Genomic DNA, 104,555 nt, shown 5'->3' on the forward strand with positions numbered 1-104,555 from the left:
TAACTAGTATTGTGTTTAGCAAAATAAAATTGAATAAATGAAGTCAATGCATTGTTGCATAACCACATCACATACAACACAATCAAATAAAATGATAAACCTCCTCCATCCCCTTCGTGTATTACTGCACAATACCTCAGTTTTAAAACTTTAAACAGTGTGCGTTCTCATAGAAAAAAAATCTTTTGGACATAACATTAATAACAAGTAGCTATTAAATTCTTGGTTTTTGGATGTGGAGGTCTAAAAATGTATACAATAATTAATAATGTACACTAATAATAAAGAAGGGGTATAAAGCTTAAATGTTATATAACGTGGTATACAGCCAGTGTTTCTTCCAGACTTTTTTCTCCGGGGGGGGGGGGGGGGGCACTTGAAATTTTCGGGGGGGGGGGTAGACTTTCTTCGGGGGGGGGGGGGCGGACACTGTTAAAAGTATATATTTTCTATATACATTATATAAATTTTATTTCGTTCGGGGGGAGGGGGCGGTAAAAAATGTTCGGGGGCCGAAGAGATCCCTGGAAGAAACTCTGTATACAGCAGAATTTAGTGAAATATCAATTTGTTCCCTCCAACCTTGACGACACTTTTCTACATGGCCATCTTTTTACGTTTCAAATTTTTTAAATCTAAAAATAGCTGTACTCTCAGACCCACTGATTTGACTAAATGTTTCGGTTTGTGGAATGTGTTTTCTTAAAGCTTTCAACCTTTTCTAATCTAAATATAGCTGTACACTCAGACCCGTGGAAATGCTAGGCTGAAGTTGAGCGACAGGGATATTACGAGAGTGACCTTGGCTGTCAGACCTTACTTCGACAAAACAGAAACAATCGCTGATGGCATAATGGAGATGATTCGCAGATACAAGTAGGGTCTATAACTCCGTTCACTAATCACTATTTACCAAATTCGTCTACTAAACCTAGTAATAAGACATGTCTAGTTGTTGTGGACATTAGATTGATGTTTATAAGAATGATCCTGATTTTTTCTTTCTTTTCAGACTTATTTTCCAGAACGATCACGAAAGTGCCTTACAAACCCTCTCCCGGAAAACGAGTTTAAGGGATCATCGTCTGATAATTTAGATTAGGAAATAAGACAATAAATAACTAAAAACTGTTTGTTGTTGTGTTTTTTTTTCGTTTTTTTTTTTCATTTGTTTGGTTTCTTTTTCATTGAAATAAACAGCAGCGCAAATTGGGTTCAAGTAACACATGTACTTTTTTTTTTAAAAGTATGTTTCCCTATTCAAAAATCGTCTATTTCACCCTTCATTCTGCACCATCAACCCAACACGGTAGGTCCTTTAACAATCCGTCTCGACCTCCACTCCACCTCAACCCCCACCCCCACCCGCCCCCAACCCCTCCACCCCATCTACCTCAAGTTTAACGTGTTATTTTTTAACGGCACACCTCGAATGTAGCACTTCGTCACGAAATTCAGAATGCCCCACCCATGAGCCCCTCATTGTTAGTTGCTTACATAAGGAGCTGAAGACACGTTCAACAACACATTTCTGTGTTTGTTTCTGTTGTTTGTTTTTTTTTTTTAATTAATTCGAATTATTATTTTTTTCAAAATTCCAGCTACGACGTTTTACCTGTTTAATTTTGTGTGAAGAAATATTTATTCAATAATTCAATACGAATGCGACTTACTTTAAAACAGAGGCGTATCGATGGGGGGGGGCAGGGGGGGGGGACATATGTCCCCGAACGCCGACCTTAGGGGGCGCCAAAATGGGTTGTAAAAAAAAATTAAAATGTCAATTTAACTGCATTTTTGCAGTTAGAGGGGGGGGGTGCAAATTGAAAGTTGGAGGGGGTGCAAATCGAAAAGTTGAGGGGGGTGCAAATCGAAAAGTTGAGGGGGGGTGCAAATTGAAAATTTGCTCTCGAGGGGGCGCTAAATTGAAATTTTGTACCCGGGCGCCGGGAAGGGTCGCTACGCCTCTGCTTTAACAAGTTTTATTTGACCGTTTTTCTGTTAGGGGTGGTGGTTTCTGTGTTGTTGTTTTTTAATTTATACTTATGGGGTGGGGGTGGGGGGAGTGGATGGGAACAATTGTTAATTGCTGTATAAAGTTAAATGGCGTCATGGTGGTTTAAACAATTAAAGCTTCCATTTCAGACATAACGATCCATAGGACAGATGAAGTAGAGCTCATATATTTCTTAACCTCGGTAAATGAACACTATACCTAACCGCCCTTACTTTCCCTATCGTGAGTCAAGTACGCATAAGGGCTGGGTGGACTCAGAGACTCAAGTCTGGTTTAATATTCTTGCAGCTGCTGCTGCAAGAATATTAACGGTTTGACGCTAAAGATGAATGTGTTTGTAATGGTTTGGTGTGTTTGTAATTAATTTACATTTTTTTCCCGAGTTATTTATAGCTTTGTTGTGACTTTTTAAAATGTTATATAGCCTATTAGTATTAGTGCCATGGATATGTAGGCCTACCTATTTAGTGGCTAGAGATACTCGCAAAAAATGACCGAAACAACTGTACTTACTACTTAGCATGGTAAGGAGCATTTGGCGTGACAAACGACTTCTGTTAGAACAAAAGTCAAACTTATGCGATCACTGGATTGGTCTGACTTCTTATATGGGAGGCGGGGCCAGAGGCGTAGCGACCCTTCTCGGTGCCCGGGGACAAAGTTTTCAATTTGCACCCCCCCTCAAGATTTCGATTTGCACCCCCCCCCCCTCAAACTTTCGATTTGCACCCCCCCCCCCCCTCTCAAAATTTCGATTTGCACCCCCTCAACCTTTCAATTTATTTTTCCAAACCCATTTTGTCGCCCCCTAAGGTCGGCGCCCGGGGAAATATGTCCCCCGCCCCCCACCCTCCTCGCTACGCTACTAGGCGGGGCACTCCATGTAGGCCTCCAGAGACGGATTCAAACCATAAAAAGGAGTTGTTGTCAGAGACCTCTAAAGATCCGTGAAAAAAGTTACCGATGTGATTGGTCTTTTCGAGAACCTGAAATATCGTCAAAGCAAAAAAGTTCAGATTATATGTACATGGGATGTGGCACTATCCAATTGCCGATAAAATCATGAGGGGCATGACGTTAGGGAGGAAAAGGCAGGGAGGCAAAAACTGGAACACATCAAGGAATGCACATGGGCTGTCCGTTGTAGATTTACCGAGAAAAATGGAAAAGAATCCCGAAAAAGTCAACTCTGGTGCCTCTAGCTCCAACCTGCTTTTGTTTCTAGGTGTGCTTACAGGCTTCTATAATCTTTGTTCACCTAAGAACATTAACAGTTGTTTGATTTTGGAGTTTTCTCTGCTAGAAAGGTTGCTGAATCTACGCCAAGTAATCTTCTGACTAGCGAGTAGCGAGATCAGTGTTTCTTTTAGGCATCTCTTCGGGGGGCTCTGCCCCCCCCCCCCCCATCAAAGAGAGTCTACTTCCCACCCCCACCCCCTCCCCCGAACGAAATTGAGTTTATATAGAAAATATATACTTTTAGCAGTGTCCGCCCCCCCCCCCCCCCGGAAATTTTAGTCCGCCCCCCCCCCCCCCCCAGAAAGATATTATTATGTAGGCTACTAAAGAGAAAGTATAACAATACTTGCGGAATATTAAAATAGCACACCTTAATTTACTGAAATGGTAACTAATAATATAATATCATTACATAGTTTTTTGTCCGGCATCTCTTCAGCATCACCCCACCCCGACCGATCGAGCACGTCTACTGTTGTACCATTCCGGAATAATAACCGACGCTATACTATATCGTGAGATTACTTTAAGTGCCCCCCCCCCCCACACACACACACCACCACCACCACTAGAAGTTTTATCTGGTTTCATGACTGAAAATAATAATTTAGATATCTAGATCTATTTTTTTTTAAATTTATTTGCGCTTTTGTGTTGAACAGCTGTTTTCGTCTCTTTGACAAATCATTGTTTACGGAAATAAGATGGAAACCAGATACTCAGTTGGTTCTGATCATTCTGTTTTAATTAAACTTTAATCTAATGACGGTTCTTTGTTTTCGACGTCATGGTTGACTGGATAACGAACGAGGCTCCTAAAGTTATTGTTGTGGTAGGTCTTTAAAAGCTTTCATTTTGATTATTAGTCCACGACGTACGTAACTAGTGTACTAACTAGTCTAAAGTGTGTAATGTGTAAGAAGACGAACCGGACTCTAACACACTAACAGAGTAACAGAGGGTTCGGTGAGTCAGTCTCAGAGTTTCAGGAGTTCGACGGAGGTCAAGACACTCACCCACATATCAAATATATATTCTAAACAAACAATATCTGCAGCATGATTGTGCCGCAGTAGATCCTGGGCCACACCCAGATACAAAAGGAAATAAGATTGCAGACCAGATTGCTAAAGCTAAAATTAAAAATTGTTAATTGGGGGAAAGTCAAAACAGCCCAAAATTTCTCTAAGCCTAAAAGAAATTCAAAGAATCATAAAAAAAACAATTTCACTTGTGGTCTGACATAAACCCAAATTACTCAAATTACACAAAAGGGTAATCTATCGTTTTAGGTGCGTAAAATCGTCCGAGGCTAGTACTGTGAGAAAAAGTTGCCTCATTCAATTCATTGTTAAGGCTTTAATAGAAGTAAATTGTGATATATGTGTGTCAAATATAACAGACAACTGAAAAATAAACCCCAAATCAATGACTAAATATATCAAAATAGGCCAGAAATTAACTTTAAAAAGCAGTGTTTGCTTGCATGATTTGCTATATAAACAGTGGCCATATGTATATTAGAGTGGTTTCCCCTGAATCTCAAACTATAATTGTACCAAAAAAACTTAAACAAGATGGCTGCTTAAGTAAATGAGCTTGGTTGAAAACATCGCTAGTCTTTATTTTTTTACCGAAAAGTTTTAATACAATTGTTTAAAAAAAGGTACATGAATGAAACTTTGAAACATTTTTGTACTTTAAAAGATAAAATCTTCCTAAAAATGTTAAATAATTACTAAAATATAATGAGTCACCTTTTTTTCTCATACGATTTTACTTACCTAAAAGGTAGATTACCCACAAAAGACAACACATATTACACGTTAACACGCCAAGACCAACATGTAGTTTTTAGACTCAGAATTTAAATGTGCCAGACTTTTCATTTTGTTTAATAAATAGGTTGCTTTTGTTGTTGAACTCACAAACCAAATCTTAATAAAATGTGGATTACATTTTGAAATTTAAAATTGTCATATTTATTTATTTTATTTAAAATATCTGTTATTTTAAAGGTTGTGTTTTCTGTAACAGGGAATATGGCTCGCAATAAATATTATAATATTTGCTGTAACCTACGTTAACTACAGAGATGAAGATGAGTTTTACTATTTACGTTCATTGATTGGGGTATGTTTTTATTTTATATCAAATTTTTTGTTATTTACTTAAGAGGAGAAATTTTACCTAGTTCATTTTTATATTATCAGTTGTTATATATTTTTTTTATATAGGCCTGATTAATTCAAATTTTGACAATATATTATTTAAATTTTTCAGTCTAGCTATATTTAACAGGTATAGAAAATTTGTTTATTTAGAGAATGTTCATTTTTTGTTCTTCAAATAATTTAGATTTAATTGTTGGTTTTAAAATTATTTGTTTTTATTAGAGTTCACTCTTTTGGGCAAGAGGTAGTGCTGCATGTCTGAATTTCAATGTTATGTTGATATTAATACCTGTTTGCCGCAAGTTGATCAGTTTTATCAGAGGCTCATGTGGGGTAAGAAAAAATCTGAATAGATATTTATGTATAGATTTTTAAAGGTTTAAGTATCTTTAAATTAAAATGCTTTCCTGCTATATTAAATTTTGGGTATAGCTAATAAAAACTTTTAATTAAAATTTTATCTCGAAAATACACAAAACACACATAATTAATAATATTAAAATACATTTTTTTCCTCTAGTAAATGTGATAAATTATTAACTTATTAATAATCCCTTTTAACAGTGTTGTCCAAGAGTTTTGAGGCGGCAAATGGATAAAAATATTACATACCACAAGTATATTGCTTACATGATAAGTTTGCATACTGGTAATTCCTTTTCCTTATGATATAGTTTTTTTTTTTTTTATTATCTATAAATTTGATTAGAATAGTTTTCTAAAAATGCCAGAACTTTGTTTTAAAATTGTAACAAAATTTCTGATATTTTGTTTGTATAATTATTTGATCAAAATTGTTTCAGCTATACATATAGGTGCTCATTATTTCAACTTTGAGAGATTTGCAGAAGCACAGTTAGCAAAAGGGGATGATATTAGAAACTACCTTAGTCGTCTGCCTACAACATCAAATGGCAGCTGGTTAAATCCTATCCGTTCTTCTGACCCTGTAAGAAAAAAATAAATTTATAGAACTCAAGGTTATTGAAGATTTTAGTTTTTTGTTTTAAAAATTATAGTGTTCTTTTTAAAACTATGTTAACAGGATCCAACCAAAGAACTTTTTAAAACTGTAGCTGGTGTTACTGGAGTTGTTATTACTTTGTGTCTGGTTATTATTGTTTCATCATCCACTGAAATAATCAGGTATTCTAACTAAATTTTACAGAAGTACATAGGAAATTTTAAAATGGATTTATTATTTTTTTCAGTTTACTATTGAACCACTGGTAAAAATTGTTATAAAATTTGTGAATTAGAATTAACTGTTGATTGAGTTTTTGTTTTGATTTATTTCAGACGTTGTTATTATGAGTTATTCTGGTATGCCCATCATGTGTTCATTATATTTTTTTTGGGATTTCTTATTCATGGTGCTCAGTAAGTTCAAAATATGACCAGTGTTTACAAAAAAAAAAAAATTTAAATTACCTTTTATCACAAAGGCCAATAAATTAATTATTTCACATTATACATTTTTTAATCTTTAAAAATCTGGTTTTTTTTTTAAATGAGTCCGATTCAGCTGATTATATTTTTGTAATTAAATGAAATTTTGTTTTTAAATATTTTATAAATTGTACTCTTCTTACCACTTGTTTATTGTATTACATTTCTTTTCAGAATGATAATACATAAACAAAACAATTTATCTGTTCATCCAATCTCCATTTGTGCTGAGAAGCCTAAAACTTGGGGGACTTCTCCTTGTGCTATTCCAGAATTTGAGGGATCAATTCCAAATGTGTGCTTGCATTTTTTTTAGACTAAAAATATTATACATCTTAAAAGGAACTCTTTAATACCTTTAGGTTTAATGTGTTTTTGTTTAATTTCAGAGTTGGATTTGGCTCCTTGTGCCTGCTGTGATATACACTATTGAAAGATTAGCCAGATTTATAAGTGGACTTCAGCGTGTAGTAGTTACAAAAGTAATAGTCTATTATAACTATAACATTTCTAGATCATATTTACTGGTAAACTGATAAAGAGTTAGCCCTTAGTGTGTAATTTTAAAAAAATACTTAACCATTGCATTCCACTTGCAATACATTTACATGAGTGAAATTATGCAACATGAAGTAGAAGTGGATTTGTATTGTTTTAGGTAATAACTCACCAGTCAAGGGCTTTTGAAATTCAAATGCAGAAAAAAGGATTCCATGCAGCACCAGGGCAATATATTTTGATACAGTGCCCAAGCGTGTCTAAACTGGAGTGGCATCCTTTTACTTTAACTTCTGTGAGTAGTATTTATACTATATCTAATTGCATTCACATCAACTTCACATTATTTATTATTTATAGTTTGATGGATTTTAGTTCACATGTTCAAAAGTCATTGTTTTCAAACTATATTTACTCTTAACATGTATTTTTATTTCAAGGCACCCAATGATGACTATTTCTCTGTTCATATTAGACAAGTTGGTGATTGGACCAATGCATTGGCTAAACATTTTGGTGTGGGTGGAGAATTTAGAGAGCCTTCACAAATGCCAAAGTTTGTTGTTTTGTTGCTTGGGAAGATTTTATTTAACTTGTTTTCAGAAATTGTATATGAATACTTACATACTAAGATTTTTATTTTAAAACTCACAATTCAGTGCTGTATATAATGCACTGAGTATCAAGAGAAACACTAATAAAAGGTAGAAATATTCACCAATACAATGAAACAATGTCCTGATATTAGTTGTCAGTAGGAGATATCTAGTAAACAAACTGCTTACAGCTTGAGACATAGTTTTAGTTAATGGATTAGTGTAAATGTAGATTTTGGTAACTTCAATCAACTTGCTTTTGATATGCTTTATTGTTTTTACAGGATTTATGTGGATGGACCCTATGGAACAGCTGCTGGTGTATGTTATTGTTTTTATTCCTCTATTACTGTTTTTAAGTAGACTCCCTATACTAAAATGGAACAGTTAATTTATTCTACTTTTAAAAAGCATTTCTACTGTATTAAAGTCTCTTTCATGACTTAAAACATCTGTTGTAATACTTTTGTATAAATCAAATGACTATCTCCAGGATATCTTAGACTATGATGTGGCTGTTCTTGTTGGATGTGGCATTGGTATCACACCTTTTGCCTCTGTCTTAAAATCTGTTTGGTATGGAAAAAAAATTTTATTAAATATTTATAGTGTTGAAAATTATATGGTTTTCAGAGCTAGTATTGTATTGTAAAAGCACTAATCTATTAATAAGGACTTCTGCTGACTACTTGCTGATACATTTATTTTAAAACTTAATTTTAATTCTACATGATTATATTTTTCAGGTACAAGTTTTGTCATCCCAAGCAAACACCCCCTCTTCAGCGTGTTTACCTATTCTGGGTGTGTCCTGAAGTCACAGCATTTGAATGGTTTCAAGGACTTTTATTAGATCTAGAACAACAGATGAGACAAAGAAACACCACAGATTTTCTTAAGTACTTCATCTACTTGACGTCTAAATCATTGAATCCAAATCAGGTGACACACATCATTAGATACCCTTCATTAAGTACTCTCTTTGTGTATTTGTTTATTCTGTGGTAATGCAAATATTTGAATCTTAACGCATTTCACATTTCCATAGGCAAGAAACATTATACTTCATGATGAAGTGTATGACAATGATGCTCTGACTGGTCTAAAACAAAAAACAAACTATGGCCGTCCTCAGTGGGAAGTTGTATTTAAGGATCTTGCAGAATCACATAAAGGGTATTTCTTTTTTTTATAAAAACAAGAAACCGTGCACATATTTTACAACACAAAATTGTTACCATTTTTTTGCCCATAAGTTCATAGGTTTCTTGACCTTGGCAATAAAATATAGCAACTTTAGATCACCATTCCATTTTATATAATAGATTCACCCCACCCCCCACACACAGAACAATACACCACAAAAAGTATGTTTTGAACATTTGTATTAAACAAATGTTACTGTTGTGAGTTTTTTAAAAATAACTTTTAAAATGCCCTAATAATTCAGTACATTCTATTCTACAGACTTTCCACTGGTGTTTTCTTCTGTGGGCCCACAGGCCTCTCAACAACTTTACATAAACTTTGTAACAGGTTCTCTAACATGGAAACAAAAACAAAGTTTTACTATAATAAAGAAAACTTTTAAAGTCACCTTTTAAACATTTGTCATACTTTTATATAAACAATCTAAGCAATTATTGTATATAAAAAATCAGTGCAAACTGAAGTGCACTATTTATGTTATTTTGAGTGCCTTACTATTGTCCAGCACTCATTTGTAGCTTCTTTTAAATGGTAAATAACAATGTTGGGACAAACATTTTTAAAATTTGAACATAATTTTGAAGTTGAAAATGTTAAAACACATTATCTGTATTTTAATGAATATATCAGAATCTAATCACAAATGATCAATACTTTTATAAGTCTAATACATAGACTATTTAGTGTTAGATTTGCTAAGTAAATTTACATTAGCATTATTTTATACACTGAAGTGATTTAACATGTTTACATGTTCCATTTGTATATTTTTTTATATATATTATATATACACTGTTATTTAAAAAATTGTTGAGTATGATTTGTGTGATATCATTCACCTTCAGACTTGATTTTGAGAGCTGGGTCTAGGTATTCCACCAGCTTGTGTTTCATTCCATTTTTTTTTGTGTCATACCAATTTTCAAGATGTAACCTTGTCAAATAATTATGCAGCTATAAGTATGATAAATTTTCACATTCAATGTAGATGTATATTATTACAAGCTTGTTATGTCATATATATATATATATATTAATTTTTGTTATTTAATTACTAGAACAAGGGGGTTTTTACTGTTCAAATGGAAAATAAACTATGTAGAAAATAAGTATAAATATTTTTGTTTTTATTAGCAAATTATTAAAATATATTACAAATTGTATGATGGATGATTGAAAGTTGAAATCTTTTTTTTTTGTTCAAAAAGTGAGAATCTACAGTTGTTTGCTTAAACTAAAACTAACTAAAATAAAAATGAATTAACTTTATTTTTTTTAATGAATTAACACAACAAACAAATTGAAATAATAAATGCCAACTGCTTGTTTAATAAACTATTGCATCAACAGAATCAACTATTAAAAACAATTATGTACAATATATTCTTTTTCAGTTCCATTTCCCACAAATTCCTAGCCAACATTTTTATACATCATTCCTTCCTTTTTGCAGCTCTTTCTTCACTGCTTTTGACTTTTCTTTGAAACAATTTTACTTGCTCTTTTCTCTCTTTAGCTCTGAAGTATTCATGTTTGCCCAATTGCCAGTTCATAGCCTTGATAATGTCCACATCATCTGGTATCATAACATAACGAATTTGTCTACCTTGAATGTAAAATCTTGCATACTGATATGATCTGCCCACAACATCTGTGAGAACTACACTTGACATGTTCAGGTTCATATTTGATTCAACCATATCTAAAAAGCCTTTAATCACTTTATCATTACGGATCTCTACAGTTACATACTTTCCTTCTAAGGCTTTTAAAAGACATAGCATAGAGTTGTAAGCATAAAATTTTGAGCGAGAACCAACCTCTGCCATAGCTGCAGTAAAAAAACACTTGTATTTTAAGATCCTAGATATTCTGAAACCAGAAGAGTTATAATAAATTAGATCTAGATCTATGTATTAAAACTATTATGTATTATGTATCCATAAAATTTTAAATGCAATGTTTTAATAATGTTAGTTAACTGAACTACAACTTCATTTTGAAAGAACTCATTTTTATGATCATATTAATATTAAATAATTAAAATATAGATTCTAGATCAACTTTAGTAAGAATAAACAGAAATAAAGCACAAAACTGTTATTAATAAATAGATTCTAGATCTAAATTCTAAATCAATGTTTAAATGACAGTAGATTGAGTAGAAAGAAGCTATGTGTTCATACAACAGGTCTCAGGTCTGCTCTTGTGTTGGGAGTTGAAAAATATTTTAGTGCTTTTGGAGATGTCTGATAATTTCAAGACACTACTACTACTGTAGTAGTAATCTACTACTAGTCTAGATCTAGATCTAGATTTAATTTAAAAAACTACTAGATTTCTAGAATCTAGTAGAATAGTAAATAGATATCTAGATCTAGATCTAGTAGTAAATACAGTAGCGAGTAGATTCTAGATCTAGTTTAAGACCTTAAGTTTAGTTTAGTAACACATTCAGTCGCATTCACCACACTTCCGAGATATATTGAAATTCATATATTCGATTCTATTGAGTAGCTAGAGTAATAATAGTAATAATTAACTAATAGATCGATCTAGATTCTAGTTATAAATTTAATTTCTGATACAAACTAAACGACAGTTGAAGTAAACTTTGTAAGCAAATTCTACATGTCCCAATAATTGCTAGAGTTACCTCCCCTGGAAAACAAACTGCGATAAATATTAATTAGGCCGATTCTAGTCGGAATAAGATACGCATGCGATACGCATGCGCAATGGAGAGAAACTACGACTTGCCTTAGCGGCGATGTTTTCGATGGTACTGCGCATGCGTGTGTTTACAACCGCAGAACCCTAATACCAACTCTAATCCTATCCTTAACCCTATCCCTAATCCTATCCCTAACCCTATCCCTAACCCTAATCCTAACCCTAGCCCTAACCCTCATTCTAGCCCTAACCCTAGCCATAGGTCACTGCGCATGCGCAGAAGTATCTTTTGCCGAAAAATCTTATTCCGAGTAGACACTTCGTATTAATTAATATAGACTTCTAGGCCTAAATAATAAGTAGATAATAATAAGTAAATAAGATAGGCCCTCAATACTAAAATTAATGTTTCCCAAAGTTTCATTAATAAACCTGTTTTTAAACTATCCTATTAGGCTATTTATTAAAACTTTTCAGTAATGAACAAAGACTGGCGATGTTTTCATCAGATGCCACCAAGCTCATTTAGTTTAACAGCCATCTTGTTTAAGTTTTTTTTTTGTAAAATTATAGTTAGAGATCCAGGGGAATCCACTCTAACGGACAGATGGATGCTGTTCATATAGCAAATCTTGCTCGCAAACACTGCTGTTTAAAGTTAATTTCTGGCCATTATTGATATATTTAGCCATTGATTTGGATTTATTTTTCAGTTATCTGTTATATTTGACACAAATTATAATTAATATATGACATTATACTTTTATTAAAGCCTTAACAATGAGGCAACTTTTTCGCACATTACTAATACTAGCCTCTGCTGATTTTACTTAAAACTATAGATTACTGACTAGATCTATATCTGAATATATACTATTATTATTATTATATAGTTCTCTAGATCTGGTGTGAAATTCATCGCGGGAAAAATAGAAGAATTTTTAAAGATAGTCCTATATATGTATAATTGTATATATTATATATATATATTATATATTATAATATCTATATATATATCTATATATATATCTATATATATATCTATATTATAAAGGCCTATAGTCTATAGTACTCTATAGACTAGTCACTATAGAAATCAGTCTGAAACATCTTAGTAACTTTCAAAACATAACTCCTGGTAGAATTCTTTTTAATTTATTAGGCTACTACAATTTAATTAGTCACCTTTCTGTCAAATGAGAGGCGTAGCGAGGGGTGCGGACCGCACCAGCTGACACCATTTAGGGGGGTTACACCAAGGCAAAAAATAGTAAAATATATAGAGAAAAATTTGAGGGGGGTGCAAAACAAAATCTGAAAGTTTCTCCCCGGGAAGAGTCGCTACGCTTTTGGGGGGGGGGGGGGTGACACCATTAAGTGCCGCACCGGGTGACACCTGACCTCGCTACGCCACTGTGTCAAATTACTAGCTTCTGACAATTTTACATACCCAATTAATGCGATAGATTAGAAGTATCTAATACTCTATCCATCTAAATCTGTTATATTTTTTATATACTATATTTAATATATTTTGCTGGCTAAATGTGTCACCCCACCCCTCTCCAGCAATTTAGCAACTTTGGTTTGGTTTCACCCTTCTCTCTTTGTTTGTTGTAATTTTAACTAGATATAAATCAATTTTTTACAGTAAATTTGTTGGTTTGGTGTCGCCCCCAATAAATTCAAATGGTTTCACGTGGAGCACCCCCACCCCAACTACTGACCTATTTATTATGAAATAATTATTTTTAAAATAACAAAAGATTCTTCGGATTGTGACAATTTGTAAATGTTGAAGATTTAAAAAAAAATATTTTTTACTACAGGAAATCACAGTTACCATGCATTTCCAAAAGCTGGTTGATAATGTAACATGTGCTTTTCATGCTGAAGTACTTAAGCTAGAAAAGGTTGCTTATATGTTGTTGTTGTTTTTTATTTATATTTTGTAATATATTTTATAGCATAAAATTATTAAAATAGGCTCACTATAATAATGCTAAAGAGTGAGCCCTTAAACTAAAGAGTATTAAGTTGTAAAAGTAAAAGGCCTTGCTTCTTCCATCATTTTTTTTTAAATTGATCATTTTTGCATAAAGTCAAGTGACAAAGTATATGATTTTGTGTTCTGCTATTTATTGTTTCAAAAATGTATATAGTAAAAGAAATCATATGACTTCTTTTTATTGTTTCAGATGAAAAATGATGTCTCTTCCACATTTGTTATTGTTTCAAATCATCTAAATTCTTGCTTGAAGTTGTTAAAGGAAATGAGAGGTAACAGAGCTTTCTATGCATGTGCAGCCTAATATAAAAAGCCTTAATTTCAATAATTTCTTTTCTTTGATTCTTTGTAGTGCAGATATAAAATAAAAGCTCATTCCTAATACTTAATGTTATATTTCTAACAGTATGGCCCCCTTCTGTTGACATTTTGTTTCCTGAGCTCACTTTAACATGTAATTATTTGATCCTGAACACATCTTATAAATCACAAGGCTGCCACTTAAATGAATTTGAGGTAGAATGTGTAGTATCCAGGGCATTAAGTAGAGGTAAAACATTAAATATTAAATGTTAAGTTTATTTCTTGGATTAAACTTTGCCAACCTTACTTTTTTAATAAAATGTTTAACATTTAGACCTATTTGAAAACAAAATATATTTAGGAGATATCATGTTAACAGTTATTCATTTAAAAATTAAGTGTGTTTATTTTGGTTATGAAAAATATCTCTATTTGTATAGTGCATACTAATTTCTGAAATCTATTTCATGACTTTAATTTTTTTCAACAGTTTATCATTTGGGAAAAAACCCACAAAAAACCCAGCTTTTATTGGATTGCATTACAGATGTTGAGAGTGAACTTAGTAAAATCATAGAGGAATTAAAAGATCCATTTTTACAGTTTAGATGTGAGTTATAATAATTGTAAATAAAAATATCTTTGATCAACCAAATACAGATAGAATTATTGTAATTGAATTTATTTTTATTTCAGTAGTAAGAATTCTTGGCAAGCTATTGACAATGTGTAGTATCTTCAGCATTTATAGAAAGCTTCAGGGAGACACATTGAAAATAACAAAAATGTTTAGTCTTCTTGACAGTTTGAAGGACTTGGTGGATCAAACTGTAATGAAAGTGAGTAAATCCTTGCTTTATTGTAAAAAATTAAATTATTAAAAGCCTATTTAATAGTTTGTATTTATTTGCATATGAAATCATATCATTTATGATTTAATGCAATCTATTGTTTTGCTTGCTAATAATTAAATAGGATTGAAAAGTCTATGTAATCATACTAAATTTTTATAAAAATCTTTTTAAAATACGGCATGCCATAAAAATTATAGTAATATTTAAAAAAATTAAAGCCTTTTCTGAACCATCAATTACACTCATTTTCATATTTTTGTGTTGAATATAAGCTATTGAAAAGCCGTTTAGAATTATTTTATCAATTCAAAGATTCCTTGAAGTCAACCAGAGTGGCTAAGGAAAGTAAAACAATGAAAATCACAACAATTGTTTTCCATACACAATAGCAGTCATTGGGTTAAAGCCTATTAGTTTATTTATATGAAATAATATAACATCCTCTCTCACCACAACACCCTGACTCTACTAGCTTCTATTACATTTTAAGCTTCAAAATATACACCACCATCTTAGCTTTTCTTAGATATGTTTTTGTGTTTATGCATAGAATTTCAAAAAACATATGATTAAATAATTTCATAATTTATATTAGCCAATTTTTTATTGATAGATTTTATTATTATTTATACAGTTGAAACAATTTGAACAACTTTATTTACAATATATTTGTTAATTATGATCAAATATTTAAGTCAGTTATGAAATTTCACCAACTGAAATGATGATCTATTATATTTATCATTTTAAAAATCTGACTATTTATGTTTGTACACACCGAAATGTTGATCTATTACAAATCTGACTGCTTATTTGCAGGAAGTGCTACCATTTAAGCACAACCTATTATTATGTGAACAACCACCATCAGATGAAGATAAGCAATTTCCATGTGTAGTTGATGTGTTACAATTGGTTTTGTCAGCGTGTTTTGGCCACACTAATGATTCCTGTCTTCAGTATAAAAAGTGGGAATGGTTGAATACAGTTTTAATTTGTAAGTTTAATGTTACAGCAATCAGGACCTCCAAGATATTTTTAAAAATTTTATTTATCACATTCTACTAAAAGATATTATACAGTGTTTTCTGTATCAGATGGTCTTTTGTGCTACAATAAGACCACACCCACTTTTGTTTTTTGAATTTTATTTTGTTTCAATGTCTCATCTTTTTTAACATCTATGCAAGTCACTTTTATTTTTCAAATATCTTGTGATAAATTAAATGACTAATCCACTATGCTTATTAGGTGAAAAACTTAAAACAGAGGAGAAAGTTTCTCAAGCTATTTGTAGAATTCAAACATGTTTGTCAGCCCCTTTAGACCCTGAGCACAAGTCAAAGATACTATGTATGTTGGCCAAGTGTTATTTACAGCTTGTAAGTTTCTGTGTTGGTTGAGCTTTTATAACATCACAAAGTGCAACATCATGTATTTCTAACTTTACTATTTTACTTTAGTTTACTATGCTTGCTTAGGTATTAATGAAGTAATAAAATATTTAGCTTTAATTTTAATAACATTTTTAGACATATATTTTAAGATGTTTTTTTAAATAGAAGTTTATTTTCTATCTCCAGGGATATTTTCAGTTATCAATACAGACTTGCAAAGAAGCTTTGAATGTTTACAATAAAAATTTGTATATTTTTGAACTCCTTGTTAAAGTATATCAGCTGTTAGGACTTGAAGAGCTAGAGTTAGAATCATTAAACTTATTAGTACAGGTTTGAATAATTGCACTTATTAAGTTTATTTGAAGCCATTGTTTAGACTGATATATTGTCAAGTAAATAGTGTACAAAAACTGATAATTGTTTTTAAGTTTACTTTTGTGCTTTCTGTGGTTGAGTTTTAGGGAATAAAATAATAAAAAAAAAATTAAGAGCAGTAATCTTATTGATCTTTACTTATGTTTAATGACTGAACCAGATCTAATCAGTTTTTAACCACTTAAAATGAGAACTCCAAGATAAATCAACAGAATATGACCTAAAGATTTAGGCAATAATTTTCTAAATTTATTTCCTAGATTCTAATGGATAACTATTTAAGATACCAGCCAAGTATATCTACAGTTGGACTTGATGATGCTATAATTTTAGTGTGTAAAATACTTCCTGATCCATGCCTTATTGCTACTATGCATAAATTTGCTAAACGCTGTTTTGATCTACAAAGGTAAATTTTTTTAAAAATAAGGTTTAAAACACTACTCAGTGTTAACCTTGATTTAATTATATTTTTTTTTTTATTTGTCAGATACAAAGAGGCAGCAGAACAATATCAGGCTTTAATGAAATTCCTTGAAAAAACTGAAACACTCTCTAATGTAAGTATCAGTCTTTAAAATTAAAAATTAAGTGCCCAGTAAAAAAATACAATTTTTATTAATAAAGAATGAATGGATTGCAAGGATGCAATCAACAGCTAATGTTTTTTTTTATCAAATTAAATCATTTTGTACCTGAACTCATAAACAAATTAATACAAAGCAGTTCAGTTTGTTTTTTTTAAATATCATATTTCATTGAAAATACTAAACATTTAATATCACAACTTTCTTTGTAATTTTAGAAACTGTATAAAATCTGCACTCAAAAGTACTCAGGAGTATGTGATATTGTGGTGGAGACTGCAGAAGCATTGGCTATGGCCCAACATTATGATGAATGTATTGTACTTTGTGATAGATTTCACAACACATTCACAACAGATGACACTTTTTCAAAATTATCTTTCAATGCTGCCAAAAAGGTACATCCTGGCAACAGTAGCAATGCTGCTAGTCCTGATCTACCATATTCTCAGGACAGCTTATTTAGCACATCACAGGATGCTGACTTGTTAGAAAGTCAACCTGATAGTGAAAAAGATACCTTTTTTAAAGATCAGACCCTATTTTTAACTACGAAGTTAGCCTCAAGAAAAAGATTGAGACATTCATCGGGTGACAGGGAGCAGCTTGGTGAAAAAAGCAGTAGCAAAGACACTGAAGAGTTTCACTTCCAAATGCTTAATACCAGATTGATGTTATCTAAAGCTGATTCTCTTGTTGCTAACCAGGGATACTCAGATGAGATGATGGGCTGCTTGTTGAAGTAAGTGCTTACAAATGTATGCTTTTGTGCTCTTTATTATTTAACTGTGAAATTTTTTTTGCTACAAATGTGATATCCTTCATGGTGTCTGATCTAAGCATTTTTGCTCAAGCATTAATTTCAAGTGGTACCACTAAATATGCTATTTAGGATGCCACTGAGTCCACCTAGTGCTGATGTGTACCTGACAAGGTAAGGAAAGTAAAGGTCGCCAGGCATAATGATGACCAAACTACCACTTTATATGCCAAGGCCACAGAAACTGGTGAACTCTATTGTATCTACCTTACCCCATGGATTGTCAGGTCTGAAAGGGTGACTTCAGTTGTATTATATATATTTATTTATTTATATATTATTTATTTTTTTTATTTACAGAGCCTATAATTTGTTGGTAAATTTACAAGTTTCAATTTTTAACACTGAGGCTGAACCAAATAATAGCTGCATTAATAAACCTGTCCTTAAACGTAGGTGTCTAAACTTGGACTACATGGACAGTCATACTTCTTTACTTTCTGAAAATAAATCTCATTCCTCATCTGATGTTGACATGGATAAGTGGACACCAACAGCTGAATGGTCAAAATTAATCATTTTAGTAGCTCTTAGGATAGCAAAAGCTGCTTTAGAACGAAAACAAATATCTTCAGTTCTTAATGTATGCAAGCTTATTTTAGAATTAGAACCACGTAAGCACTTTTCTTTCCCTTTGTGCAATGTTATGCATTTGTAATATAAATCTTTTTTTAACTGTCATAAAGCTATTGTGAAAGAGTAAAAATTGTCTTTGTTCATATTTATTTTACAAAACTAAACCCATGTTTTATCATTGTGACAGAAAGGATTTGCATTTTTTGTATGAAAACACTATTCTTTGTTGTTATTTGACAGAAGAATTTTAATGAAATTGAATTTATTTTTTATTGGTTTAGAGATTAATCCAATAATTTTAAAGCTTATATTTTTTTATTCTATTATCTCACAAATCACATTATTTCAGATAATCTCAGTGCTCACTATTACAGAATTTTGGTAATGAGAAATAACAGCCGTCTAAAAGAAAAGTTCAGCGAAGAATGGCTTCAAGAAAGATGCATTGAAAAATGCAAGTTAGAAAATCAATACAAAACAATGATGGAAGAAATGGATATGAAAATTAAGTAATTGCCTCTTTCAAGACTTTAATTCTGCTCTTTTTTAATAAATGATGGTCTGATTTTTATGGGAAGCAATGAAAGGGTGAAATAAGTGTAAATCAAATGTTTCTTTATTCTGAAAGATATACTCAAGTTAAAAAAAAGAGATGCTTCATTTTCCAATAGGTTTATTTTTCTTCTTCACAGTTAATGTAATTATAGTAATCCTACATTATTTTTTTCCATTTAATTCAATTACTTTTGAAATATCACACTTTTACTTCAGGAGGCAGCTAAAAGAGGAACAAATTTGTTACTGGTGGCAGCCAAGGGAAGCCAAGCTGTTAGCCATGGACATAGCCTGTATTAATGATTTATACAATAAATTTAAAAAATGACATTTTTTAGAATTTGATTTGTGTGTAGTGTTGTTGTATGTTGCAGACAAGTTTCAACAATATTTTAAAATACACATTGTAAACAACATTGTATGTGATAAAGCACATTTTTTAGGACTATGTCCTATCTCTGCAAATCCAAGTACAAAGGTTACTAGCCACAGAAAAGCAAAGTCAATTTTTATTTGTTCAGATGTAACTGCAACTTTAAATGTGCGCTCCCCTAGTTTTTCAACACAGTGAAAAAAAGTTAGGAATAGTGTGTGCATGTGAATCATGATGTGATTTAGTAAAAATAAACACCTTGCTAATTTACTTCTTTTATAAACTATGACCTGTTGGTTGGTTTTTTTTTTTACATATTTTAGAATTATCATTTAAAATTGACACCCTTAAATTATGTCACAACCAAAAAAATTCTACCATTGTTATTCTCCCTTCAAAAAGCTCACCAGTCCTTAAGATATACATACTTTTAATGAAAACCAAAAATACTGTTAATTGTTTATATTTCTAAGAAATGAAAAATCTATGAGACATCACACATTTTCCTAGTGCCCCGCCCCCTCACAGACCTTTTTAGTTCTCCTGATACAAAACATATATGATTCTATAAATAGTCAAGTAGGCCTAATCAGCAGTGACTTAAAAAAGAAATCAAAATTTATTTGGTGACTGTTGCTGTGAGGGGTGGTGGTTGAAAATCTAATATTAGGTAGGCCTAAGAGACACAATTGAAAATATATTATCAAGACATTATTTTAAAAGGCCTAAAATAATAAGCTAAAAAAACAGTCATCCATGTACAGTGTGGACGTACCTCTTAATTTTTGAATATTTCAATAAAAAATGAATTATTTACAATATTGTTGGTACATAGATTTAGAAAGTTTTTTTTTCTTTAAATATAAGTAAGATCACATAGATTCTATAATAAAGACAATTATTTTTAGTTTACTGATCGACAAATAGATTTCTAAGATCAATATCTAGTTTGGCTTTTCACAACAACTTTTCCTGGCATGAGCATGCGCATTAGAAGGTCAATTTGGGCGAGGTCTCTACGTCATATCGAATATAATTTTCTGTTTATTTTCGCCGAAATTGAATCGGCTTCTTAGGTGTTCAGAATGTCTGCTAACGGTGGAGATAGTGAAACAGCCATGCAAAAATTTGAATTATATATCAAGGTACGTTATTCATTTTTACTGAGTGCTTTAATTCACTCATGTGTTAGTCAAAATAATGAGAGGATCGGTGGTTTATTAGTCAGACCAAATGACGGAAGTTGGAGGAGGGCAGGACCAAAAATTTTCTAAGACGATTGGCCTGATCAAAAAAAAAAAAAGCTTACTTAAAATACTTAGCATTACTAACATTAATAATGAATAATTGAAAGCACACAATAAATAGCCGAGATTTCTAGATCTTAAATTTATGTTTACTAGATCTAAAGATAGTCTATTATACTCACTATTATTAGGGAGGCTCACTAACTTAAAAGCGTCCTTGGTTGCTAACCAGAACATGGCGTAAGGATCGGACCATGACTTCCGGCGAGTTTTTCGACTTAGTTCCAGAGACCTTCTTAGAATTACTTTTAAAAATGTTTATCACGAGTAAAATGGCGGGTTTTCACGTTATAAAAACATGCTATAGGTGGCAAGGCTAAATATGCCAGAAAAGCATTTTCAGAAATTGCTTTGGGGAATGTAGGCTAAATTTAAAGTCGGTGTCATTCAAAATAATTTAACTTTTTAAATATAGATCTCCCTCTCACAAAATTGATTTCCAAAGTAAAGCATTATTAGTTTTATCATTCTATGAAAAAATAAATCAAATATCTTCAACACTTTTTTTTATAAGATGTGTCCAAAAAATGACAACCAAATTTTTTTATTTTTTTTGACCACGTGACCGCTATTTGAATGGATACGTTTACCTGGCATGGTTTTTTATTTTGCTCTTTTGTTCAATAAAAAATGTTATAAAATTAAAGAAATAAAAGAATTCAAACATCACTTCTGTCTTGTCTTTTTTAAAATTCTTTTCTGATGACATTCTCTTAAATTTTTTCCCTCTATAAATATATCCCGACGATAGACGGGCCAATTCTACTTTTAGGAACTCTCTTGTAAAAAAAAATTAGATCTATTTCACGGTCAATTAAAAAGTTAAACCCTTCAGCTTTTAAGCAGGTTGTCATGGATGGATCCCTCATACCATAGCTGTGAGTGACCAAAAAATTTAAAATTCAATAATTTAGTCTAAAACTTGCAACAACTCCCAAAATTAGTGCCTAGTGGATAAAGTATGGACGTTTTTTATTTAGTTGTCATGTTTAAGTTGAAAATTGAGTACATTTCAAATTTACTAAGAAAATCTACTATTATCATGTGTAATCACTTGACTTACACACTCGCCACAACACTGTCCTGTGATTATGAACTGGTTTTTTTTAGGAGGGCCTAATCTAATTGTGTGTAATTATAAATTTAAAATTACTTCAAATTTAGCCAACTATCATTATTTTATTTTTAAGTCTGGAGATCCAGAAATCTAGAATTCTAGATAGAGATCTAGAATCTACATTTAACAAAATTAGATTACTCTAGATAGGCCGTTCGTTTCAATGCTTCCGGGTTTGTCATTTTCGTGGCATCTCACGGCTCATGCGCTTACTAAAAATGGCGACCAGTTTCGCTTTAACTAAACGGTAGAGGGATAAAACTAATAATTACGAGACCATCGTTAATTTTAGACATCGGAACTATCCGTTTCTATTTCAGTCTGTTATTCAAGAATTCCCAGATGTACTTTTGACCTAATTTCTTTGTTTGTCTCGCAAGCGACGCGTTAGTGAAAATAGCTCTATGAATTCTTGTCTTTTATATAAAAAAAAACTCTTACATATCGCTTCACGGGGCAAACCAGCTTATGTCAGATGTAAACTCTAAAGTATTAATTGTACACACATTACAATTAACTGGTAATAATTTATTGTGTTAATGAGATATGTGCTTGGGTAGACGATCACCCCCAATAATGCCATTTTATTATAATCTTGTTTAGTGAAAACGAGGCGCGGGAAAATGTGTGCTGCGCAAGAATCCAATCATTTGGCTAGATTTATGACTGTTTTTTTATGTCACACCTAAAAATAGAATGTTTACGCTTTCTTCATTGATGATCGTTTTTATTATTTTTTAAACTGAAAGTATGAATTATTAGTTAGATTGCAGGTTTTTTTAACTTGGTATACTTACCATTTATCAATTTTAAAAGCATAGCATCCTGATTGTGTACAAATATACAAATATAGTCATAAAACACATAAACATTAAGTTATAATTGCGATGTGCCACACCCGGGCCACACCCCCTCAAGAAAACACATGTTTATTAAGCTGTTTATCTCACTTTACAACAGTAATTAAGATTAATTTTCAAATTTTTATCACTTATTGGGTAAGATTAAGCACATGTTTACTAAAAATAAAAAAAAGACAAAAGCAAATTCTGTTTTAATGAAGGTCACGGGTCAAGTTTTTTTTTCCTTCTGTCAAGTTCAGTGGAGGGTGCCACAGACTGACCTGACTTTGGAATTTTTTTCAGTAATAATGACTTTACACAGAAAGTTAAAATATGCTAAAATAGCTTAGTTTACTAGTGTTCTAGCTATTATTGATACATTTTTTAAAAAAAAATCATTCTGTAATTCTCATCAAAAAGCGTACTCTAGAATCTAGTAAAAAGATCAGTAATCTCATGATAGTTGACGATAGGCCTATAGCGTCGGAAATTACTAATTAGCCTATCCTGTACTGTACTGTAAGGCCTACCCTTAAACTGTAGGCCTAAACCACAGTTTATTTGACCATAAATAAAGTCAAGTGCATTTAATTAACGTTTTAAGTTTAATTGACAAAAAATTAGCAGCAATTAGGCCTAGTGGCCTATTAGATCTAAATCAGTTATCTTAATATTAGGCTAATAATAAAGTCGAGTGTAGTAATTGTTTTGGGGGATTTTTTATACTAGTCCAATTATAGCATCTTCTTTAAAAAGGGGTGTTAGGTTACTGTAAGTTAACTCAAATACACACATGGCTTTCTAATATCAATGCTAGCCTTACCCTAATTTCTAACCTTAAAACAAGTCAAGGTTACAATACTATTAACAACCGTACACGCCTATTTTATAGAGAATTCTATTTATGAACTTCAGTATCTTAAATCATCCAGTGTTTTTTAAGAAACAGAAAAAACTTATAGAAGATTTGTGACAATTATAATGAAATAAAAGATGAGATCTATTACTACTAAAGTAGTAAGAAGGACTAGAATATTAGCAGCAATAATTAATTAGCACGTACAATTAAAATAATAAAAAATACAAAATAATTAGCAAAACTGTATTTAAAATGCAACTGAAATCAATAGGCCTATATGCACATTTTTAAACAATAGGCCTATGTATTAAAAATAATGTCGCCAAATAAAATGTTTTACAATACTTCCTGTGTTTTACCGGAGCTGCTTGACAGAAAACGCTGTGGTTTTACTGCTTTTAACTGCTGTATCATTCCAGAAAAATAACCTGCGATCTCGTGAGATTACCTCTAGATCTAGATATGCGATTTTAAAAAGTTCAATTGTTCTGGAGAATTATTCTAGATCTCTATCTAGATGCTTATAACTACTAATTAGTTAGGTGCTAGGCTCTCAATTTTAACCCAACAGAAATATTTTTAGTTTACCACCCAATTGGAAAACAAAGATAAAAATCTAGTTGAGACTAGATCTATAAACGTAATATAGAATTGATATGCTACTCACAAAGAGTATAAGGTCCTAATAAATTTTTTGGTGAATTTTTTATACCAGTGTCCAAAATTAGAATCTCTTAAAAAGGGGGTGTAGGTTACTGGGAGTTAACAAAATACACATATCGCTTGCTAATGTCAATGCTAACCCCAGTCCTACCATACTCCTAACCCTAATTTCTAACCATACAACAAGTCACGATTACAATACTAACACTACACACCTATTTTCTGTTTAATCTATTTTCCTCAATCATCTAAAAACATTGAACATATTCAGTTGCAAAGTATTTCCTTAACTTATTAGGTTAACATAGCACCAAATTTTTGGCCCAATGGACACAAGCGAGAAAACTCTCAAAGGTATTTGAGAGGTGCATAAATTAATTTAAAAATCTTGCACGGCGTAGTTACAATTAATATGGTTATAAAATCCTGTCTGTCTGGTTTTTTTTGGACTTTACTAAAGATTGGACGTATTTGATGTTTTTAATATTTTCGGTAACTAAATAAAAATTAAAAAAAAAAGCAAAAACAATTTGGTTTTCACGTGTAATGGCGACATAAACAATGGCATCCTGCTATTGGATAGGCCGCCATTGATTTTATTGTACACATTGTAAGCTAAAAATAGAAAACTAGGTCATGGGGTTTTAAATTTGCATTGTTATTTAAAATCTTGATCTGCAAAGTTTTGTAAACAAATATTTATCGATCACTAAGTTACTGTACAGCCAATCAATATTTGTTTTACGAAAGTGAAACATCCGGTTGTTATAACTTAGGCTTGATGAAAATAAATAGAAATGTAGCCTTAAACTCAACAAATTATTTTCAAGTTCTCTGGATTTGCAACTTTTATAGCATTTATTCTAAAAATATAAAATTTCTAAATTAATTTTAGGCTCAAGTTTTTATTTTTTATTTTTTTTTTAAAGTCTAAATCTAAAAAGCACGTTTTTATTCCATGTCAACAACACTATGGAAGGAATCTCGTCAACTCGCTTGTCTCCATTAACATTTAGTAGTGTTACTTTCATAAATTAATAATGCTACCCCACTAAAAATGTAAGCCTAAATGCTCCTAACAACTAGATCTACCTACTAATAAATTTTCAGAGTAAATAATAATGTCCAACAATAAACTATTCCAAAAATAGGTGTTAAGAGAAGGCATTTTGGTAAATTTTTACCTAATTGAGTAGGCCTTATTATCACAACATGATAAAATACACATAAAATTAAAGGGCATGAAGAGATATTCACCTAACCACAAAAACTTATTTTTTGCTTTTTTTTTTTTTAATGAATTTTTAAAGTTTTAGGTAGAACACTAGAACACCTTGTATTTCATGTAAAGTTGCAAAGTGGTTAAGCTTCATTGAGTTCCAAAAACAATATTTAGGTCCTTAATATTTTTGTTAGGAACTGTTGATAATGTACGCTACATCATCAAAATTGAATAAAGTAGAGATTTGATAAAGTCAGTTTGTAAATAGAAGTAATTGACCTCAAAAAATATTTTTTGTTAGCATGGTCTGTATTTAAACTAGAGATTAGAAATCAGGACTGTTTTAAGTATAAGTACCATCATGGATTGTTTATATTGAGAATATTAGTAAGATACAGTCAACTTCAAACCAACCACATGAAATCAGTTCTGGATTTAATCTTATCTAACTAGACAATCATGATGATGACTTATTGATAGCTATGTTGTAATATAACTTCCATTTTTAAACATTTTCATCTTTATTAATATATATACTCCCTTCAATAGGGTGGTGCCATAGATTTTTAACTTCATTATTGTTCAAGATAACTTAAATAATGAAAAACTACATATGTTTACCTTTCTATACCAATTTTATTTATCCGATTTAATAGGTAGCCTAGAGAATGATTTGTGAAAAATCGCATTTGTTTTTAAATGGCTACGATGATATCACTGATACTCAATATAATACGGTTGGTTAGCATTCAAAAAGTTTTGTTGTGGCATCGTTGACCGTTCACTGCCATTCAACAGAAATGTGTCGTCTGCTAGATTTCTTCCCATTCAAATACACGGTGGACAAAATGGGCAGGCGTTAGCTATTGTCTCGATCAACTTATTTTTTGAAAGTTTTGTTTTTACCATGCATGATTTTGTTAAAATTAATGACATTAGTTTTTAGGACGTAATATGTAATTTACTATATTTTAGAGCATTTTTTAGCTAAATCCCAACAATATTAAATGCAGCAATTCATGTTTTGCTTACTTTTATTATGTTCTGCTCGATATTTTCAGCGATTAGTCAAAAAAAATTACAAATGGCAAGTTTGCATCAAACAAATCATCCTTTGTTAAAACTAGATTGGTATAATTGAATAATAATCAAAAATAAAGATTAAGTATATATTTCTGAAATGACCATGAAACATTGTTAAAAAAACTGATCACTTTATCGGCTATTCTGCAGCCATCATCATTATGAAGATGGTTAAAAAAAAGTATGTCACACCACATGCTACCTTTGATCTCTTGATTTATTTCTTTAATTACAAAATTTTAACCTAACAAAAAAAATCAAACCCCCAAGTTTAAGCAGTAAAACCAGAATTCATTAAACTCCAGTGAGCAGAAATTTGAAGGTTTTGACAAAGTATAAACAACAGAGAAATTTTTTTAAACTTAATTTCAATGCCTAGTATTTAGTCAAACATTGGTTTCTTAGAAATTTATGTAAGAGTTTGATTAATCTTTGTGTAAAATTTAAGGAGTTGGGTAAAGAGAGTTAAAATTATCACATTTTTTTTTTGTTTTATAAATGTGCCCAAACCATAAGTATGAAATAGTTGTAATTAAGTATGTAATAGTTGTAATTTAAAGTACTGACTTTTTACATGTTATTAAATTGTTTTCTTTCATCAGGCATCAGCTATAGATAAGGAGACTAAAGGTTCTTGTCCAATCTGCCAACAATTTTTTATGATGACATGTCTGCTTGGTGAAAATCAGGATGATATAGATTTTAAAGTTTTCACTGTTCAAGCTGATTGTCCACCAAAGAATTTTGCTGCTGGTTGGAGCAAAAAGTACCCTGTGGTCATGGTGACCTCAGGTCGAAACAAGATGGGTCAGGACATTAGTGGAATGATGTATGATACATTTGAGGAACTTGAAAGCTTCTTTGAAAGTATTAACAGAGAGTGTCCAGAACTGAAAAGGAAAAATGCTCCAAACCAAGCAGCCATGTTAGTAGTTGAAAATGTTTACAGGGTAAGTTCTGTCACTAATTATTTTTTAAATTTTATGTTTGTTTTATTGTTTTAACAAGTTTTTTTTTCTCCACAATCCCTTATGTTCTTCATTGATGTGTTTGAGTTTGTGGAACTTGTATCATAAGTCTACCCAGCATATGACTGTTTTTAGGCAGAGGACACTAATTCTTAATCATCTGTTTTATTGACCACTATGGTCAAGTAGAGAATTTAATGCATACAAATAAATCAGTCTTATTATAAACATGAAAAGAAGTGAGAAATCTGAAGCTGCTTTTTTTTCTGACTTGTGTTATTATGTCTCAAAACTTCACTTAATTCACTTTACCATTCTATTATTAAGACTTACATATGATGTATTTTAACAGATTGCTTCTCAAATTATGTGTAACTTGTAGCAATATAGATCATTTTCTAAACTTAAGTTCCAGTAGTATTCAAATATAGGGTCCAATTATTACTTTAAAAATGACTTTAAAAACGGGATATAGACCTAGGCTTACCTTGAATTTTTTAGGCTGCCTCCTCCCTTTCCCAACATCCCTTCACCCTCCAATCACCAACATTCCCCCTCAAAAAATCTCTCTAAAAGACGTGACAATTTTTGGGTAGACTAAACAAGCAGTATAAGTATAAGCCTATTTAATTTTTAAAATCACTCAAAACTAGTCACCGTTTTATTTTATTTTTTTAAACCAACATCTGCTGGTGTTTTTTTTTATAACTATTATTATTCATTTAGTCCAAACAATACTCGTTCTGTACTGGTCCATTCCGTGTGGCCACAGCCACGTCTGTCTAGATTATATACTTGGACACTGCTCCTCCTTTTATTATAGTAGTCGCTTTCGCGCAGGTATCTTTAGTTTTGTTACGGGGGGGGGGGGGGGGTTGACGACGACACAGTAGTTTTCTTGATCGACGTTTCCTGCTAGTGGTTTTTCTTCTGGCGTCTTAAGTGTGACTAGCAATGACTAATGCAGCAACAGTTTATAAATATCTCAGTGTTTACAACTGTATACAAACAGTGCTTATTCACACACTTTTTGAGATTTAAAATGCCCTTGTTTGTCGAGCGATCACAAAACTTGAGAATGAGTGAATGCGTCACCACCACGTGACTCACTGTTTTGTGCTGATAGGCTTTACTCCACCCAAATTGTAGCTGTTCACTGACTTTGTCTTTGTCCGATGTCTGCTTTTGACATGAGAGGATCACACTAATTCATGTGTATCCGCGCTGGGTTTGGTATTTGGTAGGCTGGTAAAATGGGATGACTCGAAGTTTAGGATTAAACAGTTTTGATCTACTAGCCACAAGCTGTTCATATTTAATTTCGATTTAGCGTTACCTGTATTTAACTCTTTAATTTAATTTTTGTACCTAGCGCATGTCGTTTAGTTATTATTTAATGTCAGTTGACTAAATAATGCAATCATGGGGGTGGGGGGTGTCTGGGGCTCCGAGTAGGTTATATACAGCTGTCACAATTTGGTGAAGCCCATGAGATAAAATGCATCCTACTGCGCCCACAGGAGCAGTAAAACGCTATTTAATTAGCAGCATTAAACGCGATAGTGCTTTCATTAATAGACGTAATTGAAACGCACTCGGTTTACCATACGTTAAGGTAGTGCAGAAGGTAGACGATCACAGTGACGTAGTCTATTTGATGGATGTCGTCTGTGTAGGCCCGAAAGTTTTTTTTTCTTTTACAGGCCCGGTCACCTTTATGTCGCCTGATAAGGTTTAGCTGCTGTCGGCGTGTGTTCACGTGGGCTAGTATTTTATAGAGCAGTTGTCGTTCCTAGCCGTCTCGTCGCTGTGTAATTAGAATAACGTTATCTTTCCCCTGAATAATCGCCTATATATTTTAAACCGTGTTGTGAATGGTCGTGTCGCTACACATGCGAGGACAGGCCGAGTGTTTTTGTTACGTTTCACGGTCACGTGTACGCTAGCGCTGTTTTGTTTTTGTCCTGATTGTAGGAGCTCTTACTACTCTTAGATCTATTTATCCTGTCTGTGTTAGATTTGAACTCATTGAATAATAGCGTCTTTCTCCAATACCCCCCCCCTCCCTCGCTATCCCCATTCGTTCTTTCTGGTTTCTTCTTGGTCGCCTTAGCTTCTGTTGTTGACTTCGTTTAGGATAGAAAAGAAAACCCATTCAATTTATTTGTTACGAAATTTAAATCTAGATTTCTAAAAACGTTCCAGGTTTACTTCATTTAAATGGAGGATAAAGCTCCTATGTTTAAAATTGCCGTATTCGTGTTTTATAAATAACGTTAGTGGTGTTTAGTGTCAGATCGGGCAGATAAGAAATGTCGCCGTTTCACCTATACTTGTCGTCGTCAGAACTGGGGAGGGGGGGGGGGGTATTTAAAGTCAAGCGGTTGTTTACATCCTAGCATAGAAAATGAGTTGGGCGGGGAAAGGTGTGAAGTTCGTATTCGAAGAGGGGTAGGGACGGGCTAGTCCTGCGGTTCGTGCCGTAGATCGCTACTCTATAGACACAAGTTGTGACGGGGCTACACGCTGAGTGGCCCCATGAAAAAAAAATCGCGTTTGTCATGTCTGTCGTAGGTTAGTGGAGATTTTGCGGATTGAAGCAAAATTCAAGCTCTGTTTAATCTGAATTCTTTAATTTCTAACTTGGTTGGTTTTAACTGACGTGAAAAATGGGTTGGTTTATCAACTGTTATCTTTCAGTTAGCTTTTATCTATTGTTAATTACTGCGTTGTTTTAATAATAACTCTTTTAATAATTTTTTTTTTAATTTAGTTAAATGCTAATGGGGGAAAACATTTTCTTAGCCAAATGATGGAATGCAAGAATATATATGTTGTCACATGTTAGGAAGTTTTTTTTTTTTTTAAATCTTTTTAGCGACCTGAATATTTGGTCTCCTTTTTTTTATAGAATAAATACTGTTAGTAGTAATGGATTTTACTTTCTTATCAATGGTGAAAAAATGACTAACTTTAACTGGTAATTGCAACAATAGGATTCAGTTTAATTTTAAAACTTCATATTACATTACTGTATTTTTCAAAATGTTTTTTTTTTCAGGACTTCAATCACTTCATTTCTGGCCAGCCGGAAAAAGGTTTACTTGGACAGTTGAAGAAGTTAAATGAATTTTTGGAAGGCCAGGATACCAAATTTTTGGTAGATAATGTGCTGTCATTTGCTGACTGTCATCTCCTTCCAAGATTACAGCATATTAGAGTTGCAGGAAAGGTGAGAGATGTGCATTCAAATTGTTACACTTTTGGAGAATATGAATTTCATTTCTTAATATTTAACATCATTTTTTTAAATTTAAAGATAAACTAACTTCTGTTGTTTTTTTTTTATCACAGGCATATCGTGACTTTGACATCCCTAAAGAGTTTACATACATTTGGAAATACTTAAAGAATGCATATGAACAGGATGCTTTTAAGTCCACCATGCCATCAGACCAAGACATCATATTTCATTATGAAAAGAAAGTCTCTGGTCCCCAAAGGAAGAAGGGGGGTAAAGCAACTTTAGAAAAATTCACATATTCTTGTGAGATCCCTGAAGATGTTTTAAAAATAATTGGTGGGAGTCAGTCAGTTGAAGAAGTAAGTTGTCTTTATATATATATATTTACTTAATTCTTTATCTTTTAGCATTCTAATAAAAATAAAGAACTAGTCATACTCATTGAAACATGATCAATGCCTTTATTTAATTTTTAAAAGATGTAGTATCTAATTTTTTAACTTTAATCTAATATTGACAATTAAATGAAGTAATAACTTAACTAGATTGGTATCTGGTGGTAACTTTTAAAATTGTTGTCACATAGTTGCTTTTGCTGTTAGGTGTGCATCTAGCTTTATGTAGGTCTGCTAATAAATGAAAGATTATGCTTCACTTGTGTCTAACTAAATTAGACATGGCATAAGCGACTAGTGAAACTACAAGGGACCACTTTTAGTGTGTAGTTTTAAATGAATAGATTTATTTGGATGATTTTGTCTTTTGCTTTTCAGAGCTAACTCTGTTACAGGTAATCTATATCTTCCTAACCGTAAATCATGTTATTAAATTGTATGCCATGCATATTGTTCTGGTTATGGTGTTGACTCTAATTTACAGTTTAGCTTTCAGTACTTTATATTTTTTTAAGAAGGTTCTGGGGCTGTGCTGTTGAAAATTAGTATATCAGTTAAAATTTCTTTATTTCAATACAGTCTTTTCTAACCATGTATCAAACTATCTTTACAAATGCATATTTAAATAATCTAAAGGGTCTCCTATGGTTACTTCTTACACATTACCTAATTTAATTTGTTATATTTTTAACTCATGGAATAAGTAACCTCAATTTTGAGTCTGCAAGTCCTTTTTACTTTACCCCTTTGTGGTTTGAGTATTATTTTTCAGTTGGTCATTTGGTTTAAGTTCCTCATGTTTTTTATCCTTGTTCTGTAGTCTAGTTTCAGATCAGTATGTGTAGTCAATTATATTTTAGGAGAATTTAGATGTATACATAAATACTTAGAAATGTTATGATTTCAGGCATGTGTTTTAGATACTACTACTGAATTTTGGCATGTGTGTGTAGTTGATTGTTTTAAATTGATTTATTAAAAAACAGATTTGGTTTTTGTCAGTTCCTCTCCCCATATTTCCCATCCTTCCTTACCCTCTCATCTATTAATTTGATAAGTACTAGATCTCAAAATGTGTGCATTCACTGATAATAACAAATTAATTTTAAATGCAGTTGAAGTCCCATTGAATGAGACAAAGATATTTTTCTTTTTTATATGGGCTTTTGAATCACATTTTTTATTAACTTTATCTTCTAGTGATAATCTTTAACCATATTGCTTTCAATTGCTCTTTTTATAGTTGGTTGTTTTAACAAGCCACACTCAGAAGCCAACTACATGATGGGTGGGGTATCCACTTTCTGATAACATAGGCAACTAGTTTTTCTTCAAGAAATAGGATTTATCTTGCTAGCAATACATAAGTTTTCATTGCAATAATTTTCATAAATATATATCCCATAATGATTTTCTTTGTTTTTAGCAAATATGATTAAATGTTCTGGGTATGAAAAGCTACTCTAGTTCTCAATTAGGACTTTGCTTTCTGTGTAATTGATAACTTTTCACCAATATATTACATTACATTAATTATATTTGTGCAATCACTCTTATAAAAAAGTTTAAAATAAATATATGAAATGAAATGAATTCAAGCCATGTGTGTATTGGGTCTCTTCTATTTACGGCAGCTACATAGTTGAATAAACCTAACTGCTGCAAATAACTCCTTTTTTCCCCATCTCTTTGCTGCTACCCTTCAAAGCTTAAAGTTGCTACTTGAAAACATTTCTTAAATGCTGTTTTAAAATGTAGTTTGAGCTACATTTTCATTTATAAAAGTAAATGTAGACTAACTCTTGATATAAATCTGCCTCTGGCACAAGGTTGAATACTAGTTTTATTGTTGGTTTTTTATTTGCCATGCATTTGTTTCCTAATAAACTTATGTCCTTTATTATGCAGTCTCTTCAATAATATTGAATAGCTATTATTCACTGGGAATTCATTTCCTAAGTTTGGGGGAAAATGTTAATATATTATTTGGTACTTAACTTTGTAATGATCATTCTATACCTGCTTATTGAAATAACTAGGTTCTATTTAAGTATAGTCATATGAAGCTAAATTACTGATCCAATAATTTTAGGTCCAAGAGACAGCATCACCATTGCCTGATCCAGAACCAGAGGCTGAAGAAGAGGAACCTGCAATAGAACCTGAGGCAGAAGCAGCAGAAAGTGGTGCTGATCCCTCTCATTGTGATGCTGATTTGGAACAAACAGAAGACACAACAGCTGAAAATGGTATAACTGAAGACAATGGTGAAGCTGACCAGACACAAACAGATGAATGTAATTAATAACTGACCTCAGTCTTGACTTTCTATTTAAAACTGTCTACATGAAGAATTAAAGTAGAACTTGTGAACAACCTTCAGAGTAAGCTTAGGCCTAATGCAAGTATGACAAAAATATTGGGGGGTGGGGGGATTCTACGTAATAATTCTGAAACTTATTGGTACTAGATATAAAATCGGGTTGATAGATGAATTGATAAATTAACTTGTAATGTTCACAAATCTGAGAAGATAAGTTAATTGTGTTTAGTTTATGTAGTGACATATTATTCTTAAAGACTGCTTTATGTACTGTGGTTTTGGTTTGTTTTGTTTTATAAATATTCTAAACTAATACTCTAAAATAGTGTTATGAATTGTTTAATTGTTAAAATATGAATTTAGAAACCAAGTTCTTGTAGCCAGTCTTTTTTTTTTAAAGTTTCATGTGCACATGTTTGTTGAACTAATCTGCTAATGCACAGTTTATCCTTAGTTTAGTGGCTCTGATTTTGAATTATTTCACTGGCGTCCACTGTGCATTCTAGATTTTTAAATCACAACTTCAATTACATTTCTGATAGTTATCAAATGTCTGTTCCTTTCTAGGTCCAAGTTTTAATTGATTTAGCAGAATGATTATCTAAACCTTTTTAACTGCAGCTAGTCATTGAATTCCTAAATAATCAGGGCCCCATGTCAAAGTAGTTACAGCTGACAAGTCCCAGTGCATATTTTGTTTTTAACTATTTGTTATTGTTGTTTTATTCAATGGGACCTTGACATTTTAAAAGTCTGTGCTCACAGGTGAATATTTTGTTACTTTCGTTATGTGTAATAGTTAGAAATGTTTTCGACAGCATTGGCAGTGTAATACACATGATGTATCAAACACACTGTTTTCTAATACAGAAATTTGGCATGGTTTTTACAAGTATGGGTGCATATAAGACTGAGCAAATAATCAGGATGACTTGGTGTGGCCTGGAACACATGTTGTTCTACATATTTTCTTAGTGTAGTCTACACTCTTTATAAATTGCTCGTCTTTCATGTCTGTCCGCCCACATTCAGTAGTTTTCTTACAAATTTTAGCAGTCAGTTTGGGTTAGCATTTTGTACATGTACTATTTATATGCCAGGGTTGTTGTATATGATAGCCGAGAGTGTGTTGTGAGAAAAAGCATTGGATGACACTTGTGAGAGTGTTTTTGGAGAAATTGTCTAACTAAATTGCAATATTATGTTATATACTTTTTATTCAACTTTTGTATCTTATGTATGATCGATTTTGTCTTCATATAATGATTAAAGATGGAAAAACCAGCATATTCAAATAAATTGTAACCTAGGGATCTTCTGTGTGCCAAATTTTTATACAAACAACGCCTTCAGTCATTGGGTTAACTATTCAGGTGGGCAAAGATAAGCAATAAAAGCATAGTACATTCAAACAGGAAGTATTTCAATAAATTTTAATTTCAATCACTAGAATCAATGTATAAGAACTTGGCACACTTTGCATTTAACTTTTTTTTTTATGTAGGCTAATTTATCTATGAGGTGTGTTGACAATAAGGTACCAAAGAAAGTTTTTATGACAACCTGTTGCATATAAAGCAAAATTTAACCTGTGCTTAATTTGCATTTGGTTCATTTTTTTTTTAAACAGCAATTTTTGTTTGAAATCATGCAACTGCACCCTCATTGTTTTTGACTAGGAAATAATGATCTTGTCAAAACTAATATTTAGGATCTATATTATCTAACTTGTATAACCACAGAGGCTTCATATTAAAATTATACAGCATGAGAACTGTCAATGTTAATGCATCTTGTTATTTATTCAATGTGGGTAAACTATTTGTTTTGTTTTTTATTGTATCAACTACTATCAGCAACAGGATCACTATACTATACTTCATTGCCACTTGTTTTAAATAACCAATGCTGGATTCAGCAGCTTGCATTTCTCCAACTAGATTTTGTTTTGTTTAAAAGAAAACGTCCAATAACTAAGCAAATCATAAGCTCTACAATAAACATTAAACAAATATGAAGAAGGAGAAATAGTTACCCATTTATTTTTTAAGGTGTATAATTTTTTTTTTTAATAATCCGTCTATGTCCATCTCTAAAATGTCACTTTCCTTTCTCTTTAAAATAGTCAGCTACCGAAAAAAAAAAAAAGAAATTTCAATTAGAAAAGCATAGCCTACCTTAATTTTTCAACATTTTTACTTTCTCGTATATACGAAGTATAGAGAAAGTATTGTAATCGTGCAAAAAAAAAATCCAGTCCAGATTTTTACAAATCGACGTTTTACACCTCACTGATACGGAAAAACATAATTACTTGAGTACCGTTACAGCTAGGTTGATGAAATTTCATATATAAGTATTTTATCAAAATCGTAGATCCTGATCAACTTTTGAGCGATTTCCGATAACCGGAAGTGGTACTTTTTCTACTTTGAATTTTTCAAAATCCTATAACTTGAGTACTATTTCAGATAGATAAATGAAATTTCACGCGTAAGTAAAAGATCTAATTCTCTACCTTCTGTCAAATTTTGAGTAATTTCCGTTGACCGGAAGTACTAATTTACGCAATTTCCGATTTCTCAAAAAACGCACGTAAATTTATAAAGTACTAATAATATCCCGTACTATTATGCACGTTTTATTAGGCGTCCACTTAGTGTGCAATTCTTTTTTTTTTTTACGAGATTCCATTCTATTATAAAAAGTTTAAGTAATTTAAAATGGATTACAAATATTGTCTATGTCCTGAGTTGCCATCCCTCGTAGTTTTATATTAGAATATCCGAGAAAGTTTAGGGAAGATCACTCCCGGTTTATTTAAGATGTATAGAAAAACCTAGCCTACCTAATTTTTCAACAGCCTCCACACACACGCTGGGGAACATGTTCTCTGTGTATGTGGCAATGATCACCAACGTCACTGTCTTCACTAGCACAAGCCCGCGTTTGTTCTGGAATTTGAATAACTCATAAGATCAAGCTGTGCCCTCGACTAGAACAGTAACGCTACACCGTGCTCGGTGGCCTTCTAGTGTAATAAACTATGTGACTCACACATTTAGCATAGATAGACTGCTTGTCTGCGCGAACACATTTGTACTGTTTTTCATCAAAATATATTCCTTCCTCTCGGGTCTGTGGCGGGTTCTTGAAGGCACCCAACAACAAGCTAACTTGGTCTGGGTAAAGCTGGAGGAAGAAGTGAGAAATGTGTGATTTACTACATAAACCAAAGCTGCAGGTAGAAGTGAGAAATGTGTGATTTACTACAAAAACCAAAGCTGCGGGGAGAAGTGAGAAATGTGTGATTTACTACAAAAACCAAAGCTGCGGGGAGAAGCGAGAAATGTGTGATTTACTGCACACACCCGAATATCACTTCACGAGTATGAACTAGATCTATAATCATAAAACAAGCAAATATAATTGACAAATATTTTTTTAAACTTGAAAGCTCAATTCCTAAGGTGGATAGTTAATAATTATGTTTCGGGAACCAGTGTATGTGTGTTTCTTTCGGGCATCTCTCGGTGGTGGGGGGTGCACGTCCATTATTCTCAATCTCACTCCCGAAACGAAACAGAAAACAATCATGATGATAAAGAAAATATATATTGTAAACAGTGTTTAAATATATACGCAGGAAAATTGAAAGAAATCTTGTTCGACATTCAACCGGTTGTGAGATACCACACGGATGATGACTTTACAGCCTACCTTTAGCGGCATAAATTCGTACATATACAAGTTGTTGTACACAGTGACCAATATGTTCAAAGCTTAGAAGAATGGAGACGTTTTTATGGCAGCTATTGTGATTCAGTGGGCAGTGACGTTCAAGCTACTGCCGTAAGATTTTATCTATTTCGTTTTGCATATTATGCTCGGGTCATCTTGGATCAAGACACAGGTGGCACTTGTTTTGTTCAGCCAGCAGAAAGAACATGTCGACCATTATCCTCCACACTTGAGTTGTCTAGCGTTGCCAAAATCCCTCCATTGTGCTGGCTGGGGGGGGGGGGGGAGGACAAGCATTGTGTTGTCTTCTACATAGGTACACACCTTTAGTATGCCTAGGTCTTTAGAGTTCGTTGTTTTGGTGGGTTTTTAAACGAGAAGTGTGCTGAAATCGTGTAGGTCGCCGATGTTTTCGTTCGTAGTCTGCTTAGTTGAGCGTTTGGTGTTTAGTAGCTAGCATGTGTGCCTTCAATCTGTTGAACAGTTATGTACTGCGTTTTGTGTTGTATGTTCAACGTGTGTTACAGTTGTGTGTTCAGGTGTGCTACATGTGTGTTCAAGGTGTGCTACAGTTGTGTTCAAAGTGTGCTACAGTTGTGTTCAAGGTGTGCTACAGGTGTGTGTTCAAGGTGTGCTACAGGTGTGTTCAAGGTGTGCTACAGGTGTGTTCAAGGTGTGCTACAGGTGTGTGTTCAACATGTGTTCAGTTGTCTGTTCAACGTGTGTTACAGTTGTGTGTTCAACGTGTGCTAATCTACCGTGTTGTGCACAGCTATTTAACAGTTCGTCCGTTACGACCATTCCCCTGTTTGCACTTATGGTATGGCAGTGATAAAATGTAAGCACCAGTTTCTTACGGCTGATCGCTTTGCTGTTTGTCGTCATGTAGGAGTCTATAAAGGAGTGTTGTCATAATGTCTTTTTGAGGTCGTGTAGGAGTCTATAAGTGGGTGTTGTCATAATGTCTTTTTGGGGTCGTGTAGGAGTCTATAAGTGGGTGTTGTCATAAGGACTTTTTGGGGTCGTGTAGGAGTCTATAAGTGGGTGTTGTCATAATGTCTTTTTGGGGTCGTGTAGGAGTCTATAAGTGGGTGATGTCATAAGGACTTTTTGGGGTCGTGTAGGAGTCTATAAGTGGGTGTTGTCATAAGGTCCGTATGTTTTGACTTTGCTGCACTGATCAGTCCGCTTGACATGTGTACAAAGCCTCGTTATGGAAATGAAATTGTTGTTCTTAAGAATAGAACCTTCCCCACTCGCAGCCCCTCCCTACAAAAACATAGGCTCAATTATAATCAGGATTAGTTTTGGCTTAACAAGAATTTTTTTATATTCTTAATTGTAAAATTGAAGAGGATTTCCCCCAACACAATTAAGTATTACGTGTCAACATGTTGTGTGCCATTTGGCACGTTGACTTCGACTTCAACCTACTTTTCTTTCTGGATTTGCTTCAATAGTCATTGTCCACCCAAGTTTGCAAAGCAGCCATTGATGGATTTAGGAGATTAATCAGCGGTCATCAATTTATGACGTCCACGCAAAGGGAGGAGGGCGGGGGTCCGAAAAAATCGACTTTAGTGGACTGGGAGTGAGGATATACGGGTCCATCTGGACGTCCATTAACGTCCATATGATGGATTTTAACATTGAAGTTCTTACATTTTAAAACAAACATAAAACTGGTATTAAGAGACGACACTGCCAGTTTTTTTTTCCAGGCATCTCTTCGGGGGATGGGGGGGGGGGGGGTTGAGGAGCCCTCCAACGAACATTTCCCCCCCCCCCCCCCAACGAAATAGAATTTATATAGAAAATATATACTTTTACCAGTGTCCACCCCCCGTAAATTTCAAGTGCCCCCCCCCCCCCCCGCCGGAGAAAAGGTGTGGAAGAAGCACTGGACACTGCTCCTTGTTGTATAAAAATAAAAACTACCTGAACGTGTATATGAATCACCGTATGTATAGATATAATCGTCAAAAAAAGCGTGACGTCATTTGATGACCCCTAATATTAATTATTAAAATTCATCCATTGAGTACAGCGATAAATACTTTTAGCAACTAAAAATAGCTTCCCAGCACTAGTACTCACGTTGAAGCCAAGAGAACTAGCCCGAACATTCCCGTCTTTTCGTCTGACAATGGCACACTGGTGGACGTGGTCCGTGGACACCAAGGCATCCTGCAGCAGGTTCGATAACTGGTTCATCTTTACGGCGTCCTAAGCAGAAGATACAAGTCATCGTCTGGTCAAATGTTTTAAAACACTGTAATGCGAAAACAAAATAAAATATTTAAAACAAAATCGATACACTTTTGTTGCCTACCAAATCATACGATTTTTTAACACCTTCTTCCCATCTATGAAAATTCATCATTTTCACAGAATAAATGCTTATTAAAGAATTTTTATTTTATTTTAAAAACAATGAATGTCCTCTTGATTTGGCCAGCTTAAAAGAACACGCCCATATAACGGGCCGATACACGGAATAGTGGATGGGGTAGACGCAGGCGTTCGGTTTTATCAAGGCTAAAAATAACATCTCGTCAAATCAGCAGTCAAAAATCAATAAGCTAATTAATCAATGTTCTAACAGATCTATACAGCTGTATCCAACGGTGATCGGTTATTGGATAAAACAGCCGGCTAGGAATTTCTTACCCACGAAATAGGATCAATGGTACCCAATTACGTTTATAAAGGAACATTTATTAAACTTTGTGACAATCATCCGAACTAATACTAAACACACGGCTATTGATACATAGATTTTGTCTCTCTAAAATTAGAAATTCGATTTTAAGCTTTGTGGACACAAAGCTCCTTCGTGCTTAAGCTATGTGGACCTGATAAGGGTGATACGATTTTTTTTGTAACCTTTTCTGTTGCTTGATTCAAAACTCCATATTGTATTTAAATTTTTCATTTTTCTTTTCCATTTAGTAAATACCCTGGTTTTGATATTAAGTAGCCATTGATATGCAACCCACTTTGAGCCCACACTATCCCCATGACCAACCCAACAACCCCCTTACATGGCCAGGGGTGGATAAATCCTAATGGGCTCACAGGAGCGCCGCTGTATTAGTCCTACTAGTGTTTAAATTTGTTTTAATTGTTTGTATTTTACAGTTTAACCATTCCGTCAATCATAGTTTATATCAAGGCGTAAAATTCAGGCCTTGGTGGAGAAATAAAGAGGGAGTGATCTCCCATAAACTTTCTGGAATATTCTTATATAATACTACTCGGGATGGCAACTAGGGATATAGACATGATTTTTAATCAATTTTTAAATACTTAAACTTTTCAAAATAGAGTAGAATCTCGTATAAAAAGAATTGTGCACCAAGTGAACAGCAAACAATGTGTGTATAATAATACGAAACATTAGTACATTATAAATTCACAATCATTTGCGTTTATTGAGAAATCGGAAATAGCGTAAAGTACAACTTCCGGTCACCGAAAATTACTCAAAATTTGAAAGAAAACAGAGAATTAGATTTTTTACTTATATGTGAAATTTCATCTATCAGAAACAGTACTAAAGTTATATAGGCTTTTGAAAAACCGAAAGTTGAATTCCACTTCCGGTTACCTGAAATCGCTGAAAAGTTGATACAGAACTACACTTTTTATATAATACTTATATATGAAATTTCATCAATCTAGCTGTAACGGTACTCAAGCTATCGTGTTCTCAGACACACACACACACACACTGCACACACACACACACACATATATCACGGGCATAATTACAAAGCCCAGTTTTTCCGACTCGATGACGTGTAAAATGCCGAGATTTTGATAAATCTGGATTCAGAATATTTTTAGCCCAATTAAAATAAGTCCCTTTTACTCCGTATATGATGAAGTACTGAGGTGTATACCGGTGAAAACTGCCAAAATGTCATGTGATTTTTGTGCACGATTACAATACTTCCTCTATACTGAGGCTCTATAGGTCTACCCTGTATACTATTAGGTAAAAATGCAGTGAAAATGTTAATACCATAGGGAAGTCGACTTTAACTCTCTGTATACTGACCAAAGCGCTCCATAACACAACACTCCAACAGGATGTTTCTATTAACTTGTCAACTCTTCTCCTTTACATGCTTGCCATACGCTTCCCATTCCCTCGTCCCAACAGCTGTCATTAATCTACCTCCCCGGGTATAAATTGGACATGCCTGTCCACTATTGTATATGTCGAAGTCACAAAAATGAACTCTACTATGTCAGCGCATAACTTTGAATTTAGAAACTGTCATACTTTTTATTTTAAGAACTTCGTATTGAAAACATGGTTAGGCCTACTTGTTGGCCTAACCTCCCCCTCACACCTCGCTAAATATGTACATGTCTACCAGTCTACATGGATGTAATGTCCAGAACGAAATAGAATTTATATAGAAAAGATATACTTTTATCAGTGTCCGGCTACCTCCCCACCCGCCCCCCCCCCCACCCCCGAAAATTTAGTCCGCCTCACGGAAATATAAAGTCCCCCCCCCCCCCCCGGAGAAAAAGTCTATAAGAAACACTAGTATTGTAGTAATGTCATCATTAGCAGGACTGTCCACCCAAACCTCGATCACAGGACCCCCATTGAAAGAAAACTGACCCAGTTGGCCGCACATTTCCCAAGTAGCAGGCTTGAGATCTAGGTCTATACAATTACTTCAAATTTTCAGCAACAGAAAAAAAAACCCGACTAATGACTCAGGCTTTCGCCATTTGCATACATTACATGTTTTAAGTTAGCTACGCCGGAAACAGATTCATTAACCTGCAGGCCCTTACAACTGCTAGTGCAAAACTACCATAGGCCTAAGCATCAGCGATAAGCTAATTAGTTAACCTTTTTTCACTTTTGTTTATTTATATCAATGAGAAAGAATACTATCCTGTGGGCTTACAATTCTGGCGCATGTGTGTATTCTAAATGCATGACACATCGGTGGTTGTGTAGCCTATTACATTGTGATTACTAACTTACTGTCTTTTGTTCTGACCACTTTATATGTAAACATTGTATGAGCTACCGTTTATTAAAAGAGCGGGTTTTAAGATCGTGACGTAACACAAGTATAATCCTTTGAACAAATGTAACATATTGACCGTTCTTGTATGGCTACTTCTCATAAAGTGCTGTTTGACCTTCTCATGAAACAGATTCACCTGTTAACCTACTTACAGGTATTCCTAGCACTTGAAACTGCGACTTGTTTGTAAAGTTAAGTTCAGCCATTATTTTTATAATTAAGTCATTTAAAATGGTTCTCCTTCATGTAACGAAAACACAACGCAAACGACACAACCGTCTACATGACAAAATTCCACACGCTTTAAGCCAAACATAACAAAGCATAATTTTCAATCGATCGAAAATGAATTGATAGGTCTACGCCTTTACTTGAAAACAGGCGAATAAAAATATCGAACTGATATAAGTGAAGTACAAGCCACACTAAAAGTAAAAGTGGCGCCGGGGGAGGGTCGGGAAATACTAATATTTGTTGCAATTGTTGGTAGCGATCTAAAGACTGATGTACGTTTGGCGGGTATTGGTTTCTTGATTTATGTGTCCTTATCACGCTGTCAGGATATACTATTAGAAAATCGATAGAGCACAGAATGACAGTGATTTCACAGTCATCAAAGTGCCGTTTTTTATTTTTCTATTGAATGAATGATAAAAGCTATAGAGTAGCCTACGATCCACGCAGCAAGTCATAAAACATCTGCCAAGGTTAAACAATAGTATTGATATTTGATGGTGCCGAATAGTGGCTTGTTTGTGTGCGTGCTATTGAACAGCAGCGCGACCTGTACAGTAGAGGGATTAACTGGCACGATGTCAGACACGACTCGATAACAAAAGGGGCACGAACGTTTTTTTCAGTTTCAAGAGGGAACTATGAGTGTTCGTTAACGGGCTGCTATATATAGAAACAACATAACGCTATATGAATAGAAAGGTTACGTTTAGAGAGTAGTGACTTTGTGGCACGTACTGGGCATGCTGGCATGGTCGTGTCTAACATTCTTTGAGCTGTTAAAGGTGGCGAGAGGTAATAGGGCACGTAGGTCTACGCAAGTGTCATATTCTACCTCTGCACTGATTATATTGCATACGATTTCTAGATCGACAAGTCTATAATTTATGATCGGATTTAGCTTTTTGAAGTTGTTTTTTTTTTCGGGGGGGGGGGGGGGGGTATAGTGTAGATATATATATATATATATATATATATATAGAGGCCAATATATCTGGAGCACAAGTTTGGCTATTTGTATGTATTCATTTATCAAAGTGTTTCCAAAATTGATCATGCTTGTCCCCCTCAACGTCTAAACCTTACTACATAATAGTGATTCCTAACTTTTTATAAGTAACGAACCCCACCAGTTTCATATGCGCATTCACCGCACTGAAAAAATCTGATCGTGTATCATATGTTGGGTGTCTTGACCTCCACTGAACGCCTGAGCCACTGCCTTATATAGATCTAGAATCTAGTCCTAGTTCGGGGTCGTCAGCTCTTGGAACTCGTGGTAGTGATATCGTCAGAAAAATGTATCGGCTACTTTAACTATTGTCTCCCCCCACCCCACCCCACACCAAGAAAGTATCAAGAAGAAAAAAATACTAGAAAGAAACCCTGGATCATGATGATTTCCAAATGTCCCGGAGACTTTGCTTTGTACGGAAAATGAAGACTGAAGTGTTTAATGTGTTGATCAGTTGAGGTCATTTAGGTCGTAAGTGAATTCAGTTAAGCTGCGTCAAGGCCGTGAACAATTCAGCGGCTTGTGTGGTGTGTGTAATGGTGTTAGATGAGGGCGTGTGTGTTGTGTGTAATAGTGTGAGATGAGGGCGTGTGTGTTGTGTGTAATGGTGTGAGATGATGGCTTATGTGTGGTGTGTAATGGTGTGAGATGGGGACTTGTGTGGTGTGAGATGTGTGAGATGAGGGCGTGTGTGTTGTGTGTAATGGTGTGAGATGAGGGCGTGTGTGGTATGTAATGGTGTTAGATGAGGGCGTGTGTGGTGTGTAATAGTGTGAGATGAGGGCGTGTGTGTTGTGTGTAATGGTGTGAGATGAGGGCTTATGTGTGGTGTGAGATGTGTGAGATGAGGGCGTGTGTGTTGTGTGTAATGGTGTGAGATGAGGGCGTGTGTGTTGTGTGTAATGGTGTGAGATGAGGGCGTGTGTGGTGTGTGTAATGGTGAGAGATGGGGGCGTGTGTGGTGTGAGATGAGGGCGTGTGTGGTGTGTGTAATGGTGTGAGATGAGGGCGTGTGTGGTGTGTGTAATGGTGTGAGATGAGGGCGTGTGTGGTGTGTGTAATGGTGTGAGATGAGGGCGTGTGTGGTGTGTGTAATGGTGTGAGATGAGGGCGTGTGTGGTGTGTCTAATAGTGTGAGATGAGGGCGTGTGTGGTGTGTGTAATGGTGTGAGATGAGGGCGTGTGTGGTGTGTGTAATGGTGTGAGATGAGGGCGTGTGGTGTGTGTAATGGTGTGAGATGAGGGCGTGTGTTGTGTGTAATGGTGTGAGATGAGGGCGTGTGTGGCGTGAGATGTGTGAGATGAGGGCGTGTGTGGTGTGTGTAATGGTGTGAGATGAGGGCGTGTGTGGTGTGTGTAATGGTGTGAGATGAGGGCGTGTGTGGTGTGTGTAATAGTGTGAGATGAGGGCGTGTGTGGTGTGTGTAATAGTGTGAGATGAGGGCGTGTGTGGTGTGTGTAATGGTGTGAGATGAGGGCGTGTGTGGTGTGTGTAATAGTGTGAGATGAGGGCGTGTGTGGTGTGTGTAATAGTGTGAGATGAGGGCGTGTGTGGTGTGTGTAATGGTGTGAGATGAGGGCGTGTGTGGTGTGTGTAATGGTGTGGGATGAGGGCGTGTGTGGTGTGTGTAATGGTGAGAGATGGGGGCGTGTGTGGTGTGAGATGAGGGCGTGTGTGGTGTGTGTAATGGTGTGAGATGAGGGCGTGTGTGGTGTGTGTAATGGTGTGAGATGAGGGCGTGTGTGGTGTGTGTAATGGTGTTAGATGAGGGCGTGTGTGGTGTGTGTAATGGTGTGAGATGAGGGCGTGTGTGGTGTGTGTAATAGTGTAAGATGAGGGCGTGTGTGGTGTGTGTAATGGTGTGAGATGAGGGCGTGTGTGGTGTGTGTAATGGTGTGAGATGAGGGCGTGTGTTGTGTGTGTAATGGTGTGAGATGAGGGCGTGTGTTGTGTGTAATGGTGTGAGATGAGGGCGTGTGTGGCGTGAGATGTGTGAGATGAGGGCGTGTGTGGTGTGTGTAATGGTGTGAGATGAGGGCGTGTGTGGTGTGTGTAATGGTGTGAGATGAGGGCGTGTGTGGTGTGTGTAATAGTGTGAGATGAGGGCGTGTGTGGTGTGTGTAATAGTGTGAGATGAGGGCGTGTGTGGTGTGTGTAATGGTGTGAGATGAGGGCGTGTGTGGTGTGTGTAATAGTGTGAGATGAGGGCGTGTGTGGTGTGTGTAATAGTGTGAGATGAGGGCGTGTGTGGTGTGTGTAATGGTGTGAGATGAGGGCGTGTGTGGTGTGTGTAATGGTGTGAGATGAGGGCGTGTGTGGTGTGTGTAATGGTGTGAGATGAGGGCGTGTGTGGTGTGTGTAATGGTGTGAGATGAGGGCGTGTGTTGTGTGTAATGGTGTGAGATGAGGGCGTGTGTGGCGTGAGATGTGTGAGATGCGGGCGTGTGTGATGTGTGTAATGGTGTGAGATGAGGGCGTGTGTGGTGTGTGTAATGGTGTGAGATGAGGGCGTGTGTGGTGTGTGTAATGGTGTGAGATGAGGGCGTGTGTTGTGTGTAATGGTGTGAGATGAGGGCGTGTGTGGCGTGAGATGTGTGAGATGCGGGCGTGTGTGATGTGTGTAATGGTGTGAGATGAGGGCGTGTGTGGTGTGTGTAATGGTGTGAGATGAGGGCGTGTGTGGTGTGTGTAATGGTGTGAGATGAGGGCGTGTGTGGTGTGTGTAATGGTGTGAGATGAGGGCGTGTGTGGTGTGTGTAATAGTGTGAGATGAGGGCGTGTGTGGTGTGAGATGAGGGCGTGTGTGGCGTGAGATGTGTGAGATGCGGGCGTGTGTGATGTGTGTAATGGTGTGAGATGAGGGCGTGTGTGGTGTGTGTAATGGTGTGAGATGCGGGCGTGTGTGGTGTGAGATGAGGGCGTGTGTGGTGTGTGTAATGGTGTGAGATGCGGGTGTGTGTGATGTGTGTAATGGTGTGAGGTGAGCGCGTGTGTGGTGTGTGTAATGGTGTGAGATGAGGGCGTGTGTGGTGTGAGATGAGGGCGTGTGTGGTGTGTGTAATGGTGTGAGATGAGGGCGTGTGTGGTGTGAGATGAGGGCGTGTGTGGTGTGTGTAATAGTGTGAGATGAGGGCGTGTGTGATGTGTGTAATGGTGTGAGATGAGGGCGTGTGTGGTGTGTGTAATGTTGTGAGATGAGGGCGTGTGTGGTGTGTGTAATAGTGTGAGATGAGGGCGTGTGTTGTGTGTGTAATGGTGTGAGATGAGGGCGCGTGGTGTGAGATGTGTGAGATGCGGGCGTGTGTGGTGTGAGATGAGGGCGTGTGTGGTGTGTGTAATGGTGTGAGATGCGGGTGTGTGTGATGTGTGTAATGGTGTGAGGTGAGCGCGTGTGTGGTGTGTGTAATGGTGTGAGATGCGGGCGTGTGTGGTGTGAGATGAGGGCGTGTGTGGTGTGTGTAATGGTGTGAGATGCGGGTGTGTGTGATGTGTGTAATGGTGTGAGGTGAGCGCGTGTGTGGTGTGTGTAATGGTGTGAGATGAGGGCGTGTGTGGTGTGAGATGAGGGCGTGTGTGGTGTGAGATGAGGGCGTGTGTGGTGTGAGATGAGGGCGTGGGTGGTGTGAGGGCGTGTGTGGTGTGAGATGTGTGAGGTGAGAGCGTGTGTGGTGTGAGATGTGTGAGGTGAGGGCGTGTGTGGTGTGTAATGGTGTGAGATGAGGGCGTGTGTGGTGTGAGATGAGGGCGTGTGTGGTGTGAGATGAGGGCGTGTGTGGTGTGAGATGTGTGAGGTGAGAGCGTGTGTGGTGTGAGATGTGTGAGGTGAGGGCGTGTGTGGTGTGTAATGGTGTGAGATAAGGGCGTGTGTGATGTGAGATGTGTGAGGTGAGGGCGTGTGTTGTGTGAGATGTGTGAGATGAGTTTGTGGTCAGCAACTGTCAAGAAAAAAAAACCTAGCTCTTGAGTTATCCATTAAATGTAAATTTATTAATCTATGAACATTTCCTTAATCAATTCAAAGATATTTCTAAAACTCTCCAGGGGTCTTCTATAAATGTAAACATTGACACCGGAAGGTGGACGGTTCTAGATTTAGTGACGATGTGCTACGAGGGTTGGGGTGATTATTAATAAGGGAGGGGGTGCGGTTACGTCATTTTAGATGAATGGGTTTAGTAACAATCGGGTTAAGGGGAAATGTAGATCATTGCGATAGAAGTGCAGTAACTATATAAAATGTTGGATTATTGCTTAGAAAATTGTAGTAGCCTCCCCTCTAAAGTTGGTTTTATTTAGCAATATTGTGAGTTTTTAAATTTTTTCATCGCGTTTGCACTTGCGATGTGTATACTATTATTATACACTTCTAGAAAAAAAAACTTTGCATCAAGGGGTCGTCCATAAATGACGTCACACTTGTAGGGGTGAGGCGGGGGGGGGGGGGGTCCATAATTTTGTGACGGTGTGTGACGAGGAGGAGGGAAGGGGAATCAGATGTTGCGACGTCACACTTTTGCATTATAAAAAAGCAATGTTAGAAAACTAATTTCAGACGTTATTTCGCGTTTTAGAAAACCTTTTTTAATAAAAGGGAATAAGAATAACTATTAGAATTTTAGGAGATTGCAGTAAGTTTATATAGAGTAATTTGGGGTAGGTTAGCACAAAACCAGGGGAAATTTTCACAGGTAAGTGTTAGAATTAGTGCAGAGAGCACTTGGGGTGGGGTATATAAACCGGCGGCTTAGCCTTGGAGGTGATGGCCCTAGCCAGTAATCTATGCAGCACATATGTTGGCGCTATAGTCTTCTAAACTCTTCTTAGATGAGCTCTACACAGGCAATTCCCCATCAAGAAAGATACACTATACTGTTCGCATAGCCAAAAAAGAGTACAGATGACTTATTCTTCATTTTTAATCATCTGTGACTAAGAGAAAGATATAATAGAGAAAAAAATTACAAAGTTCACATCTGATGGGTGGGTAACTTTCTGAAGTTGGTGAACGTAAAGGCATCTGTGCATGGTAGTTATCTTTCCATATACCAAAAAACAAACAAATCTATATTTTCTACAATGGACGCGAGCGAGAAAGTATTGGAGAGGCCCATTAAATAATTTTAAAATCATGCGCGGCGTAGTTACAATTAATATGGTTATAAAATCCTGTCTGTCTGTTTTTTTTCAGACTTTACTAAAGATTGGATGTATCTGATGTTTTTTATACTTTCGGTAACTAAATAAAATTTTTAAAAAAAGCAAAAACAATTTGGTTCTCAAGTGTAAAGGCGACATAAACAATGGCATCCTGCTATTCGATAGGCTGCTATAAATTTTATTGTACACATTGTAAGCGAAAAAAAAAGGAAAACTAGGTCATGGGGTTTAAATTTGCATTGTTCTTTAAAAACTTTATCTGCAAAGTTTTGTAAACAAATAGTTATCAATCACTGAGTTCCTGTACAGCCAATCAATATTTGTCTTATGAAAGTGATATATCCAGTTATAACTTAGGCTTGATAAAAATAAATAGAAATGTAGCCTTCAAACTCAACAAATTATTTTCTAAAAATATAAAATTTCTGAATTAATTTTAGGCTGAAGTTTTTACTTTTTATTATTTTTATGGTCGCTTTGCTAAATCTAAAAAAGCATGTTTTTATTCCATGTCAACAACATGATGGAAGGATTCTCATCAACTCGCTCGCCTCCATTGCCCTAAAGACCATCAAGTCTGAAAGAATACATTGCTAATTTTTAGATGTAGGCCTAGTACTAGTGCAATTTCACTATACAAAGTGGCATTTTTATTTTATAATATTAATACATATTGTACATCAAAAAAGTGTTTAGAATTTTAACATTAATATTATGATTAAATACTATACAAATTATCAACTAAAATAGAATAAATCTTAGCTGGTAAATCATGGGATCTAGATTCTAGAACTTAAGAATAAAGAGGGTAGAATTGCTTATGCTTAATTTAATTATTAAATAAATAGATCTAATTTAATTTTAGATAGAATAAAAACTTTAAACTAGCCAAGATAAGAAGTTTAAAGAAGACTGAAGACAGTGAAGAGGGTTGAATATAGATCTATTTATAAATCAATTTCAATCTAAACATGGAAGTACGGTGGTAACTTACGGTAATCTATCGTTTTGGGTACGTAAAATCGCCCGCGGCTATTAATGTACGAAAACGTTACCTCATTGTCAAGGCTGTAATAGAAGTATATTGTGATATGTTTGTGTCAAATATTATAGATAAATGAATAATAAACCTAAATCAATGGCTAAATTAAAATATATCAATATATATATTATATAGGCCAGAAATTAACTTTAAACAGCTGTGTCTGCAAGCAAGATTTGCCATATAAACAGCAGCGATAGATTACCTAACTTACTTTATTTTGTAAAATTAATTCAATGATTTTCTATATCTAGACTCTAGATTATTTTTTTTTTTAATTTTAATTTTGTTTCCATGCTGAAGAATCAAATCCTAATCGTCAATGTAAACAGGAACCGAACTGTTTATCCCCCTTGCTGTTTCTAAGTGTACTATTAAAATTTTAACAACGTACCGGCTTTTTTTTTTTTAATAATGAGAATTTTTTAAATATATAAATATAGATCTATATTTAAATTAAAATGTCTTGGTTAATAACAGATTTATTATATTTTTTTTAAACTTGCATACGTTGGTCGATAAATGAAGCAAGCATTGGTATTAAATATAAATCAATTATTTTTGGCTTCGGACTTTTTGAATTGGCCTCTAGGTCAATTTTCGTTTCTATGTGACGACAAGTTAGCATCAAAAATGGCCGACGATTTCATCAAATTTTGAATCAGATACTTTAAAGACTAAATAAAAACGTTGCTGTTTACTTCTTTAACTTAAATACGCCATCTTCATCAAAATGGCATCGTCGATATATAGGAAAAAACATGGTGGTACAGTAAAAATTCACGATAAAGCTGTAGTGGACCATGTTGTAGGTGACAGTGAAAATGCAAAAGCAGAAATTGAAAACAAATGCACTGCTTACAAAGATATGTTTGATAAGGTAATATTATAACATAAAATAGGAGGCCATGCAAAATAATATTCAAAAGGCTAGTATTAAAAAAATTCACCATTTTAATTATTAATTGGTAAAAGTAATAAAACTAATAGTAATACTGTTACCTAATATTATTACTATTATAAGTATTATTATTATTTTACAGTAATAGTAATACTTATTAAATTAGGTTAATAAAACTTGTTTTATAAAATCAGAAAATTTAGTTAATATTTCTTATTTAGGGTAAGATTTGTTAGATATTTTTTTTTATTTAAAGTACTATAATATATTAAAATTTTAAAATATCTGCTCAGGAATCAAGCAAATTTTCAACAAAATCAGAGTTCATCAATGAGTGTTTACCTAAAGTTGAATCCAAAAGAAGTATGACAGGTCAGTCCAGAAACTCTAGGAGCTCATCGAATCTTCAAGACCAATCCCTTAAATTACAAAATTGGATTGATAAAAAGACTATTAAAGAACTACAGGTACTTTGGTTTTATAAAAAAACTAGCTGGGCTATAAAAAAGTACCTTTTCAGTTTAATGGTCCCAAGAGAAGATGGAGTAAAGTTCAGTCTTAATACAGAACAAGAAAATAACAGTTCCAGATGATTATTACAGTCTTTTATTTTTATTTTCTTGGTGTTATTGAAATTAATTTTTGTACCCATCCCGCATGTTGCTGTGGACTGACACAATATTTTAAGAGGATTGCATCAATGCGTTATCAATTTTGTAATTTTAGATGCATGCCCTTGTTTTCTACAATGGAGTTATATAAATGTTAACAAAGCAGGCTCATAGTTGTTGGGGCATGGGTTTGTTTACACTACTGCTCAGATGCAACAGGGTGTGCTTAGTGAAAACCTTGAGTGTACATTGATCACCCGCTGTAATAGTGAAGTAGGACATACCTCAGTGACCCCACAGGTGTCAGGGGCCTTTGTGGGACACTCTCATGAGCCACCGGTTACACAACCACAGGAGTGGCAAGTATGACACCTGGTTCAGTTTAAATCATTAAATGTCCATTGCCACCATGTCTCTAATGTAGGGTGCAGGTCACCCGACCTCAAGAGTGTCGGCAGACATGCCTGATTTGATTGAGACAATGATTATAGTAGCCCACCATATCCTTAGTGTATTGCACTTTTTAAAACAAACATATGTGCCATAGTGCTTACAAGGGAGCTCAGGACACCGAATCCCATCACGTCAGGGTGTTGGAAGATGGGCCTGATTCAATTAATGAATGATTATAGTAGTCCATCATAATCAGTGTATTGCACTCTTTAAAATGAATGTAGGCTCATGGGAAAGTGGCACCAAATTGCACCCTGCTGGGGTGCTATTCCTTCGAAATGTAAATTCTTTTTTCCCAACAACTTGCCAACATTTCATGGTAATCAGATGAAAGTTGTAGTAATACATAAAGGACAAACAAATAAACAAACATACATACTTCCATTTATATGTGTATAGATTTTATTTATTGTTTAGGAGAGAGCTGATACTGAAAGTCTTGAAACAAAAAAGTTGTATTCAGAACTAATGGAAACAGAGCAAACTTTTGTAAAGGTAATGTGGTTAATTTTTTTAAAGTTCATTTTTGTTTTTTTCTCTCCAAAACCCTAATGATTGGAAACTAATTTAAAATGATGAATAATTTTCACTGAAATATATTTTAAAATATACAAAAATATAGGCCTACATTTATTAAAATGACAAACTTAATACACAACATTAGTTATTTATTTTCTACACCCTAACATTCTCAGTTAATTAGCTACCAATCAGCACTGTTACTTGGGCTGAACCATAATTGTTTAGATTGATGCATTTATTTTTAAAGTATATATACATTTTTTAAATTTTGCCTGAAATCTAGAAACTAGATGAACTACTGTCACACAAAGATCTTGTTGATCTTCGTAGAAAAGAGCTACTTTATTTACAATGGTCGGAAGAAGTGTATGAGCCTATAAGAAAAAAAATACTTCAAGCTATAGATGGTTCTGAATGGTCAAAGCTTGACAGGCGCAAGAGAGAATTACACAAGCAATTTTTGGAGCATGTCAATAAGCGAGTAAGTGGAATAAAAAATTAAAACACTTAAAAATTAAATTTAGTCAGATATTTCAACAATTTAGATACTGTATTTAGGTATTACCATTCTTTTTAATCAAATATTGAAAGTCTCTTTTCAATGCTCGTAAAGGGCCATGTATTTTTGGAAGATGATGATAAAGAGCAGTACTATGCCCAAGCACTTAATGATTCCCGTCCAGCACCTATAAAGGTTAGGCTTTTAACATTGCTAAAGCTGAAATAAATATAACTTCACTTGCATACATTTTATATATATATATATATATATATATATATATATATATATATATATATATATATATATATATATATATATATATATATATATATACACACACACAACGCCATAACATTTTAAGAGTGAATTATTTATTTTATTATCGTTTTGGAAAATTAGCACTAGGCCTACTTTCAAAAACTGGAATTAATTAAGAACGTATATTACAAAATAAGTTTTATTTATTAAAGCCTTTTCTAGTCCACATAAAACAAGTTTTCATGAAGGTAAATGTATTCATCAGATTAAAACTGAAGCTCTTAGAGATCCTTTGCTCACACTTGGTAGAAAAAAAGCTGAAGAGGAGCGAACAATCCTTCGCTGTATGACAGGACAACATTACACAGATGAGGATATCGAAAAGGTACTTTTTTTTAGTTACACTTAGTAATACAATTTTTTATTAATTTTTTAATCAATTCAATATGAATGCAAAATTTGTCTTCATAAAAATAACTAAAATAAAAATTAAGTGCAAACACTGTATTATTTACTGTATTCTGAGAGAAAAAGCTTTTGTGTATGCCTCAGTTTACCATACAAGAGCACACATTTTGTTTGTTACTTAAATTAACTTCTTTGTATGCTTGTTAATAAGCCGCTGTTTAAAAAATATCTCTGCTTAAAATTAAAAGGGCAATTTTTTTAAATTTAAGAATGATGCATGATAAATTGTGCTGTATAAATCAATTTCTGTTCAATCCTACCAATATATTTACTTCTTAGCCAAATGATGTTAAGTTGTTGATGCAATAAATGTTGTTTAAGAAAAAAACTAGTAGTAATAAGTAGTATAGTTTATATATTTACATGCATTAATAAAAAAAATATTGAACGTGCTGATTACTTGGCATAGAGCTAAATCTTACCATACTCAAAGAAGAATACGCTGCATAAAAATGGTATAACTTTGCTCAGAACTGTCCACCTCCTCAATAAAAAGCAAGTCCACACAGCTCTGTGGTTAGGGAAAGTTAGGTCGCTCAGCAGACTTTACCTTATGTACAACATGGTCAAACAGAAGAGTGCTAACCTGAAAGTCTTGAGTTTGGATCCCCACTTTGAGAGGACAGAGAAACAGGTGAACTCTACTTCATCTGTACAATGGACCATTAGTTTATCCCTTTATTTGCTGAGGGGAAGAACCAAATGAATCCGACTTTATTTGCCCTTTGGAAATTTTAGTGGACAGTTGTAACTTACTAATTTTTAAAAGATATAACAATACTGGACCCGAGTCATTTTGAAATGGAATGAAAAATAATTTGTTTCAGTTTCAGATCCAGATTATGTGTGTCCTCACCAGAAAACTAATACAAATATCAAACAGTGTGTTTATGTAATTTCAGGTTAAATTACCACCACTACCTCTTGTTCCTTTGGGTAGACATGGTGTCAACAGTCGCAAATGGCTACAGATGCCTCTAAATAACATTGAAAGTGAAATTCGCCAGAGAAGAAGGTATACTTTTGCTTTTATCTTCAGCATAATGTTCTGAAAAACTGTTACATGTGAAGCATGTTTTAATTATAAATGCGCCTGCTAGAATATAATAGGCATTGTTTTGCAATTCAAAGTTTTTTACACCTGTCATCTCAAAAATAAAATAGGCAAAACCAACAACAGCAGAAGGGAGAAATGCTAAAAGGTTGCCTTTTTTAAATTTATTTGTGAACATTCTTGAATTTAAAAAGTTATTTAACTGTTGAACTATTGTGCTATGCAGTTGAAAGCACTGAGCAAAAGTATGCAAGTTTAGAAGTTGAACTGCTTTTTTTTTTACATTTGATTGGGGGGGGGGATTTGTTTGGTTTTACATGGCAATATAGTTTTTTTGTGTTATAGGTTGTTTTTATTTTGGTATTAGAAAGAACACCTAGATCAGTGGCTCTTAACCTTTTTGGTATGGGACCCTACCAGTGTCACTCATCATGTGAGTCTGGTGTGTGTTGAATCCCTAAGCCTGACTCACCAAACCTGTAGGGTTCAATCAAACCCAGGTTAAGAATCACTGACCTATTTAAAAGCTATTAGATCCACTTATTATTAATATTTTAAAATTGAATGATGAATGGATGTTTTAATATAATTTTTTTTTTTGCAATCTTCATTCCATTTCTAAAACATGGTACTTTGAACTACATTTCTAAGAAAAATTATTCTGTAGGCCGCATATAAAAATATGAAATTAACTATTTTTGAAAATTGTTTCTATTTTCTACAAGCAATAAAAATGAAGGCTATGTATAATGTGGTCAACTTTCATTTTACAGAGGTAATTTATGGGTAGAACCTATATCACAACATCTGATTTGTATATTGGATAGTCTATGTGTAGTGCATGATCACTATTTAAAAATTGTGCATGATATAGATTTTACATTATTATGTCGTAAACACTTTAATATCAAATAATATGAAGAAGGGCTAGCAGTTTTTCTTACTTAAGTTTTGTTTCATGAGCCAATGTTTTTATGTTTATTTCTTAGCAGCTTTTAAAATGTGCTGTTATTAAAGACGACTGTTTTTTAATTTAGAACTGAGTGCTATATTTTGATCTTTTAAAATAAGTGTTAAATGGCATCTACCATTATTATTTTCTTTTACAAATAACATATTGAAATTTTGACTCACTTTGAAATCATTTATATTTAGTTCATTATCTATTTGAATTACGATTTCGTATGAAATACTTAATCATGTAGACTTCATTATTTAGAGAAACAATATAAAAAATTATAACTTTTATTTATCACTTCACTGTGGTTTGTGTTAAGGCACAGGTGAATCCACTGAAGAATAATACTTCTTATTTCACTAGCTCAGCTATATTATTTCTCCTTCACTTTTATGCCTATTTTGTTGTTTTAAAAACTTATCAATACATAAAGCTTCAACTAACATGTGAAATTATTCAATTAAAATGTGGTAAGTCAATGCTGATTTAACAAAACTGTTATAATGTTAATTATAGAAAAGTCAATGTATCTTTTGATAATACATTACAGGTAATATGGGTCACTCTATTATAACACAATGTAATAGGTGGTTAGAAAATCTATAATTTGACAGGACATAGTTGACTTGGCTAGTAAAAATTAAGTTGTAGGCTACTTGACAAAAGGCAGACTTCACTTAATTCAATATTTGTATCACTTAAAACTTAGTAATATCATAAACGTCTCAAAGTGGGCATGTTAACTAATAATGCACATTGTAGTAGAAATAGTTGTGATAATACAATTTATATGATTTTTTTATACTAACCCTCTATTTAATTAATGTTGGCAGATGACATTATTTTAATAGGCATATCCTTATACATCATAATTACTTTAGTATCTGGTTAATTTATTTTCAATTTTCCAGGAATCGAATGCTTGGAATCAACACAAAATCAGTCATTGACTTCGGCGCATGGTCATTGGCAGAATTTGATGCAAAGGTATAGAATAAATACAATTGTTTTATTATTTCAAAACTATCTTCATTTCAAAAGGTATTATCCAATTTTTTTTAAATCAATGATTTAGAAAAACTATTTCAAAGTAATTTTGTGCATGAAGTCAGAGAAATTTAAGAAGTCAAATCTTTGATGGTAGGTCTACAAGATCACTTTTTTGCAAAGTGATTTAGTGAAGCAAAGTGCACTTGCATTTATGGTATATTTTAACCAGGATTTATATCTAACTGGCTGATGTTATTTATCTCATTTGATTTTTTTCTACCTGAAAACACAGATTACTGAACAAGAACTTCAAATCCCAAAGAAACGAATATTTGCAGAAAAGCCCCCTTATGGGAAACCACCAGCCGAAGTACAGAAAGCACCCTTTATTGACCCGGAGGAATTTGCAGACAAAATCGTCAACACAAATCCATTTCCAGCGCACATAGCCAGACTTAAAGCTGAGGCAGAAGAAATGCGTGAATATTATAAATACCAACAAGAACAGTATGAGCGGTTCTTGCAAGAACAACCTTATTACATGGAGGACCAGATGACTCAACAGACATCAGATCAATTGCAACAGATTGTAACAGCTTAATATAGAGTTTTACTTTGAAAACGTGTTTATAAAAATGGCTTTTTGTTATGTTTGCTTTGTTACATTTTTAACTTACAGTTCTGTATCACTAATAGTGGAATTAAATATTTTATATATTAAAGTTATGACACATTTCATTCAATTCCTGTACATATTAAACATAATTTTCCAATGTTTAATCCTAATAACTAAAATTGGTGTCAGCAGGTAGATAATAGTTAGGCAAGATATTTGAAGAAAAAAAACATCTTTGCTTATGACTTTATTCCAGTTTTGAAATCTATACAATTAATAAAGGACTGATAATTTTATAATAAATGAGCTATACGTGGCACAACATTGATGCTGACTGAACATTTACATCTAGCATCATGAGTTTCATGATGGGCTAAATCCATTCGCAAGGTAAAACAATCATTACAATTACAGCAGACAGCACTGACTGACAAAAGTGATATTCAAAAGATAGGAAGTAAATGGTAAATTCATTGCATTACTAAATTTCTTTAGTTTAACTAGTTTGTGTTGTATCCAAATTTTTGTCCACACTTTTTGTTTAAGTTCAATTTTCTGAATAATCCAACTGGTTAAATAACTGGTTAAAATTTATTCAATAAATGTGCATACAAATACTAAATTTGTAAAAGAATGCTTTTTCTCCATTGAGATGATGTAGTATGACATTTCACAGGTAATAGGTTCACAAAATTAGACCATACTTTCCTTTTACATTATTACAGTGACCACAATCTAAAACCGAGAAAATAAATGTAAATGTTGGTTACCGCTTAGAACCTTACCCTTCTTAACTTCCCAATATATATATATATATTTACATATATATATTTGGCAAGTAATGTATATATTTTGAGGGGATAACCAATTCTAAGATGATATGCATTAAATAGCTCTATATGAATAAGCGCTTAAAGCAGTAGGTAACCTCAGTATGTACTTTTCAACACAAAATACATTCAACTTAACTGCTTGACTTAGTTCAAGTTGCACACATTGCTTACCCAAAGCAGAATCAACATTGACATGCAGTCCAATAAATAAGTATGAGCATGTGTGGACATGTCCAAAGAAAGTTTGGACTGCTTACTTCTTTACATCTTAATAAAAATGTTAATGAACTTTCATTCAATCCACTGGTCAAACCATCAATGAATACTAGACAGTGTGATATAACAGTACTATGTAACAAGGCAATCTACAAAAACATTCAACAAAAACTACACTAAGAGTAAGCTAAGATTTATAAAGAAAATAACTCAGAAATAACATGTATCTTTTACAAATTTTAAAGGCATGTTATTTCTTTAAAGTGAAGTATTAAATATTTGTATAGACATACATAATCTTTACTTGAAATATCTGGTGGGGTGACTTTTTTTAATACCTGTGGTCTAGATCAATAATAAATACAACAATAAAAAGAAAAATTAGAGTGCTCTTTATCTACTCAAGTTTTACTATAAAAAGTACAGCTAAATCAGACTATCACAAAATACAAGCCACTTGATTGACTAAATTATTCACACTTATTGTCATAGTGAAATGACATCATTGATCAAACATTTCATATATTTAACATACTTATTGCTCTAGCTAGGATTGATACTAAAATATATCAAAAGCTATTAACACTTATTTGGTCATATGAATTTTACGAAACTAAAAATTGTATAGTTCAAACATCAAAAGTAACTAACTATAATATAGAGAATAAGCATTACACGATAAAAGAAAAGAAATGGTGAATATCACAGAAACCGTATAAACAAATTTCCTCATACATAATTAGTTGTTTTTAGTCATTGAGTTAAAGACAGTTGAACTAAATTGCATTTAAAATATGGAACAATTACATTTGATAAATTCATGATACAATGAGTAGATGAGATAAAATGTATATAACTGTTGAATTCATGCATTGATAATTATTCTACAAAACATTGTTAGTTCATTAGACTTGGTCTGTTTTTGATTTTTATGAAACGAAGTAAATAAATATGTGAATAATTAAGTGAATATCTAAGTCAGAAAAATCAGAAACAGAATAGTATAAATTGCAAATAATACATCATCATTTTATAAACCAAATGCTACTAATGTTGCCCCAAAAACCAAAATATTGTGTTATACATGTGCTTGTTCATTTTATTTGCATGTGGTGATGCAAAGTAAGAACAGAGCCAAAAAATTAATACTTGCATGTAGATATTAAAAAATATTTATAAAAATGAAATGAAGACATGACTTGCAATATATACAAAATTTCACAAATATATAAGGAACTGTTGCTAGTCCCTGAAGCCATTCAGCTTCATATCATGTGTATTACTTGTTAACCTATAATGTATTTTCAGTGATTTTAATTTAAATTTTTTGCTCTACTTCACACTTGCATAAATGTTAAAAATTCATGATCCCACATCAACTCAGATATAATGTATCTCTACATAATTATTTCATCAATTTGTGAAAGTTAAAACAAGAATTGAAGAAATAAATTGTTTTAGGATGCGTAGACTAGCAGATATGAAAACAAAAACAGGTACAAATTAAAATATTTTGTTGGTGAACATTTGTTTTAAAAAAGTTTCAAGTGATTTTGGGGACAATATCACAAAGGTTAATTAGGAAATCTATTTCAGTTCTATGACTGAGTTCTAGAAATAAATGTTTGAGGAGAAAATAAGGCAGACCTTTAGAGCTTTCAAGCTCTGTATACTAGCATTTCTCTTACACCACAGTCAATATTATAACAGAATACCAGGCCAGATATACCTTACAGATAAAAATTTATATGAATGGCAGATCACATAACTAGCCACTACTCTCATTTTTCCTAGAATTAAATCCTTGAGGAAAATAAAGTAGATGTAAGTGAATGTAAGTTTTTTCAATACATAATTGCACATCATTAGTTAACTGGGCCCTAATGCATGGTGATGATTTGTTATTTCAAACTTAATTATTGCAGGGAGAGGTTGGTGCAGCAATAGTAACATTAAAAATGATTAGTATGTTTTTAATGTGTAAAGAAACACAAGAGCTTTAAAATTTTGTACAAGAAACCTCAGAAATAAATGCTGATTTAAAAAAAAAACATTGAAAAAAATTGTGAATTTCAACCAAAAACAAAGACAAAGCCAAATAAATTCTTATTAATTTATTGCTTGCTCCAGGCAAACAAATTAGTTCGTACAGTCTTTAAAATGTCTATTCTTGGAATTTGCACTCTTTATGTCAATCCTAACTGAAGACAGCATCACTGAGGTGTTAACTTGTTACATGAGACGTTCAGTTTTACATCCTTTAAACTGTATTTTCTTCTAGTATGTTACATGGCAAAGTTCAGCACAACCTAATGCAACTACATTTTCTGGGTCAAAATTTCATCTTCTAAAACAAAATCAAATGAAAAATGCACACTACCCGTAAGATAGTCCATGGTAATGTTTTAAAAACCCAAGTTCACAACAAACACTCAGTAACACACGCTAAACTAGTGGTGTGCTGGGTCTGCCATACTCTCTGCTATTTTGAATCAATAATAAAACTGCATCTGTAATAAAATAAATTAGATTGAAAATAATTGAATAATACTTTGGATCTTAAGTTTTTTTATTTAAAGTTTGATTTCTTTAAACAAATTAAGCTATTGCTCAGAAAAAACGGCCTAAAATAAAAAAAAATGTTGAAGTAGGAAAATTCATTAAAAAATCTACTGAACTAAATACCTAAAGATGTGTTAGATATACTGCTTTTACAAATTTCAGGAGGATAAATATGAGACTACTATTACTATGACAGACAATCACTCATTTTCATATTACTTTCCTCAATATTAGCATAAAAACCCTAATCTCTGATTTACATTGGCACAAAACATCAGTTAAGAAACTGAGTGCACACAAAAAAAAGGGATTGTTTAATGAATTAACAATTACAGCCTCATAAGACTTTTTGCCCTCTATTCCCAGCCCATTTTTATGATTTGCCCCTTCCTGCCTAGAGATTATTTTTCCATAGTCACCATTCTCATAGGGTTCAAAGCAATATATGCAGTATATTTGTTTTTAAAAATTGATAATGAAATGTATAGCATTGAGTAAAATTAAATGAAGATAGATGTACCAATAAATTGATCACAATACATATTTTATTATGGTAACCATTTGGTGTTTGAGCATTGGATTATCGGGACTAGGTGTGATGTGTAGCTACTCTAAATATTTACATCGGGATTTAAAGCAGTTCTATTCCATTTATTAATGTGCAACAAATTATATTCTTCTAAATCTGATTAAACTTTAATAGTAGTGGTCAAAATTTTGCTCTTAAGTTTCCAACAGTTCCCATGACAGGGGATAGACAGTGGAATCAAGATAAATAATTCTTATGGTTTTGTGAGAAATCGGAAACATAAAATGCTAATAAATTGAAAATGAATGACAAAGCAAATCTTACCATCAGTCTCACAATGCCCCAAAAGGATCATTCACATTGCCAGTTTGCCCTGCTTGTGCTTGTGGAGGCCGAGGTTGTTGGAAGCCACCCATCATTGGCATCCTTTGCATTCCATATATGTTTGGATTAGGCATACCCATTTGTGGTGCCATTCCCATTCCCATAGGTTGGCCCATCTAAAATACAAGTTTAAAAGCTCTGCCAAAATGTCACACTATTTAACAATGCTAAATGACAAAAAAATAATTCTAAGAACAAAATTACCAAAAAAGATTAGAAAGTTTTTCAGTACACTAGCAAATGGTTTCTAGTTTAAAATCACACTTTTTGTTGATTATAAATTGTCACCAAAAAAAGTTGTGCATTACAGTACATATACTAAGTTAACAAAGCATCCCAAACAGATACACTACAGAAAAATAAATGAACAAAACCTTTACCAAACTTACCATCATTGGTTGAACCATCGGTGCTCCCATAGGTGCTCCCATTGGCGCTCCTCCCATTGGTGCAGGGTACATCATCGGTGCTCCAGGAGCTCCCATCTAAGATTAACGTAAGTTTTATCAGTGTAAGGCTAATTTACGCATAAAAATCTAAAACTTTAAACCATGTCTATGTGCATGCATCTGTTCATAAATAAGAAAAAGAAAACATGCACACAAAAAAGGAGCTAAAGTACCATGGGCTGTTGGAAGACCGGCTGAGCTCCCCATGGTGTTGTGGTAGATGGTGCAACTGGCTGACGCTGGAATGCATTTCCTCCTGTTAGTTTACTTTCACCTTTAGGCTGCCATTGATGATCTCTGATTATTAAAGGATTATATACATGTATATAGGATATATGTAATAAAAATGTGAATGGGTAACTTTTGTCTTTAAGTTCATTTTTACCAATCTCTAGGTATTGAAATTGTGTACAAATAAGTTAATTTTAAAAAGTAAATACAAACTTTTTAGATGCAGTGGCACCTCCGCGCACATTGAGATTTGAAGCTATAGAAGCCAATGAAGTATCTAAGTCCTTGCCAATAGGCTTAGCTTGCAGTGATGGCTGAGGTGTTTGGGACGGTGATGTTTTGTTCATAGGTTGGAGAACATCCCCAAATGCATCGAACCCTTAATAAAAGTTAATACTATTAATGTAATGTGCAACAAGTTATTGTTGCATACAAATAGGCTACCACTATAAAAACATTTAGGAGTTTTTGTAATCCTGAATTGAAAATAACTTTGTACTGTGAAGTTGCTGTTTTATGTCAATTATTTTTAAAATGTTTTTACAGTTCTTATTAATTTAGAATTCTAATTAGCTACTTATGAAAAGTATTCAAGAACCTTTATAGACGATCACATATTATTAAAAAAAAATAATTGTAATATTAACACAATATTAAAACAAACTGCAACTAAATATGTTGAGAATAAAGAAACAAATATCATGCAAATCAAATATAGAAAATCTATTCAATCTAATTACAATGAAACCTCTTAAAAAATCATTGCTAGATCTATGTAAATTTACATGCAGACTTGGTACTACTAGATTTGTTTTACTTTAAATATGTTTATCATTAACTGGCACATCTACATCAAAACTGCAAGTATTATAGGGAAAAACACAGGATGGTAGAGCAATGATAGAGCATCCAAATAGACAAAGTTAAAAAGCAAAAAATGTTATGAAGATTTGATTTAAGCTGAAGTTTTTTTAATTGTATTACTGTGAAAAGGTATAATACAGTTTTTAAATATTAAAATAGGAGTAATACTTGTTAAGAATTTAAATTAGTAGTAAAAAAATTAAGGAAAATAAATTTTCAACCAGCTGAAAAAAGTAAATCAGTTCACCTTGAATCGTGTTTAAGTAATTTGATGTGAACTGACCTTAAAGAGTGAAAAGATAGTTTAAATGAAATAATAAATATTATTTAAATTCATTATCTTATGTTGGCAGAATGTTTTTTTTAGTGCTAAAATTTTACTAACTTGGTTTTAAAATAAAAAGCAAGTGCAGTAAAACAAAAAACCTGTTTAAAAAGGAACATTTAAACATCATTTTAGAAGGTGAGACAATCTGTTACTGACAGAACTAAAAATTTTGGGTGATTGACTAAGTCTTGAGTATTAAGATAAAAGAAATAGTTACATTTGCTTATAACTAAATGACATTACCAAGAGAGTTCAATTTACAAAAGTTATCTTTCTATATTTTTTGCTTTGCTATTATGTTTTATTAAATTATCTAGAAAAAATATTAACCAACATATTTAAATATCACATTAATAATAGACACTGAGTAAAATAAGCAACTAGTTCAATTAAAAAATTCATTTATCTAAGACTGCATTACAAAAATAAAACATATCAAAACACGAATATAAAATAAATTCAGGAAAAAATGTTAATTAGAATACTAAATCAACTTCTACAAGTTTAGGTGAGATTATTGTTTCAACATCTACAATATGTTCTGAAATACTAGTTAACTAGGTTTACAATACATTTACAAATAGACATAAGTGAATGTCACTAACACACAATAAAGTGCAGATATTAAGTTTCAGGAACAATTCTTAATCTGGGTAAGAAGTCCATAAGGAAATAGAACTCTTTTGTAAGGTCGTTTCCATTTATTTACTTCTAACAAACAAGAAATATAAGCAAAAATGGAAAGTAACTGAGTTCTAGGACTACAACAAAAAATAACATTGATGAATGAATGCCATTTAAATTTTACACTAACATAAATAAAGATTGTTGATGAAATACCTTGACCTGATTGAGTGAGTTCATATTCCTGGGTGCCCTGACTTAGTGTTGGGTCAGGCTGGTCACCTTCCCCACCCATCTCACCATAGCTTCCAGGGGCAATGTTGCCCATTGGATACCCAAAAAGACCAGCATTACCAACCCCAGCATTAGTGGGTTGGCCTGGTGACAGGGGCCTAGATTCTGGCTTTGTGCTACTTTTACCAACTCCCTTAGAAGGGGACATTGTTAGACCAAGAGCTTTAACAGCATCTTCTAAACCTGGTCCTGAAGGAGAAGAGGACAGGGAGGCAGCTGGTGATTTCCCACCCCTAGTCATTATTCTAGCTGGAGAGCCTCCAACACCCAAATTAGGACTCCCGGGAGCTGTTACTCCAACTGGATGCCTAATGGTACCTGGAATAACTACAGGTAAAGCCTGGCCTGGTGTCTGATAATAACTCTGGCCTGGCCCAGGACGTGTTCCCTGAACCATCATTCCAACAGGTGCTTGACCATAAAAGTTGCTTTGATTCAGATTAGGCATCCCACCACCTGGATGCATTGGAACTGACATAGATGGGCTGCTAAAATGTCCTGAAGAATCTAAGGACATGGTGTTTGTCCCATACCCTGCTACTGGAGAGGGAATTTGCATGTTATCACTCTCAAATCCAGAATAAGGGCCTCCCAAAGAATGTGATGATGGGGCAGGAGAAGGCTGACCAGCTCCCACAGTAAAGTCAGAGGACAACCCTGGACTAGGAGTTACTGAAACTCCCCCTGACCCTTCTAATAGGTCAAAGGAAGTAACCAAGTCCAGATCTACTGGTTTCCAAGAAAAAGCATTAAGTTAAGTGTAGAGGTAGCAGTTGTGAGAGAAAAAAGAAAAAAATATATCAATGAACTAGTATTAAAATGAAATGCTTATCAAATATTAATAATATATTATGGTAAGGAAACTTAGTATATCTCAGCAAATAACATTCTGAATGAATTTAAAAGTAAAACAATTTAACTGAATTGATAAATATATAACCATAAGCCATATTGTTTCAGTTTGGTAAAATAAAGCTAGGAACACTAGTAATTAGTATAGGCAATATTAGTATTAGCTAGGATGAAAGCGCATATAACTTAAGGAGCAAAAATAGCAGTTCTACTTAAAAAGATCTTAGGTATTACAAGATATTTTATTTTTAAGCATTAATATTTGACACACAAGAGCTGATTTATATTATTTACAAAAAACCAACATGGTTTTAAAATTCAAGTGCTATATTGTTTAAAAAATTAAAAATCAAATAAAAAGTTTTAAAAGTAATAACAGAATCTTAAAGAAAAACACTGAAACAATTTAGCAAATATGCGAGTACTATTTTTATTTCATTATCACTGCTTTGTATTCTTTTAATCTTATTTCTTTTAAAAATACTTTTTGTTTATTGTATTAATTCAAGCTGCATCACACTACTTAATAACCTAGTTACTTTGCTATTGTGAAAGATCTGCTTAGAGAGGTTTAAGGTTAAATCTTATACCTGGTGGGGCATTGGAGATTGGCGTCACAGATGGACCAAGGCCAAACCCTGAAACAGCTGTATACATCCACAAGTTGAAACAGAATTCAGTACCAATCCAATATCATGGGTGAAGCAACACAGTACACCCATGCAAACCACACACATTTTAGTGGCGGTTGGTTGTAGAAGCAGTAGTAGTGGTTGTTGAGAGAAGATTGAGGATGCATCGATGTACACAAAGCCCATATGAGTTGTAGCCAAATAGGCAATCAGGAAATGAAGTAGCAAGAGGAGACGTAGAAGTAAAAATGTTAGCATGCAGATAGTGAAGAGAGAATTTTCAGAAAAAGCAAAACGTGCATTGATAACAGGTTGATAAAGAAGAAGGGTGGTATTATTTTACCCCTTAAAATAAAAACCAATAATTAGATTAAATCCACTAAATTCAAAGCAAATTAATTTGATTAATAAATACAACCAAATTCTATGATTTGACTACGTGCCAAAAGAAAATAAATCTACAAATCTGCATTTATTAATGTTTAAGTATAAATACAGCACATCAATGCAAAATTATTTATCTTATTAGAAACTTACATTATATAGCTATTACTCATTTTTTTAAAAACTGGATTGATCATTGATGATCTATAATATGTAGTAATTTATCAGAATAAGTAGTACCAATAAAAATAAACCCAACATACTGTAAGAAAAATGTATACATAACACTGATAAGCTGGTGTAATGAATGGTTTTTTAAGGTACACTTATAAAAAAAAATTTAAGTTTTGAAATCAAAGTTAATCAATTTTTATAAGGATTATATGAATGATACATTGCCAAAAGTAAGCATACATTGATTCACAACTTTAAGAGAAAAAAGGTATAAAATCATATATGACATATACTGAGAATGAGCAGCACAATGAGGACAATGAAACAGTTTGCAAAAATAATGTTACAAAACAATGAAGAACAACTGGACAAATGGAAACCTCGTTTAAACCTGCAAGTGCTCAAACAATAACTCTTGTCTAGCCACAATAATGTTTATTTAAAAATATATTTTCTATGTGTGAAATTGTAAAAAAAAAAAGTACCTTGTGCATTTGTTCCTCCATTGCTAAAGGCTTTGGCAAAATCTGCATCTGATGTAAAAACATTGCTACTTCCAGATGAATTTGCAAAGCCTGTATGGAAAGGAATAATTATTTATGTAGACAATTACTGGAGCCACTTGTTGAACTATTTATATAACTTTTAACAATCAAAATCCTTAACTATTTAAAATATAACTATCTAACACAGTAATTTATTTTACCATTGGTCTGGAAACTTGGTGCACCAAATGGGTTATTACTCTGAACAGGATAAGCTGATGCCATTACATTCTGAACATTATCCATGAAAGGGTTTCCAGCTAAACTAAGGAGATCATCACTTGGTCTGCTAGATGAAGAAGGAGCAACAGGTTCTGTTGGGGAGCCAAATAGATTTTGTGCTTGTGATGTACTTGCAGGTGAGGCAAAGGGGTTGTTAGAAGTTGGTGCAGCCTTTTGTTGTGGTGATGATGCTTCCTTTAATTTTTGTTCCTAATTTTAAATAAAAATGTATGATTTTAGACTTATGACTGAAATTATTAATTAATAAAAAATTGTGAAAGATTAATAAAAAGATTATATAAGGACAAACAGCTTATTATGTTTTAAATAAATATTAAAATGGATGAAAATAATTTCATGGTAGACAAAGCATATATGCTACTTAATTCAGCTGTTTCAAAACTACAAAAAATGCAAAACATAAGTTTTGACTATCATCAAATAAACTACTTGTCTTCAAACATACTGAAGATAATTATAAAACAAGTATTGAAATAATATTGAGGCATTAGCAAAACAAAAAGGTCTAAGACTAAAATTTATATCATAATTATCCATAAAACTCCCAGCAGTTCACATAAAGTTTTGGATCTATAAAGACTAGCAAATAAATGACATTATTTAAGTTAAGGGAACCCACACAAAAATCAACAGGAGAAAAGCAGCATTTTAAAAGTTAACTCTTGAATCTAGTAATATAAAGACTACATATTTAACTGCAACTATGTATCGCTATAACTATAATGGATGTATTTAATACATCTTTATAATAATTTGATAAAATTTGTCAGGTTAAAGTAAACCTAGTTTAACAGAGTTGTTTTTTTTAGAACCTAAGTAGTTACATTTATATTTTAATCAAAATGTGACTTGTACTAGTGATCTCTGCAGAAATTGTGTTTTATTCATTTAACTATATTCTACCATTGATGTAAAGAAAATTATAAATTTTATTTTGACATAAATAGAACTAAGTTCCTTTAAATATATCATTCCAGCAATTAGTAGCTTTATTTATAAGCTTTAGTTAGTAGGGTAAGAATGCAAGCTTTATTAAATTTAGGAATAAATGCTAAGATACAGATGGTTTTATGTCATTTGACGTTTACTAGACATTGACATATAAACAAGTAATGTGTATTTGTGTATGAAATCTGATTTGTTACCACCATCCATGTAAGAAAACCATATAAGCTGCACAGAATAACAAAGAATCAAAATGTATAAATGCAAACAAAAATTCTTGAAACAAGTGTAGCTAGAATTCTCGAGTCCAGTGAGCTGTGACAAGCACCCAATTTAAATCAGGCCTGATGACTATATTGACAGATATTCACAGATAATCATACATGGACTGCAAAAATGAACTTTAATTAATCTGCCCTTTACTCTTATGTCTTAATACATTTACTTACCTATTCCAGGCACTAAGCATGATGGTAATGGTACCAAACATACAGGTTGAAACCTATCTGCTTGTATAAAAATATGTTGCTGTGGGCAAGTAACCCACATATACTAAAAACTTTTAAATACAAATGCCCTGGAACAGAGAGCTTGGTTAAATGCATGTAGCTTTACATGCTAAAACCTGTAGGGTAGAAGTTTTCCCCAGTTTATAAATGAAGTTACCCACCTACATAGCTGTAAGAAGAAAATCATGAAAATGGCACAAGGGTGACATGGCTATTGGGAAAAGGTAGAAACTGACCATATATGCTGGAAGAAAGGAAGTTAATAAAACAGCCAATTTAAAATTCTTACCAAAAGGCTCAATATTTTATATTTAACACATTTTGATTCAATGTAATAATAAGTAAACAAATGTTGATATATATATATATATATAAATATTCATAATAAAAATTCAATGATGAATATGAACTATATAAAAATTAAGTCAAGTTGTAATATCTGTAGTCAACAAGAGAAAGAAAACATATTGGCACTTCTTCATTTTAAAATCTATGTTTTATCAGATTTGTAAAGAACAGCATGAACTGCTGAAATTGAGCAAATACTTTAATTGAACTTCAAACAGGACACAATTTTAACACTATAACTAAAATGAAGAATGAAGTAGTATGGAAATGTTTCTTGATAACAAGGCAATTTTCCAAACCCAAATCTTTTTAGAGAAAATTTCATGCTCAAGTTGTTAAGTTTTTTCAGGTAGGCGGGTAAAAAGAAAAATATTACCTATCTGTAACTAAGTGTTACAGGGTGTTTGGTTGTGGTTAAGTGTGCAATTAGGAGAGTCAGATTATTATTAGAAAAAAAGGATTTCTTCATTTCATAATTTTCATGCATAAAATAACTGAGTATCCAAATAATAAATGAAAGAATGAAACAATACATGCAACAAAGGGCATTCTTAACAAACAAAACAACAATTTTAAAGGACTATACATAATTAGATATTTACAAAAAAATTCAACAGGTTATCTCGTTCATGATTACTACACGCACAACTACAAAAGAGACTTCATTTTTCTTGTTTCAAATGTAATCCATGCTTCAACAAAAGCATAAAAACTAGTGGGTTTTTTTTAGGTTACAGATTTAATGTCTATTTAAAAAATCAAGCCTACCAACCAATCGATGAAACAATGTGCTAGCTAAGTAGTGTGGCTTAAAAATAGATTGATTTCAATCAAGTAGCTGTTTTTAAAAAATCATTTTACTTCAAATTGTTATTTCATTGTCTATATATAATGCTTTAATATTGTTTAAAAAGTATAACACTTTTTGGATATTTCAGAAATTATGAGCCACTGGATCATTTTCTTTCACAGAAATTTTTATTGACTCCAGATTTTACTTTTTAAAAACAGTTTATTCTGACACATTATGATTATAACAAAACATTTCATTAACCATTTTTCTTTAAAATATTCAATAGAATGAAATATATGGTAACTACACATACATTTACTGGAAGACACATAATCTAACTAGTGACCTTGCGCCAAGTAGGAATGAGGAACAACATTTGTGTAAAAGTAAATAAAATAGCAGAGACCATTTCTGCTAATGGCTGTTTTGGTAACTGTTAGAATTACTCACAAAGATATTTTCAGTGTCTCCTTCCTCTGCCTCAACATTCAGTTGAGGTTCATCTGTAGCCTGCCCGATGAAATAGTTTTCATTTACATAATGCATGTGCTTACATTTTGCCAGGCATTTCACATTTTTTAAATTATATGCTTTACTTGTTTATAATAGATAAATCATCAAAGGGGATTAAACTGGAGATTGTAACACTTCATATTTAAAGCCTGGAGATATATGAATATGAAGCAAAAAGATTGATCAAAGCAAACATATTATCTATTAGGTATTCATTTACAACATATTTAAATTATTATAAGTAACTTGAAACTAATAAAAACTTGAAACTAATGAAACAACAAAACTTTGATTAAACTATGTGTGTTAGACTTTTTATATGAAGCAAATTATCTGAAAAAGCAAATGTTATAAAAATCATAAGTGATCTGACATCGAAAGGTTGGCAGGATAAGTAATAAATCTTTTAGTAGCCTAAGCAAAAGAAATTGAAGAATGTTGAAACATTAAAAGAAATTAACAATAGTTTTTATAAGTTAGTTCAATGTTGTGAATGATATCTAGAAAATAAAAAGGTTTTATTTTTTTTTAAATACACATGTAAGCAAGAAAAGATTGATGTACAGTAAAGTATGCGGTTTAAATATATTGAATATGCACAGCCACTTTCAAACAAACTGTAACTCTTATGCTTTGAAATGCAACATTTATAAGAGACCAAATCAAAGATTGTTAGTTGTCGCATTTAACAGAAAACAAACATGAGTTCAATTTTACAATCAATATATTTTGTAAAAATGTCTACAAAATTAAGAAGGTGAAATGCAAGAATGAAAAAAGTAATTTTTATATTTATTAACCTTTTTGGTGTGCAAATGCTTTGCAGTATAAAGTAAATGGCAGTTCGTATCACTAACCTTGAGTTTTTGTAACTGCTGATTCTCTTCATCCAATATTCTTTTTCTTTCTGCTTCTGATACACTGTAAGTATTTGTTGTCATTGTGTTTAGAGCTGAGGCAAAACCAACAGGCCTGCAAAACAACAGAATCACAGGTTTATTACTTTAACTTGCAAAGCTTATGCAAGAAATATTTTATTTTCCCTTATATAACCTAGCCATCAGAAAATGAAACATATTTCTCAATTAAGCAAGCAGTGAAGCTACCACAATGATGGGTTTGATGCGTTATTTAGACATGAATTGTTTTAAAAAATGTAAATAAAGATCATACTTGCTAGCACTGGTTGGGGTGGTTGCGACTCCCTTTTTTCCTTCTAGAGAAGCCAAATGTTGTTCTAATGCATCTAATAAACTAGCTGGTGCCTGTATCATATATGAAAAAATGTCAATGGCAGACTAAGTTAATAAATTATAATAATAATAACCATTAGGTGGCACTAAGAATTTTTGTAATAAATTCATATGGTTTCTTTTTGTACTGTCATGGCAGAAAAATCACAAAATACAATCCTTAATTGGTACTTATAAATTTATAATTATAATAGATCACCATAAACTTCAAAATATTATACCTATTATATAAAAGCAAAATTCATGCTGTTAGTAATAGACTATTTTAAAATGATTTTAATTACATTTTAATTGTTTACTTAAAAATACCAAAATCAAGTCAAAAAGACTAGCATAAGCATCTATATGCTGTTAGAATTAGTAGTATAACTAAATAGTCTTAATTTTGGATGCAGTTCAGCAGTTTTATAGTTCTACATTCTAAAAATAAGACAATATGACACTAAACCTGAAACAGTGAAATTACACCATAATTTTCCACCAACTATTAATATTTAGAACCTTTTTTTTTGTTCATTTGAATAGCAATCACCACCTAGCTCTAGTCATTAAGCTAGTCAAAATTTGAAGTCTAGAAACATTTCTTATTTGTACATATTTAAATGAAAATCAATTGATTTGTCTGTTATGCTTCAAAAATTGTCACTGACAAAGTGGCTTCCCAAAAATTAATAAGATAACCTAGTGAAAATGACTAACAAAGACACTCTTTTAATCAGTTCATCTGTATGTTCAAGTCTATAGATAGAAAAACTATTTTTATATAAGTGATAGAAAAACATATTTTCTGAAGAAAAAAATGCATGATTCATGTCTGTTTTTATTAAATGCAGGTAAATATTCATATCTATATGTTCCCTTCTAATCCTTTTAATTGGATACACATATCATAATTTTTTTTTTAATCTACAACATAGTCTTAACTAAAATAATTGAATAGATGTGATACTCATATAAAAGGGGGAAAATAAATTGAAGGTAGGAAAAAAAAAGAGAGGTGCTACTTTACACTTAACAGTATGTGGTTGCAAGGAAAGAATACTTATGCCCTAAAAGCAAATTTATCCAGAAAGGTACTCTTATCTGGATACAGTCAACCTTTTTTTTTTAAATAATGCAGTTATTAGCGTTATATAAAAAAAAACTATTAGATTTTGCTAAAGATTAAATACTTGCAAACACACTTACTGAGGTAGAATTTGCTTTCATACCCTGAAATGAATATTCAGGAAACAAAAAAGGAAAAAAATATCTAAAACAAAACAGCACATAAAGTAGAACCTCTCTTGAAAGAATTTTCAAGTAAATAAACAATCTAATGTTAATAACAAAAAAAACAATATCATAGAGACAGCAGGGAGTTCGTTTTTAATTTTGACATTATTTTGTAACCAGCTTTAAGAAAACTTTATCTCAATTAACGACTTTGTAAGACATTTAATGGGTTATAATTTTAACATTTGGTTAGATATTTGTTAATAAACTCTGTATCTCCCCAAAAGAGGTTCGCAAAAAAAATTTATCCACAAAACTATCAAGTGGAATTCTATATACAGATCCCTTTATTAGTAAAAAAAAAAATGTAAGGGCATATAAAAAAATATAAAGGTTTAACACAAACTAACTCAGTAGTTCATACATTCAATATAGGCTATATTACAACATGAATAAATAAATTTTAAAATGGAATATTTGACACCAAAACGCTACCAATAAAGAAAGAGTGGGTTATGTAATGAACAAGATTGCTCTAAGACTGTTATTATTAAAAACGAGCCGGCCCGCGGCATAACATACGCCGCTATTTAATTGTTTCTAATTTTCAATAATTCATAATTTGTGAATTCGACAGTACCAACGCTGACACTGAAAATATTTCTTTAAAACACTATAAGTAGCTCGTTAAGGACCATAACCCCCCCCCCCCTCCCCCCCCTTACGTTTAAAATCGTTGGCTCTGCTTGTAAACATTTAGAGTGAACACAGCTCACTAAAACCATGTAGGGGTGGGGAGGTAGGGAGAGCGTTTGCAGCTTGTTTTCTAACGGCTCGAAGAAGAGAATTATATATATAGATAATATAAATCGCACAAAAATATATTTTAAAAGTAAACTTTTCACTTAAAAAGAGAAAAACAGAACTGGCTTAAAGGAATAAAACAAATGACAGATAATTTAACAAGTGACTGAAAAGTAATTTTAAAACAGACTTGTCCACTTTATATATTGTGTACAAACAGACTAAAATGTAGGTAGAAAAATAGTCACCAAAACATAAATTGACCAATCAGAGTCATGACTAAAGTAAAAGATTGCTTAACATGATGTTATTTAGTAGATGGGGTGGTAGGTAAGATGGGACAGGAATAACTGAACAAGTGGTTATTGCTATGATTCGTTATTTATATAATAATTGTGTATACTGGAGTACTTAAAGCAAAATTTGACAGAATTGATAGATTTAAAGTTGGAATAGTACCAGTTTTAATTTATTTCGAGCAATAAGCCATTTAATTATTTATTCTTTTAATATTATAAATCATCTTTTCGGTCTGGCTATTGTTTTTAGACAAACAAGTTCCTTAACTATCTGATTCACAATTTTATTTGAACACAATTTTCTTAAACTGCTTTAGCAAGAAAAAGCTGTCTCATGTGACTAATCATTAGCACGATAACAATCTCAAAGAAAATGTGTGTGAAAAAAAATTGTTTTAAATTAAAGATAGATATCAATTACAGCCAACCCTACCATTCAAACTGATAGAATGTTCAGACAAAAGAAAAGATTTTTCTCTGATATGACTACAGAATGGATTTAGTAAAATAATTTAGTGTCTATGCCTTAAAAAGAGTGACCCTAAGTTGTGAGTCAGAGAATGTGTAGTTAAATAAGTCTATGAAAAATATTTCACAAGACCAAAATGCTCAGTTATCTATTTAAAATAAGCGGAAAATGTGGAATAGCAAACTTCAAGAATTGTGGAGTGAACAAACTGGCATGGTTCTGATGCACTGAGGCATAGGTTATAACAACAACAAACCTTCTGAAGCATGGGAGAAATAGTGCTCCCTTCATCCTACAATAAGATTTAAGTAATTAACATCTACCCGGAGGAATCTATTTTTTTTCACCAATAGCAATAGGATGGTAGATTTTCTAGTAACATTTTTAAAAAGGCACAGTCTCCCTAAAAGCAAAAACTGCCATCTTTTCAAAGTCAGATAGAGGTAGCATGAGAACAAAATGCAGAATTTACACTTATGTTATAAAAAGGAAACTGGCAGCTGACAAAAAAATTAAACCAACTCTCTTTGATGGAAATGGTAATTTTGTTTTGGTAATAGTTTATAGGAAATAGCCCCCACCCCTTGTATTTTGAAAATACAACATATCACATAAACAATAGTGAAAAATTATATCAATAAAACAATACATCAACAAGCAGTAACAAAATTAGTTAAAACAACCAAATTGTTTACTCCTTACCTTTGCTAAGTCTGGAATATCACCTTTATCTATACCCATATTCTGTAACACAGAAAAGTTAAAAATAATTTTTCTGAACAACATTCAAACTTTGAACAACTAACTTAAGCAATAAGAAAATACAACAACATATTTCTTAAAATTACCTCTGCAACTTTCAAAAACTCTGAGACTTTATCCATTCTAACCAAAAACTTTTTATACAAGTCCAATGCATCTTTACACTGTTTTTTGTTCATATCAAAATATTTCTCTGTGGGGGAAAAAGTCAAATAGAATATCAAAATAGCTTTCTTTCAGATCTCACAGTACATACGCAAAAATACATTAATGTTTTATGTTTTTTGACCTCAACATACAATGGGATTGTTTGGACCATCTTTACTTTCCCAGGTAACCATAATGGCTTGGAAAATTCAGGGATGTCCTACAAGATTTAATAGCTTATTAAAGCAATTATGTGCTATGGCCTACTTAACAATTTTGCTAATGTTGTACCTTCTCTATCTTCTTAACAACACTTGTTAACTTAAGATTATAAAAGCAAGAAGTAACATTGCAAATAACTACCATACACACAGCAGTCATAAACTTACCTAGCAAATTGATGACACCATCATTGTAACAAGCAAACAACCTAATGAGGTCTTTGAAAAGCAGCATGAAACAGGCTGTTATAACACCATTAGTTAATTCATTTGGTGTACACTGAAATTTACGACAAAATCTTTAATAATAATGCGAGTTATTAGCTTCTTTACAAAACTGAATGAACAATCTCAACAAATGCATTTTGGGAGACAGACCATTATTAATATTTTTTAATAAACTGTGATTTAACTGCTAGAAAGTAAGCTATTTTAAAAAGATTATCTATTTCTGAACAGTAAGAAACAAATAAAACTCACATCAAACTCCAGCAGTGCATCTAATTGCTGCTGTAATATCGGCAGTGTTTTCAAAAGCTGGTAGGAAAAAATATGACCCATAAGAATTTTAATTTTAGAGAACATTAAATATGGGCAATGCAAAATATTGTATTGTCTGATCATCTGCATTTAGTATTTACCTTATCTGTATTCATTGTTCGAAGCAAGCCATCGTCTTTTCTGAAAGCAAAAATGCACTAAATCAATATCAAGGCCATATGCAACATGCAAGCATTTCGAGTAGCTGATTAAACAAATCCTACTAGCTTCTTATCTGTTGAGCTATGATAAGAGATAACAAATTAAAGATTAAATCTAAAACTAAATTGTGCTAATTATAACCAGGTTAGTACATTTCTATCAGACAAAAGATACAAATATTTTTACCCTCTTTTCACTTTGCAAAAATCAAATGCCATTAGCCTGTAAGATATAGCTTTTTCATTCAGATACTTAGCATACCGTCGAATGTAGGTTGACATGTCATAACCTAATGAAAGATTTAATTTGTATGTTATTAAGTTATAAATTATTAAAAAATAAAAGAATACAAGTTCAGTTAAACAATAAAAATATCAGTATCATTTTAAGAAATATCATATTATAAACTATGAAATTAAACTGCTTCAATTTCAGTCTTCAAAAATAAAATATGATTGACCTTGAACTCCTCCTTTGTCCACAAAGCCACTGAGATTAAATGAACAGTTGTTAGATGCTAAATACTGAGTGAATCTCTGCAGAGTAATTAAACAATAATTTATTTGCAAGGTTAATTTATGATTAGAATACTCTAACTATAGTAAATATATATATTTATATATAACAGTATAATAATAAAAATGTAATATATTACAAACTAAAAGAGATCACATTTTCTTTTCTAGTGAAATTATTTATTTTTCTATATACTGTTCCTCCCTACACTGCATGCAAACAAACAATAGTTTCATATGAGAATGTTGACTGTTCATAAGTCAGTGTCCAATCACATGAGAATTAAAAGTACATTAGAAATGGACCACCAGGCAGGCAATATAATGTGAACACCCATCATTTATTCCCCCCCCCCCCCCCCATAACAGTCCAGTTATCTCATGCTTCTTTAATATATAACTTTGTAAGGGGGAAAACCCTGTCCAAATCATTATTTTGTCACCCCATCTTTATTAAGTTAACTAGGATATCAGAACATGAGCCTAGCAGACAACTCTTATGCACCACTGTAGGCCTACTCATTATACTTAATACTATTCAAAATTGGTGTTACTACAAATTTATTGGGAAATAAAACCTATATAGCAGTTGGGTATTATTATTAATATTTAAATAAATAGAGCACATGTACATGGTTAGGACAGTGTTCATATGCTTAGACCAATGGAGCAGTCATGTGGCAGTTGCCATTATACACAATTTTATATTTATATCTAATATGGTTAATATGGTACAAGGATGGAATTATCTTTTTATAAAGATGACATCTACCAATCTCTTAAGATTATTTTTAGACTATATTTTTAATGCAAACAAAAAATTTCACCTCATTGCCATAATTCATAAGATTGTGTATAGATACGAGAGCCTTGAACACCACCACCCAACTCTGATGCTGTGTCCTTTCTATAAGCAGGTCTGCCATTTGTGGGATAGAAACATTGGGTTCATTTGTGCACTGCAAAAGATCTGTGGATAAAATAATGCATATGTCAACAGTTTTTTTCTTTTTTAGAGTTATATTAAAGATGTAATTGTACCTGTGTCTGTGATAAGTGACCGATTTGCAACAATACCTCAAATTACTCAAAAACCAGTGTTTATGACTTAAATCAATGGCAATTAACTGCAAGGTATAATCAATATAAGTTATTGAAACACCAATGTAAATTGTAACTAATTAAGGGACTGAAATAATTTTCAATAACCTCTGCAACTATACTTGCAAAAAATGAGATTGTTTACACATGACCAGCCACCCAAAAGTGTTTTTAAGTCATTCCTTGTTTTTTACAATTTTTTTGTGTGTATTTTTAATATTTAAGCCTACATTGAATTTAGAAATTATACTGTAAAAGAAGTAAGAAATGCTTTTAATGTCAATCAGTACAAAGTTAAGAAATGATTAAGAACTAAAGAATATTTAAAATCATTATCTACCGAACATATATTTCTGTACCTCTACTTTTGCTGGCCTATTTTGCTTAAAACGGGTAAAACTAATATTTTAAAACTCTTGAGTTAAATAATGTTAATGTTTTTAAACTTCAGGATATTGATTTGAGCCTGCTTTTCAATGTTATAGTCAAAGATACTTCTATGAAAAAAACTGAACCCTATTTCTTAATTAAATTACAACCAATCATCAAGTTTTTCAAACAATATGGACAATCATTCATTTATTAATAGTCTTGCATTTAGATAATTTTATTTATTCTGTTAGACTACTTACTTGTATTACTTCTCATCAAGTAGGTAAAATTTTAGCCTACTAGATCTAGATACTTTCTAGATCTAGTAGCCTGAACTATACTCAGTCAAATTGAGTAGATGTAAAATTTTAAATTCTACTAACTGGTAAAAAAAACAAATATCATATAAAAATAAAAAAATATGTGTTCTTGCAGACCTCCCTTAGGAGAAAACAAAACAGAAAAGATTTTCTTTCTATATTAATAATTTTTTTTTATGAATTTTTTCATGAGGGGTTAAAATCCCCTTTTTTTAACATTGGCCATTTGCGATGAGTAATGCAGACATGCCTACCCCTGGCAACCAAAAGTAGGAACAGTCAAACAGAAAAAGAGGAATTTGAAGCCAAAAAGAGGAACATAATTTTTTAAATCCACGGTTGCTTAACCAATAATAATCTTAAATTAACTATTATAACTATGGCTGTCCCTTTCGATCTCCCACACTGAAATTGTTTAGCAAATTTATCTTCTTTGAACATTAGTTTAAAAGCTTTAGAAAATTTATCTAATGAAGCAAGTGGCAAATTCATTTCAGTAACTAGATTTAGATCAACTAGCATAACTTCAGCTTTTATAACATCATTGATCGATTTTTTTAGGCTTAGTCGAAGTAAAAAACAATTCAACTTTTTTTTATTCTTTGACTAGCTTAGCTAGCTCCACGTGGTTTGCACTTGCATTGTGCTTGGTAATGTCGTTTATTTTAAACTCACAATTACAAATCTCATAATGAGCATTTGTTTCACAATTCTTTCCTTTTTTGACAAAAGGAAATTTTTCCGAATATTCCGTTCTGAAGCACTGAACACGTTTTTTTGACGTTGAAGGGGATTCCCCGATCACAGATACTGAACGTTTCGGCATTTTTCAACAAGGAAACGGAAGTAAACAGGGAACGCCGTTCACTTCCGTTTCCTAGTTTTCTGGGGGGAAATTCGCATTTTTGCTGATAATTTTCTTTTTCCTTTTAACTTTTTTGATTATTTTCGAAAAGAATTCGGAACAAAACGAGTCCAAGTCGGAACGACGGAACAAATTACTTTTGAGGGTAAAAAAGCGGAACGGTTCCGCTTTTGGCGGGACGGTAGGCATGTCTGGTAATGGTATATCTGTATATGCCTAAATGAGCATATTCATTTTACTTGCTGTTGTATTGTGTACATATTTGCAGAGTTTAGCTAGAATGATGTATAGAACTTGTATATGTTGTTGAATTGAATAAAAATAATAGAGAACGGATGCTCTTTCTTTGTTGTCTTTCTTGATTACTCCTAAAAAACTGCTTGCTGCACTAATATAAACGCTTCTAAAGCAATGCTTTATATAAATACATTAATAAAACAATTACACTGTCAGAAAACTAAAGTAAACCACTTGAGCACTGTAATGTGCATAAAACTGCCTGTTTATTTTGGGCAGGTGAAGTAGAATCTATCTTTATGCCATTTTGTTATATGTAAACTAAAGTTACCAGATCATAGTTATTTGTGTGTGTTTGATTGTGATTTTTAGCATGTAACTACAAATTATAAAAATCAATAAAAATAAAACAGAGGTCATCAGAATCAATAACAGCCAGGACCTGCCCATACAGCTAAATGGAGAAACAAACACATTCACATATCTGGGAAGCATGATCAATAAGGACGGGGGAGTAGACGAGGACATAAAATGTTGTATCAACAAGGCTAGATATGCCTTCAACTCACTGCGCCCCATGTGGAGGTCCACGGCCCTGTCACTCCGGAGCAAAATTGGTATTTTCAACTCAAATGTCAAGGCAGTGCTGCTCTATGGCTCGGAGACTTGGAGGGTCACGAAGACAAAAACTGATAAGCTACAGGCATTCGTAAACAAATGCTTACGACATATACTTAAAATAAGATGGCCAGACAAAATATCAAACAAAGACCTGTGGCGAACTTTAAAGCAACGGCCAATAGAGACAGATGTCAAGGCCCGAAAATGGGGATGGATCGGACACACATTAAGAAAGGAAAAAGAAAACATCGCAAGACATGCTTTAGACTGGAATCCCCAGGGAAAAAGGAGGGTGGGGCCGGCCAAGGAAGACATAGAGAAGAACGGTTGAAGAAGAGGCGAAAGCAGCTGGGCACACATGCGCACAGATAAATTAAAATAGTTCTTTGAAGTTGAAGTAATAACTTGCTGATAATGTGTTTTAAATCTTAACTAAGGGCTACAAGGCACTCTTCTTTGTGTTTTGGGCTTTAGTACTTTAAGGCATTTTTTTATGTTAACCTTTTATGTTAACATATAGATCTAGCTATTGGGATATGGCAATTATGACTAGTCTTTATTTTGGTAGTCTTATAGACAGTTTAAAAAAAAATTATAAAGCATTTTCTTATAAAGTATAAAGTAACCTACAAAAACATCAGCCTATTGAAGTATGAATAAAAATAAAGTTACAAAATTGTAAACATTCATTCATAGATAAAACCAACACAAAAGAAGTTAATCAGTGCGTTCAACACAACAGATCTATTACAAGATGAATTATAAGCCTGCAGTATAGCCGGACAAATGGGTCAGCGTGACCTACTACATATTAGTGACAAATTTCTAGAGCACATAGCTCAAGATTTAAGAAACAAATCCAAAAATGAACATCATTATTATGTACACAAGATCTATCAAATCTGGATCTTACTTTCATCTAAAAGATACCTTTTAAAAATCAAGATGCCATCGTATTTGAAATTAGCCTTTTTTTTGGTATAGGCCCAAATGATCACAAGAGGGCCTAAGCCACATAGTAAAGCTATGAAAATAAGAAACCATTCTACTTTTTAACGAATAGGTAGAAATGACATTTTAAACTTATTTAACTACCATAAATTAATAACTTCTAGATCTAAATATGCAAAAAAAACTCACATGAGCCCAGTATCAGAAAGTAATGGAAGTTTTTGGGTCATGTTTTTACCACAAACTCAGCCCTGATACCAACAACAACCCTACAATCTACAACCGAAGTGTCTATTCACAGCCGGCTGTGAATAGCCGTATTGGGGCTATTCACAGTCGTGACCGTTTTTGATAGATTTAATGTTAAAAATATCAAATTGGGTAAGAAGATGTGTGGTCGAGTGGTCATAGGGTTAGGCTATCATGCCAGAAGGTGGGGGTTCAAATCCATCAGATGCCATTTGGTCTGACCCTTAATGAATGCCTCATATTGTTATTATCAAAATATTTTTTTTACAATTAGGTCTAGATTCTACTTGAGTTACTCATGGGAGGGTTATTTTTGTTAATTTTTTTTTTTTGTTTGTGACGTAATTGTTGGCATATCAGCAAAAAAAAAAAAGACCTGTCCCGTAGATTTTTGCTAAGAGAAAAAACAAAAGTGTGATGGAAACTGAATAATAGCTGATGAAAAAGGACATCCTATTTCACCTGATATTTATTCTAGATCTAGATTCTATGTGATAATGTGAATTTTTAATGGTAATTGATAGTTGAATAGCAATGTGAACAACCAAATAAACTGATGCTTAATTAGTATTATTCATTTAAAAATTACTAGATCTATTATTCTAGTGTATAGATTTAAAGTGTAAAATTGATCATCTAATCATCCTTGACCTACGTAGCCTGTAGCAGATATGTATGATATGAGCCTAAATAAAAGTTAAACTAAATTTTAACGGTAATAACTTTTTTATAAAGATATAACAAAATAAAAATAACACTGCTCTCTTAATCTATACCTCATTCCCCAGTCACAATAAATGCTTATATTATTTTAAGATATTATTCAGTCGTATTTAGTATGAAATGACAGCCGACTGTGAATAGCCGTATTGGGGCTATTCACAGTCGGCTGGGAATAGCCCCAATACGGCTATTCCCAACCGGCTGGGAATAGCCATGGCCATCTACAACTTAGATCTACTCTAGCGGTCACAATTGGAGTCTTGAATTAGTATTAGATCTAGGCCCGTAGATTAGGATCTAGAGAATTCTATATCTGTAATCTATTATTTAACTTACTAAGCCTAAGCTACTGGGCTAGAGCTAAAGTAGATCTTTTCTAGGGGGTGATTGGGTGAGTCAGTGACTGACTAGTCTAGTCAAAGGAATGAAACATTTGTGATCAAGCAAGTGGTAAGATTCTTGCTTATAGAAATCTCAGTTTATCTCTATATTAATGCGCTAAACTGATAGGTGACTACATACATGTATTTTTCTTGGAGTGTGTATGGAGGGGGGGGGGATTGTTAGGTACTTACAATCTAAATGCTTTTTCTTCGGTCCGATGACCTCCTCTGTTGTTGCTTTGCAAACAGATTTAGCCAGACCCTGACCAGCAATGCTATGCCTAGCAGCAACCACACGATCCATAATGCTTTGACCCGCCATTTTACTCATTAGAATAAAAGAGATTACACAATAATATTCAATAAAGGGCCAGAAATAATGACCCTACCACCTTGACAGTCCACCGCCTGACACCTTGCAGACCGCAGGAAGGGGGGTGGTAATTAGTCTAGCTAAACAAGATGGCCGCCCTGTTAGAAAAAAGCATGTCACGTGACTTGGGAGTATTCATAAAGAAGAATTAAAAATGTTTGGACATTTTAGTTTAGGCCTAGTTTTACTTTTTTTTAGGCCTCAGGTCTAACACTGCTAGTCTGACATTAGATCTACGCCATTACAGCCGATAATTACAAAAAAAAATATACTCTTAACAATTAGAAACTTTTATTTTAAATGCACCAATTTTAGTTTCTATGTTTTTAGAAAAACTAAAATAGTAAGTCGATATGTAAGTCGTAGACCTATTAGTATTAATATAGGGCCTAAACTAATTTATATTTTTCATTCCGTTCGTTTTTAATTAAGTCAGAACCAAATATTAATAACAGAAATGTTGTTTTACAAATCGATCATTAGCTTGCTATTTCAATTCTAAAATTCAATTATCTGTCCCCTGTACACGTCCATATTCAGCCCTCAGACGCCTAAATACGTTTAACAAAACAAAAGCCTGTAGGCCGAGCGAACATTAATACTTAAACATGTTATCTCCCCTTTAATAATTGACTATTGTAATATTTTAATTAATTTTGTAATGTCTAATTTAATATATAAACAGACTTTAAAAATTATTATGTTGCCAAGTGGCATAGGCAGGTATTTGGAGATCATTGGAGGGGGGGAGGGGTTCAGAAAAATATATCTACTCACACACACACAAATATATATAGGGCCTATACAATAATAAAATATGTTAATAATCCTAAAAACACATATATAGGGTACATGTCTATATATATCTATATATGTATCGCCCCCAAACTGTATCTATATCACCTCAATCATCTATATCATCTATATCACCTATGGGGTCATCCATAAATGAGGTATTTGGAGATCATTGGAGGGGGGGAGGGGTTCAGAAAAATATATCTACTCACACACACACACAAATATATATAGGGCCTATACAATAATAAAATATGTTAATAATCCTAAAAACACATATATAGGGTACATGTCTATATATATCTATATATGTATCGCCCCCAAACTGTATCTATATCACCTCAATCATCTATATCATCTATATCATCTATGGGGTCATCCATAAATGACGTCACACTTTTTTTGACGATTTTTACCTCCCCTCCCCTCAGTCACACGTCGTCACAAAAAGCCAGACACCCCCCTAAAATGACGTCACACCTCAGCCTCCAACCCCCCCCCCCCCCCCCCCTCAAAATTGATGTTGAATTTTTCTTAAAACATCGATATTTTTCCAGAATCGTGTCAGAACTCTGTCAACGTAGAGCTGAGTATTTTGATCAATTCCTATTACAATTTATTAAAACCATTTTCTAAAACGCTAAATAACGGCTAAAATTCGTTTTCTAACACTGCTTTTTTATAATGTAAAAAAGTAACGTAACACCATCTCAACCCCCCCCCCCCTACCCACACACCGTCACAATATTACGGACCCCCCCCCCTCCTCCCCTACGAGTGTGACGTCATTTATGGACGACCTCATATCATCTATATTATCTATATCATCTACATCATCTACATCATCTATATAATCTATATAATCTATAATTTATATAATCTCTGTACCTGCACCTGTCGTTAAAATATATCAAAAGGTCTAGTTTCCCCTGCACTTCCAAGAACAACTTGGTATCATCTTTCAATTCAAAAACACGATTCACAACATTTACTTTTGACAGCCAGCGTACTGTAGTGTAGAACCTCATGATCTTTATTCATGTCTTTGCACAGTTCTTTAAACAGACGGGTGTTTAGGGCTCCAGATTTAATTTAATTAACGACTTTTATAAGCAATGGAGTCGGAAGAGTCTTGCTAGCAAGGAAATACCGGTGAATCATGCAGTGGATTCCCCTCGGTTAGGGAGCAAAATCTTTTACTTTTTTTTTCTGAAAACCCGATTTTTAGCCAAACATCAAACATAGATAGCGCACCGTCCGTACAAACCCGACAGCCGTTTGTTTTTCCAATTGCATTTTAATCATCCAGATTTTTTTTAAAAAAACCTATTTATTTTCTCTATGATATCTTCACAAAATAGCAACTCTTCTTTGCTATCATCTGAACGACTTCATATGATGCTTGCACTAATGATGCGTTTCCTTGGTGAAAACTTCCTATTCGATCAAGTCGTGCGGCGTCAATTCGGCCAATGACGAAACGGCCCCGTCAAAACGACCCCGACAAAACGACCCCGTCAAAACGACCCCGTCAAATCGGCCCCGTCAAAAGGGCCAGCGACATATGGACCCCGTCATATAGGCTCCCGACAAATAGGCTCCCGTCATTTAGGCTACCGACAAATAGGCTCCCGTTATATAGGCTCCCGACAAAAGGGCTCCAGTCAATAAGGCTCCTGACAAATAGGCTCCCGTCATTTTGGCTCCCGACATATAGTCTCCCGTCATTTAGTTTTTTCCACAAAACGGCCCCCGTCATTGCGACTCCCGACAAATAGGCTCCCGCCATTTAGTTTCTCCACAAAACGGCCCCCGTCATTACGACTCCTGACAAATAGGCTAGCGTCATTTTGGCTCCCGACAAAAAGGCTCCTGTCAATTTGGCTCCAGACAAAAGTACCACTGACACAGTGGGGTAGCTACCGTAAAGCTAGCGTAAGCAAGGCATGGGGGCCCAAGGCACATAGGGGCCCTTTTCCCTCATAAAAAATTAAAACTTTTACAATGGAATTTTAATATTTGTTACATATAAATAATTTTAAAAAAGAAAAAGGTTAAAAGTTCCAAAAAGCCCCCCCCCCCCCCACCGTTTCGGCAGTGGGATTCAGTGTTTGTGGGTCAAACAGAGCCCAATCGTTATAATAACACTACAGGCTATATCACTTTGTCGTGCAAGACATTGAGAGAATCAGCCTATAAATAAACTTTTTAGCTGTAGTAGGCAAGCATAATAATATAGTATAAATACAAAATCAGGACATATAAAATACAAAATGTTGCCTTCAGAATATTTATATATTAAAAAATATCCATCGTAAGTAGAAGTTGATCTCTTCGTTTAACTCCTCTGTAGCCTAACGCAGAGGCGTAGCGAAGGCGAGGCGGGGGGTGCGGACCGCAACGGGTGACACCATTTAGGGGGGTGACACCAAAGGCAAAAAATTGTAAAATTTATAGAATGAAATGCCATTTTCCAGATCCATTAGTTAAAGTTAAATAGTCTTCTAAGTACAAATCGAAAATTATATCAAGAGGGGGGGGGGGGGGGGGGGTGTGACACCACGACGTAAACGTAAACTATAAAGAAAACAATGCTACATCCAACTGTATTATAAACAGACTGTAGATAAACATCGTTACTATTAAGTCAGCAGTGATTAAAGCTTAAACACGTACGTGTACCAGTATGTGGCATATATATACATTTTAGGCCTATGTAGGCCGACACACACACACACATACACACACACACACACACACATATATATATATATATATATATATATATATATATATATATATATATATATATATATATGTATATATATATATATATATATATATATATATATATATATATATATATATATATATATATATATATATATATATATATATATATATATATATATATATATATATATATATATATATATATATGCTTTGTTTCCTGGGAGGGGGTGACAATACGAAGTGCCGCACCGGGTGACACCCGACCTAGCGACGCCACTGGCCTAACGGCTGACGAAGGGGCCCACTGATGATTTTTGCATAGGGGCCCAAAAATCCTAGCTACGCCACTGCACTGACAATACCGTTTCTGTAGAGACTAAGTCTCCCGGCAAAGCGGTCTCATTGAATATGACATCTGCCAGTGGGACCCCTTCATCAATATTCTTTAGAGTTAGCTTATCCAACCCTCTTATGTAATACAACGTATGCATCTCTTGTTCGGCAGGCCTTATTTTTATATTAGTTTATCTATTATAAAATATAGTATGTTTTAATTTAAGGGTCATCTATCTATGACATCCATAACTGAGTCGGTTATAGGCTGTTCCAACTCATTGTGTGGGGAGTAGGGTCCACGCTGTACCTTCCTAACTGCAATATGCTTGTACAGGGGCGTAGCGAGGGGGGGGGGGGTGCGGACCGCACCGGGTGAAACCATTTAGGGGGGTGACACCAAGGCAAAAAATAGCAAAATATATAGAGAAAAAGTTGAGGGGGTGGGGGTGCAAATCGAAAGTTTGGGGGGGGGGGGGTGCAAATCGAAAACTTGAAAGTTTGTCCCCGGGGGTGACACCCGACCTCGCTACGCCACTGTGCTTGTAGGTTATCAAAACAAAATGCTGTTATCATGTTAACATCATGTATATCATACATTTACACTTCTGTGCTCGCTTTTAAGCAACATATCTTTTCTGTTGTAAATTAAACATTATCAAAACTTTAGAATTGGTGGAATTTAGCTGTTAAGGGCTCGATTTGTTTGTGAATTAATGTTGGTTCATGAAAAGATAATTTCATTCGGGCATTAAAAAGAGGATATGGTGGTTTTGGAGGTAGGACACAATGGTTACTTTTATGCCAATAGTGGTCATATCATTCATTTTTCTGGAGCCAATATGTCGGGAGTCATTTTGTCAAAAGCCAATATGTCGGGAGCCCAATTGCCGGGAGCCAATATGTCGGGAGCCCATTTGTCGGTAGCCAAAATGTCGTGAGCCCATTTGCCGGGAGCCCATTTGTCGGGAGCCGCTTTGTCGGGAGCCAATATGTCCTGAGCCTATTTGTCAGGGGTTAATATGTCGGGAGTCCATTTGTCGGGAGCCTAAATATCGGGAGCCCATTTGTCGGGAGCCTATATGTCGCAAGTCAATATGACGGGAGCCCATTTGACGGGAGCCAATAAGTCGGGGCCCTTTTGACGGGGCTATTTTGACGGGGTCGGTTTGTCGGGAGTCGATTTGACGGGGTCGTATTAACGGGGTCGTTTTGACGGGGCCGATTTGTCCCGGGCCGTTTTGACAGGGCACCTGTGGCACACATGTTAGCGGCGCTATAGTCTTCTTCTAAGATGCGCGCTAAACAGACAATTCCCGGTCAAGAAAGATACAGAACTGTTGCATAGCCAAATAAAGATTTACAGAGGAATTATTCTTCATTTTCAATCATATGTGACTGGGAGTAAGAAAATATAGAAAAAAAAAACGTGCGTGCGTATTAGTAAAAAATGATATAAAAATATTCACATGATTAAACACATACTTACGCATACATATCACACACACAATATATATATATATATATATATATATATATATATATATATATATATATATATATATATATATATATATATATGTTACGGTCAAAGCCCGAAGTCGGCAAATGCTAGGATTGGCCGGCCAATCCGCGCATTGGCCAATATCGCCTCCCATAGGTCGGTCAAAGTCCGAAACATTGCTTGATTTCGGCCTTTGGCCGGCCAATCCGCAGACTGGCCATGGTGGACCGGCCAAAGTCTTAATTAGAAGATCATGAGCAGATTTTGGTTTTTTTTTATGCCGTAAGGATCATGAAATTAAGTCTTTATTGATTATTAATTAAAGTAATTCAAATTTTTTATTGTACTATAGTCTCAATCTATTAATATCATCATTTGTTACAACAAGTTGAACTTTTATGGCATTTAGAATTACATAGCAGCCTGTTATTTTTACACTTGCAGCGATTTGTTGTGCACTTAGTTGTGCAATTGCAACGAGTGTAGCCTTGGCCCCCAGTCAATGATTGTAAAGATGCGATGGTTCGTAGTGATTTTTATCAGTGCCAACTGACGACAATAAGAGCAGTTTTTCGTGAAGAATTGAAAACTCACTTCTAGCATACAGTTGTTTTAGAACACCATGTTCCGTTCCTTATTTATAGAAACCGTCCTCGACGCTAATGACAACTGCAATCACGCTTCGGGGATCACCGTGACCTCTGTCAACATCTGGAAAACGGATGCGTACATTGTCACCCACTTCACCATCTTTAAATTTTGTATTTGATGTTTTAAGCATCTTAGAACCTTGAGTTTGCAAGCCAGTATGAGCTGCTGATCTGTGTTCCATGATATCTTGTTTGTTGTGACACAATCTGCAGGTAATGTTCCCTCCGTGCCCTTCGTCTGCTTCATTGGGTATTCCACAAATAGCATGGACATCGTTGCCACAGGATCCAAAAGAATGAGCTGCACTGCAATGTTTTTCACAAACTATATAGTATCTGTTGGCCACATTATTGTCACGCAACTGGTCTGGACGTTCCGCCACGGCAGCAGATGTGTTAGCTGGGGATGTCACCGTCTGGTGAGCTGTGGTTCACGCTAAATGTTTACAATCGTAGAGCCGGGTTTAGTGACGGCTATTAGGGGCAGATAAGTTAGTTTGAAACGATTTTAAACTTAGGGGAGGTAACAAAGAGGAGGCCGCTTTCACCGGGGGGGGGGGGGGGGGGGGTAAGGAGAAAAGAGAGAGAGGGGGGGGTATCGTCCTTAACGTGCTACTGATAGTGTTTTAAAGCAAATATTTTCAGTGTCAGCATTGGTACTGTCGAATTCACAAATTATGAATTACTAAAAAGTAGAAAATAAAACAACCAAATAGCAGCGTATGATACGCAGCGGGTCTGTTCTTATATAATATTCTCTTCATGGAGACCATAGAAAACACCACGCAGCTTAGCCACCACCCTCATCCCCACCTGCCAGGTGATTTATGAATTGCTGATAAGCTGAAAAATAAAAAAAACTAGATGGCCGCGTATACTACGTTGCGGGTCAGCTCGTATAGAATAAATATATTCACACATATAGTCACATATTTAAATAACAGTAAAAAAAAAACAAGACAGAAGTAGTTTCGTATTTTACTCGGATACTGAAATTTGACAATATGCACACATTTTACGGGGAGTTAATATCTAGAGATTCAAGGATTATATTGGCAGTTTTTTTTACCATGGTATGCCATTATTTTAAAAAATGTTTTGGCCATAACTATAAAATTATAGAAAAAAATCATTACATTTCCACCACCAACTTGTAAAAAATAAAATACTTTTTGTGTGTTTTGATCAGGGTTACAACTAACATAAATAAAAATAATGAGATCATTCCATAAAGCACACTACAACAGTGTTGTTGTTGGTAATGGTCAAAAGAAGATAGATTTTTAGCTAGTGTATCCTCATACTCAATTACATGATTAAAATGAGTTAAATTACCGAACTGGTAGATTAAACTTTTATCAATGGTGTAATCTACTAACGCTTATACACAGGACAGATTCACATTACAATAATAAGCATTAGATTATTTTACACAATTATTAGGTGATGGTTAGTTAGTCTTCTTAAAAAGTAATACAAAATCATTGATTATAATTATTACAATATAGTTTGAAAAGTAAAATATTTATGAAATATTCAGATATTTCCTCAAAATATTCTGCACAAACTAATTTATTAAAATTTTTGTTAAATCTTCTAACATAATTAAAATTGAGCATTTAACATACTGAAATCTATGTTCCTTAATTGTGCAAATAAAAGAAATGTAAAAAAAAATAACCACAAAATTGTGATCTTTAATGAATATTTGATCTTTGTTTATTAATCTTTAAAATGAAATATTTATAATAAAAAGTACTACAATTGTAAGTTAAACATTAAAATGTATTTGGTAAATATGAAATCAACTGAACAAATGAAAGCCTAAGTATAGTCGTTCCTAGTGATCATAAATTGTCAATAGCATTTTTTTTTACATATATAATCTCTTTTAAAACAAGTTTTTATCATCTAACAAAAACTTGAATAACCATAATGTACATATACAAGTTAATAACAGTACACATTTTACATTCAACACCACTTTAGAAGAATCACAGAAAAATATGACCTTATATACACAAATTATACTGAGCTTATTCCAGAATTATAAGAATAGGCATTGCAATTAACTTAATTAAAATATAGCCTGATATGAAGTTTAAACAAATATAAAACAGTAGTTTGTCTTGGTCTAATCAGTATAACATTGTCATGTTTTGTAGAAGGAAATCAAGTGATGTGCCTTTCTTTGTTATATATTAAACTCAGTAGTTAATATACTGACATAACTCAAATTTAAAAGCTGCCAGTTAATATCTTGTGGCATGAAAGTTGTGGGGAAAAAAGGATTTAACTAATCTACATATCTACATTTATATTTATCTAATCTTACAATTTAGTAAAGATAAAAACAGTAAATTTGTAAAAATATTGTGGAGATAATTCATACCAAGCGTTTTTTTTTCCAAAAGCGCAGATATTTAAAGAAAATAATATAATATGTTATAAAATGAATTTATTCTAGTTAATCTAGAAATTATTTTTTTAAATTAACAATTCTATAAAATATTGAAAAAAGTAATTGTGGACAAGGAGGTCAATATAAAAAATAAACGTAATGAAACAAACTGTGATTGTCTAAATTCTCAATTCAGAACATTATATAAGATCAAAAATTGTATTTGTGTCTAAGGGCAGACTTATGAGGTAGAGTGTGCAGCAGCCACTGGGTTTATCAAGGACCCAGTATTGTGTTTGTGTGATGTTAATGTGCCACCCAGCTCCAACAAATACCCACCCTGACATGGCACTAGAATATGGTGGCTGGGAATTGAGGACGATGTTATCCCTTAATATGGGAAAGCAAAAAAACAAAACAGGCAAACTATTTATCTGCTTCTTATGATATCTGTACTAAATCATTATTTTTACTTTCTCTACAGGCTTCATTTACAAAAAAACTTATCATAATAATGAGAATGACAGCAATGACTAAAAGTGACATATCTTGACACTAAAGTGGCAGCTTGATTAAAACAAAAACAAACATTTATGTATAATAATGATAATCTCTCTGTATTGATTTCAATTTCTCATCAAAAATATATTTTAAGAAAATGATCAGCCCAAATATCAAATGAAAAAATACTCAATTATTTTGGTAATTTATAATTATAAGTGTAAAATACTCCATTTAGTTAGGTAACTCATTAGTGATACACACAATTTATACATATGTTTAAAACCTTATTTTTAAAATTTAGCATAAAAACAATGACACTGAACATACAAATTCAAATGCCTTGACTTGTTTACAGGCAAACATATCAAGAACGCACACAAAAATTGTATGTAGATTACACACATTTTTATCATTTAGTATCCTCTGCAGCATCTACAGCTACTACATTTTAGTTTAATAAAATGTACTGTCAATACTTTTTGAGTAAATCTACTTTCTACAAAAACAGATATTGGGAAATGTGCCTAGCAAATATTTAAAAAACAAAATCACTGTACTTTATATTCAATTAGGCATCAGGCCAATCCCATGTCTCAGGTTCAAAGCATTCATAGTCGGTGTCATACAAGAAAGAGCGGATATAAGCTTCTTTGTCTGCAGGTTCAGGATAAGCTGAAGCCATGTTGTTGGCATAGACATACTCAGCCAGGCCAGTGGCAATTTTCAAAGAAACATCCTGGATTAGGCTTAGTGGTGGATACAGGCGACCTTCTGCAAGATTCTCGTCTGTTACCAGGTCAGCTAATTTCTAGATTAACAGAAGAAATTAGTATTGCAATTAGAATAGAACTACTCGTTTCAATTGACATTCATGAATGTGTTACTGGTTAGTAAAAAAAGACATTCTAGCAACTTAAAAAACCTAAATCATCTGTTTGGTAAAAAAAATAATTAAAAAAGCTGGTTTAAATCAATGTTCCTATAATGTCCCTTTTTTAACTTACTTGAGCTGCCCTTAGAAAGATCATATCTGAGATGTGTCTTACACCACAGGTCACAACTCCAAGTGCAACTCCTGGAAAGATGTAGGAATTGTTGCCTTGGCCAGGATAGAATGTCTGTCCATTTAGGGTAAACTTGGGGAAAGGGCTGCCACTAGCAAAGACTGCACGACCCTGAAATGAGATTTAAAAAGATAAATACAGAAGCCGCTCCTCTAGCACTTAAATCTATAAACAAAAAATATTTGCATGGAGCTTAAAATTTAGATGTACAAAATTTCAACAAACCTCAGTAACTGTATATGCTTGCTCAGCAGTGCACTCAGACATACTGGTTGGATTGCTTAGGGCAAAAATAACTGGTCTTTTGTTATATTTGCTCATTAAACGAAGAACATTTTCATTAAACGCTCCAGGTGATGCAGCAGCACCTAAAAAATGTATATAAATGTATATATATATGCCTCTTTTGTTTAAATTATTTTCAACAAATACAAGCCCTCAAATCTAGATGGTTGGAGTAAAACAGATGATTATGTAAACTTGGCTTTACTACACATAAATAAAAAAAAATTAAAGTAATATACCGATCAGAACTGTTGGTTTCAAATCTTCCACAATGTCTTCCAGTTTAGTCATGGGCTTGTAATCCTTGACAAAGTCTTTTTTTGGACCACTTATTGGTCCCCCTGCACGTGTCTATAGAGACATTGAAAAATGTACAGCTTAAAACATTTTAAAAAATCGATCAATCTTTTTAAAAATTTTATTTCTGGATTAATTAATTTATTTGAATTAACTTCTAATTACACTGAGAAAAATATCAAGTATACTAACACTAGTGATGAGGCCTTTAGAATCAATAAGCCAAATTTTACTTCTGGCTTCTTCAATTGATATGCCTTTCTCAGTCATAGCTAAGGCTAAGAGATTAGCTATTCCAATTGAAGCCTGTAAATTAAAAAATTCAATTAAAGGAGCAAAGACTACAAACACAAAATAAGCCTTTACAAAGGAAACAGAGAAAAACTATTGGCTCTGTTTTAGATCAACAGAAATTACACCTACAGTAACATTATTGCTTTATGTATTTAAATGATTTCCACATAATTAAACAATTAGCTTTTACATACTTCACCAGCTCCAAGGAAAACAAATTTGTTGTCAGTTAACTGTTTCCCTGTAATTCTGAGACTTGCAAACACACCAGCCGCAGCTACAGCCGCCGTACCTGTATTACAATATAGAAAATGTTTTGAAAACGTCTAATTGTTTTATTAATTTAGCCTCCATAATTGTTTTTATTTTAACAGCAGGCGTATATCATAAATAATTGTTATTTATCATTTATTAAGATAGTTATGCAGAAAAAAAGATTATTAACTTATCTTTTGAAGATGTATAGGCCTACACATAAAAGACTAACATGTTTAAGAAAACTCAAACTATAATTACCTTGAATATCATCATTGAAGGTACAATACTTATTTCTATATTTCTCTAAAAAGCGGAATGCATTATGATTGCCAAAATCTTCAAACTGAATCAGGCAATTATATCCATACCTGAAATTTAAAGTATATAAATGTCATGATTAAATAAATAAAATATCCAATTAGTTAATTGAAAGTAACTGTAAATAAACATGAACATGCAGTAGGTCAAAACTTCTGCTTTCTAAAAAGTTAAGCCACTTCTACCCAGCTTTTTTTTCATTATTTGTTTTTTAAATTTGCTTTATTCAATATCATTTTACGCCAACTGTCTTAATGTAATTTTTAAAATATGAGTAATAATACACCCAATCTCTTTATCAAAAGATGTTGAAATAACATCTTTCTCTGCCTCTTTTCAAATGGGAACTTTCAGTAATTAGTTTACATTTTAGTTTGTAATATTTTTCTTTTTTCCTATTTAAAAGCATGTTATTACAGTTGTACCTCTTTGCAACAGCTTTCATGAATTCATCAATGAACTCATCATATTCAGGACCTTTAACTCTTGGCTGAGCTCTACCAATGTACAGAGGATCCTCATGAAGTTTCTATTTTTAAAAAATGAATTATTTGTAAATGTAGAACTCTGTTCAGTAAGATTTATGTTATTGTCATCTTCAGTATCCAAATTATGTTTGGTCCTCTTTAAGTTTACTTTGAATCAAGACAATATAAAATAATTTTTTTAAATGTATACCTTATTATTTGTTCCAACATCTAGGAGAATAGGAAGACACTTTGAAGGATGAATACCCCCTAAAGCAGTGTAAAGGGAGAGCTTTCCAACTGGGATCCCCATACCATAAGCCCCCAAGTCTCCCAGTCCAAGAATTCTTTCACCATCAGTAACTACAATGGCCTGGAATAAAACAAAAATGCAAACTGTTTTTTATCAGCAAAGGCATTATTTTGTTTTAAATTTTATGGCTGTGGAGTTAGAAGAACTTTAAAAAAAAATTTTTATTACTAATTATGTCTGTTATAGTTTGTCAACAAAAATTAACTTCTATGAGGCAAAACAGACTGCTAAGGATACTACTTTTGAAATATCTTTTTAACAGGACACTTAAATAAAACATTGTACATGCCAATTTTATTATGTATGTTTTTACCCATGTTTTTACCCATGCTGGTTTGTTCTAGTAAAATTATTTCTAAAAAAAAATTGTACTTTAAACAGATGCTTTAGCTAAAGATGTTCACTACATTAACTCAACACAATTCATAATATACCAAAACAATTTACAAAGTGTTTGTCCATTTCTTAATATTTTTAGCTACTTCAGTGTTGAAAAAAGGGGGATAACTGTCAAAACTAAAAGGTGATGTCTTAAAATAATTAATTATAAATAAACATACCTATTTTTAAAAAAACTAAAATGAAACAGGAGCACAAAAGTATTACTTTAAAAATTGATATTGTTGGTAATACACAACATAAAAAGTAAAGGCTCATTATGCTTCTTTTAAAAAATACAATACGTTTTTTTAAACTGGGAAAAAACATTTGCTGAAATAAAGCTCTATAAATAGTATTGCCAGTGTTCTCTTGGATAAATGTTTCAAAAGTATTAAAAAAGTAATTGAAAAACATTGCATTTAGAAACTAAACAAACAAAACTGATTGAGAAGTAAAACAAGTAGGCCTGTAAGATAGCCAAAGAAAACCAATTACCTTCACATTTCTTTCTGGCCAGTTACACAGAATTTCATAAATGTGCCCTTTGTCTTTTATTGAAATAAACAAACCTCTGAATAAAGTTCAAAACAGTTATTAAAAATATGTTAACTTTTACTACACTGAAATTATCAAAATTTATCAAATAAATATTAACATACCTAGGTCTTCGAAAAACAACACCATATTGTTGGCAGGCCAGCCCCACAGTTGGTGTGTAAACTATTGGCATCATCTCTTCCACATTGTTACAAAGTACCTAAATAAGAAACTATCAATAATCAAACATATATAACTAAACAGATTAGTTCATGTTCTTTAAAGATCACCTCTTACCCTCTGATAAGAAAAAGAACAAAAGAAAATTACCTTGTAGAAAAGTTTTTCATTACGATCCTGTAAAGCCATGAGGTAGATAAACCTATCCAAGTCACTACTTCTCTTTGAGAAATTAGTGAGGACACGAATCATCTGTTCATCCATGGTACGAACACACGGTGGGACTAAACCATGAATACCCATCAGCTGTCTTTCTTTCAATGTAAAAGCTGTCCCCTTGGTAAGAAATATTTTAAAATCATAATTATGATTTATTCTATAGTGCAATAAAAGAGCAAAATGGGTGTATAAAGTAAAAATTACTTGGAGTTTAAACCAGTAGTGCAAATAATTTGCTAATAAATTATCCTAAGAATAGATCTGTAAATGTAAACCCATCTCTTCTCATATGGTAATTTGAGAAGAAGGCCTTCAGAACAAATTAAGCTCAAACTGAGAACAGAATTAGCTCAGTGCAGAGTGGTTTAAAATACGCAAGGAATTTCATTTCTTTTATTATACAAGACAAATGTACTAAACTTACTTTGTTCAGTTTTGGGTTTCTCAAGATATCAATTCCTCTAACACGAGAATGATTGATAAGTTCTCTCTTTTGATCTTCATGTCCATCATGCGAGTCTTGTGACTTCTGTCTCAGACAAAGTGCTGACAACTGAGGTCTAAATACATAAATTATAATAAGCAACTATTTTCCAAAACAATTTTATACAAAAGTTATAATAATTACAAATATAATAACAAACATAAATCAACAATCGTCATGGAGTAGATGAGCAAAAAAAATAATCTTGAAATAGACCTAGATCTAGTCCTAGATCTAGGTATTCCTTTTTATTTCAGTATCAACACTTTCATCATGTATTGTTAAAAACATTTTTAAAGGAAAATCACACTAGATCTATTTATCCAGCACCTAAAATCTAGATTCTAGGGGGGGGGGGGGGGGGGTGTCTAAAAGGGATGCCTGGAAGAAACACTGCACAACATACATTCATACATCATTAAGCTAATAGTGCCTAGTAGTAGTAGCCACTAGAATACCCGTCATCCGTTGGATAACTGTGGGTTTCGGGGGTCATCCATCAAAAAACATCACGTCTGTCACTCAGAGGCATAGCGAGCCTTCCCGGCGCCCGGGGACAAACTTTTCGATTTTAACCCCCCCCCCCCCAAGATTTCGATTTTCAACCCCCCCCCTCAAACTTTTGATGTGCACCCCCCCCCCCGCTCAAACTTTCGATTTGAACCCCCCTCAACCTTTCAATTTATTTTTCCAAACCATTTTGGCGCCCCAACATATGTCCCCCCGCCCCCCCCCTTCCCCCCTCCACCTCCCCCCGCCTCCCCTTCCCCCCCCCCCCCCCCGCCTCCCCTCCCGCCCCCCCCCCCCTCCTCGCTACGCTACTGCAGTGTCACTTATCGTCACAAAAAACAGACCCCACATTCAAAAATATGTTTCTTATCTTTTAAAAACACCGAAAACACCGATTTCGGACTATCCCTTCATATACTGACGTCACATGTGACCTACTCAACTCTACTTCACCTGCCCAGTGTCCCGCCAAGTCTCAGACAACATGTTTCTATCGTTTAAAAAACGATTCCAGCCGAGCATGTCTCTGACCACACTATCCTTTCATATGCTTAGGACAAAGAAACAGATGGACTCTACTTCACCTGCCCTGTATCCTGGCAAGTTCAGATAGGCAACTTTATCATTCACATCTAAAAATAAAAATTGAAAAAAAATATCATTGACATATTGGTCTAGAACCTGTGCCACCCACATGAGAGCGGGCTACGCTACCAACTTAGCTATTTACTCGTGACGTCACAAATGAATTTTTATACTATACTTTTGAGTCTCCGCGCATAGATCTAGATATTAGGCTAGTAGTAGTAACTTTCAAATTAAATTTAATCTTAAATTAGCCAAACAAAGATTTATATAAAATAAAGAAGTTCAGAAATTAGCTAGATCTAGATAGTTCTATCTAGATCTATATTCTACGACTCGCTTGCTTAGGTCTTAAGTTTAGTTTTTCTTGCTAGATCTAGATCTAATCATTAGCTACGCTGATAGGCCCGGAGCGAGCATTTCAAAATTACCATATTCCAAACAAAGATTTATATAAAATAATAAAGATCTAAAATAGTTTAGTATATAGAAAATCACTATTATCTAAATCTAGATAGAATTATCTATATTTTAGATCTACGACTGAGCTATATTTAGAATTTACGTTTATAATTTAGCAAAATTCCGGTATAGAAGCAGCGTATGAATCTTAAGCTGCGCAAATACGCCCTGGAGCCAGCACTTCAAAATGTGCATAGTCGAAACAAAGATTTATACAAAATAATAAAGGTCTAAAATATTTTAGTATATAGAAACTCATTATTATCTAAATCTAGATAGAATTATCTATATTCTAGATCTACGACTGGTTTGCTTAAGTCTCGTTTCTTTTTTGGTTTGTATTAAGATCTATAACTAATAAATTTTTGATTTGACCTAGATTTAGATTCTAGATCTAGATCTATAAATAAATAACTTTCTTGGACAGATTGTAGATCTAGAGAAATTTATTGTAAAACTAAATGAAAAAAGACAGTTGAAAATTGATATAAGTGTTGGAACGTAATAAATACAGCAAACGGACGTATTGTTAAAGTTATGACCGACAGAAAATTAGATTTGATTTGACCTAGATTCTAGATCTAGTCTAGATCTATAAATAACTTTCCTTCGACAGCTGATCTTTAGATCTAGAGAAATTTATTGTAAAACTAAATGAAAAAAGACAGTTTAAAATTGATATAAGTGTTGGAACGTAATAAATACAGCAAACGGACGTATTGTTTAAGTTATAGCCGGCAGAAAATTAGCTTTGTAACGCGTGAAACTTTTGAATGGGCCACAAAGTCTATGATGGGGTCCGCCATTTTTATTGTACCAAAAATGTAAACACATCAAGGGACGTCACTATCCCCACAAAGTTTATTCAAAGTATTAACATTTTTAAAAAAATACGGTTAATTTAACTATGAATAAATCAATAAATTAATTAACGTCTTTAAATAAATTTGTGATTAACAGTCTGTCTTAAAACAAAAATTTTTCTCTACCTACATACTATTTTACAGCTTTCCACGATGAGCGCAACCATGCGAGATAGTCGATCAGGCAAACAAACAAACAAATAAATATTCAAACATGTAAACAAACTTGACTTTTAGTAGTATATAGATAATCAATCATAATTTGATAAGGCCTAGGCTAATTATTAGTAATTAATAAGTTTAATAAGGCATTCCATTTTAAATTTTATTTATAATAATATTATTAATATTTATTTAGTAATATTTAGGCCCTACTAAATAAATTACAAACCTGAAATACAGAAATAATATTTTAATAGGCGGACTTACATTTTAGAGGTAACATTATTGAGAATTTTTTTAGTAGCTACCGATGATAGATTCAATGCCATCGTTGCCTGAAGCTTATCTTTTGTTGTAGATTTAGTTCTTTTTTTTAACTAAAATTTATTAATCACAGAACAAATAAGCACTGAAGTAGGCCTGGGTAAGCTTACTCAAAGGGCACCGGTCTATGTAGATCAAGAACTTTAGTAGTAGGCGGTATCGACTCTAATTTTCGTTTCGAGAATCGACTATTTACTTCTAGAGAAAACCCTCCGATAATTATCTATGCATCATCCAATATCTATGGATTTGACTCTATAAATAAATAAACCTAAAGCAATCATATTTTATGGTAATGAATTTAATTAAGTATACAATAACTAGCTAGTGGACCCGTCTTATGAGCGAGTGGAAAACAAGTCATCGCTTGTTAAATATAGTGATTAATACACAGAGATTTTCTCAATTTCTCAATTTCTACGTTTCTTACAGGTCGGTGTAGCTTTTTCACTGCATTGTTGAGTTGGTAATACATTTTGTGTTATTATGTAGGTGAACTACTTTAGAATTTATTGGTTTACTACATTGATAGAACATTGGCTCTTAATCTGGGTTCGATCGAACTACAGAGGTTCAGTAAGTCAGCCTCAGTTCGGCGGAGGTCAAGACATACACCCGACTCATATGATTCACGAACTGATTTTGTCAGTGCAGAAGACAGGATTATTAAGAAGGGTTCGGTAAATTCGAAAATAAACTGATGGGGTTCTGTACCTCCACTAGTTTGCTATCAGAATAAAATTAATAGAATATTAATTAGCTTGTACCACAATTCAGTTTCATGTTGGGATTTTAAAAAATTAAAATATATGCGACTGTATACTAAGCGTATTAGGCTTAGATGTAGATCTAAACTCTATAATTATTATAAATCATTTGGCATTGAAACAGTATCGATATTATTTGGGATCGAAACTAAAGTAACCGTATAACCCACACTTTATTTCGTCCCTGATCTGTCCTTGAACTTTCTTTTTGTTGACACTGTTGAGTGTTGTTTTAGTTTGGGAAGCATTGCACTTTTTTTATTAGGTCAATTCTAGATTTACGTATTTAGAAGCTAATGCTTTTCGTTACAAACTTTTCGTCTAGGCAAGATAAATTGTAGGGGGTAAAAACAAGAATAAAATGAAAAGTATCAATATTAATTACATGCCTGTTTCAATGTATGGCCTTTTTTATTTTACGATTAACAATATTAAAAATATAATGTTTTAATTCGGCATAAGAACAACTGCCCGGCTAGCTCAGTCGGTAGAGCATGAGACTCTTAATCTCAGGGTCGTGGGTTCGAGCCCCACGTTGGGCGAATTTTTTTTTTCGTTCAATGCTATCAATTAAGCAAAATTATTAATTCGGTTTATTTTAAATGGTATCTTAAGCCTTTTGTGGTCTGATGATGCCATGGTATTTTTTTTAAAGACATTTTTCTCATGGAGGGGGGTCAACATTTTCCGGAAGCAGGGTAGCGGATAGTGCTGCGATTTAAAATAGATTGACCAAGTGGTGTTTATTTAAAATTCTAATTATTTAGTTGTATGGTTAGTGGAATAGTGGTGCAGGCAGAAACCGCATTCGGACTGTAGCCATATTATTTCCTAAAATTCAGTTCGGTAGGCTATATACCAGTGTTTCTTCCAGACAGTGGCGTAGGCAAGGGGGAGGGGGGGTGTTATGGGGGGGGGGGGGTCATAACCCCCACCATAGACCCCTCGGTATATATATATAAAGTATGAGGGGGGGGGTGCAAATCGAAAGTTTGTCCCGGGTAAAAATTTGACTCCCACCCCATGAGACGATCCTGGCTACGCTACTGCTTCCAGACTTTTTTCTCCCGGGGGGGGGGGCACTTGAAATTTTCGGGGGGGGGGGGGGGAAATCGGACACTGTATATATATTTTCTATATAAATTCCATTTCGTTCGGGGGGGGGGGAGCGCCCTCCCACGAACGAAATGGAATTTTAATAATGTCAACCACACATTTTTGCGCCCCCTTTGGGAGCGCCCTAGGTGCAGTGTTTCTTCCAGACTTTTTTCTCCGGGGTGCACTTGATATTTTCGGGGTGGCGGACAACATTTTCGGGGGGGGGGGGGGGCGGACACTGGTAAAAGTATATATTATTTATATAAATTCCATTTCTTTCGGGGGTGTGGGGGGGGGGGGGGTGGTAGCGGCGGCAGAGAGCTCCCTCCCCCCCCCCCCCCCGGCCGAAGAGATGCCTGGGTGACCGCCTAGTTTGCCTTGTTTGTACCGCCGACACTACTCCTCCCTATAACGAAGGCTCTCAAATTACAGCTATTAGAAATAGTACGCCCGTGTGGCTTGGTGTCCACTACTTCTAAATTATGAATGCCATTACCACTGAAATTTATGCTCTTAAAGTATCTAAAACCTTGGAGTTTTTTTTTTTTAATTCACTAATTCTGTTTGGTGTCATTACTTAATATAAGCGGGCTGTGTCTGTCCTTCCTTCCTTCCTTCCTTCCGTCCGTCCGTCATCGCTATAGATTTTGGGACTATAAAAGTAAACTACGCACCATGCTGTGCTTTTCAGTGCACCGCAGTGTCTTATTATAAGTATTAGAGTAGGGTTTGTTTATATAGCGGCATAGAGATATTTTATAATTTCCACTGTTTGTACAATTTTGCATAACGTAAAGAGAATATTAAATACACGCACATTGCTAAAACATATTAAAAGGATCAATGTCAAATATAGTTTTCTTTAATATTCCTAGAAAAAGTGGATACATTTTAATAACATAATAACTGTAGGTTAGAAAAATCTAATTAAACTGTTTAGTAATTTTGCCAAGGGAGGTATTTTACAAATAAATTGAACTCACGCTAAAAATGTGAATGCAGAATCTGCAAGAAGGAATAATTGTTGGAATAATATAATTAGCAAAATGTGAATGCAAATTATGCAGACGTGTAAGAGTACATTATTGTTGGAATATTATAATTAGCATTGATTGATAAAAGGCTATTTTTTATTTATTTTATTCACTGAATGTAATGTTTACTACTTATAATTTTTAATCAACTATTAAGCACTATTATAGACGCGTCATCACGTTCATTTGGTGCGAAATGGTTTTAGTTATGAAACTCTATTGTAAATTTTTAAAATTTAAAGTACTGGGAAAAAAATGCGTGAATTGATAAAGTGATATAATATGGTAGGTAAAACACGGATATTTTAAATACTGCTGGGGGTTTTATAGGAGAGGCGTAGAGAGGGGGGGAACATATGTCCCCGGTTGCCGACCTAAGGGGGCGCCAAAGTGGGTTTAAAAAAATGTGCGGGGGGGGGGGTGGAAATCGGAAGTTTGAGGGCGGTGGGAGGGTGCAAATCGTAAGTTTGAGGGGGGGGGGGGTCAAATTGAAAGTTTTTCCCCGGGCGCCGGAAAGGGTCGCTACGCCTCTGTTTTATAGTCATTCACTGTGTCAGACGCGTCCGGCGGCGCTCGGGAAGGGCGCGATTTGGCGCTACGGGCTAGACTGTGAACAATATGCCTTTATGATTGAATTTAAATTGTGTTTATGTTATGAGTGTTGTGTTTGTTTTTTCTTTTGTGTTTTTTTTTTCGTTCGTTTGTGTTGTGTTTAGTTTTGTTCTGTTCCCCAGTTGGTACATTTAAAAAAGATTTACCGTGGCGGAGCACGGGATGCAGCTAGTTACTTAATATAAATGTGATATTACAAACATCAAAACTTTACACTTGGTGTTTGTTAATCTTGAGCAAGTTGCACTAGAAAGCATTTTTAACACCATAAAGAATAGTGCGTTTGCTTACAAACACGTCACTACTTTTCATCATGGCGTCGCACACACGATCAAGGATTTGATACCATTTTTGATTCGATTTATTAATGAAATCGTGTAAGATTCTATTTATCAAAATAATATAAAATGCTTTCATCCAGAAGACTTTATCGTAAATGTAGGCATATCGCATTTAACGCAAAAGAAACAATAATAAAAGCTGTAATAACTAAACTAGATCTAGATTATAGATCTTTTAAAATAGCCCCCCCCCCCCCCCCCATTTAATGTCAGTGTCTCCTAAACATAAGTAATCAGTGATCTAAAAGGAAACAAAATAAACAAACAAGTTAATAAAAAGTCTAGTGACAATTTAAGCGCAATTTCCTTAATTAATTTTTTGTGACCGAACGAAAGGATATTTTTGAAAACTTTCTTCGGCAATATTGTTCTAAATTATGGCAGGAATCGATTGGTAAATGTTTCAAGTCGCTAAGTGGTCTGGTTGCCGAGATATGGGCCAAAAACTGCATTTTTTTTAGGTTTTTTAGCTTTTCCGGGAAATCCAGGAAGGAATTCCGGGAATTTTTTTGGCCACAATCATACTCGGAACTTGCTTAACATATTTGCTTTTGGAACTAGTCCTCGATATTGCTTCGTTGAGGAGGGGATACGACTTAAAGCTGCGAACACACATCGGACACACATCCAT

General features: G+C 33.5%; 8 protein-coding genes, 1 long non-coding RNA gene and 1 other non-coding gene across 23 annotated transcripts; 6 read left to right on the forward strand and 4 right to left on the reverse strand.

Moving 5' to 3' along the window:
• The first annotated feature begins 651 nt into the window (after positions 1-651).
• LOC131930840 (uncharacterized) lies at positions 652-1,133 on the forward strand. Its single transcript, XR_009384174.1, has 2 exons — positions 652-876; positions 1,013-1,133. It is a non-coding gene; the product is annotated as an uncharacterized LOC131930840 (long non-coding RNA).
• A 2,814-nt stretch (positions 1,134-3,947) lies between these two features.
• On the forward strand, positions 3,948-10,489 carry LOC131930843 (NADPH oxidase 3). Its single transcript, XM_059287497.1, has 16 exons — positions 3,948-4,088; positions 5,294-5,389; positions 5,653-5,763; positions 5,995-6,079; positions 6,234-6,379; positions 6,476-6,576; positions 6,730-6,810; positions 7,054-7,174; positions 7,269-7,361; positions 7,538-7,672; positions 7,818-7,933; positions 8,258-8,294; positions 8,467-8,549; positions 8,720-8,915; positions 9,022-9,149; positions 9,441-10,489. Exons 1-16 carry the CDS (start codon positions 4,044-4,046, stop codon positions 9,562-9,564), a joined length of 1,698 nt encoding a protein of 565 aa, XP_059143480.1. The 5' UTR covers positions 3,948-4,043; the 3' UTR covers positions 9,565-10,489.
• Positions 10,483-12,308, reverse strand: LOC131930844 (U7 snRNA-associated Sm-like protein LSm10). 2 transcript variants are annotated; one of them, XM_059287500.1, is made up of 2 exons: positions 12,288-12,308; positions 10,483-11,054 (listed from the first exon to the last, which is right to left on the reverse strand). In XM_059287500.1, exon 2 carries the CDS (start codon positions 11,009-11,011, stop codon positions 10,616-10,618), a length of 396 nt encoding a protein of 131 aa, XP_059143483.1. In that variant the 5' UTR covers positions 11,012-11,054; positions 12,288-12,308; the 3' UTR covers positions 10,483-10,615. The 2 variants fall into 2 exon arrangements, with proteins under 2 accessions (XP_059143483.1, XP_059143482.1); XM_059287499.1 differs by lacking the exon at positions 12,288-12,308 and adding an exon at positions 11,775-11,835.
• Positions 12,309-12,426: 118 nt separating this feature from the next.
• LOC131930845 (uncharacterized) lies at positions 12,427-19,815 on the forward strand. Its single transcript, XM_059287501.1, has 15 exons — positions 12,427-12,512; positions 13,685-13,768; positions 14,054-14,135; positions 14,270-14,413; positions 14,657-14,776; positions 14,863-15,005; positions 15,840-16,017; positions 16,272-16,402; positions 16,604-16,750; positions 17,056-17,204; positions 17,286-17,355; positions 17,601-18,124; positions 18,503-18,816; positions 19,128-19,287; positions 19,550-19,815. Exons 2-15 carry the CDS (start codon positions 13,700-13,702, stop codon positions 19,659-19,661), a joined length of 2,343 nt encoding a protein of 780 aa, XP_059143484.1. The 5' UTR covers positions 12,427-12,512; positions 13,685-13,699; the 3' UTR covers positions 19,662-19,815.
• An 868-nt stretch (positions 19,816-20,683) lies between these two features.
• On the forward strand, positions 20,684-35,516 carry LOC131930842 (chloride intracellular channel Clic). Of its 2 annotated transcripts, XM_059287496.1 has the most exons (6): positions 20,684-20,851; positions 27,402-27,749; positions 30,829-30,999; positions 31,122-31,370; positions 31,785-31,801; positions 33,499-33,637. In XM_059287496.1, exons 1-5 carry the CDS (start codon positions 20,792-20,794, stop codon positions 31,788-31,790), a joined length of 834 nt encoding a protein of 277 aa, XP_059143479.1. In that variant the 5' UTR covers positions 20,684-20,791; the 3' UTR covers positions 31,791-31,801; positions 33,499-33,637. The 2 variants fall into 2 exon arrangements, with proteins under 2 accessions (XP_059143479.1, XP_059143478.1); XM_059287495.1 differs by lacking the exon at positions 31,785-31,801 and having other exon boundaries at positions 33,499-35,516.
• Positions 35,517-35,747: 231 nt separating this feature from the next.
• LOC131930841 (profilin-4) lies at positions 35,748-50,340 on the reverse strand. Of its 4 annotated transcripts, none has more exons than XM_059287494.1 (5): positions 50,197-50,340; positions 39,568-39,696; positions 36,787-36,921; positions 36,578-36,683; positions 35,748-35,858 (listed from the first exon to the last, which is right to left on the reverse strand). In XM_059287494.1, exons 2-5 carry the CDS (start codon positions 39,682-39,684, stop codon positions 35,830-35,832), a joined length of 387 nt encoding a protein of 128 aa, XP_059143477.1. In that variant the 5' UTR covers positions 39,685-39,696; positions 50,197-50,340; the 3' UTR covers positions 35,748-35,829. The 4 variants fall into 4 exon arrangements, with proteins under 4 accessions (XP_059143477.1, XP_059143474.1, XP_059143476.1 ...); XM_059287491.1 differs by lacking the exon at positions 50,197-50,340 and adding an exon at positions 42,686-42,811; XM_059287493.1 differs by lacking the exon at positions 50,197-50,340 and adding an exon at positions 41,498-41,555.
• A 235-nt stretch (positions 50,341-50,575) lies between these two features.
• Positions 50,576-57,338, forward strand: LOC131930849 (protein FAM228B). 2 transcript variants are annotated; one of them, XM_059287514.1, is made up of 10 exons: positions 50,576-50,862; positions 51,177-51,350; positions 52,365-52,442; positions 52,753-52,950; positions 53,083-53,163; positions 53,495-53,614; positions 54,600-54,712; positions 54,862-54,899; positions 56,621-56,696; positions 56,992-57,338. In XM_059287514.1, the coding sequence occupies exons 1-10, from the start codon at positions 50,716-50,718 to the stop codon at positions 57,146-57,148; spliced, it is 1,182 nt and encodes a 393-aa protein (XP_059143497.1). In that variant the 5' UTR covers positions 50,576-50,715; the 3' UTR covers positions 57,149-57,338. The 2 variants fall into 2 exon arrangements, with proteins under 2 accessions (XP_059143497.1, XP_059143494.1); XM_059287511.1 differs by lacking the exon at positions 54,862-54,899.
• Positions 57,339-57,546: 208 nt separating this feature from the next.
• On the reverse strand, positions 57,547-83,254 carry LOC131930847 (phosphatidylinositol-binding clathrin assembly protein LAP). 8 transcript variants are annotated; one of them, XM_059287504.1, is made up of 22 exons: positions 82,969-83,254; positions 77,782-77,924; positions 76,900-76,975; positions 76,626-76,728; positions 76,379-76,418; positions 76,218-76,274; positions 75,906-76,017; positions 75,456-75,562; positions 75,310-75,351; positions 73,009-73,032; positions 71,741-71,832; positions 71,425-71,539; positions 70,505-70,564; positions 67,378-67,648; positions 67,157-67,246; positions 66,072-66,128; positions 64,552-65,358; positions 62,733-62,898; positions 62,462-62,585; positions 62,229-62,324; positions 61,780-61,955; positions 57,547-60,874 (listed from the first exon to the last, which is right to left on the reverse strand). In XM_059287504.1, exons 1-21 carry the CDS (start codon positions 83,105-83,107, stop codon positions 61,788-61,790), a joined length of 2,889 nt encoding a protein of 962 aa, XP_059143487.1. In that variant the 5' UTR covers positions 83,108-83,254; the 3' UTR covers positions 57,547-60,874; positions 61,780-61,787. The 8 variants fall into 8 exon arrangements, with proteins under 8 accessions (XP_059143487.1, XP_059143490.1, XP_059143486.1 ...); XM_059287507.1 differs by lacking the exons at positions 64,552-65,358; positions 73,009-73,032 and adding exons at positions 63,631-63,666; positions 74,864-74,899; XM_059287503.1 differs by lacking the exon at positions 73,009-73,032 and adding an exon at positions 74,864-74,899.
• Positions 83,255-90,132: 6,878 nt separating this feature from the next.
• On the reverse strand, positions 90,133-100,218 carry LOC131930846 (NADP-dependent malic enzyme). The gene is made up of 14 exons (XM_059287502.1): positions 100,016-100,218; positions 97,107-97,242; positions 96,614-96,799; positions 96,406-96,503; positions 96,242-96,317; positions 95,264-95,425; positions 95,011-95,114; positions 94,526-94,635; positions 94,204-94,301; positions 93,908-94,021; positions 93,658-93,769; positions 93,359-93,501; positions 93,074-93,244; positions 90,133-92,877 (listed from the first exon to the last, which is right to left on the reverse strand). Exons 1-14 carry the CDS (start codon positions 100,075-100,077, stop codon positions 92,638-92,640), a joined length of 1,812 nt encoding a protein of 603 aa, XP_059143485.1. The 5' UTR covers positions 100,078-100,218; the 3' UTR covers positions 90,133-92,637.
• Positions 100,219-101,308: 1,090 nt separating this feature from the next.
• On the forward strand, positions 101,309-101,381 carry Trnak-cuu (transfer RNA lysine (anticodon CUU)). Its single transcript has one exon. It is a non-coding gene; the product is annotated as a tRNA-Lys (tRNA).
• The last annotated feature ends 3,174 nt before the right edge of the window (positions 101,382-104,555 follow it).

Source organism: Physella acuta, unplaced genomic scaffold (assembly GCF_028476545.2).
Source record: "Physella acuta isolate Inbredline_101_S28 unplaced genomic scaffold, ASM2847654v3 ptg001857l, whole genome shotgun sequence".
NCBI lineage: Eukaryota > Metazoa > Mollusca > Gastropoda > Physidae > Physella > Physella acuta.

Bases quoted from the DNA above. Each gene is read 5' to 3' on its own strand.
- LOC131930843 (XM_059287497.1), top strand. From the start codon at position 4,044: ATGGTTGACTGGATAACGAACGAGGCTCCTAAAGTTATTGTTGTG. The intron at 5,390-5,652 runs GTATGTTTTTAT...TGTTTTTATTAG, and splicing joins ATTTACGTTCATTGATTGGG to AGTTCACTCTTTTGGGCAAG. The intron at 6,577-6,729 runs GTATTCTAACTA...GATTTATTTCAG, and splicing joins TCATCCACTGAAATAATCAG to ACGTTGTTATTATGAGTTAT.
- LOC131930844 (XM_059287500.1), bottom strand. From the start codon at position 11,011: ATGGCAGAGGTTGGTTCTCGCTCAAAATTTTATGCTTACAACTCTATG.
- LOC131930845 (XM_059287501.1), top strand. From the start codon at position 13,700: ATGCATTTCCAAAAGCTGGTTGATAATGTAACATGTGCTTTTCATGCT. The intron at 14,136-14,269 runs GTAACAGAGCTT...TATTTCTAACAG, and splicing joins GTTGTTAAAGGAAATGAGAG to TATGGCCCCCTTCTGTTGAC. The intron at 14,777-14,862 runs GTGAGTTATAAT...TTTTTATTTCAG, and splicing joins TCCATTTTTACAGTTTAGAT to TAGTAAGAATTCTTGGCAAG.
- LOC131930842 (XM_059287495.1), top strand. From the start codon at position 20,792: ATGTCTGCTAACGGTGGAGATAGTGAAACAGCCATGCAAAAATTTGAA. The intron at 20,852-27,401 runs GTACGTTATTCA...TTCTTTCATCAG, and splicing joins AATTTGAATTATATATCAAG to GCATCAGCTATAGATAAGGA. The intron at 31,371-33,498 runs GTAAGTTGTCTT...CAATAATTTTAG, and splicing joins GGAGTCAGTCAGTTGAAGAA to GTCCAAGAGACAGCATCACC.
- LOC131930841 (XM_059287491.1), bottom strand. From the start codon at position 42,739: ATGGCTGAACTTAACTTTACAAACAAGTCGCAGTTTCAAGTGCTAGGA. The intron at 39,697-42,685 runs GTAAGTAGGTTA...TCTTCTGCTTAG, and splicing joins TTCAAGTGCTAGGAATACCT to GACGCCGTAAAGATGAACCA. The intron at 36,684-36,786 runs GTGAGTCACATA...TTCAAATTCCAG, and splicing joins AGTCTATCTATGCTAAATGT to AACAAACGCGGGCTTGTGCT.
- LOC131930849 (XM_059287511.1), top strand. From the start codon at position 50,716: ATGGCATCGTCGATATATAGGAAAAAACATGGTGGTACAGTAAAAATT. The intron at 52,951-53,082 runs GTAAGTGGAATA...ATGCTCGTAAAG, and splicing joins TGGAGCATGTCAATAAGCGA to GGCCATGTATTTTTGGAAGA. The intron at 53,615-54,599 runs GTACTTTTTTTT...ATGTAATTTCAG, and splicing joins CAGATGAGGATATCGAAAAG to GTTAAATTACCACCACTACC.
- LOC131930847 (XM_059287503.1), bottom strand. From the start codon at position 83,107: ATGAGTAAAATGGCGGGTCAAAGCATTATGGATCGTGTGGTTGCTGCT. The intron at 76,729-76,899 runs GTCAATCATATT...ATCTTTCATTAG, and splicing joins GGACAAAGGAGGAGTTCAAG to GTTATGACATGTCAACCTAC. The intron at 74,900-75,309 runs GTAAGGAGTAAA...ATCTTATTGTAG, and splicing joins ATATTCCAGACTTAGCAAAG to GATGAAGGGAGCACTATTTC.
- LOC131930846 (XM_059287502.1), bottom strand. From the start codon at position 100,077: ATGGCATTGAATCTATCATCGGTAGCTACTAAAAAAATTCTCAATAAT. The intron at 97,243-100,015 runs GTAAGTCCGCCT...TTATGTATTTAG, and splicing joins AATAATGTTACCTCTAAAAT to ACCTCAGTTGTCAGCACTTT. The intron at 96,318-96,405 runs GTATGTTAATAT...AACTTTATTCAG, and splicing joins GTTGTTTTTCGAAGACCTAG to AGGTTTGTTTATTTCAATAA.